At 45.0% G+C, this 123,699-nt stretch overlaps 4 protein-coding genes across 4 annotated transcripts in view; 3 read left to right on the forward strand and 1 right to left on the reverse strand.

Moving 5' to 3' along the window:
* Positions 1-26,919: 26,919 nt before the first annotated feature.
* LOC308132696 (neuropeptide FF receptor 2-like) lies at positions 26,920-41,364 on the forward strand (the record flags this gene model as incomplete). The annotated part of the gene is made up of 3 exons (XM_080499877.1): positions 26,920-27,262; positions 37,938-38,037; positions 40,470-41,364. 3 exons carry the CDS (start codon positions 26,920-26,922, stop codon positions 41,362-41,364), a joined length of 1,338 nt encoding a protein of 445 aa, XP_080356003.1.
* Positions 41,365-69,055: 27,691 nt separating this feature from the next.
* Positions 69,056-101,544, forward strand: slc39a14 (solute carrier family 39 member 14). The gene is made up of 10 exons (XM_080499617.1): positions 69,056-69,266; positions 76,616-76,732; positions 80,441-80,801; positions 82,065-82,242; positions 86,559-86,728; positions 88,932-89,054; positions 94,410-94,571; positions 96,773-96,989; positions 98,515-98,699; positions 99,899-101,544. Exons 3-10 carry the CDS (start codon positions 80,511-80,513, stop codon positions 100,049-100,051), a joined length of 1,479 nt encoding a protein of 492 aa, XP_080355743.1. The 5' UTR covers positions 69,056-69,266; positions 76,616-76,732; positions 80,441-80,510; the 3' UTR covers positions 100,052-101,544.
* A 2,890-nt stretch (positions 101,545-104,434) lies between these two features.
* Positions 104,435-121,680, forward strand: ascc2 (activating signal cointegrator 1 complex subunit 2). Its single transcript, XM_080500172.1, has 19 exons — positions 104,435-104,538; positions 106,499-106,605; positions 106,690-106,848; positions 108,054-108,227; positions 108,312-108,441; positions 108,518-108,585; positions 109,675-109,788; positions 110,263-110,375; positions 111,509-111,583; positions 111,657-111,761; positions 113,409-113,477; positions 114,295-114,369; positions 115,856-116,102; positions 116,220-116,416; positions 117,420-117,539; positions 118,318-118,542; positions 118,623-118,713; positions 119,681-119,772; positions 121,092-121,680. Exons 2-19 carry the CDS (start codon positions 106,522-106,524, stop codon positions 121,261-121,263), a joined length of 2,310 nt encoding a protein of 769 aa, XP_080356298.1. The 5' UTR covers positions 104,435-104,538; positions 106,499-106,521; the 3' UTR covers positions 121,264-121,680.
* Positions 121,681-123,460: 1,780 nt separating this feature from the next.
* Positions 123,461-123,699, reverse strand: part of LOC308132237 (gypsy retrotransposon integrase-like protein 1) — a 7,452-nt gene continuing 7,213 nt past the window's right edge. Inside the window, 1 exon segment of the mRNA XM_080499236.1 lies at positions 123,461-123,699. This exon segment is cut by the window's right edge and continues 477 nt beyond it. The gene's annotated coding sequence lies outside the window, so the exon portion shown is untranslated.

The following is a 123,699-nucleotide window of genomic DNA, read 5'->3' on the forward strand; positions in this document are numbered from 1 at the left end:
CCTCGGCGACGCCGGAAGCCGCCGCTTTAAGAGCAAAGCCGTTTATACGTGTCCGCTGAGAGGATAAACCCTCATCCGTCACGCTCCGAGGCTCTGAGGCTCTCACTGGAGCGCCACAATAAGAGCCGTCCGCAGGCTTTTATTTTCTTGAAGGTTTTTTTTTAGTTTGTTTGTTTTTTTCGGGGGGGGGGGGCAGACGTGGCGTCTAATGAACGGAGTTGGTGTCGTGGCGAATTAGATACGACGTTCTGCACTTTGTTCAAGAAAGAAGAAGAAGAAGCTAAACGACACGTTAACGTGAAGCATTATTCTGCCGACTCAGCGGTTTCTCCTCGTCGGTTTGTCTGCCGAAGGAGGAGCACCAGGAGCATTAATGTGGATTCATGTTTGTGGCTTTGGACGAAGGCTGCGTCTTTTGTCTGAGCGGATTTCACTTTTCGTTTCCGTGCACGTATTTGACCAACTTTTCGCGAAAAAAAAACAACAAAACAAACAAACTATAACTCCAAAATGCATGAAATCTTCAGGGATGATTTCTCAATCATCTGAGGGCCGATCGAGTTAGATTTTGTGACGTTTAAACGGCTAAACAGTTTCTGAAACCCCCCCCCCCCCAAAAAAAAAAATAAGCGAAAAAACGAAGCTACGCCTTATTTTTGACAGCAGCACTTTAAATATATTCAATAGAAATGTCGGGGCCAGTTACATTTTCGTGCCGAAGGAGTCTCGAGCCTGTGCTTTGTACAAGGAAGAAGAAGAAGAAGCTAAACGGCACGTTAACGTGAAGCATTATTCCGCCGACTCAGCGGTTCTCAGCAGTTGCATGTACCGTATTTTCTGCCCTATAAGGCGCACCGGGTTATAAGGCACACCTACATTGATTGACATAATTTACAACTTTGTTCATATATAAGGCGCACCGCCCTATAAGGCGCATGGAATAGACCAGTGGTCAACAACATTTATAGCTCAAAGCCATTAAGTTACATTTTCCACTGATTCTAACACCCAGAGAGGTGCACACGCTTTATTTTGATAGTCCTACCTGCAGCCTATGCCAGGAGGACACTACACACAAAGCCTTCTTCACTACTGGTTGACAACTTACAACTACCAGTAATAATAATAATAATAATAAACTAAACTACGTGAACTAAGCAACAAAAACACAACACAACACAATTATTACCGACACCACAAACCAAATATAACCCCCAATAATTGCATTTAAAACACCACAAACAGCTGCAATGAATTATGGGAGTTTCTATCGGCTGCACTGAGGAGCTCAGGTTGAATTTGTCGCTGCAAGGCATGATGTCCCATCATGCCTTGCAGCGACAAATGTTTTGTGTTGTTGGAGGTTATTGTGGGTCGTTGTTGGGCTTGGTGTTGTGTTGATTGTGTTTATGTGTTTTTGTTCCCCAGTTTAGGGAGTCATTATTTCATCTAGTTTATTTTGGTTTGTTAGAATGTTGGTGTGCAACCATGAGTGATGAAGGTGTTGTGTGGAGTGTCGTCCGCTCTGAAGATCCGGTTGAGAAGTTAGAGCTGTCAAAATAAAAGCTTCTAGTTGTTCAGCTGTCAAATAGCAGCCTGGAGTAGAGCAATTCTTCCATATATAAGGCGCACCGGGCTATAAGGCGCACTGGCAGCTTTTGAGAAAATTTGAGGTATTTAGGTGCCTTATAGGGTGGAAAATACGGTAATTGACCAACATTTTGCCAAAAAAAACCCAAAAACAAACTATAAATCCAAAATGCATGAAATCTTCAGGGATGATTTCTCATCATCTGAGGGCCGATCGATTTAGATTTCGGGACGTTAAACGGCTAAACCGTTTCTGAAAATCCCCCCCCCCCCTCTAAAAATAAGCGAAAAAACGAAGCTACGCGTTTTTTTTGACAGCAGCACATTAAATACGCTCTAAACTAAAGCAAAATGTGATCGATGGCGAATAAACGCAATGAAACGGACGCCTCTCTTGCTTCCGCGGCGCCGAATGGGACTTTGACTTTAACGCCTCCGGCTTGTTTGCTTGATACCCGTGGATCATGTGGGGCGGCTTCCCTGCGTCGGCTTCTCCGGCTGATGGGGGGACGATCAGACGAGTGACGGGCGGCTGGAGGGATGGAGGGGGGGAGGGAGGGGATGGGGGGGCTCAGGAACTCCGCTCACGATGCTATTTTTAATCCGAGGAGAGCGGCGGAGCCGGAGGGTGAGCCGCTTCACGGTGTGGCTGAGTAAATGTGATGTTTGTCAGAGTGGCGTTTTCCTTTTTTCCTAATTGCAGCTGACAAATCTACCCCGAGACTCGTTGCTCCATCCCGTCGACACGTTTTTTGTGTGTGTTTTTTTCTAATTACTTATTTCCTTCATTTAAAACGACGCAACAGCAGCATTTCATATGAATGAAAAGGAGCAGAAAGAAGTCAAACCTACAATCAACACAATCATTTACAGTTCCAGTTCATTCACATGCAGCGTCTCTTTCCAAAACATCAAACACAGAATCGATCAATGAGGTTGATCTGCTGCTCCGCAGCGTCGCATTTCTGTAACATTGATCATTTAACAAGTTTCTTAAACACATCGATGGATTTAGAAGTTTTAATTTTAATTGTTGTCGTTTAATTGTTCTGGAGCTCACACACCAGCAATGCTACATGCTACATGCTAAAGTGTTTTTGGGCTCAAACACCAGCAATGCTACATGCTACATGCTGAAGTGTTTTCGGGCTCATACACCAGCAATGCTACATGCTACAATGCTAAAGTGTTTTTGGGCTCAAACACCAGCAATGCTACATGCTACATGCTAAAGTGTTTTCGGGCTCATACACCAGCAATGCTACATGCTACATGCTAAAGTGTTTTTGGGCTCAAACACCAGCAATGCTACATGCTGAAGTGTTTTCGGGCTCATACACCAGCAATGCTACATGCTACATGCTAAAGTGTTTTTGGTCTCAAACACCAGCAATGCTACATGCTACATGCTAAAGTGTTTTTGGTCTCAAACACCAGCAATGCTACATGCTAAAGTGTTTTCGGGCTCACACACCAGCAATGCTACATGCTGAAGTGTTTTCGGGCTCACACACCAGCGATGCTACATGCTGAAGTGTTTTCGGGCTCACACACCAGCAATGCTACATGCTAAAGTGTTTTCGGGCTCACACACCAGCAATGCTACATGCTGAAGTGTTTTCGGGCTCACACACCAGCAATGCTACATGCTAAAGTGTTTTCGGGCTCACACACCAGCAATGCTGCATGCTAAAGTGTTTTCGGGCTCACACACCAGCAATGCTACATGCTAAAGTGTTTTCGGGCTCAAACACCAGCGATGCTACATAGTGAAGTGTTTTCGGGCTCACACACCAGCAATGCTACATGCTACATGTTAAAGTGTTTTCGGGCTCACACACCAGCAATGCTACATGCTAAAGTGTTTTCGGGCTCAAACACCAGCGATGCTACATAGTGAAGTGTTTTCGGGCTCACACACCAGCAATGCTACATGCTACATGCTAAAGTGTTTTCGGGCTCACACACCAGCAATGCTACATGCTGAAGTGTTTTTGGGTTCATACACCAGCAATGCTACATGCTAAAGTGTTTTTGGGCTCAAACACCAGCGATGCTACATGCTGAAGTGTTTTCGGGCTCACACACCAGCGATGCTACATGCTAAAGTGTTTTCGGGCTCAAACACCAGCGATGCTACATGCTGAAGTGTTTTCGTGCTCAAACACCAGCAATGCTACATGCTAAAGTGTTTTTGGGCTCAAACACCAGCGATGCTACATGCTGAAGTGTTTTCGGGCTCACATATCAGTGATGCTACATGCTGAAGTGTTTTCGGGCTCACACACCAGCAATGCTACATGCTGAAGTGTTTTCGGGCTCAAACACCAGCAATGCTACATGCTAAAGTGTTTTCGGGCTCACACACCAGCAATGCTACATGCTAAAGTGTTTTCGGGCTCAAACACCAGCAATGCTACATGCTAAAGTGTTTTCGGGCTCAAACACCAGCAATGCTACATGCTAAAGTGTTTTCGGGCTCACACACCAGCAATGCTACATGCTGAAGTGTTTTCGGGCTCACACACCAGCAATGCTACATGCTGAAGTGTTTTTGGGTTCATACACCAGCAATGCTACATGCTAAAGTGTTTTTGGGCTCAAACACCAGCGATGCTACATGCTGAAGTGTTTTCGGGCTCACACACCAGCGATGCTACATGCTAAAGTGTTTTCGGGCTCAAACACCAGCGATGCTACATGCTGAAGTGTTTTCGGGCTCACACACCAGCAATGCTACATGCTAAAGTGTTTTCGGGCTCACACACCAGCAATGCTACATGCTGAAGTGTTTTCGGGCTCAAACACCAGCAATGCTACATGCTGAAGTGTTTTCGGGCTCATACACCAGCAATGCTACATGCTAAAGTGTTTTCGGGCTCACACACCAGCAATGCTACATGCTGAAGTGTTTTCGGGCTCACACACCAGCAATGCTACATGCTGAAGTGTTTTCGGGCTCACACACCAGCAATGCTACATGCTGAAGTGTTTTCGGGCTCACACACCAGCAATGCTACATGCTAAAGTGTTTTCGGGCTCACACACCAGCAATGCTACATGCTGAAGTGTTTTTGGGCTCACACACCAGCAATGCTACATGCTGAAGTGTTTTCGGGCTCACATATCAGCGATGCTACATGCTGAAGTGTTTTCGGGCTCAAACACCAGCAATGCTACATGCTAAAGTGTCTTGGGGCTAAGACGCTACGTGGACCACACTGTAGACGGTGAGGCAGTTGGACATTTTGCACCGGCAGTTGTCGCCGCAGCGTGCGGTTCGTCTGCAGTACTCATTAGGCTGTACAGCAGAGAGTACATTGTTTTAGTCCATTTGTCTGACTTTGTCGTCAAGCGGAGTGCATTTCTTCTTCTTGTTCTTAATCAAGCAGAGAGCGAGACTACTTTTAGTGATCACCTCCACCTGGGCGACGTCAATCCAACGACTGGGAACATGTGAGAGAAAAGCTGTGATCTGCAGGAAAACGTTGGGATAGTGATGACCTTTTGGGAAAAGCTGCACGCCTGCTGGCAGGAGAATTTCCCCCCTGATGGGCCTCCTTTATACCCTCTGGGTTCCTCTAATGGACGACTGAAAGAAACCTTTGCCTTCCGGGTCAAAGAAAATGTTTTCAGGGTTAATTGTTGTGATGCAGAGACGCGAGTTCAGGAAAGCCAGAGCCTCACCCGCCTTCATGGGAAGAATAAACCGAGATAGATTCATTTATCCAATGGTTTGAACTGGAGATAACTTTATTTAACTTTTAGATAAAAAAAAAAAAAAAAAAAGAGTAAACGGATCCTAGTTTTATTCCAATAAGTAAATATATTCTGCGATAAGCTCATGCTTCACGTCAGTATTTCAGACTGTGACGGCGACAAGCAGCCGATGCTTCTTCACACGTTGACGATCAAAAACCTACTGTGTGCTGTGAAAGTACTTGTGACCTTGTTGACAAATGTGTGAGAACCTCTTGAGCGAGTTGAGCTAGCTGCCCAGAGAGTCGTTCCCTTTGTCGTTTTGCGCCGGGCGACGAGGCTGCAGGACCGTCGTGTTCCGATTCGTCTGAGGCTTCAGATCGACATTCTTCTTCTTCCTCTTCCCCCTCCTTCAGGCCTTTTCGTTCTGATAATGGATTCTAGGGTCTCTGACAATGTACGCATACAGACCCTTTCAGATAAAGCGTTAGACAATGGATGGATGGATGGATAGATTCACACAAATCTGTGTGCAAAAAAACTGAAAAGGAGGCCAGTAATGTTTCTTGTGTGGGGGCGTGGCTTAAATGGGCGTGGCTCGATTTGGGCATGATGCCAGTGGGTGTGGCTTAGATCAAAGCCATTAGATCTAAGCCACACCCACTGACATCATGGCCACATCTTAGATCTTAGATCTAAGCCATTAGATCTAAGGCCTTTGATCTAATGGCTGGGGCCCCAAGATGAAAGGTTGACGTCATAACTGAATTTTGTGCCTTTGATGTGAAAAGAGGCAGATCAATAGAATCACAAACTCTTCAGTCATTCTCACAGAGAAACCGAGGGAGACAGTCAGCTTTCAACTACAGCTTCATATCCAGTGAACACGTCGCATTAGCTACGTTTGTGATTCTTTCAAGCACAAATATCTCAAGTGTACAACTGCGAGGACGCATCACCTGCATACAGTCTAGAACACGTTTAGGTTGTTTTTTTTAACAAATAAAAGCAAGTTTGAATAATGCCTCAAAGACACCGTGCCAGAGGAAAACGAGGAGGACGTCGCCAAGGCGCTCACCGTGCTGATCAGCCCAGCATTCCTCAAGAGGCGACGGAGAATCGCCATCTTGACCAGGAAATTGTCCACCAGACAGCTGGACTGGAGGAAGACAAGAGGACGGAGAAGGAGACGCAAAACATGAAGGACAGCTCAGACCAGGGGGATCTCCAGAGGCCGGCGGGACCGTCAGAAGCACAAAGGCAGCAGAACACTGCGGCCTCCTCAGATTGCCCGGCACCTCGAGGAACCCAGGAGGACCGCAAACAAGAAGAGACGGAGCGGAAGGCGCAGCTTGTCGGCTTCACACAGAACATGGCTGAACGTCAGAAGAAAAAGGAGGGTCTCTTTGTGAGGTTCCACACGGAGCTTGGTGACGGAAAAAACCAAGACCTCCAGGAAGAAGAGGACCTGATGGGGAAGTTCAGAGCTCTGGAGGAGAAACTCCAGCAGGAGGTGAACAAGAGAAAGAGGCTCCAGTCTCAGAACAAGACCCTGGTGGTGGAGAAGGAGACGCTCCAGTTTCAGAACACGTTCCTGCTTGGTCAGAAGGAGAAACTCCAGTCTGAGAAGGAGGCCCTGCTGGCTGACTTGGAGAATCCACAGTTTCAGAACAAGACCCTGCTGGCTGAGAAGGAGACGCTCCAGTCTGACAGGAAAATCCTCCTGTCTATGAACAACACCCTGCGGTCTGAGAAGGAGACAGTCCAGTCTCAGAACAAGACCCTAGTGGCTGAGAAGGAGTCCCTCCAGTTTCAGAACACGTTCCTGCTTGGTCAGAAGGAGAAACTCCAGTCTGAGAAGGAGGCCCTGCTGGCTGAGAAGGAGTCCTTCCAGTCTCAGAACAAGACCCTGCGGTCTGAGAAGGAGACACTCCAGTCTCAGAACAAGACTCTGCTGGCTGAGAAGGAGTCCCTCCAGTTTCAGAGAGAGACTCTGTTGGAAGAGAAGGAGGAGCTCTATTTGATGAACAAGTGCCTGCTGGCTCGGCAGGAGTCCCTCCAGTCTGAGAAGGAGTCCCTCCAGTCTGAGAAGGAGTCCCTCCAGTCTGAGAAGGCGTCCCTCCAGTCTGAGAAGGCGTCCCTCCAGTCTGAGAAGGAGTCCCTCCAGTCTGAGAAGGCGTCCCTCCAGTCTGAGAAGGAGACCCTCCAGTCTCAGAACAAGAACCTTCTTGGTGAGAAGAAGACCCTCCAATCTCAGAACAAGACCCTCGAGTCCGAGAAGGAGACCCTCGAGTCCGCGAAGGAGACCCTTGAGTCCGCGAAGGAGACCCTCCAGTCCGAGAAGGAAACCCTTGAGTCTGAGAAGGAGACTCTCCAGTCCGAGAAGGAGACTCTCCAGTCCGAGAAGGAGACCCTCCAGTCCGAGAAGGAGACCCTCCAGTCCGAGAAGGAGACCCTCCAGTCTGAGAAGGAGACTCTCCAGTCCGAGAAGGAGACTCTCCAGTCCGAGAAGGAGACCCTCCAGTCCGAGAAGGAGACTCTCCAGTCCGAGAAGGAGACCCTCCAGTCCGAGAACGAGACCCTCCAGTCCGAGAAGGAGACCCTCCAGTCCGAGAAGGAGACCCTCTCTGCTGACAATGACACGCTGATGGTCCAGTGTAACACCTTGCTGCCTCTGAACAAGACCATCCACGATGAGAAGGAGACCGTCCAGTTGGAGAACAAGGACCTGCAGGCTGAGGAGGAGACCCTGCTGACTCTGAACAAGACCCTCCACTCTGAGAAGACCCGGCTAGAAGAGGCCCTGAAGAGCTTAGAGGAGGAAATCCAGGCCAAGAAGAACAAGAAAAGAGGCTTCTGGAGGCGGTTCTTCAAGAACAATGGCAACAGAGAGACGAAGAAGACTTGAGAGACGGCAGATGAAAAAGAAAAAGAAAAAGAATAATTCATAAAAACAGAGCATATAGAATAAACACTCTGCCCTAGACTGAGTTAAAAGCCAACCTAAAAAAAAAAGGGTTTTCAGCTTTGATTTAAAAAGGCCGAGGTCCGTAGTGGTGCGAATGTCGGGGGGGCAGTTTGTTCCACCGTCTGGGAGCAGCGACGGCAAGAGAACATCACCCCACTGCTTATATCTCCACCTTGGAACGTCTAGAAGAAGCTGAGCTGAAGAACCAGGGACCTCCAGGGTCACCAGAGTTCAAATATCAGACAGGTGTGTTGGGGCCACTCAACCTCATGGAAGGGGGGAGGGGCGACCACGTTTTGAGAACAAAGACACCACATGGTCAGAACTGGAAGAGTTCGCCATTGGTCATGTGATCCCTCCCCCCCCCCCCCCCCCCCGTCCAAGGTGCAACACTGAAGGCCAACAGCAGGGGAGCCCGAGAGCTCCCTCACCAGCTGGAATGTCCGGGGCGGGCCCTCCTCCAGGATTGGTCCACATGGCCCAGACCCCAGCGGAAACCCGGAACCAAAACAAAGAGGTATAAGAACCCCCGCCAAGGTAAAAACTGCCCCTTCCAAGCCGAATGTGCTCCGAGCCGGACGCCCCTCTCCTCCCCCCTCCTCAAAAGAAGCGCTTGATCATCCTGTGGACTTTTCCCCGTCCACAGACCAGTTCAGCTTGTTTCCCGGGGACGCCAGAGAAACCAGCCCGCGGCCGGGAAATCCCCCCCCCCCCCGTTCTACACCGGGTTCTACGCCAAGGTTCTTTTGTGCCGGCTCCAGACATGTTGGGCGTCTGGACTGACCTTTATCTCTTATGTAACTGGGATGCTAATGCTTGCAGCTAATTAAAGCTGCATCGGTCTTACAGTCGTACCGAAACACTTCAGCTTTCCTACTTCCTTTTTTTTTTTTTTGAAACATTTCAATGCACTTTGGAAACGCTTTGTTGTTTTAAATGTGCAATAGAATTAAAGTGGATTCAGAACCGGGCCTGTCTTCTGGATCACTTTTATTCCGTTCCTGTTCCAATGAAAAACCCAACATGAGCTGGTGTCCCTCATCCGCAACCCTCCCCTTCCTCTGCAAGCAACTAAGCTAACTGCTAGGCTAACGTAGCAGTTAGCTTTTCACCTCCCACTGCCGTATAAGTACATTTTTAATGCACAGAACGTGACTAAACTTAAGGAACATGATTTGCACACTGGTCACAATCACCCACAACTCTCAACACAACTTTGAAGACGTGAATCTTAGCTTACAAACTTTAACAAAGAGGAGCGCGCTCAAACGCCGACACACCTCCGACAGTGCAGATTACGGCTCTGTACGATTATACATGTACGGAAATAACTAATGTCTTACGAAAAAACACAATTATAAAACATAATGATCAATGTAAATGAGGACACATGCATATCACTGCAAATATAATGCTTAGGCAAGTAATTCCAAATAAATTAAATATATGAATGACAAAATAAATGAAAGCATCCAGAAAACATATATGTTGCACCGTAGAGCAAAACAAATAACATAACGACCAGCTATCGGTGTGGCTTCATCCGCAACCCTCCTCTTCCTCTGTTAGCAAACGCAACACGCATTTAGACTGATGGAGGAAGCTAGCTGCTAAGCTAACGTAGCGGTTAGCTTTTCACCTCCCACTGCCGTATAAGTACATTTTTAATGCACAGAACGTGACTAAACTCAAGGAACATAATTTTCACTACTGGACACAATCACCCACAACTCAACTCAACTTTATTTATAAAGTGCTTTAAGCAGCCGTAGCTGAGACAAAGTGCTGCACATTGAAATAAAAATATAAGAGGCAAAATAAAAACATTAAAACAATAAAAAAGTTAAAGCAACAACAACAATCAGATGGTAAAACAACACTCAACACAACTTTGAAGACATGAATCTTAGTTAAAGTCACAATGAAATGCAACAGTTATTCGTGACAATCTGTTACACGTCCATGTACGACCACTACATTTGAGTCTGTACGATACGAAACACGCCCAGGGTTCAGTTCCAGAGCCAGCGAGGGGGGGGGGGATGAAGTGTGTCGATAAGTCGGGGGGGGGGGGGGGGGTCGTGGCCGGAGGTCCAGGCCGTCACTTCAGAGGGAGGCGAGCGTCGAGACGTCTCCGGGTCCGGAGGCTGGGATCCATCCCGCTTTAGCATCGTCGGCCCCCCAGGGGGCGACTTCAAACGGCGATTGGTTTCAGAGACTCTCCCGCTTCAAGCCTCCTCCTCTGCTCCTCAGACGGCCTCATAGTGGAACAGTTAGCGGACGGGGAATTGACGTTTCCCACAACAAGTCGGGCTGCAACGCCAAGCCAGGCTACGAGCTACATGCTACGAGCTACATGCTACGAGCTACTTGCTACATTCGAGAGGGCGCAACTTTTTCCCGCCTCAAGCCTCCTCCTCTGCTCCTCAGACGACCTCACACGGGAATTTACGTTTCCCACAACAAGTCGGGGCTTCATCTGTTCGCAGTGAAGAAAAACGGAAAGCGGCAGTGGAACCGAGACGAGGGTTTTTTTTAAAAAATTTGTGCAAAATTGACGGGGAATGATCGTCCTAAAATCTCGGGATGCAAACGACACCAGTACCGGAGAGAACGATCCCCGAGAGGCTTTAGATTGTGTCCTGAGGGGAAGGACGGGTTCGTACGACAGCAGCGTCATCAGAGTGAACCGGTGTTTCGGAATAACTGGCTTCCCCGTTAAACTGGTGGCCAGCTTCCTCCTGCGTCGGTCGCTGCTGCTAGCGACGGCAAATTTGTTGTGTTTTTTCATTTGTTGTTGTGTTTTTCAATTTGTTGTGTTTTTCAATTTGCAGTTGTGTTTTTCAATTTGTTGTGTTTTTTTCATTTGTTGTGTTTTTCAATTTGCAGTTGTGTTTTTCAATTTCGTGTGTTTTTTCATTTGTTGTTGTGTTTTTGAATTTGTTGTTGTGTTCAATGATTTGTTGTTGTGGTTTGCACTTCAGGGCCACCGTAGTTAAGTGATATAGCTGCAATTCAAACGTATTTTATAGCTTTTGTTTCCATTTCAAACGATACGTTTCTTTCCCTCTTTAGCTGTTTCGTGCATTGAGGCTATTTTAGCCACTTTAAGCTTTATATAAATATCAATCTCTAGTCAGGTGGTGTGTGGATGGACCCAAACACGCTCAGGCCACGTTTACAGTTTTCCCTCTCTACATTAAAAAAAAAAATCTTCATTTCCACAGCTGGTTCAGAGGTGCGATGAGCAGCCAGACCTGCAGGGGGCAGTGTAGCGACAATCATGACCTTTTACTACATTGCTCACATAAATCCTATTTAACATGGAAATAGCAGAACACTTAACTTGTAAATATCTAGCGACGCCTCCACGCAGTTTTCATGATGAATTCAATAATAAAACATATAATACAATAAAACGTAGAAATACAATTGAATTAAGACTCGTGTAATTCGATCGAAGCTCTGATGACATAAATACAAAGGTCACTACTGGTTTTTTTTTATTGAAACCAAACCGATTGTTAGTTTAGTAACACGACCATTTCCTCTTTTCGTTTTCTGATTTTCTTTGTTTAACATTTCCTTTCTATATTTTTCCTATTTCGTCCCATTTGCTGCACCAATAGAAACTGTGCAGGCAAATTGAATTATTCTCGCTGGACTATTTTACTGTGTCGTGGTTTTTTTTTAATTTTTGGAGCATTTTTTAACATTTTTTATTTGTTTTCACTGCAGCTATTCCTGCTGTTTTGCCTTAATTGTCGGTTTTCATCCTGGAGGTCAGACCATTTATTTGAAAATCAGTGTGAAAAATGCCAATTGAATTAAAATGTTGGTTTTCTTAGAATCTCCTGGAAGTTTTGCAGATCGGTGCAGGTTGCAGATCTTGTTCAGAGCGTTGTGTTCTCTTGCGTTAATCCCCCCCCCCCCCCCCCCCCCCCCCCCCCCCTCAATTAACCCCCCCCCCCCATGTGTTTAGTGGAACAGAGCGCAATCTGCGGCAGCGTCTGTGTGACCTGCCGCTTCGCTTCGACCAGCTGGGGAGAGAATCAGCAGCTGGAGGAGGAGGAGGAGGAGGTGGTGGGGGGGCTCTCTGCTCCCCCACCACCCCCTCTCTCTGACGTCACCGCTCCAGAAACACTCCCATCCAGCCGCACCGCCTCCTCCTCCACCACTTGCGCTCTGAGCGGCGAGCGGAGCGCATCTGCACGGAGGCGCGCGTCCAAACTGCACGAGGACGAGCCTGCGCTCTGCGTGTCATGGTTCTTCTTCTTCCTCACCACCACAGCGTCTCATGGACTTTTTCGTCTGACCCCCCCACCCTCCTCCTCCTCCAACCCCCCCCCTCTCTCGCATCGTTTGCCTGATCGGGATCAAATAAACCGAGGTAAGATCGCTCCTCCGCAGAAACGCGTTCAAAGTGGATTTACAGTAAGAAAGAAAGAAAAGAAAGAAAGAAAGAGTTGGAAAAGTGAAACTGGACTGGAAGTTCCGTCAGCTCCGCGTCGGGAGGAGGTCTCGGAGGTCTCGGAGGTCTCGGAGGTCTCCCTCGTGCGTACTCGCCTCCCGACCTGCGTGCCTCGCAGCTCCGCTCGCTCCGGTGCGCATTTGGCGCACAGAGCCGCTCTTTGTCCGCCGCGTTTTACGCACAGTCAGCTTCCTCCAGCGCCAAAATGCCCTCACGCAGGTTGGGGTTTTTTTTTAACACACGCGCACTCTGCACTGCGGTGCGCAACACCTGCGGGTTGATTGACGCCGCGTCTCGGGTTCAGTTTGCGTCTCCGTCGAAAATCGGTCTCGAAGGTGCCAATCGGGAGGAATTCCGCCACTGCCGACTGCGTCATTGTTCCACGCTTCTGGGATTTGAGTCCTCAACATGTTGGTTGTTTCACATGTGGAATCGGAATGAGAGTCACTGATCGCGCGTCACTGCGACTAATTGAATTATGATCGTGCGCAATTGTTGGATTTAAATCGTCTTGTAGCGCTTTAAATGCGTTAATTGGATGGAATTCGGTCTTAATTGGTGTTGCGGTGCATTTTAAAATGCGCGTGGACTCGTTCCGGATGGATTCAGGGTTTGAAGTCAAACTAAACCAATGTTGGGATTAATCTGGATTGTAAAACGTTCCGGGTCATTTATTGTTTAAATGTGAGAGTTGGAACGAAGTGTAGAATTGGGAGTCACGCGCTTTATGGAAGATTCACACGCGTTTTCAAGGGTTTCTTCTACTGAGAAAAAAAAAAACACAGAAATCGTGGATTTTCACAACAAAATACTCTTATTGACGATCTCAGTTTATTTGTACGGACAAAGATTGGAGGAATAATTTAATTCAGTTTGACACCATTGAAAAGAGACGACGAGTGAAGAGATGGAAGGAAACGTTGTTGGATACCGTGATAACTTGGTGCTTTTATTTTGACAGTCACCATAATAACCATCCAACTTGGTGCTTTTATTTTGACAGTCGCCATAAGAACCATCCAACTTGGTGGTTTTATTGTCCTGTCTCCACCATCCTGTCTCCACCGCCCTGTCTCCACCGTCCTGTCGTCATTGTCCTGTCTCCACCGCCCTGTCGTCATTGTCCTGTCTCCACTGTCCTGTCTCCACCGTCCTGTCTCCACTGTCCTGTCTCCACCGTCCTGTCTCCACCGTCCTGTCTCCACCGTCCTGTCTCCACCGTCCTGTCGTCATTGTCCTGTCTCCACCGCCCTGTCGTCATTGTCCTGTCTCCACTGTCCTGTCTCCACCGCCCTGTCTCCACCGTCCTGTCGTCATTGTCCTGTCTCCACCGCCCTGTCTCCACCGCCCTGTCGTCATTGTCCAGTCTCCACTGCCCTGTCTCCACTGTCCTGTCTCCACCGCCCTGTCTCCACCGTCCTGTCATTGTCCTGTCGTCATTGTCCTGTCGTCATTGTCCTGTCTCCACCGTCCTGTCTCCACCGTCCTGTCTCCACCGTCCTGTCTCCACCGTCCTGTCGTCATTGTCCTGTCTCCACCGCCCTGTCTCCACCGCCCTGTCTCCACCGCCCTGTCTCCACCGCCCTGTCTCCACCGCCCTGTCTCCACCGTCCTGTCTCCACCGTCCTGTCTCCACCGCCCTGTCTCCACCGCCCTGTCGTCATTGTCCTGTCGTCATTGTCCTGTCTCCACCGCCCTGTCTCCACCGCCCTGTCTCCACCGCCCTGTCTCCACCGCCCTGTCTCCACCGCCCTGTCGTCATTGTCCTGTCGTCATTGTCCTGTCTCTGCCGTCCTGTCTCCGCCGTCCTGTCGTCATTGTCCTGTCTCCACCGTCCTGTCTCCACTGTCCTGTCTCCATTGTCCTGTCTCCATTGTCCTGTCTCCACGTCCAAAGCGGCAAGCAAAGGTCAGTTTGAGCCGTTTTCTTTTGAGATTCCTCCGACTTGCACGAGATGAAAGGAAAACCTATGAAAGCACTTTCAGCCCCTTTATGGACACAAAAGATTCCCATCAAAAAGACGACAATGACCAGAGATTGGCGCCACTCCCGGACGAGGGACGTCGTCCTCAGACGGTCTTTGTGTCGTTCAGGTCGTTTCAGTGGAGAGGAACTTCAATTCAGCGCCCGCCGGCCCGTGGGACTCGCTAACGGACGGACAAAGTGTGACTCTGCCTCACACACCTGGAGTCGCTAGGGTTCCGACCGTCCACCGTGTTGAAGACGCCTCCGAGGGGACGGGCGGGACAATGGACGTCTGGTCGTGTAGAATCAGGCGGCGTGCGACGGCGGACAGATGAAGAACGGCCTCATCAAGCGTTCAACCAGAACCAAACGAGCTCCGCCTCAATCCGGAGATTCGGTACTTTGAATCTCCGGCGTCGGGACGAAAGAGGAATCGTGTTTTTTCACATGTCTGATCTTTGTACTCTCGCCCGTCCCGTCGCTTGTTGCCCTGGTTACCAATGAGGACAAACACAAGTGTTTCGCTGGACGCCAGGCGGGTGTCGTCTCAGTAGTGGTCGTCTCTCCCGGGGGAGCCGGTCCTCGCAAGACTGGTTTTATTTGCCGGTGTCGACTGAACGTCCATCGTGACGAGTTCACAAGACGCTGCAGGTTGTTTAGCGCTAAAACCTCACAATTTGATTTTTACTCATTGGAGCCTTGTGACCAGAGATCAGGTGGTGAATACCTGATTTCATGACCCCCCCCCCCCCCCCCATCCACCGCCCCCCCACCCCCATCCACACGGCTTCAGTAGATGTAGTTCACATGCCAGGCCTATAGGGGGCGCTGTGACTCCTTAGATCGACTGGTCCTGAGATGTTCTGGTCTTGGTCCTGGTCCTAGGATCTCTTGGTCCTGGTCCTAGGATCTCTTGGTCCTGGTCCTAGGATCTTCTGGTCTTGGTCCTGGTCCTAGGATATTCTGGTCTTGGTCCTGGTCCTAGGATCTCTTGGTCCTGGTCCTAGGATCTTCTGGTCCTGGTCCTGGTCCTAGGATATTCTGGTCTTGGTCCTGGTCCTAGGATATTCTGCTCTTGGTCCTGGTCCTAGGATCTTCTGGTCTTTGTTCATAGGATGTTCTGGTCTTGGTCCTGGTCCTAGGATGTTCTGGTCTTTGTTCTTATGATGTGCTGGTCTTGGTCCTGGTCCTAGGATCTCTTGGTCCCGGTCCTAGTATGTTCTGGTCTTGGTCCTGGTCCTAGGATGTCCTGGTCTTGGTCCTGGTCCTAGGATGTGCTGGTCTTGGTCCTGGTCCTAGGATTTCTTGGTCCTGGTCCTAGTATGTTCTGGTCTTGGTCCTGGTCCTAGGATGTCCTGGTCTTGGTCCTGGTCCTAGGATGTCCTGGTCTTGGTCCTGGTCCTAGGATGTTCTGGTCTTGTTCTTAGGATGTCCTGGTCTTGGTCCAGGTCCTAGGATGTCCTGGTCTTGGTCCTGGTCCTAGGATGTCCTGGTCTTGTTCTGGACTTGGTCTCGGGTTCGGTGGTCTTGACGCGGCCCCTCCAGTCTGTAGTTTGTGTTTAGCTTGTAGCCGCTATCACCCGTTAGCACCTGCGTCTTCACCTCATAGTCACATTGACTCAGTGCTCCGCCGTGTGGCTCACAGAGGTATTACAGGTCTGAAGGAGCGTCTCGGTTGTTCAAAGTCCCACAAATCAGATCCGACTCGCGTGTGAAAGACCAACAAACTACCGGGGGGAGTTTTTTTTTACCATCAGTTTAATGAAAAGTTTGAAAAATGTGCCGTTTCTCATTCCGTCTGTTTGTAACGAACAGGAAGTGCAAATCGCCACCGAGAGGCAGTTTTCCTCGGCCGGCGCCCACACAGCTTTTACTCAAGGATTTGTTTTGTCCCGTCTTCCATACTGTCCTTTTCTTTTCTTTCAACATATTTTCCACAGGTTGTTTTCGCTGCAGTCGCTTCGATCACTTCCCACGCAGACACGTGACACTCGCATGCATTTTGTGCCTGAAGGTTTCAGCACTCCACCGGATAACTCAAACAAACAAACAAACAAACATCTTGAATCCTGCGGCAGTAATGAGCTGCAGACGGCAGATTATTATCCCCCGCCGTAGCCGATAGGCCCCGAAGGGGGGTCTTGAAACAGTCTCCGTATGTCCGTACGTCCGTACGTTCGAACGTTTCTACCTATATCTCGGCAACCCCTGGGCCCACAGTGACCAAACTTCACATGTGGATACATCTCAGAGGGGGAAGGGATACTATGGTGACCTTGACCTAATTTGCATATTAAGTAGGTCACAAGGTCACGAAGTGCTTAAAAACACATTTTGGGCTCTGGAGACCTAGGTTTTTGAGCTAGGGCTCTGAAATGTTATACACACATGATACACACTCCAGGGATAACCTCCAGTACACCAAGTGACCTGACCTTGACCTTGAAGATCGGTAGGGTCTGAAGTTTGCTCGTCATGGTTGCACAATACATGTATTTTCATATAAACATTTCTCCTCATTTCTCAGCAACCCCTGGGCCCACAGTCACCAAACTTCACACATGGACACTCCACCTGGGGAGAAGGGGCACCATGGTGACCATGACCTCATTTGCATATCAGGTCACAGGGTCACTAAGTGCATAAAAACGCCTTTTGGGCTCTGGAGACGTATTTTGACATAGCTTATGAAGAAGACCTTTCAGATTCTACATAATGATCTACTAGGACCCATGGAACACCCTCTAGTGTACCAAGTGTGCTGCCTTAGAGCTGCTTTGTGAGGAAATATAAAGCCCTCCGGCGGGGGATTAGCCCAGCAACGGCCTTCTTGTATTTAGTGACGACGCTTTGAAATCCCCACGATAGAAACACGTTTGTTGCGTTTGTTTGTTTTTAATCCCGAAGTGTTTGGCGGTTCCTCTGCGGCTCGTTGACAAACAAGTTGTGGTTCATGTTTCTATTTGGCGCTCAGCGATTTTCCCGCTGGCTGCAGTTCAGACACTTCCTCGGACATATAAGTCTTATTTCTTTCTTCTCAATGCCTCCGCCTGACATAAACCAACCCTTTGGGAGGAATTTTACCAATAAAAACGTTGCAGGATTAATGTAATCCCACTGGGAAAAATCCCCCCCCCCCCCCCCCCCCCCCTCAAGTTATCTGAGGCAAAAACATAATATTCACAGTTCTGCATGATTTCCCTTCCGGACGTCTCATTTCAGGCTCGTCTGCTGGAGAATCATCCTGCGTGTACATAAATGAATTAACAGCGACGTGCTCCAGTAAACACAGGCGTCACGCTCAAGTTCATATCTTGTGTTTCTAAAATTAATGTCGATTATTTTTGCAAAAAGACCCAGGAGAAGCCTGGAGGTTCCAGATGAAGCGTTGAACCGCAGAACCTGACGAGGGGAACGTGTGGATCACATCATTCTGTTTTGTCCATGAACTCGTCCGTGTTGAAGCTTTTTAAACAATCACATGCACGCGCGTGTGTCAGGAGGTGAAGGGCGGAACGCTGCTGTTTTCAGTTTTCCTGACCTTTGACCTCCGGTTGTGGTTTTCTGCTGATAACAATCTATTTATCGGAACTGCAGTTCTGCAAACCTTCTTTTGAGTTACTGGTTCAGTAAAGTTCGTCCTGCCTTTATTGTTGCCGTCGCCAACGATGGGCCCAGATTTACTTTAATTTAAATGTATTAATACAATTTTTTTAATCTAATTAAAGGTTTTAATTTAATTTAGGGTTAGTTATTTAATTTTCTTTTGGTTTATGTATTTGGACATCTTTTTGCAAAAATCTATTAACCCGAATTGTATGAAATATTCAGATTTGTGATCGATCCATTAGATTTTTGGGACTAAACCACTAACCAGTGTCCGTTGCCATGGAGACGCCCCCCCCCCCCGCGTGCTCAGTGTTCACCAGTGACATAGCTACCCGACAGGCTAGTTAGCATCGGTACGAGCTAACAGCTATAATGCTAGCGATTGCTAACACGGTTCCACGAACAGATGTGGCGTTGGCGAAGGTCTGCGCTCTACCGAGTGTAGCTCTGGTTTATCTACCGAGTGTAGCTCTAGTTTATCTACCCAGTGTAGCTCTAGTTTATCTACCGACCGAGTGTAGCTCTGGTTTATCTACCGAGTGTCTCTCTGGTCTATCTACCCAGTGTAGCTCTGGTCTATCTAACCAGTGTAGCTCTGGTTTATCTACCGACCGAGTGTAGCTCTGGTTTATCTACCGAGTGTAGCTCTAGTTTATCTACCGAGTGTAGCTCTAGTTTATCTACCGAGTGTAGCTCTGGTCTATCTACCCAGTGTCGCTCTGGTCTATCTAACCAGTGTAGCTCTGGTTTATCTACCGACCGAGTGTAGCTCTGGTTTATCTACCGACCGAGTGTAGCTCTGGTTTATCTACCGAGTGTAGCTCTGGTTTATCTACCGAGTGTAGCTCTGGTCTATCTACCCAGTGTCGCTCTGGCTTATCTACCCAGTGTAGCTCTGGTCTATCTAACCAGTGTAGCTCTGGTTTATCTACCGACCGAGTGTAGCTCTGGTTTATCTACCGACCGAGTGTAGCTCTGGTTTATCTACCGAGTGTAGCTCTGGTTTATCTACCGAGTGTAGCTCTGGTTTATCTACCGAGTGTAGCTCTGGTTTATCTACCAAGTGTAGCTCTGGTTTATCTACCCAGTGTCGCTCTGGCTTATCTACCGAGTGTAGCTCTGGTCTATCTACCCAGTGTAGCTCTGGTCTATCTACCCAGTGTAGCTCTGGTTTATCTACCGACCGAGTGTAGCTCTGGTTTATCTACCGACCGAGTGTAGCTCTGGTTTATCTACCGAGTGTAGCTCTGGTTTATCTACCGAGTGTAGCTCTGGTCTATCTAACCAGTGTAGCTCTGGTTTATCTACCGACCGAGTGTAGCTCTGGTTTATCTACCGACCGAGTGTAGCTCTGGTTTATCTACCGAGTGTAGCTCTAGTTTATCTACCAAGTGTAGCTCTGGTCTATCTACCCAGTGTAGCTCTGGTCTATCTACCCAGTGTCGCTCTGGCTTATCTACCGAGTGTAGCTCTAGTCATCTACCTAGTGTAGCTCTGGTTTTCCCGTCTGCTCCAGGACGGCAGCAATGCTAACAGCAACATGTCTTTCATGCTGTTTGCTTTTGTGATGGAAACACACACACGCACACGCACACGCACGCACACACACACACACACACACACACACGCGCGCACGCGCCCTAGAGCTATATGCTCTATACATTAACAATGGGAGCAACGATTCAATACTTTATCGATTCTCTTTCGAACAAAAGGAGAACAAACAGGTCGATTAGCTTCAACTGTGTTTCGTTTAGAAACAACAGGAAGTCACAAACCAACAGTCTTACGTTGACGAAACACGATGTTGGTTATCAAGGTTCTTATTGTTCGTCTACTGAGCATGTGCAGAACAGCTGTTCACCGAGCTGCGTCTCCACAAGGAGCCGGAGTACTAAAGAAAAGTTGCTCCAAGCAGCCAATCGGAGATCAAACCCTATATGATGTCATCAGGGGTTCAGCCAATCACAATCAAGGTACCCCCCCCTTTGACTCCTCCCACAGTTTAGGCAGCTCTGCTCTGGCACATGGCGCCACGAGAGGAAGTACTTCCTCCTCTTCCCATAGATGGGCGTGTGTGGGCGGAGCCAGTCCAGCTCACACAGACACAGCAGATTGTGACTGTAGCTCCTGGGGTCTGATTTTCTAACGGAGGAGAATCAAGGAGAAGAAATAAACTTTAAGGTTTCTGGACGGTGAGAACGTTTTGTGAAGCTGCAGAATGAAGAGTTTAGATTTTATTACACCTTTATACATTCACACTCACACACATTCACACTCACACACATTCACACTCGCACACATACACACACGCACACATTCACACTCGCACACATACACACTCGCACACATTCACACTCGCACACATACACACTCGCACACATTCACACTCGAACACATTCACACTCGCACACATTCACACTCGCACACATTCACACTCGCACACATTCACACTCGCACACATTCACACTCACACACACTCACACTCCCACACATTCACACTCACACACACTCACACTCACACACATTCACACTCACACACACTCACACTCCCACACATTCACACTCACACATTCACACTCACACACACTCACACTCACACACATTCACACTCACACTCACACACATACACACTCACACACATACACATTCACACACATTCACACTCACACACATTCACACTCGCACACATTCACACTCGCACACATACACACTCGCACACATTCACACTCGCACACATTCACACTCACACACATTCACACTCACACACATTCACACTCGCACACATTCACACTCGCACACACTCACACTCCCACACATTCACACTCACACACACTCACACTCACACACATTCACACTCACACACACTCACACTCCCACACATTCACACTCACACTCCCACACATTCACACTCACACACACTCACACTCACACACATTCACACTCACACACATACACACTCACACACATTCACACTCGCACACATTCACACTCGCACACATTCACACTCGCACACACTCACACTCCCACACATTCACACTCACACACACTCACACTCCCACACATTCACACTCACACACACTCACACTCCCACACATTCACACTCACACTCCCACACATTCACACTCACACACACTCACACTCACACACATTCACACTCATACACATACACACTCACACACATTCACACTCAAACACATACACACTCACACACATTCACACTCACACACATACACACTCACACACATTCACACTCACACACATTCACACTCGCACACATTCACACTCGCACACATTCACACTCGCACACATACACACTCGCACACATTCACACTCACACACATACACACTCGCACACATTCACACTCACACACATTCACACTCGCACACATTCACACTCGCACACATTCACACTCGCACACATTCACACTCGCACACATACACACTCGCACACATTCACACTCGCACACATACACACTCGCACACATTCACACTCGCACACATTCACACTCGCACACATACACACTCGCACACATTCACACTCGCACACATACACACTCGCACACATTCACACTCGCACACACTCACACTCCCACACACTCACACTCCCACACATTCACACTCACACACACTCACATTCACACTCCCACACATTCACACTCACACACACTCACATTCACACTCACACACATTCACACTCACACACACTCACACACATTCACACACATTCACACTCACACACATTCACACTCATACACATTCACACTCGCACACATCCATACTCACTCGCACACATCCATACTCACTTGCACACTCACACACATTCACGCACACTCACACACACTCCCTCACACGCACACACATTCACACGCACACACACTCACACTCACACACATTCACACTCACACTCCCACACACTCACACTCACACACATCCATACTCACTTGCACACTCACACACATTCACGCACACTCACACACATTCACACTCATACACATTCACACTCACACACATTCACACTCACACACATTCACACACACTCCCACACATTCACATTCACACACACTCCCTCACATTCACACTCACACACATTCACAGTCACGCTCACACACACTCACGCTCACACACATTCACGCTCACACACATTCACACTCACACTCACACACATTCACATTCACACACATTCACATTCACACTCACACACATTCACACTCACACACATTCACACACATTCACATTCACACTCACACACATTCACACTCACACACATTCACATTATGAGGCTTTATGAGGCACGTGTCGGTTCAACGGAGCCTAATGAGCGTGATTCATTGGCGCGGCCTCTATATTTACCGGCTGTGCGGCGCCACTGTCATTTCTGATTGCTGGAGTTTATTTTCTCTTCGCCTGGACGTAAAAAAAAAGAAACAGAAAATCAAGTCAAACATATTTATTCGGCCTCAGAATAAAATCCTCTGGCGGAGACGACGTCGACACGCCGCTCCAGAGGGGAAGAAACGATGAGTTATCGGGAAAACGCTCTGCCGTTCATTGTTGTATTGTAGCGGCGTCGGTAGGAAAACAAATGGAGAACTGATGAGTGTTTGGCTTCGCGGAGACGTTGGGAATCGGAGGGGGAAGTCATTTCCCCCGACACGACAGACGTCCCTCTTGTCTTTCATGGATTCTGCTGAACCCGGGAAGACGAGGACCGTCAGTCGTCTGCCTGAACCAGGGGTCGGAAACCCGCGGCTCTTTGGTCCCTCCACTGCAGCTCTTTGATCCCTCCACTGTGACTCTTTGGTCCCTCCACTGCAGCTCTTTGATCCCTCCACTGCGACTCTTTGGTCCCTCCACTGTGACTCTTTGGTCCCTCCACTGCAGCTCTTTGATCCCTCCACTGCGACTCTTTGGTCCCTCCACTGTGACTCTTTGATCCCTCCACTGTGACTCTTTGGTCCCTCCACTGCGGCTCTTTGGTCCCTCCACTGCGGCTCTTTGGTCCCTCCACTGCAGCTCTTTGGTCCCTCCACTGCAGCTCTTTGGTCCCTCCACTGTGACTCTTTGATCCCTCCACTGTGACTCTTTGGTCCCTCCACTGTGGCTCTTTGGTCCCTCCACTGCGGCTCTTTGGTCCCTCCACTGCAGCTCTTTGGTCCCTCCACTGTGGCTCTTTGGTCCCTCCACTGTGACTCTTTGGTCCCTCCACTGCAGCTCTTTGGTCCCTCCACTGCGGCTCTTTGATCCCTCCACTGTGACTCTTTGGTCCCACCACTGCAGCTCTTTGGTCCCTCCACTGCGGCTCTTTGATCCCTCCACTGTGACTCTTTGGTCCCACCACTGCAGCTCTTTGGTCCCTCCACTGTGACTCTGTGGTCCCTACACTGCGGCTCTTTGATCCCTCCACCGCGGCTCTTTGGGTGTTGTGTTCAGGGGGAATCGGGACCAAATGGCTCTTTGAGCATTAAAGGTCACGACCCCTGGTCTGAACCAATCGACTCCTTCATTGCCTTCGATTGAGTAAGATCAGTTTATATGGATTGAACTGTTCGTAGCGGCCGAGGAAAGTCGTTCCCACGTTAGACTTTTTTTTTTTTTTTTTAAGTTGCGTTGTCGAACGTTGTCGTGGAAACAGAGACCTTGATGGCGGATGAGTGTGTACTGGAAATGAATATAAATAAATGTTAAATAATACATTTTTTTAATTTATTTTGTTCGCGTTTCATGCAGATCTTCAAAAATTGACAAAACTCTGCAGGATAAGAACAGATAAATGAGGTAAAACAGCAAAGCCGTACTGTTGAAATGAGAAATGGAAGGGAGGAAAAGGGTGGAAAGAAAAAAAGGTCAGGAAAAAAAGTGGAAAATGGAGAAAAAAATTTAAGAGAGAAAGAACAAAACAAGAAAAACGTTTAAAAAATAAAGAAATAAGGAAAAATGGGGGAAAAAGATTTTTTTTTAAGAGGAAAAATACAGAAAAAATGAGAAAAAAGAACAAATGTTTATTACAGCTAAAAATGCTCTAAACATTAGAAAACAGCAGCAGCTACTAAACTAAAAAACCAAAAAGGCTAAAAACAGCCAAGATGCATAAAATGGCTAAAGTGGCGGGAAAAAAACCCTTTAAAACAGTTAAAAATATAATCAAACATATGGAAACACTTAATCCAGCACGTAGTTCAATATTTCTTCTATATAAATCTTTCTGGGTATTTCTTCCCTTATGCCAGATAATTAACAGACAAATTAAATCAGTGTTTCATTCAGTTACTCTGTGGCTTTTGTGAACCGATGATAAGAATCTATTCAACATTTTGAAGCGGTTAATCAAAACAAATAAAAAAAATAAAAAAATGCAGTACTTTACAGGCAAAGCGAGAAAATAAAAGTCTGCTAATTGAAGCACTGAAGCCAGTTTGTGGTTGTGAGGGCGAAGCTGCTCCAGGTGCTGGAAACAATACGACGAACGATACGCCTGAACGACGCGCTGCTCCGGATGAAACGACAATTTGTGCTGTTCAAGCTGTCGCTGCCTTTTTCTGGTCTGTCGCACCTTTGTTTTGAAAATCCACCTCCTCTCGTGCTCGAGAGAGAGAGAGAGAGAGAGGAGACGCGGCTTTTCAATGTTGACACCAGATAGAACAGGATATTCCATAAGGTAATATCTATCACGATGCACAACGGGGATTATATATCAGTATTATTAGTGTCGTACGTCCAGAATGAGGATCAATAACCAGAGAAGATAGAAGGTAGAAGATAGAAGGTAGAAGATAGACGGTAGAAGATAGAAGATAGAAGATAGACGGTAGAGATGAAGGGAAAATTGACCTTCGTCCTGTTTTTACACTATTTTAACCAGTTGGTGAAAACAAAAACCTGTGGTTTTATTTTGACAGTCGCCATCCTGAAAATCCAACTTGGTACTTTTATTTTGACAGTCACTGTAATAACAATCCAACTTGGTACTTTTATTTTGAGTCACTATAACAATAATTTTTTAAAGGTTTTTTGACAGTCACTGTAATAATACAACTTGGTGATTTTATTTTGACGGTCACTGTAATAACAATCCAACTTGGTGCTTTTATTTTGACAGTCACCATAATAACAATCCCACTTGGTAGTTTTATTTTGATAGTGGCCGTAAGAACAATCCATCTTGGTGATTTTATTTTGACAGTTACCGTCATGAAAATCCAACTTGGTAGTTTTATTTTGACAGTGACGATAATAACAATTCAAGTTGGTGCTTTTATTTTGAGTCACTATAACAATCCAACTTGGTACTTTTATTTTGACAATCACTGTAATAACAATCCATCTTGGTACTTTTGTTTTGACAGTCACTATAATAACAATCCCACTTGGTACTTTTATTTTGACAGTCAATGTGATAACAATCCAACTTGGTACTTTTATTTTGACAGTCACTGTAATAACAATCCCACTTGGTACTTTTATTTTGACAGTTACCGTCATGAAAATCCAACTTGGTACTTTTATTTTGACAGTCACCGTCATGAAAATTCAACTTGGTAGTTTTATTTTGACAGTCACTATAATAACAATCCCACTTGGTACTTTTATTTTGACAGTTACCGTCATGAAAATCCAACTTGGTACTTTTATTTTGACAGTCACCGTCATGAAAATTCAACTTGGTACTTTTATTTTGACAGTCACTATAATAACAATCCCACTTGGTACTTTTATTTTGACAGTTACCGTCATGAAAATCCAACTTGGTAGTTTTATTTTGACAGTGACGATAATAACAATTCAAGTTGGTGCTTTTATTTTGAGTCACTATAACAATCCAACTTGGTACTTTTATTTTGACAATCACTGTAATAACAATCCATCTTGGTACATTTGTTTTGACAGTCACCATAATAACAATCCAACTTGGTAGTTTTATTTTGAAAGTTACCGTCATGAAAATCCAACTTGGTGCTTTTATTTTGACAGTCACTGTAATTACAATCCAACCTTGTAGTATTATTTTGACAGTCACTGTAATAACAATCCAACTTGGTACTTTTATTTTGACAGTTGCCGTCATGAAAATCCAACTTGGTACTTTTATTTTGACAGTCACCATAATAACAATCCAACTTGGTAGTTTTATTTTGAAAGTTGCCGTCATGAAAATCCAACTTGGTGCTTTTATTTTGACAGTCACTGTAATAACAATCCCACTTGGTACTTTTATTTTGACAGTTACCGTCATGAAAATCCAACTTGGTACTTTTATTTTGACAGTCACCGTCATGAAAATTCAACTTGGTACTTTTATTTTGACAGTCACCATAACAACAATCCCACTTGGTAGTTTTATTTTGACAGTCACTGTAATAACAATGCAACTTGGTGCTTTTATTTTGACAGTCACTGTAAAAACAATCCAACATGGCGGTCTGTGTTCTACCAGTGTTACTGTCTGGAGCTCACAGTTCTGTGTTTGTGTGTAATTTCTTCACTTGAACAAACAAACAGCGCCCGCTAGTGGACCGACATGAAAGCTACGTAGTTTGCAGTATTTCTGTTCTGGCTTCGATTTCCTGTTTCACTAAAACTGAAATTTAACCGCCCGTCTTCGTCCTGCAGGTTCAAAATGAGCGAGGAGGCGGAGAGCAACTTCACCGAGCCGTACGACAACTGGACGTGGGCCGACGGCGCCGCCGCCGCGCCGCCGCCGCCGCCGCCGCCGCCCAGGGCCAACGTCACCTACGTGGGGTTCTACCTGCACCAGCCGTCCACGGCGGCCATCTTCATCGTGTCCTACCTGCTGATCTTCCTGGTGTGCATGGTGGGGAACGGCGTGGTGTGCTTCATCGTGCTGCGCAGCAGGAACATGCGCACCGTCACCAACCTGTTCATCCTCAACCTGGCGGTCAGCGACCTGCTGGTGGGGATCTTCTGCATGCCCACCACGCTGCTCGACAACATCATCACAGGTGAGGCCGCCGTGGAGGGGCGGGTCCGTGGCGGAGGGTTCTACGTAAAAAAAAAAAATGGTGTTAGGTTTTGTTCAAATGCGGCAATTTCTTTTCCGCCCCCTGGCGCTCGTCAGCATGTAGCATGTAGCGGAGTTTACGTGATGCCCCTGAACGCATCATTCGGGGCGGGTCCGCGGAGCTCCTTGGTGGAGGGTTCTACGTAAAAAAAAAAAAAAAATGGTAAGGTTTGTTCAAATGCGGCAATTTCTTTTCCGCCCCCTGGCGCTCGTCAGCATGTAGCATGTAGCGGAGTTTACGTGATGCCCCTGAACGCATCACTCGGGGCGGGTCCGAGGAGCTCCGTGGTGGACGGTTCTACGTTAAAAATTTTTTTTAAAATGGTGTTAGGTTTTGTTCAAATGGGGCAATTTCTTTTCCGCCCCCCGGCGCTCGTTAGCATGTAGCGGAGTTTACGTGGCGCCCCTGAACGCATCACTCGGGACTCCAGCAGTAAAAAAACAACAACAACCTGCGGCTGTGGTTCGATTTGGTGCAGCCAGAACCTCCGGTTCTTCCCGCGGGGTCGAGCTGCCAGCCAAAAATATCCCCATCGTGCCAAATGAAGCTTAAAGTCCCAGTGAAACGTAAAACGCTACTTTGTAAAAAACCATAGTTGGGTTCTACTTGTAAGGTTCCTCCGACTCTGCCCCATCACTGTTGTCGCATAACAAAGTTATTTAAATTTTGAATCTCCAGCCGAGGAAGTCGGGGAATCCTTCTTCTTCGTGGGCCATTGTGGGCGGAGCCTATGTGTGACATCACGAGTTGTGCAGATCTCAATCTGTTGTGTTTATATCGGCTTGTTTCCTCTTAAATATCAAGTTTTTACAGTGTTTTGAAGTTCTAGTCGGTGTTTTATGAGCCTTGATGAAAGATTGAGCCTGGAAGAGACCAGAGAGGAGGAAAGGAGCACGGCTAGCTGCTAGCTGCTAGCTGCTAGTCGCTAGCTCGGGCGGCTAGTAGACGATCCAGTAACACCTGGACTCATCTTCGGTGATTCAGTCTTCTAGTTCTTGGACGTGTTGGATCCAGGAAGCCGGTCGTTCTGCCAAAAGTCCGGAGCCTCAAAGCCTCAAAGGTGAAAAGTGGCGGCTGCTGAGGCGAGGAGACGAGGACGAATGGAGGACGAAGCGTCTTCTGCTTCCTCAAACATGTTCCAGACGGGGTCACCGATGGCAGAACCACCTTCTGTGTCTTCTTCATCAATCACTGGGTTTGAAATGACCACGATGATGAAATCTGGTTCAATTCAGCCTCTTCGTGGTCAAAACTCTGATCCTCCATAATGTAAACACAACTTGGGCGTGTGCACAACTCGTGATGTCACTCTGTTATTGTCAGAAGCAGGAAAACGTCCCTAGAAGAGACACCAGAGAGTTTTGGAGGTCGAGTTTTCATTTCACTGGGACTTTAAATGAAGCATTGAGGGAGAAACTCCGACCGACGGCGGCGGTTGTGATTCTGACTTTGTCCTGAAACGACGGCGGCGTGAAGCAGGGGTAACGCCGCCGCCGCCGCCGCCGCCGCCGCCTTCGGGGCTTTTCTCTACATTTCCTTCCAAACGCCTCTGTTGTTTGCTTTTATTAGAAGTAATCCGGCGCCACGAAGCTCCTCGTCTCCGTAATCCTCCGATTCGTCTCCGTCTGCAACGCGCTGACGCCCAAATAAAAGCAAGTTTGCTTTTTCGCTCGGCGAACGTCCTGAAACGGTGTTTGTGTTCGGAGCGGGAAGCGAGGGAGGCCGGGTCACGTTGAACCGTCTCCTCTAGTGACAGATTCTATGACGGGACGTCAAAACTAGAGACGCGCTTCTATAAACTGAACCGGCATCAAAGGTACTGACGGGCCTGACGGGACGAGTGTCGCCATGGAAACGGTCATTAAGGTCAAATGACGGAAAGAAAGAGAAGACGAAAGGTGTGGAAAGAAAAACGGAGGGGAAAACTGAGGGGGGGAAAGAAAGAAAGGAGGAAAGAAGAAAAATTGAAAAAATAGGGGAAAAAGAAAGATAAATGGGGAAAAAAGAAGGAAAATTGAAAAAAGAGAAAAATACAAAAAAGACCAAAAAGAAAAACATTTTAAAAAGGGAAAAATAGACAGAAAAATAAAATTTTAAAAAATGGGAAAAAGAAAAAAACTAGAAAAGACCAAAAAGAAAAAATTAATTTGAAAAAGGGAAAATTTAAAAAAATTCAAAAAGATAATCACCTTAATAACAATCCAACTTTATGGTTTTATTTTGATTGTCTCCGTAATAACGATCCAACTGGGTAGTTTTATTTTGACAGTCACCGTAATAATGATCCAACTGGGTAGTTTTATTTTGACAGTCACCGTAATAACGATCCAACTGGGTAGTTTTATTTTGACAGTCACCGTAATAACGATCCAACTGGGTAGTTTTATTTTGACAGTCACCGTAATAACGATCCAACTGGGTAGTTTTATTTTGACAGTCACCGTAATAACGATCCAACTGGGTAGTTTTATTTTGACAGTCCCCGTACGTCTGGGCTTCCAAGGCAACATGTGCAGTTTGAGGCAGACTGGATTACGTCGAGGTTATTTACAGTTCACTTCCTGTTTGGTGGCGATTATCAGAGTTCGTGACTTTGCCAGTGGGAAGGAAAAAAAAAAAAAAAAGAAATAAAAGAAAATCCCAGTTCGTGCTTCATCCCTCGTCTGATCTGCCGCACGTCCTTTGATCAGGAATCTTCTTTGATCCAGTCGTCATAAAAAAAAAAACCTCCAGCTCTCGCTCGTTTTTTTTCTTAATGTTCCTGTTGGAGTCGTTTCTGTCCTCCGCCTTCAGCTGCTGGCGGAGGAAGAGAGGATCCACTGTCACTTCTACTTTAGTCTTCGCCGCTCTGCTTCACTTTTCAGAATAAAAGCCCGCCGTCGCGCAAACATTGAGGGATTCATGTCAACACATATTTCACGTCTTCTTATCTTTGAAGTTGGAACATCTTCCTGCTGCCAAATGTTTATATCGTATTTTTACCTGCAGATCAGACAAACAAGCTTCTCTCAGAGGAGGAAAGTGATTTTAACTAGATATTTATTGTATATACTGTATTTCTATATGAGTAAATGCGTCAAATTTAAGTAAGACTCCTTTTGTTTATTTGTATTCTCTGATAATTGATCAGAAGATTAAACTTGAATCTTCATTTTAACCAGAAAACGCAAAGTAGTTATTATTGATCATAATTCATCCCGTCGATTGATCTTTAATCGTGTTTCTAGTACAAGGCTGCCACGTGAACTGAAACCCCGACGCCTTGGAAGCAATAAAAAGCAGATAAGGGACATTTAAAAGTGAAAATATGACGTGAATTATCTGAGCGAGAAGCGAAATGAATTAAATGACTGATGGATCAAATGAATAAAGAAGAAAAACAATTAAAATGCTGTCAAACTGACATAATATTTCATTAAAACTGTGAAGTTGTACAAATTATTTAAATTAATTGACGCACATAAAAGGTCAAAAGAAGGTTGCATGAAATTACCATAAATAATATAAATCAATTAAAAGCTAACGTCTTGATGTCCTCAGGCATAATTATGTGGATAATAATAATAATTGGCCCCACCACTTGGAATAATTAAAATAGAACCACCACATGAGGACCTGAGAGGTGGAGGAAGACTCGTAAATATAAAGTATTGATGCACCGATACTGATACCGATACCAAGTATAAAGTATCGGGTCCGATACTGGACGGGTTTTTAACACCTTCCGTTTTCAGCAGCAACAAGAGAGGCTGAAGGGAGGTGGTCACCAGTTAACACGGAAACCAGTTGACCCGAAACACCGGACGTCATTTTTTTTTTAGTTTAACTGCTCAAACTGCGCTTTAGCATGTAGCATGTGAAAGGTTTTGGGCTAACACACCAGCAATGCTACATGCTAAAGAGTGTCAGGCTAACACACCAGCAATCCTACATGCTAAAGAGTTTCAGGCTAACACACCAGCAATCCTACATGCTAAAGAGTTTCAGGCTAACACACCAGCAATGCTACATGCTAAAGAGTTTCAGGTTAACACACCAGCAATGCTACATGCTAAAGAGTTTCAGGCTAACACACCAGCAATCCTACATGCTAAAGAGTTTCATGCTAACACACCATCAATGCTACATGCTAAACATGATAAAAGTGACTGATGCGCTCATCACCAGCAGCTTCAATAAGTACTCTTGACAATACTCGGTATTAGTAAGTAATTAAAGGTGAGTCCTCGTACTTGTACTCATTTAAAAAAACTAATGACGCTGCATTTGTTCATTACAAACAACAACAATAACAAAAAGAACAATAAGAACAACCAGAACAGTAAAACCCTGAAGAATATTTTAATTAATTTGAATACAAAAGTTTTTGTTTCTACGATTATTAGCAAACCTGGCAAATACGTTATAAACGAGATTAATTGAGCCATAAATATTTTTTTTTAAAACTGCAGTTTTTCTTGTTGCAGTATGACATCCCTGTACTATAAATTAATTTGCTTGTTAATAGGTATACTTAGTGATTTCATGTAAACGGCTGTGTATTTTGTCGATTGCAATTGAATGACCATAAATATTAATTAGATTCAAACATACATTTACAGTTTTATGCTAAATTGCTGATTTTTCATGGCAGCATCATTGTATTGCTCCTCTTAAGACATTTGTTGATTTTTTTTTTACCATTTGTGACACAGAATTCTCAGCAGTGAGGAAAGAAGAAGCAGTAGAACGATATTTGTTTTTACTCCCAGAGGAAAAGCGTGTCTGCACGTCGCTCCTCTCATCTGAAAGACGAGTCTGGAGTGACAGGAAGTGTGAAAAAAGAAAGGGGGAACGTGTCATGAGGGACGCGGCCGTCGATCAGGCGGCGCCCGGGAGGCTTTGTGTGGACGGACGTACGCCGCGTGGCGCCCGACTCACTGCTGCTCCTGCCTCATTCACCGCTCTGGCAGCAGACGGGCGTTTAAAGGGACGGTAGCGCCAGAGAAACGGGCCTGATGAGCTTATGGAGGACTTTGTCATCTGGCAGCTGTGTTTCCCCCCCCCCCCCCGGAGCGGCGGGATGTCGGCCAACCACAGCGGGTGCCGGAGGAGCTCCGCCTGGGCCATGGAGGGATTTTGTGTGTGCGTGTGTGTTGCAGACAAGTTAAAAAATTTGGAATTAGATTTTTTTCTTCTCTCGCTGTGGTGCAATTTTTTTCTCCCACGAGTAGCTACTTCAGTTCTGTAGCATCATAGCTTCTGTAGCTTCTGCAGGTTTTGTCGTTTCTGCAGCTTCCGTAACTTCCATTGCGCCGTAGCTTCCCTGTAGCTTCCATAGCTTCCCTATAGCTTCTGTAGCTTCCGTAGCTTCCCTGTAGCTTCCGTAGCTTCCGTAGCTTCTGTAGCTTCCGTAGCTTCCGTAGCTTCTGTAGCTTCCGTAGCTTCCCTGTAGCTTCCGTAGCTTCCGTAGCTTCTGTAGCTTCCGTAGCTTCCCTATAGCTTCTGTAGCTTCCATAGCTTCCGTAGCTTCCGTAGCTTCTGTAGCTTCCGTAGCTTCCCTATAGCTTCTGTAGCTTCCATAGCTTCCCTGTAGCTTCCGTAGCTTCCGTAGCTTCTGTAGCTTCCCTATAGCTTCTGTAGTTTCCATAGCTTCCCTGTAGCTTCTGTAGATTTCATAGCTTCTGTAGCTTCCAAAGCTTCCCTATAGCTTCTGTAGTTTCCATAGCTTCCATAGCTCCATAGCTTGCGTAGCTTCCCTATGGCTTCTGTAGCTTCCCTATAACTTCCGTAGCACCATAGCTTCCATAGCATCCCTATAGTTTCTGTAGCTTCCATAGCTTCCCTATAGCTTTTGTAGCTTCCCTATAGCTGCCTGATAGCTCCTGTAGCTTCCGTAGGTTTTGTCGCTTCTGCATCGTCCGTAACTTCCATTGCTCCATAACTTCCCTAGCTTCCCTAGCCTCCGTAGCTTCCCTATCCTCTGTAGCTTCCCTATAGCTTCCGTAGCTCCATAACTTCTGTACCTTCCGTAGCTCTATAGCTTCTGTATTATCCGTAGCTTCTCCAGCTTCCCGAGCTGCCTTAATTTCCGAAGCTACTGTAGCTTCCTTTGCTTTGCTAGCTTCCTGTAGCTTCCTTAGCTTCCTGTAGCTTCCTGTAGCTTCCAGAAGAACAGCTGGCACTTTGGTTCTGAAGGTAAATCAGGGTTCATTTTGTCAAGTTTGATGAAATCAAAGCTTGTCTTGAGACGTCTGTGTCGTTTGCATTTTGGTTTTCTTCTTCAAGTAGAGGGAAACAAATCTGAATAAACTGTAAATCAAATTGATCGTGAGAGAATCTGAGATTTAAGTGTAAACTTTCTCTCCCGTCTGCTTTGAAAGGGACTTTTGTTGTTGCATTTTTTGGGGGGATTATTCACGGTTAAAATTGGTAAAGTACATACATACATACATATATAACGGTAAATAAATAGACGCAGACACAAACATAAGATTCTCCTGAAGAAAACATGCAAAATATGATCACATCATCACATTTTCACCATATAGGTAGAAAAGTACAACTGCCGCCTGGAGGAATTATCTAATGAGAAAAAAAATCACGTTACAAACAAGTATGTGAACATTTATTCTAAAACTAATTGGATGGCTGGATGGTGCGCCAGGCTTTATAAGATATATATATATAATACATGTATTTCCTTGAAACAAAGGGTATTATGCAAATTCCGTATCATACACGTATAGAAGGATTTGGCGATGGTGTATGTAGGGCAGCCGTGTATTTCCTCTGTACAATATATCAAAAAGTCATTTCTTGTAATGCGAGAAGGGAAACCAGCGCTTGACGGAGAATGGAAAGAAAATGTTGGGTTTTTTTTTTTTTTTTTTACTGTTCCTGAACAATAAACGACCACATTTTATTCATTGAAGGGGGAAAAAAAACAAAAAAAAATCAGTCTTGTGGCCAAAGTCGAACTATAAACCGGGAAAGGAAATGATAAATGAAGCACATCGGTCGCATGAACGGATAAAAACACAGTTGATGTCAGAACAACAGACTCGTCATCCGAACAAAACAACCTCCAGCTTTCATTCTAACCAACGTTTTCATTATTCAAGTGCAGCCAATTGAGTCATTGTGTGATAGAAAGCCTCTATCTTTCTTTATCAGCCATTTCTCTATTATATATATATATATATATATGTGTGTGTGTGTGTGTGAGAGAAAGCTGCCCCACCGTCGAAACGAAGCCTTGGAGTCGTTCTGCAGACGACATTAAATCCTCCATATATCTTAAGCAGCCTTGCCTCCGTACGGTATGGAGTGTGTTTGAGTTTGATTGTTTCTCTGCTGCAGGAACAGAGGAGACGAGAAGCTTTTCTCTCGCTGCAAGTGGGCCCTATAGCTTCCTATAGCTTCCTATAGCTTCCTAATAGCTTCCGTAGCTTCCCTATAGCTTCCGTAGCTTCCCTATAGCTTCCGTAGCTTCCGTAGCTTCCCTATAGCTTCCGTAGCTTCCATAGCTTGTGTAGCTTCCATAGCTTCCCTATAGCTTCTGTAGATTCCATAGCTTCCATAGCTCCATAGCTTGCGTAACTTCCCTATAGCTTCCTATAGCTTCCCTATAGCTTCCGTAGCTTCCCTATAGCTTCCGTAGCTTCCGTAGCTTCCCTATAGCTTCCGTAGCTTCCATAGCTTCCCTATAGCTTCTGTAGATTCCATAGCTTCCATAGCTCCATAGCTTGCGTAACTTCCCTATAGCTTCTGTAGCTTCCCTATAACTTCCGTAGCACCATAGCATCCCTATAGTTTCTGTAGCTTCCATAGCATCCCTATAGCTTATGTAGTTTCCCATAGCTTCCCTATAGCTTCCGTAGGGTTTGTCGCTTCTGCAACTTCCATAACTTCCATTGCTCCGTGGCTTCCCTATAGCTTCCATGGCTTCTGTAGCTTCCCTATAGCTTCCCTGTAGCCTCCATAGCTTCCCTATAGCTTCTGTAGCTTCCATAGGTTTTGTCGCTTCTGCATCATCCTCATCCAAACAAAACAACCTCCAGCTTTCATTCAAACCAACGTTTTCATTATTCAAGTGCAGCCAATTGAGTCATTGTGTGATAGAAAGCCTCTGCTATCTTTCTTTATCAGCCATTTCTCTATTATTTATATATATATATATATATATATATATATGTATGTGTGTGTGTGTGTGTGTGTGTGTGTGTGTGTGTGTGTGTGTGTGTGTGTGTGTGTGTGTGTGTGTGTGTGTGTGTGTGTGTGTGTGTGTGTGTGTGTGTGTGTGTGTGTGTGTGTGTGTGTGTGTGTGTGTGTGAGAAAGCTGCCCCACCGTCGAAACGAAGCCTTGGAGTCGTTCTGCAGACGACATTAAATCCTCCATATATCTTAAGCAGCCTTGCCTCCGTACGGTATGGAGCGTGTTTGTTTCTCTGCTGCAGGAACAGAGGAGACGAGAAGCTTTTCTCTCGCTGCAAGTGGGCGCAGAAATAAACACACCAACCCAGGGGAGTTTGCTTGTTTTTTTGTTGTTGTTTTAAAAAAAAAAAAAAAAAATCCCTTTTCTCACTTTTACTCCAGTTCAGATTCATTAAAAACGTTCCGGGTCAAACTACAGAAACCTGGGCTCTTTCACAAGCTGGTCTCGTTAAAACGGAAGAGAAATCAATTCTACTGAGGGAAGAAACACTCAATACTGTACATAATGCGTTATATTTAATCGATGCCACTTCTTTCATCCTGCACTACAAAGAGCAACAAAATGTAACTTTTATCTTCACTGTAAAGCGCAAATTTGAATAATAGAGGATCATACTATTTATAAATCTAATCAACAAAGTGAGTATATGGAGGCCATTTATTCAATAGATTAAAGATCTGGATCCAACAATTCAACCTGACGGAGCAACTGGAATAAATGCAGGTCGCAATGACACCTTAAAAAAAAAAAAAAAAAAAAGTAGAAATTGACTTGAAATGTGGTGAAAAAAAGACAAAGACTTTAAAACCGGCTGCGTTCCTCCAAACGCAGATTTGCTTGTTCGCGGCTGGCGGGTTTTCGTTTTTTTTAAGTTTTTGCGTGTATTTATTTATTTATATATTTATTTAGTTTATTTTATGGACGCATGCATGTGTTTTACCAACTTTTCACAAAACCTATAAACTCTGAGGGAGAGGAATAAACACTCAATACTGTACATAGTACATTCTATTTAATCGATGCCACTTTCATCCTGCACTACAAAGAGCAACAAAATCTAGCTTTCATCTGAACTGTATTTGAATAACAATAAAGAATGTCTAAATCTAAGTCGTAATAGAGGATCATATATACTTGTATATTGAAATCTAAACAACAAAGTGAGTGTATGGAGGCCATTTATTCAATAGATTAAAGATCTGGATCCAACAATTCAACCTGACGGAGCAACTAGAACAAATGCAGGTCGCAATGACACCTTAAAAAAAAAAAGAAAATAGAATTTGACTTGAAATGTGGTGAAAAAAACACAGAAAGACTTTAAAACCGGCTGCGTTCCTCCAAACGCAGATTTGCTTGTTCGCGGTTGGCGGGTTTTAGTTTTTTTTTTTTATGTTTTTGTGTGCATTTATTTATTTATTTTTGCTTTTTGGGCGTATGCATGTGTTTTACCAACTTTTCACAAAACCTATAAACTCCAGTTGCAGGAAGTTTTCTGGGATGATTTGTCATCGTCTATAACCTGTATATCTTATATGTCTTAAATCAGAGTTTTCCAACCTCTGGTGTTTCCTCCAGATCGTCAGGTGAGCCGTGGGAAATTATCACATTTCACATTTTTTTCTAAAAAAACCTTTGATCTCACAGCGACAGTGTGTTGCAGAGTAATCATGTATAAATACTCTTCACCACTAGAGGGCAGCACAGAACTTTGCCGGTGAAATGTAAAGTGACAGACGTCAGTGTGGTTCATCTCCACCTCCTGCTACCATCTTGTATCAAAGTACTGTGTCAGTGACAGTGATGGAGAAGTTTTTGAAAACCAGGATCTCAGCTCTTCATCCATCAGGTCCAGGTTTCACACTGAGGGAGGCACTATTAAAAAAAAGTCCTTGCTTTCTGGATTTACTGGATTCCCGTTGATAAAACTTTGATGAGAAAGACTTTATATTGTTAATAGAGGCTACAGAGTTTAAAATTTTCAGGTGGTGGTGTGACTCCAGAGTTTTCCAAACAAAAAAGTGTGTCTCGGCTCAAAAAGGTTGAAAAACTGTCTTAAACCAACCATTTTTGCACTTTACTAAATTACTGATTTAACTTGACAGTGCGTCGTGGCGAATGAATGGAACTGTGGTAGATCAGTCGATCTCAAAGCGGGTCAAAGGTCACGAATAGGTCGAAAGAGTATTTCCGCCATAATGTGTTCAGATTTAATCTGATTGACGTCAAAACGACACCAACATGTTCAGTTTTCAATTCCCTGTCCTCTGATACGTCTCATGATGACGTCACCTCGTTACCGGGGGTTGGCGGTTAGGGGTCAAAGGTCACGGTCAACATTTTTTTTTTAAACAGTTAAGTGGTGTTTGCCGTCGTTCTTGGTCTGGAGCTCAGTGTTTGTCTCCCTCACGTCAACAGGGTGGCCTTTCGGAAGCCTGGTCTGCAAGATGAGCGGGATGGTTCAGGGCATCTCCGTGTCGGCGTCCGTCTTCACGCTGGTCGCCATCGCCGTCGACAGGTACTGTGTGGCCGTCTCCGTCGGCAGGAAGGTGGAGCGCCGCTCCCGGGGGGGTCTGGGAGGATTCAATGCCCCCGGAGCTTAATTCACACGAGACGCAAACGATGTGCAACGGCTGAGTGTCGTGTTGGTGGACCTCCTCTGTGTCGACGCTACGTCGCCTCCACCCGTCCACACTAGCATAGCGCAGAGCGTAGCATCTCTCTACGCTATGCTAGTAGACTGTAGACCGGGCTGCTGGGAGTGAGAGTCGCTTCAATCATGTCTAGCATGTAGCATCGCTGGTGTGTGAAACTCTTTAGCATGTAGCATGGCTGGTGTGTGAGTGTGAAAACTCTTTAGCATGTAGCATGTAGCATGGCTGGTGTGTAAATGTGAAACTCTTTAGCATGTAGCATGGCTGGTGTGTGAGTGTGAAAACTCTTTAGCATGTAGCATGTAGCATGGCTGGTGTGTAAATGTGAAACTCTTTAGCATGTAGCATGGCTGGTGTGTGAGTGTGAAAACTCTTTAGCATGTAGCATGTAGCATGGCTGGTGTGTAAATGTGAAACTCTTTAGCATGTAGCATCGCTGGTGTGTGAGTATGAAAACTCTTTAGCATGTAGCATGGCTGGTTTGTAAGTGTGAAAACTCTTTAGCATGTAGCATTGCTGGTGTGTGAACCTGAAACTCCTTAGCATGTAGCATGTAGCATGGCTCGGAATTGCATGCTGAGCAACGTCGGGCTCACTCAGCTGGTCCAAATGTCTCTGGTCATGACCACCAAGTTGGATCGTTAGAGTGACTGTCAAAATAAAAGCATCAAGTCCCAGGAGAATATGGAGTCATGGCAACTCGGCTCTCGTTTCCCATTACAGTATAGTTCCACCGCGATGTGGGCGGAGTCATCGGAGCCTTTCCTCCCACAACGTATCACCCCGACATGACCGGAGTGAACGTCCATTGGCTATCACTGTCCGGTGTTTCGGTTTCACTGGTGTCCCAGTTAACTGGTGACTTCTGCCACCAGCTGTTCGCAGCAGCCGATGTCCAAAATAAGACAAACAAAGCGCCACGACACTTTGAACTTTAACAGCAATGCGGTTAAACGGCGTCCTCCGAGGACGGCTACGGATCTTTAACACCTGCTGGAGGAAGAAGGTCACCAGTTGACATGGGAACCGGTTAATCCGAAACACCGGTGGCTCTGCTCCACGTCTGTCTTCACAGGAAGCAATTTCCTCCCCTGACGTTTCAAGCGAAGCCAATCTCCGGGAGGTTTTGATGTTCTGTTGACCAAATGAGTGGACGGCGGCCGGCGACCACGTCCTCGTTAGAAATGTGGACATTGGACGTTATTCTTGAACCGTCGCTTTAATGAACCTCGCGGTGAGGTCGTCACGGAGACGAGGTGAGAGCGTGATGGACGGCGCCGTCGTCCGTCTCCCTGGAGACGTCTGCCGGACCCGTCATCGTTCTTTCAACAAACGTAGAACCGGATCACGGAGAACTCGTCAGTTATTTGTTGTCCTGGAAGGAAGTGGCAGATTTTCCAGGGTTTTCAAATTAAAATAAATCACTGTTACCCGATATCCGATATGCACTAGCTAAATAGTTCTGAGTTGATTTAATCTCCGTTACTTTTACAATGAATCGAGTTGAAGAAACGAGATGTAACATAACCATAATAACAATCCAACTTGGTACTTTTATTTTGACACTGGCCGTAATAAAAATCCAACTCGGTGGTTTGGATTGTTATTACGGTGACTGTCAAAATAAAACTACCAACTTGGAATGTTATTACAGTGACTGTCAAAATAAAACCACCGAGTTGGATTGTTGTTACGGTGACTGTCAAAATAAAAGTACCAAGTTGGATTGTCATTATGGTGACTGTCAAAATAAAACCGCCAAGTTGGATTGTTATTACGGCGACTGTCAAAACAAAACCAACTTGGATTCTTAGTACGTCAACTGTCAAAATAAAACTACCAATTGGATTGTTATTACGGTGACTGTCGAAATAAAACTACCAGGTTGGAAAATTATTACGGCAACTGTCAAAATAAAAGTACCAAGTTGGATTGTCCTGACGTCCTGCACGTCCTGACTTTCCAAATAAAATCCCCACACTCCTTCAAAATAAAAGACCCCCCCACACACATTTTTTCCAAAATAAAAGTCCTGTTTTTGTTAAAAACCTTGGAGGTCCAGACCGACGCTGCTTCAGCTTTAATTTGTTGTGGTTTTTCTTTGTCGCTCGACCGACTTCCTGCCCGTCTGGCTCAGTGTGTTTGTTTGTTTGTTTGTTTGTTTGTTTGTGACGAAGGCAAATCTGCAAAACAAAGTGTGTTGGGAATGAAGTCAGCCTTGACCCTGAATGGCCCGGTTGGTTCTGGTCTCTCTCTGTCCCCCTTGTGGTCCCCCACACCCCCCCCCCCCTGGCAGGTTCCGCTGCATCGTCTACCCCTTCAAGCAGAAGCTGACCGTCTCCACGGCGACGCTGATCATCGTGGTCATCTGGGTCCTGGCCGTGTCCATCATGTGTCCCTCCGGCGTCATGCTGCAGGTCACCAAGGAGCGCAGCGTCCGCGTGCTGCTGGGCCGCGGCAACCGCACCGGCGCCTTCCACTGGTGCCGCGAGAACTGGCCCAGCCCGGGCATGAGGAAGGTCTACACCACCGTGCTCTTCGCCAACATCTACCTGGCGCCGCTGTCGCTCATCGTGGTCATGTACGCCCGCATCGGCGTCACGCTCTTCACGACGGCGGTGCCCACGGCGGGCAAGGCGGACGGACACGGCGGCCGCCACGCCGCCGTGTCCCGGAAGAAGCGGCGCGTGGTGAAGATGCTCCTGGTGGTGGCGCTGCTCTTCGTGGTGTCCTGGCTGCCGCTCTGGACGCTCATGATGCTGAGCGACTACGCCCGGCTGACGGAGCCGCAGCACCGCGTGGTCAACATCTACGTCTACCCCTTCGCCCACTGGCTGGCCTTCTTCAACAGCAGCGTCAACCCCATCGTCTACGGCTTCTTCAACGAGAACTTCCGCCGCGGCTTCCGGGCCGTCTTCAAGCTAGGGGTGTGCGCGGGGGACGGCGGGCGGCGGCGGCGGGGGCGGGGGACGTACTCGCACCGCCCGCAGGGCAACTCCGTGCTGCCCGCCAACCACCTGCAGACGCCCCTGGAGCCCGTCTCCCTCAACAGCCTGGACCGGGCGGCGACCGCGACGGCGGCGGTAGCGGCGTCCCGGCGCCAGAACCAGGCGGCGGGACAGGACCTGGTGATGGAGGACCTGGACAAGGGGTCCTGCAGCAGCGGCGGCGTCACGGCCGTGTCCATTTGAACACGTCGGACGTTGGACGTGGGACACGCTGGCGTTAAAGTGTGGGGGGGAAAAAACCACGATTCCTCGCCGCCGTTGAGTCGTCCAACCGTGCCTCAGGAAAGAGTTCCTCTCAACATCGAGGAAACGCCGACTCGGCGAGCGGCGGCACAACGGAACTATTTTAAATTTTTGCCTTGAAAGGTAGAATTCGTGCTGCGCTTTCATTTGGAAGTGGAACAAAAAAACATCGGGACTAATTAACCGTTGACGTTTCCTGTCTTGTAGTATCAGTTTCCGCCACCAGGTGGTGCGCTGAGTCGTTGGCGGAATCAACTGTTTAACTGCTCAAGTGGACTAAAGTTGACGTTTTTTAAAAAAGTGTTCCTCTCAACATCGAGGAAACGCCGACTCGGCGAGCGGCGGCACAACGGAACTATTTTTATTTTTGCCTTGAAAGGTAGAATTCGTGCTGCTCTTTCATTTGGAAGTGGGAAAAACAGAACAAATTTTTTCCTGTCTTGTAGTATCAGTTTCCGCCACAAGGTGGTGTGGTGAGTCGGATTTAACTGTTTAACTGTTCAAGTGGACTAAAGTTGAAAGCGGCTACAGGAGGTGTGCTTTTAAAAAAAAAACTAAAAACTTTGTATACGTTCACAGCTAGCTACATGGTACGACATAAATCTGTGTAATTTTGGCAACGATGGGAAGTTTTCGAGTGTTTGCATGACGAAGACGTACGCGAGTCGACGTGATGTCGTGAGAATAAATCGGATTTTAATTGTAATTAATGGCCAACTTTTAAAAAAAATATTTTTCCTTGAAAGTACAATATAGTTAATTCGGAAGCGAAAAAAAAACCAAAACCCTAAAACACCAGAACACAGTTTTTGGAAATACCACAATGATGCTAGCAGTGACACTACACTCAAACGAAGTTACACCAAACTTCACCCAGAGGTTTCCAGGCTTGTACTACTAGTTTCCACCACAAGGTGGTGCGGTGAGTCGGATTCAACTGTTTAACTGTTCAAGGGGACTAAAGTTGAAGTTTTTTTAAAAAGTGTTCCTCTCAACATCGAGGAAACGCTGACTCAGCGAGCGGCGGCACAACGGAACAATTTTTATTTTTGCCTTGAAAGGTAGAATTCGTGCTGCGCTTTCATTTGGAAGTGGAAAAAAAAACATCGGAACAAATTTTTTCCTGTCTTGTAGTATCAGTTTCCGCCACAAGGTGGTGCGGTGAGTCGGATTTAACTGTTTAACTGTTCAAGTGGACTAAAGTTGAAAGCGGCTACAAGAGGTGTGCTTTTAAAAAAAGAAAAAACTTTGTATACGTTCACAGCTAGCTACATGGTACGACATAAATCTGTGTAATTTTGGCAACGATGGGACGTTTTCGAGTGTTTGCACGACGAAGACGTACGCGAGTCGACGTGATGTCGTGAGAATAAATCGGATTTTAATTGTAATTAATGGCCAACTTTTAAAAAAAATATTTTTCCTTGAAAGTACAATATAGTTAATTCGGAAGCGGAAAAAAAACCAAAACCCTAAAACACCAGAACACAGTTTTTGGAAATACCACAATGATGCTAGCAGTGACACTACACTCAAACGAAGTTACAACAAACTTCACCCAGAGGTTTCCAGGCTTGTACTACTAGTTTCCACCACAAGGTGGTGCGGTGAGTCGGATTCAACTGTTTAACTGTTCAAGGGGACTAAAGTTTAAGTTTTTTTAAAAAGTGTTCCTCTCAACATCGAGGAAACGCCGACTCGGCGAGCGGCGGCACAACGGAACTATTTTTATTTTTGCCTTGAAAGGTAGAATTCGTGCTGCTCTTTAATTTGGAAGTGGAAAAAAAAAATATCGGAACAAATTTTTTCCTGTCTTGTAGTATCAGTTTCCGCCACAAGGTGGTGCGGTGAGTCGGATTTAACTGTTTAACTGTTCAAGTGGACTAAAGTTGAAGGCGGCTACAAGAGGTGCGCTTTAAAAAAAAAAAAAAATACTGGCCTATGTTCGCAGCTAGCTACACGGTACGACACAAATCTGTGTAATTTTGGCAACAATGGGAAGTTTTCGAGCGACGAAGACGTACGCGAGTCGACGTGATGTCGTGAGATTTTATTGGATTTTAATGGCCAACTTTTAAAAAATATTTTTCCTTGAAAGTATAATATAGTTAATTCGGAAGCGAAAAAAAACCCAAAACCCTTTTTGAAATACCACAATGATGCTAGCAGTGATACTACACTCAAACGAAGTCTTGTACTACTAGTTTCCGCCACCAGGTGGTGCGGTGAGTCACTTCCACACCAATGGCGGATTTAACTGTGAATCCAATTTTTTAAAAATCCCTTAAAAAGGAAAAAAAGTTGTCAACCCTGAAGTGCAGCTCGCAAGACGTCCAGAAATCGCTGAGCTTTTTCTTTTTCTTCTTTTTTTTTTTTATGAGAATTGCCTTAAAAAATAAGAGTCACAAAATGTTTTTCTTTTCTTTTGGTTGTTAATCTTTACTGACGTCCTTCAGGTCGTGGTTCTCACTGGTGTTCAACTTGAACTCCCGCACGGTGACGTGCGAGTCTGAACGAATCGTTCAAAAACCCGGCTGGGTAGTTCGCCGGCGGCTAAGCTAAGCGCTAAGCGATGCTGGGCTAACCTTGTTAGCGGTGCTACAACAGACGTCTGCTTTCCTCTCTGCAGCTGAAGCAGAACCGACTCGGTGAACCGGGTAACGGATGCGGTGACTCGTGAGACTCGCTGGTTTTGAACGATTCGTTCGTACTTGAACGGCTTCTGAAACCAAAATGTACAAATCTGATGCGTTTTGGCTTGAAACGTCGTGTAAACAGAGTCTTAAATAGAATATTGCTTCCAGACCCCCCCCACCCCCCCCCCCCCCCCCCCCCCGAGAACCTCCACCTTTAGGAAACAATGTTTGCTGGACTTATTGTGTTAAAAGTCCCAGTTTGTTTGTTCGGCCGTCGGTTCGTTACGACTCTTTTAGAAGAGTTTGATTGATTAAACCTCCTGCTCTTTAAAGAAACGATAGAAATCGTATGTATAAAATGTACAAAGACGCATTAAACCTATATATGTACAGCATCACGTGCAGAGCAGATTTCAGGAGAAACTTTTGCAGTGGACACAAACGACTTAATTTTTTTAATAAAAATTTTTTTTTTTTTAAACCTATTTGAACACAAACAGGGTAAATGCAAATCACTTTGAAATGTTTAAATTTTCAGATTAAAACCGCATTTGTTGACTCGCAAATTTAAAAAAATGAATCATTAATCATCCAAACTACATTTGAAGTTTCTTCATTACTGCTTATTCTGTGCATTAATTAAATTAACTTAAATAAAAATGACAAATTCAAATTAAATGACGTTTAAGTTTAAATTTTCTATTTCATTTTGAAATGTCAAATTAAAAAAATTAAAATGCATTAGCAGAAATGCTTTTTTTTTTTTTTTTTTCAGATTAGTGATGCGTCAATCATTTTCATTTATGAGTCAAACTGTTCTGCCGGAACCTTGAAATCATTTCTGCTTCTAATTGATTTTCATTAATTTAATTCTAAATTTGAACTTAAACGTCGTTTTACTTTTTCATTTGAATGCAGTCACAGAATGAGCAGAGATTAAAATGCAGTTTGGATTATTGACTATTAATTTTTATTAATGAGTCAAAGAATGCAGTTTTAATCTCAAAATAAATTTAAAATGGATTTTTGAGCCTCATTCGCTTCCATATAAACGTACGTTCATGACGATTCATGAATTTAGAATAGTTTTGGCAGTTTTAGTCATTTTTAACAGATTTAACTTGAACTTTTTGGTTCTTTTAGTCATTTTGAACATTTTGTTCTCGTCACAGTCGACATTTTAAACCTTTTTTAATAGTTTTACCTGTTTTTTGGACATTTTGGCAACTTTTTTTGGTTTTAGTCGATTTTATTTCTTTTACTTTACGGCGTTTCTTTAGCTAGTTCAGCAGTTATTTTGTTTTGTTTGTGTTTTTTTACCTTTTTCACCATTTTAGCACTTTTTGAAAAAGATGGATGGCAGATTTAAAAAGAGGCACAAATATAAACAAAAAAAATTCTCAAACAGTTTGAACTTTTTTCTGATTCAACCTTCGACTTACAAATGAATATTTTCCTTTCTTTCTTCGTCTTGCTTTTGAAATCTGCTCTGTAAACACGGACGTGCTTTAAAAGTGTATTTCTGCTCGACTAAAAACATGAAAACTGTCTGTTGAGGATGTTTCCTGTGACTCGTTTTGGTTTTGGAAAAACGGTAAATCGTTCTGTGAGACTAAAAATAGACTAAAGTTTACAAAAAGTTCCTTCATTGTGAGGCTCTTTGTGGCCTTCCTGTCGTATCAGGTGTCCTTTTAAAAAAAAAATAATGATAATAGTTGTAAAAGTATTACAGTACAGGTCTTAAAATGTACATTAAAAAAAACCCTTATGTCCATAAACTGATTCTCAAACCGGCGTCTCAGACTTTTATGACTAAAAAAGCAATTTTTACAGATCAAATCAATTATATATATAAATATATATAGATATATTTTTTGTTTTTTTGATTCATTGTGGCCGTGTTTTTAGTTCTTTTAGCCCTATTAGCCATTTTACATTTTTATGTTTGTTCATTTTGATGCTTCAGATTTTCTGCGATTTTTATTTCAGCTTTTAAAGACACTTTTAACTTTTTTTTTTTTTTTTTTTAACCATTGTCTTTTTCTGTTTCACATTTTCTCAGTTTTTGTTTTTTTAGCTGCTTTAATCCACTTTTGGATGTTTTTTTTAATTTATTTAAAAATTTTGAGCATTTTTACTGTTTCTAATTTCGCCGTTAAGTCGTTTTGACTGAATTGTGTTTGTTTGAAAGACAAATTCGTCCCCAAGAACGTCCATCTACCTCTGCAGACGCCGTGTAAAGTTACCGACCGACGCCGCCGTTAAAAACCTCAAATCCAGCGGCGGCGCGTCGTTTACGCGTCTTTTAACGCGTCTTTTAACTTCCTGCTCACGATCGCATGAATATTAAAATACCAGCGCTCGTCTCGCCAGTGTGACTCTCAAACATTCTGAATGTCAGGGTTGTTTTTGTTTTTCTCTTAACCTGTGATCGTTTTTCTGGGATGTTATGAATTACTGTGAACTTCCTGTCTCCGTCCCTTCATCCCGTCTGCACGGGGACACCTGGTGGACAAGTTGTGTTACTGAAGCGCTCTGAAAGGAGATACAAAAAACGTTTAAAAAAAAAAAAAGTTATCTTTTCTTTTCAGGGACACTTGAGGGAAGAATTTTCACGGAACGGAACTCGCGGGGGTTTTTAACCGGGAGAAGCGGAGGTGTCCTGTTTTATTGTGAAGGGCTATTCATCACATTGTCTCTTGCGATCATCACAAGTCCCGATAATGACGGTAGAAATATTCAAGCAGGTGTCGATGTAAGCCTCCGACACAAAGAAATTAAAAACAAAGTGAGGTTAAATCAAGAAGAGAAAAAAAAGCTATTGCTAATATGCTACATAGCAAGTCGCTGTTAGCTCGCGGCACCAGGAAACTTTTAGCTTCCTGCCATTTAAGTACGACTGGTTGCTACTTTCCACGTTAGCATTAGCTTGCGCAGGATTTTGTTTCGGCAAACCGCTAACATGCAAGCGGCGACGTTTTCGAAAAAAATTTTGACACCGAGGTCCCGTTTATACGTTTTCAAGTGGAAACGGACAAAAACCTTCGTAGCGTTTCAGGAGTCTGTTTCCATGACAACGCTGCTCAGCGCCACTGAGAATGGCTCCCAAGGTGGAACTTTTTGAAAAAGAGGAAACGGTGGAGGAAATGCTGCTTTTCTGAAACGCTGCTCCTGGTCGCCGCCGCCGCGGTCGCTAGTTGTTCTGCACATGCTCAGTAGAGCCAATCGGAACAAAGTACATATTCTCCTGGACTTTTATTTTGACGGTCACCATAATAGCAATCCAACTTGGAACTTTGATTTTGTCAGTCACCATAATAACAATCCATGTTGGTGGTTTTATTTTGACAGTTACCATAATAACAATCCATCTTGGTGGTTTTACTTTGTCAGTCACCATAATAACAATCCATGTTGGTGGTTTTATTTTGACAGTTACCATAATAACAATCCATCTTGGTGGTTTTACTTTGTCAGTCACCATAATAACAATCCATGTTGGTGGTTTTATTTTGACAGTTACCATAATAACAATCCATCTTGGTGGTTTTATTTTGACATTTACCATAACAATCCAGCTTGGCTGTTTTATTTTGACAGTCACCATAATAACAGTCCATCTTGGTACTTTTATTTTGACAGTCACCATAATGACAATCCAACTTGGTGGTTTTATTTTGACAATCCAACTTGGTGGTGTCTCCACTAGAATGTCCGCGTTACGAACGTTGCTTCTGCTTTGAGCGTTTTGTTCTCGTGTGTGTGTGTGTGTGTGTGTGTGTGTGTGTGTGTGTGTGTGTGTGTGTGTGTGTGTGTGTGTGTGTGTGTGTGTGTGTGTGTGTGTGTGTGTGTGTGTGTGTGTGTGTGTGTGTGTGTGTGTGTGTGTGTGTGTGTGTGTGTGTGTGTGTGTGGTTTCATTACTGAAACAAACCAACAGTGCCCACCAGTGGCCTGGCATGCTAACGACAACACTTTCTGTCATTTCCATGGAAACGGGTATCATTCTCCGAAGTTTTTCTTAAAATACAAATGCTTAAATGACAGGTTTTCGTTTGAATCTTTGCGTAAACGTCGCCTTTAACACGACAAGACTCACAAAGTGTTTTATTTGTATTTTTATTTGTTGCTAATGTTCGCTAGAGTCGTAGGAAGGCTAAAGGCTAGCGGCTCACACAATGGATTATTAAAATTTAGATGAATAGACTAAAACAAATTCACCAGCATTTTTTTTTGTTATTTTATGGGAAATGCATCATTTAGTTGTTGGAAAAAAAGACTTCCTCTCTGAATTTTTGGCCTGAAGTCAGATTGAATTTTGTTTTTCGTGAAGTACTGCTTGCGTCGTTTGTGTTGAATGCAGTCAGATGTTGCTTTCAGTGTGATTATACGAACGCTGTGCGTCGTGACGAGCACTTCCTGTTCTGTGGGTTCATGTCTACTTTCCTTTCTTTTTTTTGAATGAAATGCTCTTCAGTTTAATAAATATACTTTTAAATGTCCGATTTAATTTCTTGAGTGCACCGACACGGCCTGGAACGCGAGAGACTGAACTCTGACTCTCGGTTTCTTTGATCTCTTTCAACTTTGTGTTTCTTGAAGTTTGCCTTCTGTCTCTTTGTTCTGTACGAACTCTCAGTGGCCAGAACAGAAACAACGGAAAGAAAGTTTGATATCGAATTGGGGAAAAAAAATCTAAAATTCCAGAGGGGAAGTTTGTGTGCCTGCCTCGGCGTCTCCATGGCAACAGACTCGGATTGCTCCCATCTGCTTTGTATGGGACATTTTGTTTTGTGCAGTTTTTTGCGGAATCAATTATTAAAAGTTGTACCAACCTATTCCCGAATGTTCCGCACATTTTTGGATTTATTTTTTGTGTCCGTGCAACGAACAGTGAGGGACGAGTTACTCACAGAAAAATGTAATGAATAAATAAAAAACAATTATAAATAATGATAAAATAAAAATAACTTAATAATGATAATCAAAACAAATTACTATTATTAATAATAATAATAAATGATAATTTAAATGAATAAAAAATGAAAAAATTTATAATTTGGGGGGGATTATAATAATAATTTAAAATAATTATAAAATAAAATAACTTAATAATCATTAAAACAAATTATTATTAATAATAATAATGATAATTTAAATGAATACAAATTTTAAAATGTATGATAATTTGGGGAGGAAATTATAATAATTATAAATAAATAATGATAAAATAAAATTAACAATGATAATTAAAACAAATTATTATTAATAATAATAAAAAATAATTTAAATGAATAAAAAATATAAGATGTATGATAATTTGGGGGGGAAATTATAATAATTTAAAATAATTATAAATAAATGATCAAATAAAAATAACTTAATGATAATTAAAACAAATTATTATTAATAATAACAATAATTAATGATAATTTAAATGAATAAAAATCTTAAAATTTATGATAATAATTTGAAAAAAACCATTAAAAAAAATTATAAATAATAAACGCCCACCCACGATAGTGATCTTTGCATCATGCAGCTAAAGTAAGTGCAAGAATTAAAATACTTAAAAGCACAAGGTGGCTGGATTAAATTAATTAAATCACAGCAACAGTATTTACAAAAATGGAACATTTTAGCCATTTTAATTAATTGTAATAATTTTACCTCTTCTCTGAACAGTTTCTCTTATTTATTTTTTTTAAGCTTTTCCCTTCATTTTACCAACCGATCATTTCCACCTGAAGCCTTTTTTCTTCTTCAAAGTCTTTTTATTCCAGGAGATTTAAAACCAGCTAGTTTATAAAGGAGCTTCAGTAGCAGAGGGCAGCGGGTTCCAGCGAGTGGGAAGAAAGAAAAAAAAAACATCTCTGCCGCTCGTATTGATGCTCTTTCTGTCAGCGACCGGTCGAAACGAGGGCTTTTTGTTTTTTAAAGACGCTCTGCTGCTTTCATCTTCCGGACGAACGAGACGCAGACTGACGTTCCTCCTCTCTGGTCACTGATTGTCCCGTCAAAAGCCTCATTTTCTTTCCTCAGTGTTGTTTTGTTGGCTGCACGGGTCGATGGATGGGAGCGCTTTGTGACGGCGCTTTTGAACTTTGTCACCCGACTTTCTGTCGCCTTTGATCTTTCCAGAGTCGTTTCCACGTCTCCGAGCCGCCGCGGCGACACTGACGTGTTCTTGTAAACAACAACGTGTCCAAGTGGTGAACGAATAAAGAGAATTCTGTCGTTACTGTCGGACCGTTTCCTCCTCCTCTTCCTCCTCCTCCTCTTCTTCCTCTTCCTCTTCTTCTTCCTCCTCCTCTTCCTCTTCTTCTTCCTCCTCTTCTTCCACCTCTTCTTCCTCTTCCTCTTCCTCTTCTTCCTCCTCTTCCTCTTCTTCCACCTCCTCCTCCTCTTCCTCTTCTTCTTCCTCCTCCTCTTCTGCTTCCTCTTCCTCCTCTTCCTTTTCCTCTTCTTCCACCTCTTCTTCCTCTTCCTCCTCTTCCTCTTCCTCATCTTCCTCTTCTTCCTCCTCTTCTTCTTCCTCCTCCTCTTCCTCTTCTTCTTCCTCCTCTTCTTCCACCTCTTCTTCCTCTTCCTCCTCTTCCTCTTCCTCTTCTTCCTCCTCTTCCTCTTCTTCCACCTCCTCCTCCTCTTCCTCTTCTTCTTCCTCCTCCTCTTCTGCTTCCTCTTCCTCCTCTTCCTTTTCCTCTTCTTCCACCTCTTCTTCCTCTTCCTCCTCTTCCTCTTCCTCATCTTCCTCTTCTTCCTCCTCTTCCTCTTCTTCCACCTCCTCCTCCTCTTCCTCCTCTTCCTCCTCTTCTTCCTCCTCTTCTTCTTCCTCCTCCTCTTCTACTTCCTCTTCTTCCTCTTCCTCCTCTTCTTCTTCCTCCTCTTCTTCTTCCACCTCTTCCTCCTCTTCTTCTTCCACCTCTTCCTCCTCTTCCTCTTCTTCCACCTCCTCCTCTTCTTCCTCCTCCTCCTCTTCTTCTTCCTCCACTTCCTCCTCTTCTTCCTCCACTTCCTCCTCCTCCTCTTCCTCTTCCTCCTTCTCTTCTTCTTCCTCCTCCTCCTCCGTTTCCTGTTCCTCCTCCTCCTCCTCTTCCTCTTCCCCCTCCTCCTCGTTGAATCGTGACTGGGAGTTAAAGTTTCCGTTGTTTCTCCAGTAGGAGGCGACGCGTCGTCGTCGTCCGGGGAACTTCAGAGAAACTTTTCACTTCCCACAAATAAAAATCTCCCGCAAATGAAAACGAGGTAAATAATTAAGCAGACGCCTGATGTTCGTCGGGCGGGAAGCGATGGGGGAGGGGGGGGAGGGGAGGAGGGGGAGGGGGGGGGCTGGACTGCTAAATCAGTAAACGCTCCTCCAACTTCACACTCCACTTCCTCCTCGTCTCTTCTACACCTCCTTCTTCTCTCCCTCTTTCACTGCCGTCAGTCTCATAATTCTTTTTTCCCCATTTGCCTTCTTTGCTTTTAAAACCTTCATTTTCTCTTTGTGGTTTAAGGAAAATGTTCGACTGACAGTCGAGACGTTTCCGTAGAGAAAATGTAGGAAACCTCAAAGAACTGCTTCCACTTCTCTTTCTAAACTTTGTGCTGAGAATCTCCGTCAGAGATGAACTTCTCCGTCCTCATTTTCCCTCTGACGGAGTTCCTGTCCTCCAAGAAAATACTTTTTTATTACGCAAAGAACTAGAGCTACGACGGTAGAGCTATGACGGTAGAGCTACATTGGTTGAGATATGACGGTAGGGTTATGATGGTAGAGTAAGATGGTAGAGTAAGATGGTAGAGCTACGACGGTAGAGTAAGGCGGTAGAGTTATGATGGTAGAGCTACGGCGGTAGAGTAAGACGGTAGAGTTATGATGGTAGAGCTATGACGGTAGAGCTACGACGGTAGAGATATGACGGTAGAGCTACATTGGTTGAGATATGACGGTAGAGTTATGATGGTAGAGCTACGACGGTAGAGTAAGGCGGTAGAGTTATGATGGTAGAGCTACGGCGGTAGAGTAAGACGGTAGAGTTATGATGGTAGAGCTATGACGGTAGAGCTACGACGGTAGAGCTACAACGGTAGAGCTACATTGGTTGAGATATGACGGTGGAGTTATGATGGTAGAGCTACGACGGTAGAGTTATGATGGTAGAGCTACGATGGTAGAGTAAGATGGTAGAGCTACGACGGTAGAGTAAGATGGTAGAGTTATGATGGTAGAGTAAGGCAGTAGAGTTATGATGGTAGAGCTACGACGGTAGAGTAAGACGGTAGAGTTATGATGGTAGAGCTATGACGGTAGAGCTACGACGGTAGAGTTATGACTTTTCAGTGTTTTTATTTTCAGTGTTGAAAAAAATGTAAGGTCTATGTATAATTTGTCTTTGTACTTCACAATCGTGTGCCACTTTGTGTTGGTCTTGTATTAATATTCTATATATTGATGTTTGTGGCGTGACCAGATGACGTCCCAGGGGCATGAAGACTCTGGCAAGTCACTGTGATTCTCACGGCTCAGGAAGAAAAGGAACATTTTGCGGTTCGTCCATGAAGAAACACTGACGTGGTGAAAGAAGAAGAAGAAGAAGAAGAAGCAGCTTGTGGAGGAAATCAGTGTTTCCTTCCCTCCTCGCTGCCGTTTCTTCTTTTATTCACGAGGCGAAGTGGAGGCGTTGTTGACGCTTCGCTAAGCTGGACGCAGAGAAAATCCAGATGTTTCGTTCATCTGGAGGAGGAGTCGTGACCTTTAGTGCTCAAAGAGCCATTTGGTCCCGATTCCCCCTGAACACAACACCCAGAGACTAACATTTTATTTTGACAGTCCCCCAGGCAGACCATGCCAGGACGACACTACACAGTCTTTTATTTTGACAGTCCCCCAGGCAGACCATGCCAGGAGGACACTACACAGACTTTTATTTTGACAGTCCCCCAGGCAGACCATGCCAGGAGGACACTACACAGTCTTTTGTTTTGACAGTCCCCCAGGCAGACCATGCCAGGACGACACTACACTGTCTTTTATTTTGACACTCCCCCAGGAAGACCATGCCAGGACGACACTACACAGTCTTTTATTTTGACACTCCCCCAGGAAGACCATGCCAGGACGACACGACACAGTCTTTTATTTTGACACTCCCCCAGGAAGACCATGCCAGGACGACACGACACAGTCTTTTATTTTGACAGTCCCCCAGGAAGACCATGCCAGGACGACACGACACAGTCTTTTATTTTGACAGTCCCCCAGGCAGACCATGCCAGGACGACACGACACAGTCTTTTATTTTGACAGTCCCCCAGGCAAACCATGCCAGGACAACACTACACAGTCTTTTATTTTGACACTCCCCCAGGAAGACCATGCCAGGACGACACGACACAGTCTTTTATTTTGACACTCCCCCAGGAAGACCATGCCAGGACGACACTACACAGTCTTTTATTTTGACAGTCCCCCAGTAGACCATGCCAGGACGACACGACACAGTCTTTTATTTTGACAGTCCCGCAGTAAGACCATGCCAGGACGACACTACACACAAAACCTTCTTCACTGCTGGTTGACGACTTACAACTAATAAACTAAACTACATGAACTAAGAACAAAAACACAATCATTACCAACACTACAAACCTAATATAACCCCCAATAGTTACATTTAAAACACCACAAACAGAAACTCCCATAATGCATTGCAGCTCTCGGCTCCTTTATCGCTACACATTATTAAAATGGAAGATAAATGTGGGAGATGTGGATTGTTAGAACCATGAGTGTGATGGTGTGTCTTTAATGTCCTGTAGTTGTTGTGTAATTCACTAGAATGTTCCGTCACTCTCAACAAGTCTGCAATGAACCTCCTGGAACTGTGGGCTTTTACTGTGAAAGGTACAGGAAGCTCCCGGCTTCAGACACCAGTTGAGCCGCTGTCATGACCTGCAGCCGCGATTCTACGTTCTTCATCCTTTATTGTTGTAATGACGTCACGTTGCTGCGTCGTTCACGACCCTACAGTGTACCACTCTTTGTAGCGGGACTGCGCAACGCAGTTGGCTCTGGGTGCGCTTTGCCTTACCTCCCATACCACCCTTTGCCTTACCTCCCACACCACCCTTTGCCTTACCTCCCATACCACCCTTTGCCTTACCTCCCACACCACCGTTTCCGTGACAACGGTGCTCTTATTTCATTTTATTTCATTTATTGGGATTATCTAGCATAGAACATTCTTTATTATTAAGTGTGCTCATTTTCTCATATTATAGATTCTTTTTTAATGACAAGTGAAGCAGGAATGTTTTATTTTTAAATCAATTCTAATAATAAAGAAAAATAGTACACAATATACTTTTGATAAAAACTGCGTGGTTTCTGTTCTTCCAGTCACGTCTTGCACGTGTTTTTATTTATTTCCGAGTCGTTTGTTCATGCCGGTGTGAAGAACGAGGCGTCGTCGGTCAAAGAGCTCAAGAAGCAGAAACGTCTGGCGAAAAGCGGAAAAACCCACGGGAGGAATCGCTGGAGGCAGAACTTTCTAAAACAACTTTAGAAAGCGAGTTTCTAAAACGAGTCCTGATTGCAGAGTGTGGACTTCCTGCTTGTCAGAGCCGGTGACTCATGTTCTCAGGCTTTTATTCAGGCGTCAGTCTTGCCGGTCTCCAGGATATCAGCTGGAATCTCATTAATACACGGTACTTATCAAACAGCCGGGGGGCCGGGAGGACGGGGGGGACGGGGGAGGACGGGGGACGGATCAGCGGGATGCCGATCAGCAGGCTGGCTTGATAAATAAGGTGAAGTTGGCCCGAGGAGCAGAGACTCAGAGGACCGAGGACTCGGACGGAATCAGAAGACGATCGGCAGTTTCCTGGTCAAACAGACAGAATCAAGTGTGACAGACATCCAACTCTGTCCAACTCTGTCCAACTCTGTCCTCCGCGGTGTGAATAAATTACATCATCGGCTGTGTCGGATGATGAACCGAACTGAAAACGTAGGTCTCTTTGCTGACGGGTCTGTCCTCGTGTCCTCGGACCGGCTGGACAGTCTCTGCTGTCCTGGTGTCCTCGGACCGGCTGGAGACACTTTAGTCTCTACTGTCCTCGTGTCCTCGGACCAGCTGGAGACACTTTAGTCTCTACTGTCCTCGTGTCCTCAGACCGGCTGGACACACTTTAGTCTCGACTGTCCTCGTGTCCTCAGACCGGCTGGACACACTTTAGTCTCTACTGTCCTCGTGTCCTTGGACTGGCTGGAGACACTTCAGTCTCTACTGTCATCATGTCCTCGGACATGCTGGACAGTCTCTACTGTCATCGTGTCCTCGGACAGGCTGGAGTCACTTCAGTCTCTACTGTCATCATGTCCTCGGACATGCTGGACAGTCTCTACTGTCCTTGTGTCCTCGGACAGGCTGGAGACACTTTAGTCTCTACTGTCCTCGTGTCCTCAGACCGGCTGGACACACTTTAGTCTCGACTGTCCTCGTGTCCTCAGACCGGCTGGACACACTTTAGTCTCTACTGTCCTCGTGTCCTTGGACTGGCTGGAGACACTTCAGTCTCTACTGTCATCATGTCCTCGGACATGCTGGACAGTCTCTACTGTCATTGTGTCCTCGGACCGGCTGGAGACACTTTAGTCTCTACTGTCCTCATGTCCTCGGACCAGCTGGACAGTCTCTACTGTCCTCGTGTCCTCGGACCAGCTGGACAGTCTCTACTGTCTTCAGACCAGCTTGAGACACTTCAGTCTCCACCGTCCTCATGTCCTTGGACCGGCTGGAGACACTTTAGTCTCTACGTCCTCCTCTCCTCTTCCTCCTCTCTACGTCCTCCTCTCCTCTTCCTCCTCTCCTCTTCCTCCTCTCCTCTTCCTCCTCTCCACTCCACGTCTACCCCGTGAGACATTTTCCAACTTTTTCTTTCTGGGCCTGTTTCTGAATCTCTTTTCTGTGAAGAGACTCTGGTCTGGACCAAACCGGGGATGAGACGGTGTCCCAAGTGGCCAATAAGACCAAGATTCAGACCAAGACCTTGAGGCTGTGGCCTCCAGTCCTTCAGCACTTCCTAGTGAAGATAAACCACTTTGTCAGTTTTGACATTTTCTCACCAAAAGACGTCTGACTGAATCTGGACCGTCGACTCGTGTCCCTCCGGGGGACGTCCTCTTGCAGAGCAACACCTACGTCCACGGTGAGAAACTCCCTGAATCCCAAAGTCGCCCTGCGGCCGACCGACACACGAGAACCTGGATCTTTTATTGGCGCCGACGTCGGAGTGACGTTCGGCCGATACGAAGCGACGGCTCCGCCTCCTGGTCGTCACGGAGACACGAACTCATCAGAATCTCTAATGTTGCTTCTATCTTTGTCCGTTTGTGCTTCAGGACTCTGGTGAGACCAGACCTGCTGTCATCCAGCTTTCACTTTGTCACAAATACCAGCCAATGAGAAGCTTCAGCTTCAGCCAATAGAAGTTAAATTTTTTTTAAACTGTTTTGCCCCCCTTTGGGGAAATTTTGTGGAAATTTATTGGGAAACGGTTCGTCGTTAACGTCCCAAAATCTTAAATACATTCAAACCAATAAATACACCTTAACTTTTGTTAACCCCATGTACCAGGGGTGGGAAACCCGCAGCTCTTTGATTCCTCCACTGCAGCGCTTTGATCCCTCCACTGCAGCTCTTTGGTCCCTCCACTGCAGCGCTTTGATCCCTCCACTGTGGCTCTTTGGTCCCTCCACTGCAGCGCTTTGATCCCTCCACTGCAGCTCTTTGGTCCCTCCACTGCAGCGCTTTGATCCCTCCACTGCAGCTCTTTGGTCCCTCCACTGCAGCGCTTTGATCCCTCCACTGTGGCTCTTTGGTCCCTCCACTGTGGCTCTTTGGTCCCTCCACTGCGGCTCTTTGATCCCTCCACTGCAGCTCTTTGGTCCCTCCACTGCGGCTCCTTGAGCCTCCGTCCCACTGCAGTTCATCCTGGAGGGACGTAAGGAGGCAAGGCCACCCAGAGCGCAGTCCCTACAAAGAGTGGTAAAATGTAGGGTCGTGAACGACGCAGCGATGTGACGTCATTACAACAATAAAGGATGAAGAACGTAGAATAGCAGCTGCAGGTCATGACAGCGGCTCAACTGGTGTCTGAAGCTGGGAGCTTCCTGTACCTTTCACAGTAAAAGCCCACAGTTCCAGGAGGTTCATTACAGACTTGTTGAGAGTGACGGAACATTCTAGTGAATTACACAACAACTACAGGACATTAAAGACACACCATCACACTCATGGCTCTAACAATCCACATCTCCCACATTTATCTTCCATTTTAATAATGTGTAGCGATAAAGGAGCTGAGAGCTGCAATGCATTATGGGAGTTTCTGTTTGTGGTGTTTTAAATGTAATTATTGGGGGTTCTGTTAGGTTTGTAGTGTTGGTAGTAATTGTGTTTTTGTTGCTCAGTTCATGTAGTTTAGTTTATTAGTTGTAAGTTATCAACCAGCAGTGAAGGAGGTTTTGTGTCGTGTCGTACTGGCGTGGTCTTCCTGTGGGACTGTCAAAATAAAATGTGTGTCTCTCTCTGGGTGTTGTGTTCAGTGGGAAACGGGACCAAATGGCTCTTTGAGCGTTAAAGGTTCCCGACCCCTGACATATACCTTTAAGTAAGAAAGTAAAATCAGGCTGTTTTACTGGATTTAGACGAGTTTAACCTCCCTGGATTTAAAAAAAACCAAACAAAAACTGATATATTTCCCCTCCTGGGCCGGAGCTGCTATGAGCAGCCAGACCTGCAGGGGGCAGCGTCACAAGAGGCCTGAACGAGAAAAACACGGAAATTTTTATTGGATTTTTAAATTCAATTATAATAAGTGCTTGTGTCCTTCAGTAGCTAAAGTTTGGAACGACTTGCGACGCGTTGACGTATTAAAATATCAGAACGTCTCAAACGTTAGTTTTTTTTCTTAATCTTATCTCGTGAATTACCGGATCCTTATCTCATAATTATGAGATACGAATCTTGTAATTACAAGATAAGGTGTCCTGAGCCAGTGCAGCGCGCTTCTATACCTTCTTCGGCCTTTCAGTTCCTGAATCATTTCCGTCAATGTTCTTTTTCAAAGGATGCAAATTTAGTTATTTTTCCTTCCAAGCTTTGAGAGCTTGATTTGCTCAAACGCTTTGATGTGTAGGGAAAGAAATACGTATATTAACCATCCGGAACTGATATTCAAAATAATCAAACCACCTTTGTTGTTTGCATCTTTATCAAGTTTTGTTTTAAAGAAATCTAAGTCCTGATGTTTGTTTTAAGTCTCTGCCGGAGCTGATCGAGCGTCTGTCGTCTTTCATCTCAACTGTCTGCATCTCTTCTCATGTGTCTTCAGGCAAAACGTTGAACCTCCATGTTGTTTCCAATAATGCTGACGCAGCTCGTTGTCGGTGTGTGACTGTGTGACTGTGTGACGTGGGAAGGCTGGATGTAAACTGGTCTTGAATCCAGCAAAGCAGATCAAAGTGTTACATAAGAAAAGACCTTTCATCATTGGTGGTTTGCCTCCTTATGACAGTAACTCCCCCTGAATAATGAGAACATACGGCCATGAGAGCGGCTCTTCCAATACCGTCTATAAATATAGAGCGTCGTCGAGGCAGACTCACGCTGACTCGCGCTGACTCACGCCGACTCACGCTGACTCACGCTGGCTTCCTTCCAGATTCAGCGCCGTGACGACACCAAGGCCTCGTTTCCGCTGAGACTTTGCTTCTGGCGTTTCTACGGCAACGTTCAGACAAATGTCTGGAATCCGTGTAGTTTTCACGTCGGGCCACTTGTGGGCGCTGTTGTTCACCTTTGCTAACGGAACGGGATGGAAGGTCGTGTTTTTGTATCTATTAATTCCTTTGTATGTATGTATTTATGTATTTCACCAACGTTTCGCGACTAACTGCTAAAACAAATCACGTTAAATCTTCAGGGAGGGTTTGTTTCCGTTTCCGAATAAATCCCAGAAAAATTGTGAAAACATTTTTTGTGGAAGATCTGTGTTCTACCGAGCGTAGCTCTAGGTACAAGACGCAGAAGACGCTTAAAGACGCTTAAACGTCATCCGATTTATCTGAGACAGTAAGTTGAGTAAAAACTGGTTCTCGTTTACAAAAACGACCTGTTGAAGAGGCGACAAACGACAAAAATGTATAAAGCACAATTAAAGAAACCCCAGAGGACCAAAGTCCTACAAAATAAAAGGAATAAATATGATGCAAAAGTGCACAGTTTCCCACATTTACACATGAAAATAATAGAGACAATATAGTAAAACAAATGCAGTTAAAACAAATTGAAATGGATGAAAAAAAGGAAAAGTAATATGAAAGAAGGAAAGACAGAAAGAGGGCAGCGCTGAAGGCCTGAAGAGAAAAGGTGAATTTTAAGATGTTTTTAAACCAGACGGGGGACGGTCCTGTCATTTCTGCCTGTTTCCATGGCGATGGCATCTGGAGACTGTAAAAGAAGTGACGAACTCGTATGAAGAAGGTACAGATATGTTTTTGATTGTGGAGTATAAAACACATACGAGGAAGAAAACTAAATTTGGAGGCAAAAAAAAAAAAACAACAAAAAATCTTCATGTCCCTCCAGAAAAAGTAAAAAATCAAAGTTGAGATTTTTCAGTCCGTCTGTCATTGTTTGGATGGGAAATCATATTAAATCACTTAATTCTGAATATGTAGGGTTGCTTACTGCTTACGGACATGTGATTTTGTGAAAAGGAAAAAAAGGAAAAAAATCTCCACTTTCGACTTTTTCTGGAATGAATGAAGATTAAAAAAGAATAATAATTTTACCTCCGAAAAAAAAACCTCGACTTTGATTTTCGAGTTTTTCTGAAGTGCTGAAGTTTTTTTTCTTCAAATACTCTCCTGAAAGAAACAAAAAATTTTATTCTCCTCCAGAGGAACAAATTGAAAAAATCTCCACTTTCGACTTTATCTGGAGTTTAAAAAAAAAGAACAAATTTTACCTCCGAAAAAAAAACCTCGACTTTGATCTTCGACTTTTTCTGCAGTGCTGAAGATTTTTTTTTCTTCAAATACTCTTTCTTCTCCTCCAGAGAAAAAAAATGAAAAAAAATCTCCACTTTCAACTTTTTCTGGAGTTTAAAATTTAAAATTTTTTTTTACCTACCCTCGACTTTGATTTTCGACTTTTTCTGAAGTGATGAAAGGTTTTATTTGTTCTTTTCCTCAAATACTCTCCTGTACAAAATAGAGCACATCAACCACAAAAAAAATTTAGCTGAAAAATGTTGAAATCCCTCCGAGGCAGGTTCTCCTGCCTCAGAACGTCGACGTCAGCGACTCGGCAGGTTTCTCAGCATCTGGATTTGACATCTGCTCACCAGCCGCCCGTTCCACGGAGCAGGAATCCAGAACGACGGGGAACCTTTGATCTGGAAATATCAATGGGGGGAAAAAAAACGTGGACCAGGAGGCCAATTAATAAGTTCGAGCCGCTTCACACAGACGTTTGAGGCCGATTCCCACGGGGGAAGAAGCTCCGCCCACATTCCCCAGGTGTCTGTTCCTCACCTCTGATCCCCGCAGGGGGGCGGAGCCTCCGGCTGCTTCAGATCAGATGGAGAGATAACAAACCGACGCTCGGTTCAGGAATGGAAGTGGAATCGATCCTCAGCAAGAAAGACATTTTTTTTTTTTTTAAACAAAAAACAAACTCTGGAGGAGCGTCCTTGCCGGAGGGGAGACGTCTCCGTCTCGCTGGATGTGTTTACTGATGAGCTCCTGCCCTCGGGCGGAGGAAACTCACTGGGGGACGTGAGACGGGCGAGACGCAGGAGGACAGAGGACGTCAAAAGAAAAAAAAAAACCCAAAAAAACCAGCTGGATCTTGACGGAGGACGCCAAAATATCGTTAAGGAAAGAAAAACCAACGAAGACGGAGGAAGCGTGAGGTCACTGTACCTCCTCCGGGCCGGGGCCCGTTTCCATGGCAACGTACGACTGGGCGTCGTCTCGTTGACGGCGGGACACTGCTGAGGAGACGGACAAGAACAGGCGAGTCCCTCGTCCTCGTTTCATAGTGGAGACTCGTCCGGCTCGTCGTCCGGCTCGTCGTCCGTCGCTCTCCGGTTTCACGTTTGTACGGAATCACAGGAGGGCCAAAAGTAAAATACAGTAAATAAAATAAAATATACAAAAGTTCGTCGTGTTCTTTTTCTATCTTTGCTTCCCATGTTTTGTCTTTTCCTTTTACTGGAGGAGTCAAATTAGTAGGGGCAGTGGGCGGGGCTAGTCAGCAGGGGGGAAGTGGGCGGGGCTAATCAGCACGGGGAAGTGGGCGGGGCTCATCAGCAGGCAGGGGGGAGAGGGCGGGGCTAATCAGCACGGGAAGTGAGCGGGGCTAATCATCAGAGTAGTGGGCGGGGCTCATCAGCAGGGGGGAAGTGGGCGGGGCTAATCGGCACGGGGTGAAGTGGGCGGGGCTAATCATCCGAGCAGTGGGCGGGGCTCATCAGCGGGCGGGGCTATTCAGCAGGCGGGGGGAAGTGGGTGGGGCTAATCCGCACGGGCTGTGGGCGGGGCTTCCTGTTCAGGGTGACGAGTCGATACCTGATCACATTTCCTGCCACAAGGTGGCGCGGTTGCATTAAATACGTTTGAAGTGTTTAATTAATTTTTCCTTTTACACATTTCTTATTTCCCGTACAATATTGTAAATACAATTTCTCTGTTTTGGTAAACAAAAGCGTCTATTTTGATTGAGACTCCGCTGGTTCTGTTGGTTTTGGCGTCACGTGGGCGTGGCCAAACCCTCGTCCCGGTATTTATACCGACGAGACGAGAGACGACATTTTAGGACTTGAGAGGACGACAAACACCGGCCGAGTGACGAAGAAGCGTTTCTTCTTCTCCCGAATCGAGACGAGCCAGGACACGCTAGCCCCGGAGCTAGCGTTAGCTTCGGCGGCGAAACGGTCGGAAATAGATCAGCTGTGTGGCGGAAAACCTGCTAAAGCGACCAGGGAAATTAAAGTGTGCAATGTGTTTAAAGTTCCTGCAAGTTTGAATATAACCCAGAATTTTACATTTAAAAAAGCGTCTCTGCACAGTAAAAAATGACGCAGCTCCACTTTAAACCAGAGTTTTCAGACGGTGGTGTGAATAATGTGAAGGTTTCCCGGGGAGGAAAGATTGTTTTAGTTTGTTGTTGTTTTATTTTCCCTCTAAACGGTTGTAGACCGCCGTCCCGCAGCAGATGGTTTCCCCCGACCTCATCAGGATGAGATTACATGACGATGTAGAAACAGGTTTTTTAAGGTTAAATTAAGAATGCAGCACGGTGAAATCAACATTCGGGTCAAATTCACTGTAAAACTGAGTCAAAATGTGTAAATATTCATTTCTGAGGCCCCATTTTTATGAAGCAATAAACAACCGACGTCCTTCAATCTGTAATTGTAATGTATTTACAGAAATACATGAAGTGAAAAGGCACTTTTGCAAATGGATTTGAATTTTTTAATTTTGGCAGCTATTTGCTGCGTCGTCATTTTCTTTTTCATGAGAATTAAGTCACAGAATAATGAGTCTTACTGAAGCGCGTTGCTTTCACATGAAACAATAAACATTTACTCTGTTTTTCTGAATTAATGGCATAATTATCTCGGATTTATGAGGTGAAATTAATTAGACAAAAAAGATTGACTGTTTTTCTGAATTTATGAGATTTTCAGAGGTTTTTTTTCAGAAAATATCTGATAAATTCAGAAAAACAGCCGATTTCTTTTTAATGGTATATTTTGTCTCATGATTCTGAGCAAATTGTCATTAATTCAGAAAAACTGCAAATTTTTTAATGGTATATTCAATCTCATAATTCTGAGAAAATTGTCATTAATTCAGAAAAACAGCTGATTTTTTTAAAATGGTGTCTTTTTTCTCATAATTCTGAGATCAATATGTCATTAATTCAGAAAAACAGCTGATTTTTTTAATGGTCTATTTGATCTCATAATTCTGAGATCAATATGTCATTAATTCAGAAAAACAGCTGATTTTTTTTAATGGTCTATTTGATCTAATAATGCTGACATAATTATGTCATTAATTCAGAAAAACTGCTTATTTTTAATGTTATATTTTATATCATAATTCTGAGATAATTATGTGTTTAATCCAGAAAAACTGCAAATTTTTAATGGTATATTTTATCTCGTAATTCTGAGATAATTATGTCATAAATTCAGAAAAACAGCCGATTTTTTTTAATGGTATATTTTATCTCGTAATTCTGAAATAATTATGCCATTAATTCAGAAAACAGTCTATTAAAATTTTTTCATGTTGATGCAATACGCTTCCCTACAGTCCCGTCGTTTTGATGACTGATTATTAATTCTTAATTATGCGTCAAAAAAATGCAGTTTTAATCTGAAAGTGAAAAAGCATTTCTGTCGATGCATTTCAAATAGATGTTTGAGGCACGTTGGGCACACGGAGGGCGGCGAGGGAAAAAGAAGAATCGTCTCTATTAATGCAGACAAAAAAGAAAAACCTGTTTGTTTGATAAGAAGAGAAAAAAAAGCCCACATCAGTTTACGAAACACGAAACGAGAGTGTTGATCTGGACGTTCTTCCAATTCTGCCCCAATTCAATTCCCAAAACAATCCATTCTGTATTAATTCCTCCTCCAGACGCCGTTTCTCTGCCGGTAGATTCTAACGTGCGTCGTCGCCGTCGTCGTCCATTTGACGCCGTTTAGCGCATTAGCACGTTAGCGCTAACCATCTCTCCCAGCCGGAGAAATTGGGAGTCCTTCCCTCCCGAACACGTCTCGTCTTAAAACAAATAACGTCAATCTGTGGAGCCGGACATTGTTTTCTGTACGAGAAGGACGTGGCGGAGCGGCGCTCGTCCAGCCGGTCTCTGGTTCGATTCCGTGTGCCGCCTCTTCCCACAGTCCGGAGACGTGTCATGCTAGTCGCTGGGTCACGTCGTGGTCGAGGGACCATGAGAACAACGGTTCCTCCAGAGCGTCACGACACTGGTCAAAGTGTTTTTCAGTGTAAAAGACCCTCGAGTGGCTCTACTGAGAACAGGCTGTTTGTGAGTGCAGGTCTTCCCGGTGTTTCAGACGAAGTGGTTTCCCTGTTAACTGGTGACCCTTTAGCTTCCCTCGCTGCCGATAACAAGACGTTAAGAATCCGCAGTAACGCAGTTTAACAACCTTTACATTGGCGTCGTCACACTTTGCGAGTCTTATTTCAACGTCGGCTGTCAGCAGCAGCAAGGGAAGCTAAAGGGTCACCAGTTAACAGGGGAACCAGTTAATCCGAAGCACCGGTACAAAGCACGCTGGATTTAGCGCTACGACTCGTATGAACGCCGTCGTTCACCCAGAATGTGACCCGGAAGGAGAAGCTGCTGAAGACGGAGAGTTAAAAATACTGCGTCTGAATATTTTACTTAGCTCGGTCGTACGTGCTACTAGCTAGTCGCTAACGCTGGCTCCTGCTAATTGCTACGTTTGCTAGCAAGTAGCTCCTGATGACTGTTGAAGTTTTTCATATTAAACTGACTTTATTCCATTTTTTTCCAACGAGGCAGAGCTCCACCAGCGGAGGGCGCGGTTGGTTCCCCTCGTGATGTCATGAAGGGGAAAATCTCTGAGTCGCCTGTTTGAAGCACACGTTCGCTAAAAACGAGGGGTTTTTTTTGAGGGAGACGACAGACTTTCTTCACTTCTGCCGCCTCGTACACAGATGATGTCAGAACACCAGCGGAAGGTCAGTTTTGTAGAATATTGGACCTTTGATGTGTCACATGACACATCAAAGCGTGCTTCAGTTGATTGGTTGCCAGGAGACAGTCAGACCAAATTTGATATATATATATATATATTTCAGCTAAAATTAAGCGTAAACCAGTGAATTAAACCAGTTTAAAGGAGTAAAAGTGATAATTTTCTTGAATGTTTATGGAATTAAAACTGTCTTTGTGGACGTTAGTCACCATAAATGGTTTAGTCGTTTAGTGTAGATCATCAGTTGGTCCTCATCTCACTGAAAACCCTTCCTCCTCCTCCTCCTCCTCCTCCTCCTCCTCCTCCTCCTCTTCCTCTTCCTCGCCTCTCACATCTGGCCTGAAGCCCCCCAGCTGGTGACACAATGGTTCAGCCAATTACCTCCTGGAAAAAAACCTTTCAGGTTCCGTTAGCGTAGCCTCCCAGATGGCGGCGGCGGCGGCGGCGACACCTGGCAGCGACGACCCACAGACTCTCTGAAAGCTTTTCCAGGCTGGTCTTCACAGACCGGCGGCTCGTGTTCCAGGTCGGCAGGTCGTTTCATCAAGGCCTGGCGGCTTCCTGGTGCAACGTGGGAGGAGCGGGACGCCGCCGCACCGGGGGGGGGGGGGGGTTCGTCACTCGGCTGCAGTGGTAGAAAGTCACATTGTCATTATTTAATTGAAATGTATTTTATTGTATTTAATCTTATCTTATCTTATCTTATCTTATCTTATCTTATCTTATCTTATCTTATCTTATCTTGATTTGATTTATTTATTTTAATTTAATTTTTAGATTTTTTAATTTAATTTAATTTAATTAAATTAAATTTTACAGATTCTCTCAGGAACCTGTCGATTCTTTTCCTGGATAGAAAGACTGTATAAAGAACGATTTACACACAACGAGGTGGGAAAGTGGAGTTTCTCTTCACCTCCACTCTGTCAACATTTACATTATTATCAACATTTACATTATTGTCAATATTTATATTATTACACATATTTACATTATTGTCAATATTTACGTTGTCAACATTTACATTATTGTCAACATTTACATTATTATGAACATTTACATTATTATCAATATTTACATTATTGTCAATATTTACATTGTCAACATTTACATTATTATCAATATTTACATTATTATGAACATTTACATTATTATATTCAATATTTCTGTTTGATTTTGAGACAAACTTGATTTTTCTCAAGAACCTTGACTTTTGAATTTTGTCTCTTATGCATGAGGCTTCTAGAGCTCTGAACTGAACACTAGACCCCCCTTCCCCCCCCCCCCCCCCCCCCTCCCCCCAGGGTCCCAGCTGGGCTCAGCGGGGCGAGATGGAGATCAGCCAGTGGAGCTCCAGTGTTTGTGACGCCGCCATGTTTCACGCTAAAGTGACGGCGAGCGGCGGAGGGACGTCGCTTCACAGGTGAACGGATGAACCGGAGGATGTGGGGGGGGGGTGGGGGGGGCCTGGGGGGGGTGGGGGGGGTGCAGAGTTCCTCAGGTGCAGAGCCGCCGTGACGCCGTCGGCCGGAGGATGAACACTGAAGCTCGTCTCGCCTGAATCACCTGAAACCTTCAGGGAGGATTCGTCCTCGTCCAGAGAATCAGAGACATTTTATTCTGAAAAAACCCCCAAAAAACTGTTAAAAAGTGGAGGAGAGAGGCTCGTCCTGGAGGAGATCAGCCTCTGTTGCCATGGAGACGTTTGCTTTTGCTCATTTTATATTTAATTTTTTTTTTAATTACTTCCTTTTTTTTCTTTTTTTTGTCCTCTGCGGTTTTTATATACATTTTATATACATTTTATATACATTTTTATCTTTTGTTTTGCGTTTTGTTTTTATTTATTTTCCTTCTCTCTTTTTTTATTCAGTTTGTTCTCTGTTGTTTTAAAAAATATCTCGATTCTACATCTCGATTTTAATTAATCAGGTTTTAATCTCTCTGTCCTTCAACCATCATCCATCCTTCATCCATCCATCATCCATCATCCATCCATCCATCATCCATCCTCCATTTATCCATCCACCATCCATCATCCATCCATCATCCATCCATCATCCATCCATCATCCATCCATCCTTCATCCATCTATCCATCCATCCATCCTTCATCCATCCTCCATTTATCCATCCACCATCCATCCATCCATCATCCATCCACCATCCATCCATCATCCATCCTTCATCCATCTATCCATCTATCCAACTATCCATCCATCCATCCTTCATCCATCCTCCATTTATCCATCCACCATCCATCCATCCATCCATCCATCCATCCTTCCTTCATCCATCCACCATTCATCCATCCATCATCCTTCATCCATCTATCCATCTATCCATCCATCCATCATCCATCCATCATCCATCCATCCTTCATCCATCTATCCATCCATCCATCCTTCATCCATCCTCCATTTATCCATCCTTCATCCATCTATCCATCCATCCATCCTTCATCCATCCTCCATTTATCCATCCACCATCCATCCATCCATCATCCATCCACCATCCATCCATCATCCTTCATCCTTCATCCATCTATCCAACTATCCATCCATCCATCCTTCATCCATCCTCCATTTATCCATCCACCATCCATCCATCCATCCTTCCTTCATCCATCCACCATTCATCCATCCACCATTCATCCATCCATCATCCTTCATCCATCTATCCATCTATCCATCTATCCATCCATCTATCCATCTGTCATCCATCCATCATCCATCCATCCTTCATCCATCCTTCATCCATCCTCCATTTATCCACCGTCCATCCATCCATAAATCATAGTCATATAAATGTGGCCTGAATTGAATCATAACTTCTATTTCAGCTCATTACAATATAACGATTATAAATAAATCAGTCTATTATATAAATCTGTTCACTTTTCTTAACAAAGACATTTTAAATTCTGTTCTTCGAATCACGACTTCAGATAAACTCTCGAAGCTGCAGCCTCATCTTGTTCTCCTGTCACTTCATATAACTGCAGCCCCCTTTTTTTTTTTTTTTAATCCTGCCGAGTTTTACCTCCCACAGCTCGTGACTGCCCTCTAGTGGACTCACACAACACCTGCCGGCTCAGGTCTGTCCCTCGCTTGAGCTTGACCGTGAGTTTAGTATGTAATACCTGAGCTCTGACACTAGAGGGAGCCATTCCATTATTAACCATGGGGACAGTAGTTAGTGTGTAATACCTAAACTCTGACACTAGAGGGAGCCATTCCATTATTAACCATGGGGACAGTAGTTAGTATGTAATACCTAAACTCTGACACTAGAGGGAGCCATTCCATTATTAACCATGGGGACAGTAGTTAGTATGTAATACCTAAACTCTGACACTAGAGGGAGCCATTCCATTATTAACCATGGGGACAGTAGTTAGTGTGTAATACCTAAACTCTGACACTAGAGGGAGCCATTCCATTATTAACCATGGGGACTGTAGTTAGTGTGTAATACCTAAGTTCCGACACTAGAGGGAGCCATTCCATTATTAACCGTTGGAACAGTGACCTCTGAGTAAAAGGAGATATAAAAGACATTCTGGTCATTTTCTACCCAATATAATATACACTATGTGCTGCTTTTCCATCTATCTATCTATCTATCTATCTACAGATACTTGTATTCTATTCTATGCTATGCTACAAAGGAACAATTTAATAATAGATAGATAGATAGATAGATAGATAATTACTTTATTCATCCCCGAAGGGAAATTGTTCTGTTGCAGCAATCTGGTACATACGAATATTATAAAATACAGTAGAATAGTAATACAAGTAAAAAATAAAAATATGTAAATATCTCTCTGTATAAGACATAAAGTAAAACACAGAACGGAACATGGGCACTTAGAAATAAGCACGAGATAAAAGCAAGATAAATAAATACATAGCAAGTTGTATGACGTTTGCACGTTCTGTGTGTGTGTGTGTGTGTGTGTGGGGGGGGGGGGGGGGGGGGGAATTGCCCCTGGGGGTAAGTGTGTTTGTTTTTCCAGTGACGGACCGTCAACCTGTCCAGCGTCTCCTCGTGTTGCAGTAGCGGCAGTCAGCCGCGTGGGGGCGACGCGGCCTCCTTCCTCCTCCACAGCCGCCGTCGGCTCGCGCTCTGCCTACGTCATCACTGGAATTGACCCGAGCGAGCAGCGCATCCTCCACGCGCCGCCGCGAGAGGCTCAACCTCAAGCGGTAGAAGAAGCACCGGGACGCCCGAGCGCCTCCACCTCCTTTCCCCCCGAGCACCGGACGCCTGTCGCCGCCGCCGGTCCGCCGCTGTCCCCCGCTGTCCCCCGCTGTCCCCGGTATGAGAGAACCGGAGCGGAGGAGCTGACGTCAAGGCTGAGAGAGAGAGAGAGCGCATCCCCGGGGTAAGCTAGCTGGGGGGGACCGGGAGACGCACCGCCGGCTCCGGCGGCTGCTGCCCTCCGACACCGAGCCTCCGGGGAACCGGGACGCGGGAAGCGGGGCTTTTTTTTTACCGGGGTTGTTGTTAGCCGCTGTGCTAACTGATCCCGGAGCTGTGTGGAGGAGCTAACGGCTCGTAGCTGCTGTCTGGGGGGGGGGCTGGTCCGGGGGTAAGACGTCTGGTCCGGGGGGCATAGTGGGAGTCCCAGGGTGGCAGTAGGAGAGTCCAGGGGCAGTTAAAGAGTTGGAGAGTCCAGGGGGCAATAGGAGAGTCCAGGGGCAGTTAGACAGTCCAGGGTGGCAGTTAGAGAATTAGAGAGTCCAGGGGGCAGTTAGAGAGTCCAGGGGGCAGTAACGTAGTGCTTCAACACCTCCTATAATGACAGTAATAATTCTTTAATGTGTTTTTCACAAATCAATGAAGTGAATTCTCAGTTTGATTTACTTCCATCCACACGTTTCTTTAACATATTTATATATTTATATATATTTATTAATATATTTCTTTCCTCCTGCGTCAGTGACTCACGTTTCCAACAGAACCCGTTGACAAAGTGTAAAGAATCACAGCCTCCCGTCGACAACTTGTTCCACGTCTTGTTTCAGAAACGATGTGGTTTCACTGAAACCGTCAGTTTCTCTCTTCTGTTCCTCACGTCTGGTTAGAACACAGGAACCCAAACTTCAGACTTTCATCTGCAGCAGAACGGTTCCTGTTGTTCTCCGTTGTTTTCCTGCTTCGCCAAATTAATGTTTCACATTTTATTTCACGACCTGCGTCATGAAAATACTACAAATCTGTAATCATCACATACTGGACGTACTTTTTAACTTTACGTGACGCTTGAAGCAAAAACGTGTCGTTTTTTTTGGTTCCGGGGATGTTTTTTTTTTGCATTTTGAAAAACGACACTGAAAATGACGTAGTGACAGTGTTTGACCACTAGTGGGGGCTGTTTTGTTTTGTTTGCCGACACTCGGAGACCAATTGGACGTGAGCAGTAGGAGAACGTAGGAGAACGTAGGAGAACGTAGGAGAACGTAGGACGGTGGAGTGGACAGGCGACCGAGTTGGATTGTCGTTACGGTGACTGTCAAAATAAAAGCCCCGCGGAGGCCGCCATGTTTGTTTACGGTCCGTCGTAACGGGCAGCCATTTGGGAAAAGTTCCCGTCTCGTTACTCTTGAGCGCCGTTGTCGTGGAAACGGATGCCCAGAATTCCCTCGTGTTCGCTTGAAACGGTTGCCGTGGAAACGAGGCCACAGTTCTGGAAGTAGAGTCGAGTAGAGAGCTTTATTTATTCCTCCCCGGGAGGAAACAAACTTACAACAGCTCAAGGTAAAAAGGTGCAGAACTTATAAAATGAAGGAATTAAAATATGTAAACATATGTAAAATATCCAACAAGAGCAAAAAGAGCACAAAAATAGAATATGTAAATAAATAAATAAAGCAATCCAGTAAAAAAGACGGTCGGAGGTCAGTCAGTCATTATGGGAAAAATCATAATCATAATTATTTTGGGAAACATTGAAATCAGAGTTTTTTTTTACAGGATTATGTGTTTGAATTTTGAAAAAAAAAAAAAAAACTTCTGTTAAATTTGTAAAAATTTCGTATAATGTAGTAAAAAATAAACTGCTGAACTCAATCGTTTGAAAACAAGAAGTAAATCACTTTAGACGCTAATATAAACTCCAGTGATGATTCTGTGTCGGTACTTTGGCCTCCAGTGAGAAACTCGCTTCTCTAAAACACCTTTTCTACGTCACTTCGTTCACCTCGAGTCGTCAAGTTTCACCGTCTGGAGACACTTTTCATGGACGCAGCTTCTCCTGTCGTATAGAAACTTGTTTCTGTCGTAACAACAAAGTGAATATTGATATGATATGAAAGCAGCGACACGGTGACCCACTGGAGGCTCCAGTCAGAGCTTTTATTGTGGCGAGAACAGGGGCCTTCACCTTTATCTGGTGTCCTCGACGTGTCCTCGGTTCGTCTCTCGTCCTGCTGATTGACGTCGATAATAAAGAAACTTCAGGTTCACAAACATTCCGACTGCGCTTTAGCAAATCGTCCTCATCAAAGTGGAATCTTTCTTTCTTTCTGTTTTTTTACACTTGGATGATTGTCTTGATGTGATGAAGCGTCTCATTACACAGATTTGTGTGACGCTCCAGTACAACCCACGCTCTTAATCTCTTAATCTGCTCAAGTTCTCATGAAATAAGAAGAATTGTGGCGTTGCTCCGAGACTGAAGGCAGAAAAAAACCACACTTTTAATCTTACTTTCAGCAATGTGTCCTACAATTGTGTGTATGTATATATATATATATATAATTTTGCTTTGAAATGTACAGGACGAAAGTGAGTGTGTGTTTCACTTGTAGGGTTTTACTTAACATAACTAATCAACATAACAATAATAATAATAATAATAACAATAAAGGAGAGAAAGGGGAAATGAAAAATAAATACATTGAGAAAGAAAAACAATAATGCAGTTTGAATCTTTGGTACAGAGAAGAATTTCTTAGTTCCTGCTGGTTGATGGTTGAGCGAGGGTCTGGCTGGTTTCCTCTGTGGCTCCGCCTCCATGACCTCTAAGCCGGCCTCCGTGACCTCTAAGCCGGCCTCCGTGACCTCTGTCGGCCTCCCTGACCTCTGTTGTCCTCCATGACCTCTGTCGGCCTCCCTGACCTCTGTCGTCCTCCCTGACCTCTGTCGGCCTCCCTGACCTCTGTTGTCCTCCCTGACCTCTGTTGTCCTCCCTGACCTCTGTCGGCCTCCCTGACCTCTAAGCCGGCCTCCGTGACCTCTAAGCCGGCCTCCGTGACCTCTAAGCCGGCCTCCCTGACCTCTGTTGTCCTCCCTGACCTCTGTTGTCCTCCCTGACCTCTGTTGTCCTCCCTGACCTCTGTTGTCCTCCATGACCTCTGTCGGCCTCCCTGACCTCTAAGCCGGCCTCCATGACCTCTAAGCCGGCCTCCCTGACCTCTAAGCCGGCCTCCCTGACCTCTGTCGGCCTCCATGACCTCTAAGCCGGCCTCCATGACCTCTAAGCCGGCCTCCATGACCTCTAAGCCGGCCTCCATGACCTCTAAGCCAGCCTCCATGACCTCTAAGCCGGCCTCCATGACCTCTAAGCCAGCCTCCATGACCTCTAAGCCAGCCTCCATGACCTCTAAGCCAGCCTCCATGACCTCTAAGCCAGCCTCCATGACCTCTAAGCCGGCCTCCATGACCTCTAAGCCGGCCCCGGGGTCAGACTGAGCCACAGGTCCGACTCACCCTGTGATTTCCTCGCCGCTCGGCCGGGTTGAGCGGCGACGCTCACAAAGCGCCGGCTTCATCATCCTCATCCTCCTCATCATCTTCATCATCCTCTCATCTAATGAGGGTTCTGGAGCAGGATGACGAGGGGAGGCAGTGGTCACTGGTCTGGAAGGTGGATGAGGTGATGTGGTTCCTCACCTGGCCTCTGCTCTGGTCTTCTTAAAGCGAACCGGGACGAGCGAGAGAGAGAGAGAGAGAGAGAGAGAGAGAGAGAGAGAGAGAGAGAGAGAGGACCGTCCTGCTGTGAGGAAGGTGGAGGTGAAGAAGCGCTGCAGATTCCTAGAAGGCAGAAAATCTCCTCCAGTCTGACTGGAGGTTTGGTGACGTTGTCGGTAATTCTGCTGACTCGTGTTGTTTTGATGCTCCGGTGAAGTTTTGTTTGTTCAATTCCTCAAGTTAAAAAACATTAAAAAAAACTGGAGCCGCAACCCGATGCTTGTTTTTAGGGCTCGGCTCTTGAGTGTTAATCTGCTGGATTTACGGATTATTTCATCTGAGTTCATCACCTCAACTCAACCCTCAGTCTCTGTGGTGAGTTTGACTTTTCACTGAATTTTGCTTTTTAACGACCAAGCGAACTGAAGCCTCGACTTCAAACACGTCCTGGGTGAAAACACCGAAAAGTTTTGCGTTTCCATGGCAACAGCAGAACTGCTCAACAGCTGGAGCAGAAATGCTTGATGATTGTGTGTTAATATGACCTTTTAAATGGCATTTAGGCCCCATTTTTCCTTTTTTTTCCTAAAAAACAAAGTAAAAGAAAACACATTTTTGTGTATTTTCAGTGCAAAAACCGTTTTGAGAATGTCAGTTTCATGTTGGGCCACTAGTTGGCGCTGTTTTTTTTTTTGTAATGAAGCCAGATGCAGCAGAAGAGAATCCACTGTGAACATTTAACAACAGGATGTCAGGACGTTCTAGTGGACGGGTTGTTATTGACTTGTCAAAATAAAAGCGCCAAGTCCAACTTTGTCCAGCTTGTGAGCAGAACTACCAATTCACCAGATGGTTGTGTTTGGTCGTGACGGAGGACAAGCGGCTCCACCCTTCCTTCGTTTTTTCCAACTTGTTTCATCAAAGTTTCAGGAGAATTTCCCGACTGATCTTATTCTGTTATTCACTTCCTGTCGGTCTGAACTGTGTCGGAGGTTCTTGCTGTGGCCCGAGTCTGATAACAAGCAGCGTTGGCCGGGACCTCGCTCAAGCCCGTCGGGGTGGCCACGATCCTCTAGACCGGTTAATAGTCATTTTTTAAGTAACATTTTTTTTTAAATAAATTTCATGACTTTTATTTTGAAAAAACGGCATCAAAACCAGCTAATTAGCTAGTGATTTGTGACCGCAGCGCCCCCATTAGGCCACCTACCAAATTTCACCTCAATTGGACAATGTTTGCTAGCATGCTAACGGGCACGCTAGGCCGCGAGCTAGCCGGTCCACCTGAAAATCTCAGGCGCTACTCGGCAGGTGGCCCCGAGCCGGAATCTGGTTTAACTCAAATTCTGGTGTGAATGACACGGCGCTGATGGAACATGAGAGATTTTTTTTCTTTTTTTTAAAGTCTTGATAATTAATCGGACGTATTTTTCTGGAAGTATTTTGTCTCGCTCGCTTCACGGTGAGGCTTCGCGTGGCGCCGCTCCAGATCTGTCTGTGACTCGTCTGACCCCACTGCACACTTTTTATCTCGCCAGCTGCAAATAGACCGTGGTCAACCTGTGTGTGTGTGAGAGAGTGTGTGTGTGTGAGAGAGTGTGTGTGTGTGTGAGTGTGAGTGTGTGAGAGATATGTCTTCGACCAGACACGCTGACATTTAATCAAGCCTCCTGCTTTTGTTTTGATTCCACCAGCTCGCGTGTCTTCATTCTTCAGGAGGTTGTTTAAGGTTACTGACGTTGCCGTGGCGACGATCGCCGAGCCTCCTCGCGGTGGAAACGCTTCATTCAGCTTCGTTTCTTGGTGTTCCTAGAACCCCAGTGCGAGTTCTCCAGGTCCCCCCCCCCCCCGCAGTAATTACACGTCCTTATTACACCTAATGGTTTGTTTACAGAGGGGCGAGGCGCTGCGCCAGTCCTGGTATTGCGCAACACCAACCCAAGTAGCAGTAATAATAATAATACTAGTAATGCTTAGGAACATAATCACCAGAAGGCTTTATGTGTTCACGCCCTCCTGCTGCCGCCGTCACTCTCTAACGGCTCCTGACACACCTTGGATTGTCATGAAATATAAATGTTGGAGGAGATCGCTTTACCTGCAGCCGCTAGCGCAGAGTTTCTCCACCGCCGGTGTTTCCTCCAGGTCACATTTCACTTTGTTTTCTAAAACAACATTTGCTCTCACAGCGACAGTGTGTTGCAGAGTCATCATGTATAAATACTCTTCACCACTAGAGGGCAGCACAGAACTTTGCCGGTGAAATGTAAAGTGACAGACGTCAGTGTGGTTCATCTGTGGAGGTGTGACTCCAGATGTTTCCAAAGAAAAAAGTGTGTCTTGGCTCAAAAAGGTTGAAAAACACTGGTTTAGATTAAATAAAAAAAAAAAAAGTCTAAATTAGTTTTTTTTTTTATTATTCTTCTATAATGGGAAGTTTTTTTCTTTTTTCTTTTTTTTCTTTTCTCTTCATGTCATTTAGATTAAGTTAAAAAAAGAAATTGGGAAATACTTTTTTTCTGTATTTATTTGATGCCTGTTGATAAAACTTTGATGAGAATGACTTTGATGTCTTTGATGAGAAAGACTTTATATTGTTAATAGAGGCTACAGAGTTTAATTTTAACATTTTCAGGTGGAGGTGTGCCTCCAGAGTTTTACAAACAAAAAAGTGTTCCTCGGCTCAAAACGGTTGAAAAACACTGGTTTAGATTAAGTTTAAAAAAAAAGTCTAAATTAGTTTTGGTTTTTTTATTCTTCTATAATGGGAAGTTTTTTTCTTTTTTTTTTTTTTTCTTTTCTCTTCATGTCATTTAGATTAAGTTAAAAAAAGAAATTGGGAAATACTTTTTTTCTGTATTTATTTGATGCCTGTTGATAAAACTTTGATGAGAATGACTTTGATGTCTTTGATGAGAAAGACTTTATATTGTTAATAGAGGCTACAGAGTTTAATTTTAACATTTTCAGGTGGAGGTGAGACTCCAGAGTTTTACAAACAAAAAAGTGTTCCTCGGCTCAAAAAGGTTGAAAAACACTGGTTTAGATTAAGTAAAAAAAAAGCTTAAATTAGTTTAAAAAAAAGAAATTTCTTCTATAACGTGATGTTTTTTTATTGTTTGTTTTTTGTTTGTTTTCTCTTCATGTCATTTAGATTTATTTAAAAAAAGAAACAAGGAAATACCTTTTTTCTGTATTTACTGGATTCCTGTTGATAAAACGTTGACGAGAAAGACTTTATATTGTTAATAGAGGCTACACAGTTTAACATTTTAACATTTCCGGGTGGAGGTGAGACTCCAGATGTTTTCCAAAGAAAAAAGTGTGTCTTGACTCAAAAAGGCATAAAACCACTGCACTACAGGGACTTTCCTCAATGTTCCCGCCTCCAGAATGTTTCTTAAACCACCGTGTTCCATATCTGCGCCTGTTTGTTTGTTCACTCTGTGTTTTGGGGGGTTTAGTGGATTTTGTCTGCTGCTCGGCCGCGACGTCTTTCACTATGTCGTTAACACGACGTCTCACCTGAAGTCCTCATCTTCTAGTAGGAATTTCTCTTTGAGCTGCTCTAAACTTCTTATCATGTTTTTGATAAAGACTTGATTTCTTGTCTTGAATAGCTGAGATGCTAGTAGGATAAAAGCTTTGTGTCATCTGGACACGTGGAGCTCCGCCTCCTGGTGGGAGGCTTTCATCTGGAGGCTCCAGAGACGAATCAATGAGAAGAAAGAGAAACACAGAATGTATTTCATTCCCCTCTCTCTCTCTCTCTCTCTCTCTCTCTCTCTCTCTCTCTCTCTGTCTCTCTCTCCTCCACAGTCTGCTGCACCCTTCAAGCCCCCTCTCCACTGCTCACTGACTCCACCTCCACCCCTGGGCGGCTCTCCTCCACCCTCCAGAGCCTCCGGAGTCGACGGGCTGCATCTTGTGAAGGAGGTGAGTTTTTCTCCTGGAGATGAAAGAGTCTGTTCATCGAGGCTCCGGGGCTGCAGGAGGAGCAGGAGGTGCAGGAGATGCAGGAGGCTTCATCAGTCTGTGGTCTGTTCCTCCTCCTGCTCCCCCTCCTCCTGCTCCTCCTCCTCCTCTCCCTTCTCCTGCTCCTCCTCCTCCTGCTCCTCCTCCTCCTCTCCCTTCTCCTCCTCTCCCTTCTCCTGCTCCTCCTCCTCCTGCTCCTCCTCCTCCTCTCCCTTCTCCTGCTCCTCCTCCTCCTGCTCCTCCTCCTCCTCTCCCTTCTCCTGCTCCTCCTCCTCCTGCACCCCCTCCTCCTCTCCCTCCTCCTGCTCCTACTCCTCCTCCTGCTCCTCCTCCTCCTCCTCTCCCTCCTCCTGCTCCTCCTGCTCCTCCTCTTCCTCCTCCTCCAGTCTGAATGTTTCACTTCCGTCAACATTCAGTTCGTCACCAGAACAAATTAAAAACTCAAACTCTTCACGTAAAATCAACTTCAACTGAAACGACGTGTTTGTGATGATTTTGACTTTGTGCTCCAGACGTTTCATCACTTTTCATGTTTCAGACCAGGATTTGATTTATTGATCAATATAATGGTAGAAGTATAGTAGTATTGTAGTAGTATGGCAGCAGTATGGTAGGAGTATGGTAGGAGTGTGGTAGGAGTATGGTAGGAGTATGGTAGGAGTATGGTAGGAGTGTGGTAGTAGTATGGTAGTAGTGTGATAGTAGTGTGGTAGAAGTATGGTAGGAGTGTGGTAGTAGTATAGTAGTATTGTAGTAGTATGGCAGCAGTATGGTAGGAGTATGGTAGTAGTATGGTAGGAGTATGGTAGGAGTATGGTAGTAGTGTGGTAGTAGTGTGGTAGTAGTATGGTAGTAGTATGGTAGGAGTATGGTAGGAGTATGGTAGTAGTGTGGTAGTAGTATGGTAGTATTGTAGTAGTATGGCAGCAGTATGGTAGGAGTATGGTAGTAGTATGGTAGGAGTATGGTAGGAGTATGGTAGTAGTGTGGTAGTAGTGTGGTAGTAGTGTGGTAGTAGTATGGTAGTAGTATGGTAGTAGTATGGTAGGAGTATGGTAGGAGTGTGGTAGTAGTGTGGTAGTAGTATGGTAGGAGTATGGTAGGAGTATGGTAGGAGTGTGATAGTAGTGTGGTAGAAGTATGGTAGGAGTATGGTAGGAGTGTGGTAGTAGTGTGGTAGTAGTACAGTAGTATGGTAGTAGTGTGGTAGAAGTATGGTAGTAGTGTGGTAGAAGTGTGGTAGAAGTATGGTAGTAGTGTGGTAGTAGTGTGGTAGAAGTATGGTAGGAGTATGGTAGGAGTGTGATAGTAGTGTGGTAGAAGTATGGTAGGAGTATGGTAGGAGTGTGGTAGTAGTGTGGTAGTAGTACAGTAGTATGGTAGTAGTGTGGTAGAAGTATGGTAGTAGTGTGGTAGAAGTGTGGTAGTAGTGTGGTAGAAGTATGGTAGTAGTGTGGTAGAAGTATGGTAGTAGTGTGGTAGAAGTGTGGTAGTAGTGTGGTAGAAGTATGGTAGTAGTGTGGTAGAAGTATGGTAGTAGTGTGGTAGAAGTATGGTAGTAGTGTGGTAGAAGTATGGTAGTAGTGTGGTAGTAGTATGGTAGAAGTATGGTAGTAGTATGGTAGTAGTGTGGTAGTAGTGTGGTAGAAGTATGGTAGTAGTGTGGTAGAAGTATGGTAGTAGTGTGGTAGTAGTGTGGTAGTAGTGTGGTAGAAGTATGGTAGTAGTGTGGTAGAAGTATGGTAGTAGTGTGGTAGCAGCTCCAGTATCAATACTATCAAAGGTACTTCAGACCAGTATCAATACTATCAAAGGTACTTCAGACCAGTATCAATACTATCAAAGGTACTTCAGACCAAGAACAGAGTTAAAATCCAGAATGTTCTTCCTCCAGTTGAAGAGAATAAAGAGAAACTGGAACTTCCTTTGACAGAATCTGGATTATTAAAGAAACGACAAGCGTTTTTACGTAGAAAGTTTTTAACCTCAGATTCTACGTTACAGTGAAGTTGAGGGAAGTAGTTAGAAGTCCTGAATGTCCCGGGTTGGCAGTACGACGCCAGGCTGACAGCAGCGAGACACAGGCGCTCTTGTTTTCTTAAATAAAAACATGAGCTCCTTCACAGTAAGAGACTCTAAATAAACCAGCTTCAGACGCTCTTGTGGAACTTTATTGTTTAGATTCCGTTCACACAACAACTGTTTCTGCTGGAAGTGCCACTTTTTTGAAAACGCTCTGGTTCCCTGGCCGCGTCGGTGGAAGGAGACGCTCCAGGCCGCAGGGGTTAATAGCGAGTGGGTTACCGCGGCGACCCTGATTGATCCCGGCTGCTCCTGATGACACTCTGCAGCCTGACGCTGTAATTGTGTGTAATTATGTGTTTGTCCCGCCGGTTTCCTGTTTCTCCTCTATACATTGAGCCACACTGGCTCTTTATGTCCACCTGGTGCGCCGTGCTTCATTAGCACTTCCTCAGCACTGCCCCCCCCCCCCCCCCCCCCCACTAACCCCCCCACCTACCTACAACACACAGGAGCCCATTCAAAGGGATTCCAGGCATCAGGGTTCAGTTTGACTTGAGTCAGCAGTTCCTCAGGATGTCAGCAAGTATTAAAGCTCTTATTGTCCATCATGATTGTTTCCATATTACATTTACTGGCTCCTTTGTTTACGTTTACTGGCTCCTTTGTTTACGTTTACTGGCTCCTTTGTTTACGTTTACTGGCTCCTTTGTTTGTACCGATGGCAGTCCGACAACGACTTTCTATTTACCTATGTATGTGTGGAGTCGATGTAGTAAACATATGTTGTAACAAAACAAACAAAAACAACACATTCGGGACATATTTAGTCTAAAAAATTAAAATGTAATATCATTTGAAATTCAGGTTCCGGGGCTGGCTGGATACACGTTCCAGCCTGCCCCGGAACCTGAATTTCATATTGTGTGGAGAAACTGTCATGGTGGGAAGTTTAGAAACGCCAAATAACTTGATTTATAAAGCGCTTTAAAACAACAAGCGCTCATTTAGCCTTCAAAGCAGGATTCTAAACCAGATGTCAGGTTTTTTTTTTTTTTTTTTAACATTTTACTGTGTTTTGCATCAGAAGGTAAATATAATTTATTTTGTTGTGATTTTTTAGGAATTTTTGGTTTTAATGGTTTTGTGAAAGTGTCATTAAACATAAAAAAAACTTTAAAGTTTAAATGTGAGGCTCTCATGGAACTATTTTAACACTCGGTATGAAATTAAGCTGTAATTTAGCCTCTGAATTAAAATGTTCACTTCATCTGGACTGGGAGGAGAACCTGGTGAAAATAAACAACAACACACAAGAAACTCTACTTTTTTTAATGTAAATAGAATCAGCATTGGAGATTCTTATATTTTTTTATTTTAATATTTTTAATTTTTAATTTTATTCTTATATATAATGCAGCGATTACGCTCCGTGAAACTTCCTCCTCCGTGTCCTTTCGTTGCTGTGAAGCTACACTTTTGCGCTCGAGAACAGGAAGTTGCGCTTTCAAAATAAAACATGAAACAGGAAGTTGGCTTTAACAGACAAAAAAAATGCACTCCGGGGTTTTTACGTTTTTCTTCATGAGTTTTTGTGTTTTAAAGTAGAAATGAATTCGCTGAGCTTCCTTCTTTCTCCACCTGCAGGTCGACTCCACACACACACACACACACACACACACACACACACACACACACACACACACACACACACATCATGCTCCTCCTACATGGGCGCTCGCTGACCCTGGTCCTGGTCCTGGTCCCGGTCCTGCTGCTCTGGGCCCCGGGTCCGGCGGCGGGTCAGGGGGGGCGCCGGACGCCGCCGCCCACTCAAGTGCTGGAAGACCTGCTGGCTCGCTACGGCGACAACAGCACCATCTCCGTGCCTCAGCTGCGCTCCCTCCTCATCGCGCTCAGCCGGGGCGCCGGCGACGGCAACGGCAGCAACATGGCCTCCGCCTCCGCCGCCACCGTCGCCACGGCAACCTGGTTCAACAGGTCACAGGTGCAGAAACGCTTCGTTTTTGTATTATTATTATTATTATGTTCTTATTTATTATTGCAAAATAAAACCACCAAGTTGGATTGTTCTTATGGTGACTGTCAAAATAAAACCACCAAGTTACGGTGACTGTCAAAATAAAAGCACCAGGTTGGATTATTGTTACGGTGACTGTCAAAGTAAAACCACCAATTTCGATTATTGTTACGATGACTATTAAAATAAAACCACCAGGTTGGATTATTGTTACGGTGACTGTCAAAATAAAACCACCAAGTTGGATTATTCTTACGGTGACTGTCAAAATAAAACCACCAAGTTGGATTATTGTTACAGTGACTGTCAAAACAAAAGCAGCAGGTTGGATTATTGTTACGGTGACTGTCAAAATAAAAGCAGCAGGTTGGATTATTGTTACGGTGACTGTCAAAATAAAAGCAGCAGGTTGGATTATTGTTACGGTGACTGTCAAAATAAAAGCAGCAGGTTGGATTATTGTTACGGTGACTGTCAAAATAAAAGCAGCAGGTTGGATTATTGTTACGGTGACTATCAGAATAAAAGCACCAGGTTGGATTATTGTTACGGTGACTATCAGAATAAAAGCACCAGGTTGGATTATTGTTACGGTGACTATCAGAATAAAAGCACCAGGTTGGATTATTGTTACGGTGACTGTCAAAATAAAACCAGCAGGTTGGATTATTGTTACGGTGACTGTCAAAATAAAACCAGCAGGTTGGATTATTGTTACGGTGACTATCAGAATAAAAGCACCAGGTTGGATTATTGTTACGGTGACTATCAGAATAAAAGCACCAGGTTGGATTATTGTTACGGTGACTATCAGAATAAAAGCACCAGGTTGGATTATTGTTACGGTGACTGTCAAAATAAAACCAGCAAGTTGGATTATTGTTACGGTGACTGTCAAAATAAAACCAGCAGGTTGGATTATTGTTACGGTGACTGTCAAAATAAAAGCAGCAAGTTGGATTATTGTTACGGTGACTGTCAAAATAAAAGCAGCAGGTTGGATTATTGTTACGGTGACTGTCAAAATAAAAGCAGCAAGTTGGATTATTGTTACAGTGACTGTCAAAATAAAAGCACCAAGTTGGATTATTGTTACGGTGACTGTCAAAATAAAACCACCAGGTTGGATTATTGTTACGGTGACTGTCAAAATAAAAGCACCAGGTTGGATTATTGTTACGGCGATGGTGAGCTCCACAGAGAAATAAGCCGCCATGTTGTCGTCTGCAGTGTTTGCCGGCCGACACGCTGGCGATCTACAGCATGAGCGAACAGTCGCGGCTGGACGGCCGCGGCCTGCAGCAGCTGTGTCCCACCATGCTGCAGCAGCTGGACGCCGGGACCTGCAGGGCGCGGAACCAAGATGGCGACGCCAACGACACGTCGCCACGGCCGTCAGACGGCGAAGGTCAGTTCATCTAAGGCTTAACGTGTTTTAATAACGAGTCTTCGGTTCCTGCGTCGCTGCTGTCGGATACAATCGCTGGACGTGGACTTGTAATGCCTTATTTTGAAATCGTGGAAAGATCAAATGATACACAAAGGCAGTGGCTTATGATGTGTAACAAGTAATATTATATTAAAGTCCCAGTGAAACGTAACACGCTACTTTGTAAAAAACGATAGTTGTGGTTCTACTTGTAAGGTTCCTCCGACTCTGCCCCTCCACTGTTGTCGCATAACAAAGTTATTTGAATTTTGAATCTCCAGCCGAGGAAGTCGGGGGAATCCTTCTTCTTCGTGGGCCATTGTGGGCGGAGCCTATGTGTGACATCACAAGTTGTGCAGATCTCGATCTGTTGTGTTTATATCGGCTTGTTTCCTCTTAAATATCCAAGTTTTTACAGTGTTTTGAAGTTCTAGTCGGCGTTTTATGAGCCTTGATGAAAGATTGAGCCTGGAAGAGACCAGAGAGGAGAAAAGGAGCACGGGTGGCGGGAGCCGCTAGCTCGGGCGGCTATTGGCTAGCGGGAGCCGCTAGCTCGGGCGGCTAGTAGACGATCAAGTAATACCTGGACTCATCTTTAGTGATTCCGCGCAGTCAGAAAAGCGCTTCGACTATCGTTAAATTCAGCCTCTTCGTGGTCAAAACTCTGATCCTCCATAATGTAAACACAACTTGGGCGTGTGCACAACTCGTGATGTCACTCTGTTGTTGTCAGAAGCTCCGCCCAGCAGAGGAAATAGCGCCGTTTATCGGCTATTTTCTCTCAGATTGTCGTGTTTTAACATTTTACCCTTCAGCCAGTTAGCAGGAAAACGTTCTAGAAGAGACACCAGAGAGTTTTGGAGGTCGACTTTTCATTTCACTGGGACTTTAAATATCTACATTAGAACATTGTTATTAGTTAAAGGTACAGTGTCATATTGGGGGTCAACATTGTCATACATATCATGAATGTTGAGCGTCTTGAAGCTGATCTGGGTTTTGTGTCGTATGAACAGGATGTGAGTTTAGTGGAGGTGGAAGCAGCTGCTGCGGTAACATCAGCTGCTGCGTCAAGTACATTTTAAATATTTGACTTCCTAATGAGTCGTTAAAAATCTGTAAACACAACGAGGCCGTCAGGGGTGTTTGGGTCTGTTGTGTATTTTGTGTGACCTTGAACTACCTGCATGTTTTATTTCATAATTGTATGTCTGCTTTCATCTTTGTTTTATTTCATAATTTTATGTCTTTTTTCGTCTTTGTTTTATTTCATAATCGTATGTCGTCTTTCATCTATTTTATTTCATAATTGTATGTCTGCTTTCATCTTTGTTTTATTTCATAATTGTATCTCTTTTTTCATCTTTGTTTTATCTCATAATTGTACGTCTTCTTTCATCTTCCACAATCCTGCGCTCCATGTGGCCGGTCTCTCATTTCATCTCCGCTCTAAATGTGTCTTCTGTTGCCGCGGAGACGCCGCTAACCATCACGTCGTCCCCAAAGGAGCCAAAGAGCCAAAATAAATAGAAGGCTCGGATCGCGTTTCCAAGAATTTTCCTTCAGAAAACAAAAATCCTGCTTGAGTCGGCACATTTTAGTCGCTAGCGCAGGTAGAGACGCCGCAGACGGGAAAAGCTCCTCTTTCCTCCCCTGCTGACTCATGCTAACGCCGGTCAAAAGTGCCGAGCGTGCGCTTTTAGTGCAGGACGTCCTCCGAGCGTCCTGGACGTCCTCTGGACCTGCCGGTCTCACCACAACGGTGAAACACCGCGTTTTTGCCTTTTTTTTTTTAGAAAAGTTTCACATTTACATGGCGACATTCTGGAAAACACTGGACGCTGAGGTTGGGACTGTCAAAATAAAAGCACCAAGTCCCAGGAGAATCTGGGCTGGGAGTTGTGACACTCTACTGAGCATGTGCAGAACTGCTAGCTACTTGTTGCCATGGCGCTCACGCAAGTGTTTTTGCCAGTTTAAGCGGCGACAGAGGGAGCATTTTCGAAAAGTTGCACCCCGGGAGCCAAACAAGTCGTGATTTCCCGGCTCCGAAGTTTTGTGTTTTCTCTTGAAATGAAGTTTAACACACTGGAGCTTTTCCTCGTAGTACAGAGGTGCTGCAGTTTGTTTTGTTTTTGTTTTTTATAACCAACATGAAGGAAGATGAGTGTGACGTGAGATGAGGTGAACAGAAGCTGCGTTGTAAAAGTGTAACAGTGTTAAATGACCTGGTCAGTGTGTGAATGTTAAACAGTGGAAATGTGACGTTGTGAGGTTGTTGACCGCTTGTTGAAAATAACATCCGACTCTGAACCACGACTGCAGAAGGATCGTCTGGAGCTGAACCAAACCGTCGCCATGACAACAACGCACTACTAGTACTACTATTAGTACTACTACTATTACTACTATTAGTACTACTACTACTGCTACTTCTACTACTACTGCTATTACTACCACTACCACTATTGTTACTACTACTACTGTTACTACTACTACTATTAGTACTACTGCTACTTCTACTACTACTACCACTATTGTTACTACTACCATTACTACTAATACTACTAATACTATTACTACCACTACCACTATTGTTACTACTACTACTATTAGTACTACTGCTACTTCTACTACTACTACCACTATTGTTACTACTACCATTACTACTAATACTATTACTACCACTACCACTATTGTTACTACTACTACTATTAGTACTACTGCTACTTCTACTACCACTACTGTTACTACTACTACTACTATTAGTATTACTATTAGTACTACTGCTACTACTAATACTATTACTACCACTACTGTTACTACATTACTACCACTACTATTACTGCTATTACTACCACTATTATTACTGCTATTACTACACTACTACTACTACTACTACTACTACTACTACCACAGTAACCAGTAGTTCTGCACATGCTCAGTAGAGACAACAGAACAAAGTTTCTCTTCCTGGTGTTCTCCTGGGGAATTGGTACTTTTATTTTGATAGTCTCCATAATCCACCTTGGAGGTCTTCCCACTTCAGTTCCTGCCGTTTTGCTTTTGCAGGAAAATAGTTTTCTAACCCCCCCACCCCCCCCCACCCCTTTTTTTGTTGTTGATGGTATTTTTTCTCAGGTTTTCCTAGAATTCTTTTTAAAACTATAATTCTGAGAGTTTTTCACACTGCCTTACCCCCCCCCCCCCCCCCCCAGTGTGGGGTTTCTCCCTGGCCAGCGTCACCATCATCAACGCCTTCTCCCTGACCGGAGTCTTCATCGTTCCCCTGATGAAGACGCGCTACATGAAGCACGTGCTGAGCTTCTTCATCGCTCTGGCCACTGGCACGCTGTACTCCAACGCCGTGCTGCAGCTGCTGCCAGAGGTTTGCCCCGCTGCCATACGTATGGCCGTCCTTCCTTACCCTCCCACACGTCTTCCTTACAGAGCGACACAGCGGCGCCACCTCTGGCCAAGCGCACCTCTGGCCAAGCGCACCTTCACCTCTCCCTCACAGCTCTAGTCTCCGGTGTCACTCTGGGTTTTCTTGGGCTCTAATAAATGGTTTTTGGGCTTTTATTTTTTCCCCTCAGCTCGCCATGCAATGCCAATCATGTGTGTGTGTGTGTGTGTATATATATATATATATATATATATATGTGTGTGTGTGTGTCTGATACGAGGTTTGATCCAGAGCTGCCGTCTCTGGTGTTTTTTTCCACAAACTCCCTAAAACAAATTGAAATCATCTTGAAATGTTTTTTTTTTAAACCAGCTGTAGAACTTACATCTAAAAGGACGAAGCAGTTTATTGTTGCCAGGGTCTCACAAGAAAACTGGAGTGAAAGACTGACGGCTGGTTTAAAGTGGAGAAATAAAGATTTATCTGGTTTTTATACGCAGTTGAGAAGTAGTGTGTGTGTGTGTGTGTGTGTGTGTGTGTGTGTGTGTGTGTGTGTGTGTGTGTGTGTGTGTGTGTGTGTGTGTGTGTGTGTGTGTGTGTGTGTGTGTGTGTGTGTGTGTGTGTGTGTGTGTGTGTGTGTGTGTGCGTGCGTGCGTGCGTGCGTGCGTGCGTGCGTGCGTTAGCAGGTCTAATGATCCTCTAATGAGACTCTACTGACTGAACAAAGGTTGATTTCTAATCCATCCTTTTCTTCCTCCAGGGTGTTAACTGGTCATTGCCCCCCCCCCCTCCCCCCCGGGGTAATTAATCTGATCTGATCATCTCTGAACTAACGACTCCCTCCCCCCCCCCCCCTCCCCTTTGATCTCCTCTCTCTCCCTTTGATCAGTGTGGGGTTATGGGCTCCTGTGTGTGACTCTCATCTCTCTGTGCTCTCTGGTGGGGGCGAGCGTCGTTCCCTTCATGAAGAAAACCTTTTACAAGCGGCTGCTGCTCTACTTCATAGCTCTGGCCATCGGCACGCTGTACTCCAACGCCCTGTTTCAGCTCATCCCCGAGGTAGTGCACACTGCTGCCGCTAGCCACAGCGCTAGCCGAGCTGCCATTAGTCAGCAGAAAGAGCAGCGGCACATGTGATTAATCAGAGAGCAGTGGCACATGTGATTAATCAGCAGAAAGAGCAGTGGCACATGTGATTAATCAGCAGAAAGAGCAGTGGCACATGTGATTAATCAGCAGAAAGAGCAGTGGCACATGTGATTAATCAGAGAGCAGTGGCACATGTGATTAATCAGTAGAAATAAATCAGTAGAAAGAGCCGTGGCACATGTGATTAATCAGTAGAAAGAGCAGTGGCACGTGTGATTAATCAGTAGAAAGAGCAGTGGCACATGTGATTAATCAGCAGAAAGAGCAGTGGCACATGTGATTAATCAGCAGAAAGAGCAGCGGCACATGTGATTAATCAGAGAGCAGTGGCACATGTGATTAATCAGCAGAAAGAGCAGTGGCACATGTGATTAATCAGCAGAAAGAGCAGTGGCACATGTGATTAATCAGCAGAAAGAGCAGTGGCACATGTGATTAATCAGAGAGCAGTGGCACATGTGATTAATCAGCAGAAAGAGCAGTGGCACATGTGATTATTCAGCAGAAAGAGCAGTGGCACATGTGATTAATCAGTAGAGAGCAGTGGCACGTGTGATTAATCAGTAGAAATAAATCAGTAGAAAGAGCCGTGGCACATGTGATTAATCAGTAGAAAGAGCAGTGGCACGTGTGATTAATCAGTAGAAAGAGCAGTGTGATTAATCAGTAGAAAGAGCAGTGGCACGTGTGATTAATCAGTAGAAAGAGCAGTGTGATTAATCAGTAGAAAGAGCAGTGGCACGTGTGATTAATCAGTAGAAATAAATCAGTAGAAAGAGCAGTGGCACATGCAATTAATCAGGAGAAAAAGCAGCAGCACATGTGATTAATCAGTAGAAAGCAGTGGCACATGCTGCGATTAATCAGTAGAAAGAGCAGAGGCACACATGATTAATCAGGAGAAAGAGCAGTGTGATTAATCAGGAGAAAGAGCAGTGTGATTAATCAGGAGAAAGAGCAGTGCGATTAATCAGGAGAAAGAGCAGTGTGATTAATCAGCAGAAAGAGCAGTGCGATTAATCAGGAGAAAGAGCAGTGTGATTAATCAGGAGATAGAGCAGTGTGATTAATCAGCAGAAAGAGCAGTGCGATTAATCAGCAGAAAGAGCAGTGTGATTAATCAGGAGATAGAGCAGTGTGATTAATCAGGAGAAAGAGCAGTGTGATTAATCAGGAGAAAGAGCAGTGTGATTAATCAGGAGAAAGAGCAGTGCGATTAATCAGGAGAAAGAGCAGTGTGATTAATCAGGAGAAAGAGCAGTGCGATTAATCAGGAGATAGAGCAGTGTGATTAATCAGGAGAAAGAGCAGTGTGATTAATCAGGAGAAAGAGCAGTGTGATTAATCAGGAGAAAGAGCAGTGCGATTAATCAGGAGAAAGAGCAGTGTGATTAATCAGCAGAAAGAGCAGTGCGATTAATCAGGAGAAAGAGCAGTGTGATTAATCAGCAGAAAGAGCAGTGCGATTAATCAGCAGAAAGAGCAGTGTGATTAATCAGGAGAAAGAGCAGTGTGATTAATCAGTAGGGGTTATTTTGATGTGAAATAGAGTGAAATCTGGTCTGATCCAGAATCCAAAGGGATTCCAGTCACAGACGTCTAATTCAAACACGGATAGCATCAAAATTGGTAGAAGGAAGTAAAACTAATGTAAACGTAGTACTTCGTACCGCTGCCAGTAATCGTTATTATCCTGACTAATGTAGATGTGAGGTACTCGTATATCAAAATGTATATCAACCGTTTGATAATCAAGTGAAATGATGTTTTATTTTAGTTTAGTTCATCATGAAATAAAATAAAATAAACTAAATGGAATATAAATCTGGGCCTGAACACACACAGGCCAGTTTAGTTATTCACTTCCTGTATATGTGGGCAAGAACATAAATATAAAAGCCCCAAACAACAATACAAATGTAAAACAAACACAAATGGAAAAATTGCAACACACAAATGAAACTTAAAAAATAAAACAAGTTGCCCTGCAGTTACAAAACAAACGTTTAGGTGCTTGAATCGTTTCAGTCCTTTAGCTGCACGAGCTCTAATGAGAGAAGTGAGCCTTCACAATAAAGGTCGCCGGCTGACCCCCGTCTCCTCTCCGCCTCAGGCCTTTGGCTTCGACCCCATGGTGGATTTCTACGTGTCGAAGTCGGCCGTCGTGTTCGGAGGCTTCTACCTCTTCTTCTTCACCGAGAAGGTGCTGAAGGTGCTGCTCAGGCAGAAACACACGGTGAGTTCCTCCGTCAGCACCACCCTCAACCCCACCCTCAGCCCCATCTTCAACCCCGCCCTCATCCCCACCCTCCACCCCACCCTCAGCCCCACCCTCAGCAAAAGGTGCTCTTTATATATATCCAGGTTTCAATATGTACCAGCGGGAGGTCAAAGGTTAAATATGTACCAGCGGGAGGTCAAAGGTTAAATGTGTACCAAAGGGAGGTCAATGGTTAAATGTGTACCAGCGGGAGGTCAAAGGTTAAATATGTACCAGCGGGAGGTCAAAGGTTAAATGTGTACCAGCGGGAGGTCAAAGGTTAAATGTGTACCAGCGGGAGGTCAAAGGTTAAATGTGTACCAGCGGGAAGTCAAAGGTTAAATATGTACCAGGTGGGCTCAAAGGTTAAATGTGTACCAGCGGGAGGTCAAAGGTTAAATGTGTACCAGCGGGAGGTCAAAGGTTAAATGTGTACCAGCGGGAGGTCAAAGGTTAAATGTGTACCAGCGGGAAGTCAAAGGTTAAATATGTACCAGGTGGGCTCAAAGGTTAAATGTGTACCAGCGGGAGGTCAAAGGTTAAATGTGTACCAGCGGGAGGTCAAAGGTTAAATATGTACCAGCGGGAGGTCAAAGGTTAAATATGTACCAGAGGGAGGTCAAAGGTTAAATATGTACCAGCGGGAGGTCAAAGGTTAAATATGTACCAGTGGGAGGTCAAAGGTTAAATATGTACCAGCGGGAGGTCAAAGGTTAAATATGTACCAGTGGGAGGTCAAAGGTTAAATATGTACCAGAGGGAGGTCAAAGGTTAAATATGTACCAGAGGGAGGTCAAAGGTTAAATGTGTACCAGTGGGAGGTCAAATGTTAAATGTGTACCAGTGGGAGGTCAAAGGTTAAATATGTACCAGAGAGAGGTCAAAGGTTAAATGTGTACCAGTGGGAGGTCAAAGGTTAAATGTGTACCAGTGGGAGGTCAAAGGTTAAATATGTACCAGAGGGAGGTCAAAGGTTAAATGGGTACCAGCGGGAGGTCAAAGGTTAAATGTGTACCAGCGGGAGGTCAAAGGTTAAATGTGTACCAGCGGGAGGTCAAAGGTTAAATATGTACCAGCGGGAGGTCAAAGGTTAAATGTGTACCAGCGGGAGGTCAAAGGTTAAATATGTACCAGAGGGAGGTCAAAGGTTGAATGTGTACCAGCGGGAGGTCAAAGGTTAAATGTGTACCAGCGGGAGGTCAAAGGTTAAATATGTACCAGCGGGAGGTCAAAGGTTGAATGTGTACCAGAGGGAGGTCAAAGGTTAAATGTGTACCAGCGGGAGGTCAAAGGTTAAATGTGTACCAGCGGGAGGTCAAAGGTTAAATGTGTACCAGATGGGCTCAAAGGTTAAATGTGTACCAGCGGGAGGTCAAAGGTTAAATGTGTACCAGCGGGAGGTCAAAGGTTAAATGTGTACCAGCGGGAGGTCAAAGGTTAAATGTGTACCAGCGGGAGGTCAAAGGTTAAATGTGTACCAGCGGGAGGTCAAAGGTTAAATGTGTACCAGCGGGAGGTCAAAGGTTAAATGTGTACCAGCGGGAGGTCAAAGGTTAAATATGTACCAGCGGGAGGTCAAAGGTTAAATATGTACCAGCGGGAGGTCAAAGGTTAAATATGTACCAGAGGGAGGTCAAAGGTTAAATATGTACCAGAGGGAGGTCAAAGGTTAAATGTGTACCAGTGGGAGGTCAAAGGTTAAATGTGTACCAGCAGAGGTCAAAGGTTAAATGTGTACCAGTGGGAGGTCAAAGGTTAAATGTGTACCAGCAGAGGTCAAAGGTTAAATATGTACCAGCGGGAGCTCAAAGGTTAAATGTGTACCAGTGGGAGGTCAAAGGTTAAATGTGTACCAGCGGGAGGTCAAAGGTTAAATGTGTACCAGCGGGAGGCAGGGATCAGCAGAGTTCAACAAGTAATCAGTGAAGTAACCAAGTTACTATTTAAAGGAGTAATCAGATTACTTTCTTTGAAGTAACTGTGGAAAAGCCTGTCTTTGCGGTGACGTGCAGCTCTGAGCTCCAGGCTGAACAGGCTGAGCTGCACGGCGTCTCGCTGGAATTCGTCCTGCATGTGAGCTTTCAAAGCCACATTCCTCCGGCCCTGCCGCCTCCAGGCCAAGGCCACGCCCCCAAGCCAAGGCCACGCCCCCCAAGTCAAGGCCACGCCTCCAGGTCAAGGCCACGCCGGGCCACAGGGCCGGGTGTCACGCCAGGGCAGACTTTCCAGGAATGTCTCGGTCGAGGAACAAACCCAGACGAGGGTTAAATAGTTTGGCAGCCAGATGTGAAGAAGATCTGGTTTCATTATCGTTTCATCTCCCTGACAAACATCTGTATCTGCCTGCCCATCTGGAGTCAAGCAGAGGTGAATCATTCATGATCATTTCAATGAGACGACGACCTGCCGACCCCCTCGTTTTCAGTCTTTATGCCTCAAATTTAAAGTCCCAGTGAAATGTAACACGCTACTTTGTAAAAAAACGATAGTTGTGGTTCTACTTGTAAGGTTCCTCCGACTCTGCCCCACCACTTAACAAAGTTATTTGAATTTTGAATCTCCGGCCGACAAAGTCGGGGGAATCCTTCTTCTTCGTGGGCCATTGTGGGCGGAGCCTATGTGTGACGTCACGAGTTGTGCAGATCTCGATCTGTTGTGTTTATATCGACTTGTTTCCTCTTAAATATCCAAGTTTTTACAGTGTTTTGAAGTTATAGTCGGTGTTTTATGAGCCTTGATGAAAGATTGAGCCTGGAAGAGACCAGAGAGGAGGAAAGGAGCACGGCTAGCGGGAGCGGCTAGCTCGGGCGGCTAGTAGACAATCAAGTAATACCTGGACTCATCTTCGGTGATTCCACGCAGTGATTCCATGCGATTTGAAATGAACATGATGATGAAATCTGGTTCAATTCATTCTCTTCGTGGTCAAAACTCTGATCCTCCATAATGTAAACACAACTTGGGCGTGTGCACAACTCGTGATGTCACTCTGTTATTGTCAGAAGCTCCGCCCAGCAGAGGAAATAGCGCCGTTTATCGGCTATTTTCTCGCAGATTGCCGTGTTTTAACATTTTACCCTTCAGCCAGTTAGCAGGAAAATGTTCTAGAAGAGACACCAGAGAGTTTTGGAGGTCGACTTTTCATTTCACTGGGACTTTAAATGACCCGTTTTTTTCACACTGGTTTCATATATCCAGCCGTCGGCCGGTTGGAGAAGCGAGGAGCAGATTTACATGAGACTCTGTTTTGGTAAAATGCACAGCAAGTTGTTCCAGAACAGCCTGTTAGAGATTCACACCCAGTCTTGCCTCCCGTCCCGCCAGATGTTTTCACCTCCTCACTGTTTTAACCCTTGTGTGGCACCAGGGGTAGAAAAAAAAACACGTCCACTGGGGGGCACTTTTCCCTCTGAACGTCACCATAACTTTCACTGTACGGCTCACATTTTAAAATCTGATTTCAAAATGTTCACCAGGTCAGTAATGTCGACAAATTTACTCCCCTTGGTGGCGCTAGAGGCTGTTTTCATCCCCGAACTTTCACTGCTGTCATCTTCTAAGTGCATTTAAATAGTTAAAAAAAAATTTTTTTATTAATTTTTGGTAGTTTTGAACACGACTGAGGTTGATAAACAGATTTATGCCCAAAAAAAACAAAAAAACAACTATCTGATATATTTTAACAGCAGTAAAGTTATCAGATGAAAAAGTAAAGTTATCAGATGAGAAAGTAAAGTTAGCGGATGAGAAAGTAAAGTTAGCAGATGAAAAAGTAAAGTTAGCGGATGAGAAGGTAGAGTTAGCGGTTGAAAAAGTAAAGTTAGCGGATGAGAAGGTAGAGTTAGCGGTTGAAAAAGTAAAGTTAGCGGTTGAAAAAGTAAAGTTAGCGGTTGAAAAAGTAAAGTTAGCGGATGGAAAAGTAAAGTTAGCGGATGGAAAAGTAAAGTTAGCGGATGAGAAGGTAGAGTTAGCGGTTGAAAAAGTAAAGTTAGCGGTTGAAAAAGTAAAGTTAGCGGATGGAAAAGTAAAGTTAGCGGATGGAAAAGTAAAGTTAGCGGATGGAAAAGTAAAGTTAGCGGATGAAAAAGTAAAGTTAGCGGATGAAAAAGTAAAGTTAGCGGATGGAAAAGTAAAGTTAGCGGATGAAAAAGTAAAGTTAGCGGATGGAAAAGTAAAGTTAGCGGATGGAAAAGTAAAGTTAGCGGATGGAAAAGTAAAGTTAGCAGATGGAAAAGTAAAGTTAGCGGATGAAAAAGTAAAGTTAGTGGATGAAAAAGTAAAGTTAGCGGATGGAAAAGTAAAGTTAGTGGATGAAAAAGTAAAGTTAGCGGATGGAAAAGTAAAGTTAGCGGATGGAAAAGTAAAGTTAGCGGATGGAAAAGTAAAGTTAGCGGATGGAAAAGTAAAGTTAGCGGATGGAAAAGTAAAGTTAGTGGATGAAAAAGTAAAGTTAGCAGATGGAAAAGTAAAGTTAGTGGATGAAAACAGCCTCTAACGCCACTGAAGGGAGTTTTTCGGGGTTTTTTTAAAAATCTGATGCTGTAGAAAAACTAAATATACTTCAAAGTTAATTAGTTAACTAATATTTGACATATCCAAGACTGATAACATGTAAAAAAAAAAAATTCCAATGTCCAACATTTTATATTGAAAAGGGCTCATTTTGTGTGTATTTTCCCTAATTTATTTTCTAAATTGACATTTAAAGGGTTTTGTTTGTTTTGTTTTTTTTTTACATTTGGTGGTTTTGATCAGGACTGAAGTTGATAAACAGATTTATGCAAAAAAAAAAAAAAAGGTTGAAAAAACATTCTTCTAATATATTTTACAGTCAAAGTTGCCAAAGGAAGTGTGTTTGAGCTCCTAAAGGGTTAATAGTGCAGCAGGTGAGAGGTTTTCTTTTTGTTTTTTTGGAGGCACCAACACGTGTCACATCCCAGGCTGCACAGTGCTGCAGCGCCCCCTGCTGGTTGCTCTGGTCCCGCTGCTGCAGCGCCCCCTGCTGGTTGCTCTGGTCCAGGCCAAGCAGCACTAAATCAACCTGTTGATCCAATTACCGGCGCTCTTTAACCCACATTGGCCCCGATGTCACTGCTTTGTCACCGCAAACCCTCGTTCACACTGCAGGGAAATGCAATTCAGATTTTTTATTTTTTTTTTAGGGGGGTGGAGGAAGTGGCTCCGCCAGAATAAAAGCTGTGCTCTCTCTTTTTCCTCCTCATGTCGTCTCGGTTCTGTCGCCGTGAGCGTTGATCTCCCAGGCCAAGAGTTTGGAAATAAAAAATCAATATTATGTTTTTAATGGATGACTTTGATCTCTTTGTGACTCAGAACCACGGCCACTCCCACTTCCCCCGCAACGACCGCTACTCGGCGGCCGACAGCGACGCGGAGGAGAAGCTGCAGCAGAACGGAGAGGCGAGCAGCCTGGCGCTCAGCAAGGTGGACGCTGGGGAGGGGGAGCTCATGCTCAGCCCCGCACAGACGCCACAGGTAGGGAGGGGGAGAGGGGGGGAGGAGGAGGGCGAGCAAAGGCGTTAACGCAAATGCATTCACACATTGAAACTTTTTGAAACTTTTTCAAAAAATTTTCAATGTTTTTCAATTATTTTCAAGTTTCTATTTTCAACTTTTTTCAACTGATTTAAACCTTCAGCTTTGAACTTTTTTCCAACTTTCAACTTTTTGAAATCTTTTCAAACTTTTTTCAATTATTTCAATTTTTTTCAATTTTTTTCAACTTACTATTTTCAACTTTTTAAACTGATTTAAACCTTCAGCTTTGAACTTTTTTCCAACTTTTCACTTTTTGAAATCTTTTCAACTTTTTCCAATTTTATTTCAACTCTATTTTAAAAAATGTTCAACCGATTTAAACCTTCAGCTTTAAACTTTTTTCAATGTTTTTCAATTTTTTCAACTCTATTTTCAACTTTTTTAAACTGATTTAAACCTTCAGCTTTAAACTTTTTACCAACTTTTCAACTTTTTTCAATTATTTTCAACTCTCTATTTTTAACTTTTTTCAACTGATTTAAACCTTCAGCTTTAAACTTTTTTCAACTTTCTATTTTCAACTTTTTTAAACTGATTTAAACCTTCAGCTTTAAACTTTTTTCAATTTTTTTCAACTTTCTATTTTCAACTTTTTTAAACTGATTTAAACCTTCAGCTTTAAACTTTTTTCAATTTTTTTCAACTTTCTATTTTCAACTTTTTTAAACTGACTTAAACCTTCAGCTTTAAACTTTTTTCGAACTTTTCGCTTTTTAAACTTTCAGCTGTTTCAACTTTATTCAAATGTTTTTTTTTTCAACTTTCTGTTTTCAACTTTTTGCAAACGATTCATTTTGTAAAAACGTTTTAAACCGTTTCAACATTTTTCCACTTTCCGTTTTAAACTTAGTTTTAAACCTTGACCTTTTAACTTTTTTCGAACTTGTAAGTTCTTTAAATCTTTTCAAACTGTTTTCATCTCTCCTCTTCATCCTCTTATTCGTCTCTCTTCTTCACCCTCCTCTTCATCTGTGCTCTTCACCCTTTTTTAAACTGCCAGTCTTTAAGCTCTTTCTTAAACTCTCACACCAGACTAGAGACGGGCCGTCAGGACAAAGCATTACACTCGACCTTCAGCATTCACACTATCAGAAATGCAGATTCTCTAGTTTAGTGTTTTCCACCCTCTGGTGTTTCCTCCAGATCGTCAGGTGTGCCGTGGGAAATTATCATATTTCACATTTTGTTCTAAAAAAACCTTTGCTCTCACAGCGACAGTGTGTTGCAGAGTAATCATGTATAAATACTCTTCACCACTAGAGGGCAGCACAGAACTTTGCCGGTGAAATGTAAAGTGACAGACGTCAGTGTGGTTCATCTCCACCTCCTGCTACCATCTTGTATCAAAGTACTGTGTCAGTGACAGTGATGGAGAAGTTTTTGAAAACCAGGATCTCAGCTCTTCATCCATCAGGTCCAGGTTTCACACTGAGGGAGGCACTATTAAAAAAAGTCCTTGCTTTCTGGATTTACTGGATTCCTGTTGATAAAACTTTGATGAGAAAGACTTTATATTGTTAATAGAGGCTACACAGTTTAACATTTTAACATTTTCTGGTGGAGGTGTGACTCCAGATGTTTCCGAAGAAAAAAGTGTGTCTTGGCTCAAAAAGGTTGAAAAACACTGGTTTAGATTAAGTAAAAAAAAAAGTCTAAATTAGTTTTTGTTTTGTTTTTTATTCTTCTATAATGGGATGTTTTTTTATTTTTGTGTTTTTTGTTTTCTCTTCATGTCATTTAGATTAAGTTAAAAAAAAAAAGTCTAAATTAGTTGGGTTTTTTTTTTAATTCTTCTATAATGGAAGGTTTTTTTATTGGTTTTTTTCTTTTCTCTTCATGTCATTTAGATTTAGTTAAAAAAAAGAAATTGGGAAATACTTTTTTTCTGTATTTATTTGATTCCTTTTGATAAAACTTTGAGAATGACTTTGATGTCTTTGATGAGAGGGAATTTATATTGTTAATAGAGGCTACAGAGTTTTATTTAAACATTTTCAGGTGGAGGTGTGCCTCCAGAGTTTTCCAAACAAAAAAGTGTGTCTTGGCTCAAAAAAAAGGTTGAAAACCACTGATTTAGTTGGTAGAAGTGACGTCATGTCCAGTTTCGCCGCCGCTCAGACTCTCTGGTCGCTCCGCAGGAGTCCCAGAGTCCCGACAGCGGCGGCGGCGGCTGCTACTGGCTGAAGGGCACGACGTACTCCGACATCGGCACGCTGGCCTGGATGATCACGCTGAGCGACGGCCTGCACAACTTCATCGACGGCCTGGCCATCGGCGCCTCCTTCACCGCCTCCGTCTTCCAGGGCATCAGCACCTCCGTCGCCATCCTGTGTGAGGAGTTCCCCCACGAGCTGGGTGAGTCGGGGGAGGGGTCCGGGGGGGTGGGGGCCGGGGGGGTGGGGTCCGGGGGGGTTGTTCACTCAACACCGTGACTCGCCCGTCCCTCCAGGAGATTTAAGCCTTCAGCTTTAAACTTTTTTCAAACTTTTCAACTTTTCTCAAATCTTTTCAAACTTTTTCCAATTTTTTTCGACTCTCTATTTTCAACTTTTTTCACCCGATTTAAACCTTCAGCTTTAAACTTTTTTCAAACTTTTCAACTTTTTTCAATGTTTTTCAATTTTTTGCAATCTATTTTCAACTTTTTAAAACTGATTTAAACCTTCAAGGCTTTTAAACTTTTTTCAAACTTTTCAACTTTTTTCAATTTTTTTCAATTTTTTTCAACTGTATTTTCAACTTTTTTAAACTGATTTAAACCTTCAGCTTTAAACTTTTTTCAAACTTTTCAACTTTTTTCAATGTTTTTAAATTTTTTGCAATCTATTTTCAACTTTTTAAAACTGATTTAAACCTTCAAGGCTTTTAAACTTTTTTCAAACTTTTCAACTTTTTTCAATTTTTTTCAATTTTTTTCAACTGTATTTTCAACTTTTTTAAACTGATTTAAACCTTCAGCTTTAAACTTTTTTCAAACTTTTCAACTTTTTTCAATGTTTTTCAATTTTTTGCAATCTATTTTCAACTTTTTAAAACTGATTTAAACCTTCAAGGCTTTTAAACTTTTTTCAAACTTTTCAACTTTTTTCAATTTTTTTCAATTTTTTTCAACTGTATTTTAAACTTTTTTAAACTGATTTAAACCTTCAGCTTTAAACTTTTTTCAAACTTTTCAACTTTTTTCAATGTTTTTAAATTTTTTGCAATCTATTTTCAACTTTTTAAAACTGATTTAAACCTTCAAGGCTTTTAAACTTTTTTCAAACTTTTCAACTTTTTTCAATTTTTTTCAATTTTTTTCAACTGTATTTTCAACTTTTTTAAACTGATTTAAACCTTCAGCTTTAAACTTTTTTCAAACTTTTCAACTTTTTTCAATGTTTTTAAATTTTTTTCAATCTATTTTCAACTTTTTAAAACTGATTTAAACCTTCAGCTTTAAACTTTTTTCAAACTTTTCAACTTTTTTCAATGTTTTTCAATTTTTTTCAACTCTATTTTCAACTTTTTTAAACTGATTTAAACCTTCAGCTTTAAACTTTTTACCAACTTTTCAACTTTTTTCAATTATTTTCAACTCTCTATTTTTAACTTTTTTCAACTGATTTAAACCTTCAGCTTTAAACTTTTTTCAATTTTTTCAACTTTCTATTTTCAACTTTTTTTAAACTGACTTGAAACTTCAGCTTTAAACTTTTTTCGAACTTTTCACTTTTTAAACTTTCAGCTGTTTCAACTTTATTCAAATGTTTTTTCTTTCAACTTTCTGTTTTCAACTTTGTTTCACACCCTCAACTTTAAACTTTTTTCAAACGTTTTAAACCGTTTCAACTTCCCGGGGGGGCGTTCACTCAACACCCTGACTCGCCCGTCCCTCCAGGAGACTTTGTGATCCTGCTGAACGCCGGCATGAGCATCCAGCAGGCGCTGTTCTTCAACTTCCTGTCGGCCTGCTGCTGCTACCTCGGCATGGGCTTCGGCATCCTGGCCGGCAACAGCTTCTCCCCCAACTGGGTGTTCGCCCTGGCGGGGGGGATGTTCCTCTACATCGCCCTGGCGGACATGGTGAGTCGGGACCCCGTCTCTCTGGAGCGTCGTCGTCGGCTTCAGTTTGACTTCTAGAGAAAACATGGCCGTCGTCCTGAAATCAGTTCAGGAGCCACAGAGAGTCCAACTTGACAAGTGAAACTTTATTGATTATTATCACATACAGTGAAACGTTATTAACTATTATCACGTATAGTGAAACACTTTATTAACTATTATCACATACAGTGAAACGTTATTAACTATTATCACGTACAGTGAAACTTTATTAATTATTATCACGTACAGTGAAACTTTATTAATTATTATCACGTACAGTGAAACTTTATTAACTATTATCACATATAGTGAAACTTTATTAACTATTATCACGTACAGTGAAACTTTATTAATTATTATCACGTACAGTGAAACTTTATTAACTATTATCACGTACAGTGAAACTTTATTAACTTTATTAAATATTATCACGTACAGTGAAACTTTATTAATTATTATCACGTATAGTGAAACTTTATTAACTATTATCACGTACAGTGAAACTTTATTGATTATTATCACGTATAGTGAAACTTTATTAACTATTATCACGTACAGTGAAACTTTATTAATTATTATCACGTACAGTGAAACTTTATTAACTTTATTAAATATTATCACGTATAGTGAAACTTTATTAACTTTATTAATTATTATCACATATAGTGAAACTTTATTAACTTTATTAATTATTATCACATACAGTGAAACTTTATTAACTATTATCACGTACAGTGAAACTTTATTAATTATTATCACGTACAGTGAAACTTTATTGATTATTATCACGTACAGTGAAACTTTATTAATTATTATCACGTACAGTGAAACTTTATTGATTATTATCACGTACAGTGAAACTTTATTAACTATTATCACGTACAGTGAAACTTTATTGATTATTATCACGTAGACCCCGACACAATGAAGAGAAAGTTTTAAAGGTTATTATGAGTTTTAAAGGTTATTATGAGTTTTAAAGGTTGTTATGAGTATAATCATCATGTCAATGTGATTAATCAAAACGCTTCGGGGCTCAAGTGACGGAGAAACAAGTGAAATCCTGAAACGTGGCGTGAGCTGAGCTGCGGTCCGGAGGACGGCGCCCTCTGGTGGCTCTGCGTCACGGGTCCGGTCCGCTAACGTCCCGCTCACTCGCCTGTCGTCCGTCTCCTCAGTTCCCCGAGATGAACGAGGTGAGTCGTGAGGAGGAGGACGCCGGCGGCCGCCGTTTCCTCATCGCCTTCGCCATCCAGAACGCCGGGCTGCTGACGGGCTTCGCCATCATGCTGCTGCTCACCACGTACTCCGGACAGATCCAGCTGGGCTAGCGCGGCTAGCTGGGCTAGCGCCGCCCACTCGCCCGGCTCCGCCCACTCGGCTCCAAAACGGACTCACTCTTCTTCTGTGTTTTTCCGGGGCGTGCGGCGGGAACGCACCCTCCTCTCGGCGGCGGCGGCGGCCATCTTTCCTCGACGTGTCATCAGGAGAGGCTCCGCCTCCAGGAAGCAGACGGACGCGTGTCGTCGTTTATAGAAACAGTCGACCGGCTTCTGAAACGCCGACGTTTTTTTGTTCTTCATCGTTTTTCCGACGACGACGAGACGTCGTCGATGCTCCAAATCACACTTCTACCAAAATCCTCTATTTTTAACCACGACGGATAAATTCAACTAATTCTGCTTCAATGAAGCCAAATTCTATTTACATTTATTTTTTATTGGACTTTTTCGTCATCAAGACGTTTGTTTATCCTGCTGCTTCCCGTTTTACTTTAAACACTTCAACTCAGTAAATACTGTAATAGAAATTAATTAAATTCAGACTTTTAAGACTTAAAGAAATCAGGCGAACACATTTTAACAACAGTTTCATCTTTAATAACTTTAAACTTAAACTTTACAGTTTTTCTTCAGCGTGATGAAGATTTTCACAACAAATAGCGACAATCTCTCTCCTTTACCTCCTTCTCTCTCTCCTCTGCCTCCTTCTCTCCTTTTACCTCGTTCTCTCTCTCCTTTACCTCCTTCTCTCTCTCCTCTGCCTCGTTCTCTCTCTCCTTTACCTCCTTCTCTCCTTCCTTTATCTCCTTCTCTCCTTCTTTTACCTCCTTCTCTCTCTCCTCTGCCTCCTTCTCTCTCTCCTCTGCCTCCTTCTCTCTCTCCTTTACCTCCTTCTCTCTCCTCTGCCTCGTTCTCTCTCTCCTCTGCCTCGTTCTCTCTCTCCTTTACCTCCTTCTCTCCTTCCTTTATCTCCTTCTCTCCTTTTACCTCCTTCTCTCTCTCCTCTGCCTCATTCTCTCTCTCCTCTGCCTCGTTCTCTCTCTCCTTTACCTCCTTCTCTCTTTCTTTTATCTCCTTCTCTCCTTTACCCCCTTCTCTCTCTCCTTCTCTCCTTCTTTTACCTCCTTCTCTCCTTCTTTTACCTCCTCTCCTTTTACCTCCTCTCCTTCTTTTATCTCCTTCCCTCCTTTTACCTCCTTCTCTCCTTCCTTTACCTCCTTCTCTCCTTTTACCTCCTTCTCTCCTTTTATCTCCTCTCCTTTTACCTCCTTCTCTCCTTCTTTTGCCTCATTCTCTCACTCCTCCGCCTTGTTCTCTCTCTCCTCCGCCTCGTTCTCTCACTCCTCCTCCTCCTCTTCCTCCCCTTCGTCCTCCTCGTCGCCTTTCTTGCACTCCAAAGTGCAGATGTTGGTCTTCACACGTCCCGTCTATGGAATCACAGGAGGGCCAAAATTAAAATAAATGTGGAAATATAAAGAGAATCAATAATACAGGAAATATCCGAGTCGTCTGGAAAAGACCAGCAAAGCAATACAATGCAGATCAGCAGGGATGTGGGCGGGGCTAATCAGCCGGGGGGGTGGGGGCGGGGCTAATCAGCGGGGGGCGGGGCTAATCAGGGGGGATGTGGGCGGGGCTTCCTGGTCTTGTCCAGACGGTTTGACTCAAAGACGAGACGGAAAGCGAACACGACTACCTTTGTTAGTTTCTTTATTATTGATTCTCTTTATATTTCCACATTTATTTCCTTTTCATTTTGGCCCTCCTGTGATTCCATACCCATACTCTATAGATATATAGATATATATATATATTTTATTTTTTTTTCCCCCAGAATTCTCTACAGATTATTCGTAGTTTTAACAAAAAATGATAAGCTGGATCGTATAAAATCGCACTTTTGCCTCATCTGTGACCTTCAACCTGCTCATGTCTCCGTCGAGGACAGACGAGGTGAAGAACAGGACGTCTCTCCACCACTCAGCTGCTTCTTTTATTTTGTATGATGTTGGAGTTTTTTTAATATTTGCAAAGAGATTTTAGCAGCAGACTTTTCTACTGAAGAGTGAAGTTTATCACAAATCTCCCGGTTGCAGTTTTTGAAAAAAAAAAACGACTCCCCGGGTGGAACTTTTTTGAAAACGGTTTGGGCTCAGTCTAATTATGTTTGTTGTTTTTCCACTTGTGTTGATGCTGAGTCGTCGATATTTGATGCTGAGTCGTCGATGTTTGATGCTGAGTCGTCGATATTTGATGCGTTGTTCAAACGGTTGAATTCAACTCGGCAATACGTCAAAGTTGTTAAACATAGTAGCACATGATCTCGTCAAAACGTACTTGTATGTGACGGAGGAATGCACGGTTTACGAAAAGCTTTGCGACGTTAAAACAAAAAAAAGGATGTAGTTGCTACATCAGGCCACAAGGTGGCAGTGCTGGCTGTTTTTTTTGTTTGTTTTTTTTGTAATGAAGCACAGCAGAGAACAAGGAGCTCCAGATGTTTAACAGCAGCAGAACACAGACGTTCTACTGGACGGACCACCAAGTCGGATTGTTTATGACGGCGACTGTCAAAATAAAAGCACCGGGTCCCAGGAGAGCGTGGACGCCGTGGAGGGAAACTTCAGTGGCTCTGCGCGGCGGCGTCGTGTCGACTGACGCCTCTAAACGACAAACGTTCCTTCTTTTCTTTTCTTTTTTCCCCGCCTGAAAGTGTTGCCGTGGAAACGAGCCCCCCGGCGTTTACCGTAGGTCAGGCGTAACGGTTTGCTGCTTTTCAACAAGACGCACAATGGACAGACGGGGTTTGGACTCGGTAGATAATGAACTTTGTTCGTCATAAATCCTAAATGCAGTGAGACGCGTTTGTGTCGATTGTGGTTTACGGGAAGGACAAACTGGAAGCGGCGCTTCGTCCTGCTGCTCCTGCAGGAAGCAAGCCATCCGACTGTGGGATTATTTATTATTATTATTTGCTCTCTAAGCCATAAAATATTTATTTTATTGCTTTACACCCGGTAGAAAGTGTCAGCTTTACGCCACGAGCCGTTCTTTCTTGTTTTTTATGTACGTCTTGTTTAATAAATGGGAGACGTGAAGTATTTGCTGAGGGTTGCGCTTTTCTCATTAGCTTTGATATATTTTCTCATATTTGTGCTTTTATTTTCTCCTGTCCACCGCGTGGCAGCAACTTCCTGTTCCACGGTTTGCCACGGTCGGCGAAGGGTTTCTTTTTCTTTCCTCCGTCGTTTCGCCGGGAAATGATTTTCCTACAAGCGAAGGAAAGAAAAGGTTTTAAGAAGTCGTCTTGATGGGGACAGTTCAGGTTCTGTGGACGGACGACTTTCTGGAGAGTTCTACCAGTTTTGACTTTCTCTCTCTCTCCCTCTTTCTCTGTCGAAAAGAATTTTCCTGCTTGTAACTACTGGGATTCTTCTTTAGCCTTCTGCGTGTACGTCATCCAAAAAAATGTTTTTATAAACGTTTTTTCCAAGAAAATTGTGTGTGAGTGTCGTTGATTTTACGTCTAAAGCCGAGGTTTTACCTACTGATGCGGTGGTGGTTCAGTCGGGGGGCCAGCGGTGACAAAATACTACTTTGAAAAATAATTGTGAAAAATAAAATTAAGCCTCTGAGCCGTGATGTCATGGAGAGTTTGTTAAAACACCCAGAATGCAACAGATGTCAGTCTTTTTAACTTTGATTTTAGATGTCACTGTTACCGATTCCTCATGAACGAAATCAAAGTCCGTCTTCTAAATTCTTTTTTTTTGCCAGTTCTACATTCTGAGTCTTTCCTTTTCTATCAAAATGAAAGTCAGCTTTATTGTCAAGTGTGCTAATATGCATGACATACAGCACAGAGGAAATTTCAGTCCTCTCGGACCCACAGTGCAAAAAGGCATGTAACAATATATTAAAGATAACAATTTAAAGATTTAAAAATATATACACCCTATAATCCTATCAACAGTAAAGTGACATGTGCACAATGTCTCTTCTAGCCTGATCATTTTTGCACTGCTCTGTTATTTTATTTTATTTTTATTCTATTTTTGTGTCTATACTTATTTATGTATGTCGGCTGCAGGGTAGACGGCAAAATAAGAATTTCATTCACTGTGAAACCTGCTTTTACTGGTGATATGACAATGAAAAAAAACACCTTGACATCTTGAAAACATTATCATTTAGTTTTTTCCTCATATTTTTTGTTTTTACATTTTTTTTTCTTTTCCTTCTTTTCCAAATCTTTTATTCTCTGATCCTTTTCTGTGATTTCATCCATCATCGTCATTCCCTCCCTCCTTCCTCGTGACGCTGCGCGGTCACGTCCACCAGGATGCACTGTGGACGCCCTCCTTCGCCTGACGTCCGCTTTGCGCATGCGCTGCCGCGTCACCCAGCTGCTGATCGCGTCACTTCCGGGCTGCGTCGGCGCAGGTGATCCGGTCGGCTCGGGGAAACAGAAACCGTGGAGTCGTGACGGCGGTGACGGGATGGCCTGACGGAGCCGCACGCCGCCGGACCAGGAGGTGAGTCCGAGTCCGAGCCGCCCTCTCACCCGACACTCGCTCCGCCCGAGCCGCCAGGCCCCCCCCACCCCTCCCGCCGCGCGGTGTTTGTTGTTTAGCATTAGCTCGTTAGCTCGTCCATTCATAGCTGCTGTTCTGGTGAGCGGCTTTCTAATTCAGCAGCGAGTCGCTGGACGTCACATAATCTGTGTTGACGAGTTTTTTTCCAGGCCACAACTCGACACGCGGAGAACCGGAGACACTTAGAACCCCGACACACGGAGAACCGGTGTCAGGAAGGCGAAACCAAACTAACGGGAGCCTCGCGAGCTCCGTCGCCGCGCCGTCAGGTGTCGGTTTTTAAAAAAAAAAACCCACGTTGGCGTGTGAAAGTTATTAAAAGCAGATTAAATAAAGCAGAAAACCATAAAACATCACTGCTGCCGTCAGAATCGTCACAGTCACGGTGATATTCCAGGCGGACTCCCCCAGAGTGCAAAACAAAAGTCGACGGAACCAAGCCCTACGGTGGCCCGGGAGGGTCCAAGCCACTGCAAACGCCACATCAGAAGAACAGGGGATGATATTTTCTATTTCTATTCTCTATTTTAACTGCAGGAGTGTTTAATGAGACATAAAGGTGAATTACTTTGAAGATTAAAAAAAACAAAAAACTGCTAAAGCGTTATAAACTCCCCCCATAGTCCTCAATGTTCTTTTTTTTTTGGTTTGTTTGTTTTTTACAATTCTGTTTATTGAATTTTCACATAATGAACAAACTTCCCCGGCACATACCTCCTCCAAGTAAAAAAAAATTGTCCCGAAAGATGGAATGACAAGCTTAAATAAATATAGATGGATAATTACTTTATTCATCCCCGAAGGGAAATTGTCTTGTTGCAGCAATCTGGTACATAAGAATATTATAAAATACAATAGAATAGTAATAAAAGTAAAAATATCTGGGTATAAGACATAAAGTAAAGCACAGAACGGAACATGGGCACTTAGAAATAAGCACGAGTATATAATATATATAACATCATCCAAGGACCGGTTTGATTCGATTTCGGACGTTGACGATGAAGCTTTTAAGGATAAATCCTCAAAACTGTGGGGGAAAAATGTCGTGTTCATCTCCTTTCATGTCGTCACTTTACATTTCCTTTAAGACGTTCTAGTTATATTATATCAGCATGAATCTTCCCTGAAGTAACCTGGCGGCTGAGCTGATTGTTATTATTAGGTCCCTTTTGTAATTCGTAGGAGGCCGAAGGAGGCCCGAATATGGTCACTCTCATCCTACTGGCGAAATTCTATATTGTTTTTGTAATGTTTATTATTATTACTAAATTGCCCGCCACGGTCCGTAGGAATGTCGTAGAGAAATGCAGTGAATACGAAATTTGTTCGTCTCGTCGAGACTTACAACTCACGCACACAAACTTTTGACCTAACTCCAACAGGAAGTCCGCTATTTGCCTTTCAAAGTAAGATTTTCGCCCAAAAAAGGCCAAACGGCAAATGTAGCTTGTTATTATTATTATTATTGTTATATATTATTTTTCTTTTCACTTGCGCTCAAATTTGACCCCTAAACACGCTCAAAAACTCGCCATATTTGTCAGGCTCGTGAAGAATGGCATAGAGCCGGTGATCATGTGAAAACAATTCCCAGAAAGTCCAAACATGGCTCTCTAGCGCCACCTAGACACACTAAATCGCCCGCCACGGTCCGTAGGAACATCGTAGAGAAATGCAATGAATACGAAATTTGTTCGTCTCGTCGAGACCTACAACTCACGCATTTGAACTTTTGACCTAACTCCAACAGGAAGTCCGCTATTTGCCTTTCAAAGTAAGATTTTCGCCCAAAAAAGCCCAAACGGCAAATTTAACTTATTATTATTATTGTTATTATTAATTTACTGGTGTGTGTGTATTTTACCATGGTTTCAAAGACATGTGTGTGTTTGTCCAGAGTAAACGAAGGACGGAGACGCCATGGCCTGTGCACAAGTGCCACTGGACGAGCAGCAGGTGACGGAGGCGGGGCCTCTGGGGAAGGAGCGCACGCTGCCCGCCCTGGTGAGTCCAGCCCCTCCCCCCACCTCCACCCCCCACGTCAAACTATTCCCAGCAGCCCCGTGACGCCTGTTGTCCCCCCGTCAGCACCCGGACCGGACGGAGCAGCGATGTTTTGTGCCTTACAAGCCCCCGCCAGAGGGCGGCGCCGCCGCGGAGGTGGAGGAGTTCCTGGAGCTCGCCAAGTTCATCACGGAGGACCTGGAGTGGCTGCTGGCGCTGCCTCACGACAAGTTCTGGTGCCAGGTAGGGAAGGCCTGCGTCCTTACCTGGGGGTAGGGAAGGCCTGCGTCCTTACCTGGGGGTAGGGAAGGCCTGCGTCCTTACCTGGGGGTAGGGAAGGCCTGCGTCCTTACCTGGGGGTAGGGAAGGCCTGCGTCCTTACCTGGAGCTCTCAAGGTGCCTTGAAAAAACTCCTGGAGTCTGTCTTCTTTCCTGTCCACTTTTCCCTACATCGTGTGGATGATGTCATCAGGATCAGGAAAGGAGTTGGGAGGGTTCCTCAAGGAGTTAAGGAAAGGTGTTAGGAGGCTTCCTAAAGGAGTTAAGGAAAGGTGTTAGGAGGCTTCCTCAAGGAGTTAAGGAAAGGTGTTAGGAGGCTTGCTCAAAGAGTTGAGGAAAGGTGTTAGGAGGCTTCCTCAATGAGTTAGGAAAGGTGTTAGGAGGCTTCCTTAAGGAGTTAAGGAAAGGTGTTAGGAAGCATCCTCAAGGAGTTAAGGAAAGGTGTTAGGAAGCATCCTCAAGGAGTTAAGGAAAGGTAACTGTTAGGAGACAGGAGGGACTAGTAGGAGACAGGAGGGACTGTTAGAGGATAGGAGGGATTGTTAGGAGACAGGAGGGACTAGTAGGAGACAGGAGGGACTGTTAGAGGATAGGTGGGACTAGTAGGAGACAGGAGGGACTGTTAGGAGACAGGAGGGACTAGTAGGAAACAGGAGGGACTGTTAGGAGACAGGAGGGACTGTTAGGAGACAGGAGGGACTGTTAGGAGACAGGAGGGACTAGTAGGAGACAGGAGGGACTGTTAGAGGATAGGAGAGACTAGTAGGAGATAGGAGGGACTGTTAGGAGACAGGAGGGACTGTTAGGAGATAGGAGGGATTGTTAGGAGACAGGAGGGACTGTTAGGAGACAGGAGGGACTAGTAGGAGACAGGAGGGACTAGTAGGAGACAGGAGGGACTGTTAGAGGATAGGAGGGACTAGTAGGAGACAGGAGGGACTGTTAGGAGACAGGAGGGACTGTTAGAGGATAGGATGGACTGTTAGGAGACAGGAGGGACTGTTAGAGGATAGGATGGACTGTTAGGAGACAGGAGGGACTGTTAGAGGATAGGATGGACTGTTAGGAGATAGGAGGGACTGTTAGGAGACAGGAGGGACTGTTAGGAGATAGGAGGGACAGTTTCCAGCGTTCCACAGCCTTCCTTCAGTTCCGTCCTCGTCCTCCAGGTGGTGTTTGACGAGTCGCTGCAGAGGTGCCTGGACTCGTACCTGCACCACGCCCCCCGCGGCCTGGACCTGGCCGCGGCGCCCCCCTCCCCCGCCGTGGCGGACACGCAGCGGTGCGTCCACAGGGCGGTGTTCCTGACCTTCCTCAGGATGGCCACGCACAAAGAGTCCAAGGTAGGGTAGGTCTGCTCTCGCCACGATCATGGAACGTAAAACCACGGCGCTAACCCCCTCCCCCCCCCCGCCGCCGTGTTCCAGGAGAACTTCCTGACCCCGGCGGTGTTCGGGGAAATCATCTACGAGAACTTCCTGTTTGACATTCCCAAACTCCTGGACCTGTGCGTGCTGTTTGGGAAGGGCAACGGCCAGCTGCTGCACAAGATGATCGGTGAGCGGCGGGGCGATTGTGTCTCCCACCTCCGACCTCTGACCTCTGACCTCTGACCTCTCTGGTGTCGTTCCAGAGAACGTCTTCGCCCAGCAGCCGTCCTACTACAGCGACCTGGAGGAGGCCGTGCCCACCGTGCTGCACGTGAGCTTCCTTTCCCTCGGGACTCCTTTACAACCATCTCCAGTGAAAATGGCTACAAAAACACAACGTTGCTCGAAATCTACTGGAAACCAAAGTCTTTGCCAGCCAGTCGTTCTGCACATGCTCAGTAGAGACCATCAGAACCAGGGTTCCTCCGTGGTGTCACGACCTCCAGTCCATGTTCTCCTGGGCTTGGTGGTTTTATTTTGACAGTCACCGTAACAACAATCCAACTTGGTGGTTTTATTTTGACAGTCACCGTAACAACAATCCAACTTGGTGGTTTTATTTTGACAGACACCATAATAACAATCCGAATTGGTACTTTTATTTTGACAGTCACCATAATAACAATCCAACTTGGTACTTTTATTTTGACAGTCACCATAATAACAATCCAACTTGGTACTTTTATTTTGACAGTCATTGTAATAACAATCCAACTTGCTACTTTTATTTTGACAATCACCGTAATAACAATCCAACTTGGTACTTTTATTTTGACAGACACCGTAGTAACAATCCGAATTGGTACTTTTATTTTGACAGTCACCATAATAACAATCCAACTTGGTACTTTTACTTTGACAGTCACCATAATGACAGTCCAACTTGGTGCTTTTATTTTGACAGTCACCATAATAACAATCCAACTTGGTACTTTTATTTTGACAGACACCGTAATAACAATCCGAATTGGTACTTTTATTTTGACAGTCACCATAATAACAATCCAACTTGGTACTTTTCTTTTGACAATCGCCATCATAACAGTCCAGATTGGTGGTTTTATTTTGACAGCCACCATAATAACTAGAAGGTTCTCCCAGTGTTCTCTGCTTCATGCTTGTGTGGTTTCATTACAATAACAAACACCCCCTCTAGTGGCCCAACATAAAAATTACATCAATAAGAATTTAAAAAAATGGAACAATTCCTTTTTTACTTGACATGTTGTGCAAACGTGTGTTTTTATTTCTCCATATCAACATTTAAACCCTGCAGACATTCAAATGTACAAATGTGATCCACTGCAGTTGTAAATGTGTTTTTTTAATTCTTATTCTTCTTCTTCTCGTTATTCTTCAGGTTTTCGACACGATCCTGGAGAAGTGTGGCCTCCAGTGCGAAGGAGCCGCCGCCATGGAGCCTCTGAAGCTCAACGCACACAAACAAGCCACTGCCATGACCATGAGCCAGCAGGTCAGTCTGCAGCAGCACATCTGGATTGATGACCCGGATCAGCTTCAGAGGAGAAATAAACCTTAAAACTTCATAGGCGGCACCGTGATGGAGGCGGGGCTTAGACGTTAAACTAAAACACTTTTATCTCTATGCCAGATAACTGGCATAGTTATCGATAAGACTGTTTTATAATAAATAAATTGGTTAATTATCTGGCAACACAAGTTTTTGGAAACGGCTCCCATCGTCCAACAGCACCCCCTAAAGGCCCCACGTGAAAATAACATTCAGTGTTTCCATGTAAACGGACATTATTTCTCAGAATGTTGACTATTAAATGTGATTTTGTGTGTGTGTGTGTGTGTGTGTGTGTGTGTGTGTGTGTGTGTGTGTGTGTGTGTGTGTGTGTGTGTGTGTGTGTGTGTGTGTGTGTGTGTGTGTGTGTGTGTGTGTGTGTGTGTGTGTGTGTGTGTGTGTGTGTGTGTGTGTCAGGATCTCGTGGACATCATCTTGTACCTGTGTGACTCCTCCACCACCATCCATGCCTTCCTGGACATCTTCCCTGCCGCCTGCAGCAGCTTCCAGTCCCACGGCTTCCTGTCCAGGTAGGGTCTCCTCCGTCCTAACTTCTTAAAAAAAAAAAAAAAAAAAAAAGTCGTCTGAACACGATAACGTCAGCGAGTTATGATCATTTTACTTGTGAGGTGCGGTGAGTCCTCATCCAAGATGGCCGCCACACTGAAAGCTCTCAGGGTGCATCTGGTTACATGTAGTTAGTTATTTACCGTTATTAAAATTTTAAAATGATCAGCAATGAGTTATAATCTCAATCTGGTTGGAAATCTGTGGTTTGGATCTGAAATCTGCAACAAACAAAAAAAAAAGTCACCTGAACACGATAACGTCAGCGAGTTATGATCATTTTACTTGTGCAGTACGGCGAGTCCTCATCCAAGATGGCCACCACACTGAAAGCTCTGCATCTGGTTACATATAGTTAGTTAGTCACCATTATTAAAATTTAAAATCATCGGCAATGAGTTATAATCTCAATCTGGTTGAAAATCTGTGGTTTGGAGCTGAAATCGGCAAAATAAAATAAAAGTAAAAACTTGAAGAAAGGAAGACGAAACAGAATGAAAACAGTATTAATGGTCTTTAGTATTCGTCTGTTTCTGACTTAAAATATGTGAGTTAAACAAACTATCAATCTCTATTTGTACAGTTACATTTATTTCTGAAGACGTTAAACAGATCATATAAAAACTGAAACGGTGTCATAATGGTGTAAAGTACTTTAATTAAAAAGTAATGGAACGACTGACAGGAAGTCGTTTATGGAACGCAACTTCAGAAAGAAGTAAAAGTGTCAGAAACTCTGGAAAAACATTTGAATATTGGTAATAATAATATATATATGAGATATTAGATATTTTAATTGGGTCAAAACATGAAAAGGATGGTTATCTTTCTCTTTTTGTGTTTTTTTGTGTGTACTGTACATAGAATACCTAAATACGTGTATATTTGGAACGTTAAGGTATTAAGTGGCAGACATAATAAGAGTAAAGCTTCTTTTCTGCTCCTTTTATTCAAATTTTTCAACGAAGACTGTTTGTTTTTATGAAATAAATAAATAAATAAATAAATCGGTGTTTAACTGTGTTTCCGTGTTAAATAACAAATAGAATAAATAGAATGGGTGGTTTCGTCCTCCTGAACCTTTTGCCTCCCGCAGACTGAGCTCGTTCTACGAGAGCGCGGTGGGCGACCTGGAGAACGCCGTCCGGAGGCGGAGCTTCGACGAGCAGAGGTGACGCCAGCAGGTGACTTGTTGAGGTTGTGGTCATGATGTCCCGGTAACCAGCGGAGACGCTGTCCTCCAGTCTGCAGCAGGACCTGTGGAGGCGCCTGTCCCACTCCTGCCGGAAGATGGTGGAGACGTCCCACCTGCTGCTGCACCACACCTGCCTGCAGCCCATCCTGGAGGGGTGAGGCGCCTCCCGCCGCCGCTAGCAGCTCACCGCTAACACCTCACTGCAAGCACCTCACCGTTAGCAGCTCACCGCTAGCACCTCACCGTTAGCAGCTCACCGCTAACACCTCACTGCAAGCACCTCACCGTTAGCACCTCACTGCTAACATCTCACCGTTAGCAACTCACCGCTAGCACCTCACCGTTAGCAGCTCACTGTTAGCACCTCACCGTTAACACCTCACTGCTAGCAGCTCACTGTTAGCAGCTCACCACTAACACCTCACTGCTAGCAGCTCACTGTTAACAGCTCACCACTAACACCTCACCGCTAACATCTCACCGCTACCATCTCACCACCTCACCGCTAACATCTCACCGCTAGCACCTCACCGCTATCACCGCTACCATCTCACTGCTACCATCTCACCGCTACCATCTCACCGCTAGCACCTCACCACTAGCATCTCCCCGCTAGCACCTCACTGCCACCACCTCACCGCCAACATCTCACCACTAACACCGCTAGCGCCTCACCGCTAGCATCTCACTGCTACCATCTCACCGCTACCATCTCACCGCTAGCACCTCACCACTAGCACCTCACTGCTAACATCTCACTGCCACCACCTCACCGCTAACATCTCACCGCTACCATCTCACCACCTCACCGCTAACATCTCACCGCTAACATCTCACCGCTAGCACCTCACCGCTATCACCGCTACCATCTCACTGCTACCATCTCACCGCTACCATCTCACCGCTAGCACCTCACCACTAGCATCTCCCCGCTAGCACCTCACTGCCACCACCTCACCGCCAACATCTCACCACTAACACCGCTAGCGCCTCACCGCTACCACCTCACTGCTACCATCTCACCGCTACCATCTCACCGCTAGCACCTCACCACTAGCACCTCACTGCTAACATCTCACTGCCACCACCTCACCGCTAACATCTCACCGCTACCATCTCACCACCTCACCGCTAACATCTCACCGCTAGCACCTCACCGCTATCACCGCTACCATCTCACTGCTACCATCTCACCGCTACCATCTCACCGCTAGCACCTCACCACTAGCATCTCCCCGCTAGCACCTCACTGCCACCACCTCACCGCCAACATCTCACCACTAACACCGCTAGTGCCTCACCGCTAGCATCTCACTGCTACCATCTCACCGCTACCATCTCACCGCTAGCACCTCACCACTAGCACCTCACTGCTAACATCTCACTGCCACCACCTCACCGCTAACATCTCACCGCTACCATCTCACCACCTCACCGCTAACATCTCACCGCTAGCACCTCACCGCTATCACCGCTACCATCTCACTGCTACCATCTCACCGCTACCATCTCACCGCTAGCACCTCACCACTAGCATCTCCCCGCTAGCACCTCACTGCCACCACCTCACCGCCAACATCTCACCACTAACACCGCTAGCGCCTCACCGCTACCACCTCACTGCTACCATCTCACCGCTACCATCTCACCACTAGCACCTCACCACTAGCACCTCACCGCTAGCATCTCACTGATAACACCTCACGCTAACACCTCATCGCTAGCAGCTAGCAGCTCACTGCTAGCAGCTAGCATCCCGCCGCCACTCGCCGCTTCATCCGTCTGCCTCGTTTCCCTGCAGGAGAGAAAACATGCAGACCTTTGCAGAGGAGCTTCTGCAGCATTTCACCTCTTTTCTACCTGAGAAAAGGTGAGATTTTATTTGTTTCTCCTGGAAGTTTAGGGTTTTTTTCCCATCGGACTTCAAGCTACTTTTTTTTTTTCTTTTGGCGTTTTTGTTTCAAAAAAGTTTGACGTTTACGCGGCAACCCTTTTAGAACGATGCCGCTGCAGCATGTCGGGGCCACAAGTCGGAGCTGCTGCTTGTTTTTGCTGCTCTGCGACCGACAGGAAGAAAATCGTCTCTTATTCTAATAATTCTACTCATAAAATCAGCTGATTGGCTGGGAATGAACGGTTTGGACCAATCAGAACGCTGCCAGACTGACGTTGGAATTTAAAACAGATTTTAAAATCAGCATTTGGAACTGAAGCTTTACAGCATAAATGTTACTGTTGAATGCCATTATTATTATTTTTTTTATTATTATCATCATTAATATTATTATCTCTTCACTGTAGGTTTGTAACTTTAAATCAGGGATAGTTGAACAAAAACGTTCATTATAAATGTGTATTTTGAAACGTTTGACCTCCAGAACTTTCAGCTGAAATCACTTGTTCACCTCGTCGTACTGAACGTTTCATCACGCCGATTGATTAAGAATTCCAAGAAACGGCGCCCTCTACTGTTCCACCCCGGAGCCGTTTTCCTAAAGTTGCATTTCCTAAAGTGGCTCCTTGAGGAAACGGAGCCTAAAATCCCGCCAGAAACAGAAGAGACGCCGTTTGATTGTTTCTCAAGAGCCGAAGCTCAGATTTTCCCTCAAAATACTCCTTTTCTCCCGACGTCCCTGAACACATCCAGAGGCTGGTGTCAAATTACAGCCGGTGTTGTTTGTTTCCAGGTTCTTGTGCGACTACGACGAGCAGTTCCCCATCGTGGAGGACGTGGGCCTCCTGCAGCAGGCCCTGCCCCTCATGCATCCTTCACCTCCTCCACGCTCTACTGGAACCTTAACAGTGACCTTGTACTTTCACCTTGATGAGGTCTGGTGGTACTGGTCTGGTGGTCTGGTATGTCAGTTGGTGTGTTGGTCTGGTGGTCAGTTGATCTGTTGGTTTGTGGGTCTGGTAGTCTGTAGGTCTGGTGGTCTGTGGGTGTGGTATGTAAGTTGGTGTGTTGGTCAGTTGGTCTGGTATGTTAGTTGGTCTGTTCTGTAGGTCTGTTGGTCAGTTGGCCTGGTGGTCTGTTAGTCTGGTATGTCAGTTGGTCTGTCGGCCTGATGGTCAGTTGGTGTGTTGGTCTGTTGGTCAGTTGGTCTGGTATGTTAGTTGGTCGGTTGTTGTGTTGGTCAGTTGGTGTGTTGGTGTGTTGGTCTGGTATGTTAGTTGGTCGGTTGGTGTGTTGGTCAGTTGGTCTGGTATGTTAGTTGGTCGGTTGTTGTGTTGGTCAGTTGGTGTGTTGGTGTGTTGGTCTGGTATGTTAGTTGGTCAGTTGGTGTGTTGGTCAGTTGGTCTGGTATGTTAGTTGGTCAGTTGTTGTGTTGGTCAGTTGGTGTGTTGGTGTGTTGGTCTGGTATGTTAGTTGGTCAGTTGGTGTGTTGGTCAGTTGGTCTGGTATGTTAGTTGGTCGGTTGGTGTGTTGGTCAGTTGGTCTGGTATGTTAGTTGGTCGGTTGTTGTGTTGGTCAGTTGGTGTGTTGGTGTGTTGGTCTGGTATGTTAGTTGGTCAGTTGGTGTGTTGGTCAGTTAGTCTGGTATGTTAGTTGGTCAGTTGTTGTGTTGGTCAGTTGGTGTGTTGGTGTGTTGGTCTGGTATGTTAGTTGGTCGGTTGGTGTGTTGGTGTGTTGGTCTGGTATGTTAGTTGGTCGGTTGGTGTGTTGGTGTGTTGGTCTGGTATGTTAGTTGGTGTGTTGGTCAGTTGGTCTGGTATGTTAGTTGGTCGGTTGGTGTGTTGGTCTGGTATGTTAGTTGGTGTGTTGGTCAGTTGGTCTGGTATGTTAGTTGGTCAGTTGGTGTGTTGGTCTGGTATGTTAGTTGGTGTGTTGGTCAGTTGGTCTGGTATGTTAGTTGGTGTGTTGGTCAGTTGGTCTGGTATGTTAGTTGGTCAGTTGGTGTGTTGGTCAGTTGGTCTGGTATGTTAGTTGGTGTGTTGGTCAGTTGGTCTGGTATGTTAGTTGGTCGGTTGGTGTGTTGGTGTGTTGGTCTGGTATGTTAGTTGGTGTGTTGGTCAGTTGGTCTGGTATGTTAGTTGGTCAGTTGGTGTGTTGGTCAGTTGGTCTGGTATGTTAGTTGGTCGGTTGGTGTGTTGGTGTGTTGGTCTGGTATGTTAGTTGGTGTGTTGGTCAGTTGGTCTGGTATGTTAGTTGGTCGGTTGGTGTGTTGGTCTGTCGGCCTGATGGTCAGTTGGTCAGTTGGTGTGTTGGTCTGTTGTCCGGTGCCGTAGTTTTTCCTGACCCCCCCTCAGAGACGAGACCAGGACCTCCTACCTGCTCCAGGGCGTGGACAGCGCCTGGGACGGCGCCGGGCGGCGGCGGCCGGAGAGCCGGACCGCAGAGCGTCCTTCCTGGTTCCAACCAGCCGGGGCGGATGGCGGCGCCGTGGGCGGGACAGGGGGCGGAGCCTCCTCTTCAGCAGACTCCAGGTCAGAGCTGGCGTCAGGAGGAGGTCCTGGAGGAGCCGCCATGTTGGATTCTCCACGCAAGGGAAACAACGTGAGTGACGCTTGAACCGGCAACTCGTCTGACGGGGGAGGGGAGGTACTGGCGGGGGAGGGGAGGTACTGACGGGGGAGGTACTGGCGGGGGAGGTACTGACGTCGGTGCTTCCAGGGGGCGGGGTCCTCGGTGAGCGGGGCGGAGCTGGAGTCCCTCCTGTCCTGCATCAGAGACCTGCTGCCAGACCTGGGGGAGGGCTTCCTGCTGGCCTGCCTGCAGCGCTACAACTACAACTCTGAGCTCGTCATCAACAACATCCTGGAGGACCGGCTGGAGCCCGGACTGGACTCACTGGACCGGAGCATGCCCAGGTCCACACACGCACACACACACACACACACGCACACGCACACACATTACTAGTGCTATTCAGTCTCTGCCAGAATACTGGGAGACCGTCCTAACAGTCCCTCCTGTCTCCTACTAGTCCCTCCTGTCTCCTACTAGTCCCTCCTGTCTCCTACTCGTCCCTCCTCTCTCCTACTAGTCCCTCCTGTCTCCTACTAGTCCCTCCTGTCTCCTACTCATCCCTTCTGTCTCCTACTAGTCCCTCCTGTCTCCTACTCGTCCCTCCTGTCTCCTACTCGTCCCTCCTGTCTCCTACTCATCCCTCCTGTCTCCAAACAGTCCCTCCTATCTCCTGCTCGTCCCTCCTGTCTCCTGCTCGTCCCTCCTGTCTCCTGCTAGTCCCTCCTGTCTCCTACTCGTCCCTCCTGTCTCCAAAGAGTCCCTCCTGTCTCCTGCTAGTCCCTCCTGTCTCCTGCTCGTCCCTCCTGTCTCCTGCTCGTCCCTCCTGACTCCTGCTAGTCCCTCCTGTCTCCTGCTCGTCCCTCCTGTCTCCTGCTCGTCCCTCCTGTCTCCTACTCGTCCCTCCTGTCTCCTGCTAGTCCCTCCTGTCTCCTGCTCGTCCCTCCTGTCTCCTGCTCGTCCCTCCTGTCTCCTGCTAGTCCCTCCTGTCTCCTACTCGTCCCTCCTGTCTCCTACTAGTCCCTCCTGTCTCCTACTCGTCCCTCCTGTCTCCTACTCGTCCCTCCTGTCTCCTACTCGTCCCTCCTGTCTCCTACTAGTCCCTCCAGTCTCCTACTCGTCCCTCCTGTCTCCTACTCGTCCCTCCTGTCTCCTGCTCGTCCCTCCTGTCTCCTGCTAGTCCCTCCTGTCTCCTACTCGTCCCTCCTGTCTCCTACCAGTCCCTCCTGTCTCCTCCCTGATGTGATGATGTCATAGAACCAGCAGGGGGCGCTGGCGCCACTTTAAACACAGAAGAAGAAACTGAAACTGAAAGGAAAACGTTTTTCCCCCCTGGTGTGTCGGCAGGCCGTCCCCGGAGGACGTCCCCTCGGTCCTGGACAGCCGGTCCAACGTCTTCGACGACGACGAGTTCGACGTCTTCCGCCGGGACCAGGTGGACATGTCCCGCATCTGGAAGGGCAGGAGGTAAACGTAGGGACGTCTTTAGAGTGGTGGGGTGGAGACGGGCGGAGGTGGGTGGAGATGGGCGGAGGCGGGTTGTAGACGGGCGGAGGTGGTTGTAGACGGGCGGAGGCAGGTGGAGGTGGGCGGAGACGGGTGGAAGTAGGTTGAGACGGGCGGAGGTGAGTGGAGACGGACGGAGGTGGGTGGAAGTGGGCGGAGGCGGTTGTAGTCGGCTGGAGGTGGGCGGAGGTGGTTGTAGGTGGGTGGAGGTGGGCGGAGGCAGTTGTAGACGGGCGGAGGTGGTTGTAGTCGGGCGGAGGCGGTTGTAGACGGGCGGAGGTGGTTGTAGACGGGCGGAGGCGGTTGTAGACGGGCGGAGGCAGGTGGAGGTGGGCGGAGACGGGTGGAAGTAGGTTGAGACGGGCGGAGGTGAGTGGAGACGGACGGAGGTGGGTGGAAGTGGGCGGAGGCAGTTGTAGACGGGCGGAGGTGGTTGTAGTCGGGCGGAGGTGGTTGTAGGCGGTTGTAGACGGGCGGAGGTGGTTGTAGATGGGCGGAGGCGGTTGTAGACGGGCGGAGGTGGTTGTAGACGGGTGGAGGTGTTTGTAGACGGGCGGAGGTGGTTGTAGACGGGTGGAGGTGGGCGGAGGCGGTTGTAGACGGGCGGAGGTGTTTGTAGTCGGGCGGAGGTGGTTGTAGACGGGTGGAAGTGGGCAGAGGCGGTTGTAGACGGGTGGAGGTGGTTGTAGACGGGTGGAGGTGGGCGGAGGCTTCACGCCGGCCTGTCCGTCTCCCTCAGGAAAGGCGGAGACGCCCGGGAGCTGCTGAACGACAAGCAGCACGTGACGGAGCAGAGGACGCGCTACCAGGCCTACCAGACGGTGGTGGACGAGGTGGTCCTCCAGCCGGGGGACGACCCCCACGCCTTCGGCCCCGACGACTACGAGGACGAGTACGACGACACCTACGACATGAACCAGGTGGGGGCCAACGACCTGGACGGAGACTCGCTGCTGAGCCGCAGGTAGGTGGAGGTGGAGGTGGAGGTGGAGGTGTGATGTCCCCCGGGGGCGGAGTGCTGGACTGACTCTGGACTCCCCCCAGGCCCTTCACCGTCCCCCAGGTGCTGAGGAGAGGAGCCCGGGCGGAGGTGGAGGAGGAGGAGGAGGAGGAGGAGGAGGAAGAGCCGCTGCAGGTACGTCGGTTTGAATCTTCTGAACTCGTCTAACAAAAGAACGTGTGATGAACTCGTCTAACAAAAGAACGTGTGATGAACTCGTCTAACAAAAGAACGAGTGATGAACTCGTCTAACAAAAGAACGTGTGATGAACTCGTCTAACAAAAGAACGTGTGATGAACTCGTCTAACAAAAGAACGTGTGATGAACTCGTCTAACAAAAGAACGTGTGATGAACTCGTCTAACAAAAGAACGAGTGATGAACTCGTCTAACAAAAGAACGTGTGATGAACTCGTCTAACAAAAGAACGAGTGATGAACTCGTCTAACAAAAGAACGTGTGATGAACTCGTCTAACAAAAGAACGTGTGATGAACTCGTCTAACAAAAGAACGTGTGATGAACTCGTCTAACAAAAGAACGTGTGATGAACTCGTCTAACAAAAGAACGTGTGATGAACTCGTCTAACAAAAGAACGTGTGATGAACTCGTCTAACAAAAGAACGTGTGATGAACTCGTCTAACAAAAGAACGTGTGATGAACTCGTCTAACAAAAGAACGTGTGATGAACTCGTCTAACAAAAGAACGTGTGATGAACTCGTCTAACAAAAGAACGTGTGATGAACTCGTCTAACAAAAGAACGTGTGATGAACTCGTCTAACAAAAGAACGTGTGATGAACTCGTCTAACAAAAGAACGAGTGATGAACTCGTCTAACAAAAGAACGAGTGATGAACTCGTCTAACAAAAGAACGTGTGATGAACTCGTCTAACAAAAGAACGTGTGATGAACTCGTCTAACAAAAGAACGTGTGATGAACTCGTCTAACAAAAGAACGTGTGATGAACTCGTCTAACAAAAGAACGTGTGATGAACTCGTCTAACAAAAGAACGTGTGATGAACTCGTCTAACAAAAGAACGTGTGATGAACTCGTCTAACAAAAGAACGAGTGATGAACTCGTCTTTCTTTCCTCAGAGCAACGTGAACAGAGACCAGTTCCTCCAGGACCCGGCGCTGCTCAGGGAGAGAGCTGCTGCCAGGAGGGCCGCCATGCAGCAGAGGAGGGGGTGAGAGGGGGGGGGGGAGGGGGGGGAGGGGGAGAGAGGGAGAGAGAGACTGAAACACAGAGGGAGAGACGGAGAGAGAGTAGGAGGGAAGGAGAGAGAGAGAGAGAGACGGAGACAGAGAGAGAGAGTAGGAGGAGAGAGAGAGGGAGACAGAGGGAGAGTAGGAGGGAAGGAGGAGAGAGAGAGACGGAGACAGAGAGAGAGAGAGTAGGAGGAGAGAGAGAGGGAGACAGAGGGAGAGTAGGAGGGAAGGAGAAGAGAGAGAGAGACGGAGACAGAGAGAGAGAGAGTAGGAGGAGAGAGAGACGGAGACAGAGGGAGAGAGTAGGAGGAGAGAGAGACGGAGACAGAGGGAGAGTAGGAGGGAAGGAGAAGAGAGAGAGAGACGGAGACGGAGAGAGAGACGGAGACAGAGAGAGAGAGAGTAGGAGGAGAGAGAGAGGGAGACAGAGGGAGAGTAGGAGGGAAGGAGAAGAGAGAGAGAGACGGAGACAGAGAGAGAGAGAGTAGGAGGAGAGAGAGACGGAGACAGAGGGAGAGAGTAGGAGGAGAGAGAGACGGAGACAGAGGGAGAGTAGGAGGGAAGGAGAAGAGAGAGAGAGACGGAGACAGAGAGAGAGAGAGTAGGAGGAGAGAGAGACGGAGACAGAGGGAGAGTAGGAGGGAAGGAGAAGAGAGAGAGAGATGGAGACAGAGAGAGAGAGAGTAGGAGGAGAGAGAGACGGAGACAGAGGGAGAGTAGGAGGGAAGGAGGAGAGAGAGACAGAGATGGAGAGAGAGAGAGAGTAGGAGGAGAGAGAGACGGAGACAGAGGGAGAGTAGGAGGGAAGGAGGAGAGAGAGAGACGGAGACAGAGAGAGAGAGTAGGAGGAGAGAGAGACGGAGACAGAGGGAGAGTAGGAGGGAAGGAGGAGAGAGAGACAGAGATGGAGAGAGAGAGCGAGAGGAGAGAGAGACAGACAGAGAGAGAGAGAGTAGGAGGAGAGAGAGAGAGAGAAGGAGGAGGAGAGACAGAGAGAGAGAGAGTGAGGAGGAGAGAGAGACTGTCCTCTTTTCCTCGGCGTTTCAAGTAAAAACATCGTTTTAAGAATCGTTCCTCATTCAGACGACGTCGTTTTCAGTGTTTCTGCCTGAAAACGCCGTCGTCGACACTCCAGACCACCGGGGGGCGCTGTGGTGTGTGTGTGCAAAAGGAAACACACACACACACACACGTTTCCAGTTTAATTACTTCCCTTGACTTGATAAACGCCGACTCGGCGTATTTTCCCACCACGTCTTCTCCCCGATGACATCACCACGTTGTCCTCTGTCCTCAGCGTCCGTCCGGAGCGCCCGGCGGCCGTGGCGGGTCGTCCCCGGGGCCGGGGCCAGACCCCCGACACCGTCCTGGACCGGCGCCGCAAGGAGGCTAACAAGAGCCGCGTGGGGAACCACAACCGGCGCGGCATGGCGGACAGCAAGAGGAACAAAGGCATGATCCCGTCCTGACGGAGGACGGGGGGACGGGGGGGGACGGACGCTGGGGGGTTGACTTAGTTTACAGTTGAGTTTCTGCGATGGACTCGTTGTTGTTGTTGGTCGTTTCCTTCAGCAGCTCGTCAAACAACCAAAGTTCGTCGTGAGGCTGCAGAGATGAAAGAGTTTTATTTTTTCAAAGAGTAAACTCCAGAGGGTCGTCGTCGTCGTCGGCAACCGGGAGCGACGGGGAGCTGAAGAACAACTGGCGGCGGCGGCGGCGTTCTGCTCAAAAGCTCATCATCGCAAAACGAAACGCGTCTCGTTCCGCCGCTAGCGTCACGCTGATTGTCGCCGTGGAGACGACGGAGGTTTTCGTGACGGAAGTTTGGGGGGAAAAAAAGACGATGTAAAGAAAAGAAACGACATAAAAACTATGTTTTTAACTCCCATCTTGTTCGAGTCGTCTTTGACCGTGGAGTCGTTTTGGAGCTCGTTCTCTCAACGGCGTCTTCTAGTGGTTTTTATCAGCGAATAAAAATGAATTCAGGAATCTTCACTTATTATAAAATGGACCTTGAATGAATGAAATGTTATTTCCATCATGTGAATCAAACAATAAAGGAAGGAAAAGAGTTAAAAGTTGTGAAACAAGGAAACGACGCACTTTCCATTTGTTTGTCGAAAAGAACGACGTTAAAACCAACTTGGCTCCGCCCCCAAACACAATTAACACATTTATGCAGACGACTGCAATAAACTGCTTCTTTTCATGCAGTTTTCTATTAAACAGACGATCTGAGACAAACTGTCAAGTATTAAACCTTTGATCTTTTTTAATCGACTTAAATATGATTGTCAAAGTCTTTTCATCTTTCCTCCAGACTGACTCTTAATTTATCTTTCGCTTTGTACAAAACCTGGACAGACAAACGAGTGGGAAGTCTTTTCCTCGTCACTGTTTGTTTGTTTGTTTGTTTGCAGGTTTGGTTTTTTAATTCTAATTTTAATTTTTTAATTCATTTCCAGTTTTTGTTCAGGACAAACTCATAAATGTTTGTCATAAATGTCAATAAAAATTGATGAAAAAAGGACTGAAAAAACAGGTTATATCCAGATGTTTACAGTGAAATAGAAGCAATGCCTTGTGAAACTATTTACAAAAAGGTCACATACAGACCTGGCCCCGGCCCAGACTGCCAGAAGCACCAACACCTGGTTTGATGGCCATCACAGTGCTGGACTGGCCAGACCTAGACCCCGTTGAGAATCTCTGGGGTTTTATCAAGAGGAACATGAGGCTCACCAGACCCAACAGCCAGCATCAAGTCCATCTGGGCTTCCATACCAAGTCTTGAAGATTGACATATTGTTTTGAGAGTACCATATCTTGATTGATTTGATCCTAATTTCTTTGTTTTTTCTGCAAAAACTGAGAAGTAAAAGTTGATTTCTTCACTGTATTCTAATGTTTTCATGGGTTTTATGAGCTGGAAGCCCGAATTATGTAAAAATCAACAAATAAATACTTGAAATCGTTTGAACTGTGGGCCCTGAATCTATAATCTATGAAAGTTTCACTTTTTGAATGGAATTATGGAAATAAATAAACTTTTCCATCGTATTCTAATCTTTTGGAAAGGGTCTGTATCCTTTTGTTTTTGCTTTTGTTATCATTGTTGTGATTATTTTGGTTTTTGCTCTGTTGTTTCTCCTGGCAGTTGGAAAATATTTAGATCACTGTGATTATTGTGTTACAATAAATAAAAAGAAATGTATGTAGCACTAACAAGGTTATTGTATGTTTCTCCCCACCAAGTCTCTCTCTGTCTTTCCTCTCCTCTCCTCTCTCCTCTCCTCTCCTCCACCTCTGACTCTGGTTTCTACAGTTTCTCCTGTTGTAGTTTTTCTTTTCCACAGTCGCAAACCAACCTGCTGCTCATGTGGATGTTGGGCTTTTCTACTTTCTCTATAAAAGCACATTGGAACGACTGGAATGTGTTTAAAAATGTCTTTTTTTTAACAAAAAAAAACAAACAAGTGGTTGAAAAACACTGCTTTAACGATTCCTCGCAGGAAACTCAGAGTTCAGATTTTTTTAAGGCGCGCCTGAACGCATCGCTGGACCCCCAGTTCAACATGACAGGAAGAACAAGGAGGAAAGAACGAGTGAAAAAACTCACATTCCAAAGAGTTTTTATTAAAATTTCTCTTGTATGACAAAGTGAGACAATAAGTTAAGGTTTTTCAACGACGGGGATAAAAATCTGAGCGAAGAGTCTTTAGGTCTGGAGTCTCTTTCTAGTGAGTCTTTGTGGGAGCTGGAGCTCCGCCCCTTAGCCGGGTGGAGCTCCGCCCCCTCGGCCAGGTGGAGCTCCGCCCCCTCGGCCAGGTGGAGCTCCGCCCCTCGGCCAGGTGGAGCTCCGCCCCTCGGCCAGGTGGAGCTCCGCCCCTCAGCCAGGTGGAGCT

The sequence above is a fragment of the Blennius ocellaris genome (assembly GCF_963422515.1).
Source record: "Blennius ocellaris genome assembly, chromosome: 7".
In the NCBI taxonomy this organism is placed as follows: domain Eukaryota; kingdom Metazoa; phylum Chordata; class Actinopteri; order Blenniiformes; family Blenniidae; genus Blennius; species Blennius ocellaris.

What these genes read in the sequence shown, in the direction of transcription:
- slc39a14 (XM_080499617.1), top strand. Translation starts at nt 80,511, where the DNA reads ATGCTCCTCCTACATGGGCGCTCGCTGACCCTGGTCCTGGTCCTGGTC. An exon ending in GCCCCGCACAGACGCCACAG is followed by an intron (nt 94,572 to 96,772) that starts GTAGGGAGGGGG and finishes GTCGCTCCGCAG; the next exon opens with GAGTCCCAGAGTCCCGACAG. An exon ending in ACATCGCCCTGGCGGACATG is followed by an intron (nt 98,700 to 99,898) that starts GTGAGTCGGGAC and finishes CCGTCTCCTCAG; the next exon opens with TTCCCCGAGATGAACGAGGT.
- ascc2 (XM_080500172.1), top strand. Translation starts at nt 106,522, where the DNA reads ATGGCCTGTGCACAAGTGCCACTGGACGAGCAGCAGGTGACGGAGGCG. An exon ending in CCGTGCCCACCGTGCTGCAC is followed by an intron (nt 108,586 to 109,674) that starts GTGAGCTTCCTT and finishes GTTATTCTTCAG; the next exon opens with GTTTTCGACACGATCCTGGA. An exon ending in CGGAGCTTCGACGAGCAGAG is followed by an intron (nt 111,584 to 111,656) that starts GTGACGCCAGCA and finishes GCTGTCCTCCAG; the next exon opens with TCTGCAGCAGGACCTGTGGA.